The 144,179-nt window shown below is 45.3% G+C and overlaps 1 protein-coding gene across 3 annotated transcripts; it reads right to left on the bottom strand.

The window, feature by feature from the left end:
* Window positions 1–26,623: 26,623 nt before the first annotated feature.
* Window positions 26,624–143,268, bottom strand: LOC140715860 (sestrin-1-like). Of its 3 annotated transcripts, XM_073028334.1 has the most exons (11): window positions 143,160–143,268; window positions 142,541–142,895; window positions 53,854–53,919; window positions 43,491–43,688; window positions 40,252–40,434; window positions 37,290–37,514; window positions 32,309–32,456; window positions 29,989–30,107; window positions 28,461–28,651; window positions 28,217–28,361; window positions 26,624–26,859 (listed from the first exon to the last, which is right to left on the bottom strand). In XM_073028334.1, exons 2-11 carry the CDS (start codon window positions 142,856–142,858, stop codon window positions 26,773–26,775), a joined length of 1,680 nt encoding a protein of 559 aa, XP_072884435.1. In that variant the 5' UTR covers window positions 142,859–142,895; window positions 143,160–143,268; the 3' UTR covers window positions 26,624–26,772. The 3 variants fall into 3 exon arrangements, with proteins under 3 accessions (XP_072884435.1, XP_072884436.1, XP_072884437.1); XM_073028335.1 differs by lacking the exons at window positions 142,541–142,895; window positions 143,160–143,268 and adding an exon at window positions 64,765–64,907; XM_073028336.1 differs by lacking the exons at window positions 142,541–142,895; window positions 143,160–143,268 and adding an exon at window positions 54,070–54,099.
* Between the last annotated feature and the right edge of the window lie 911 nt (window positions 143,269–144,179).

The raw sequence follows: 144,179 nt of genomic DNA, 5'->3' as shown, positions 1-144,179 counted from the left end.
TGTAGACGACCAGGTTCCTCGCCGATGTTACCCACTGAAGCGTCGTGGGAGTATGAAACATTGGAACAACAGGTGGTGAGTGCTGCTGTTGGATGAAGCACCATGTACTCGAGCAATCTCTTCCTCTCTCTCTCTCCCTCTTTTAATGGTGAGTGAGGGCCTGCTGGTCTACAAGCCAGGGGGGTGCTTGGAGAAGCGAGATGGAACTTTGAAACAGCAAGCTGCTGGTCTCCACTCTTGTTGTTGCAGGAGACACCTCTCTCTCTCTTTGGGGGCATTTGCTATTGCTTGCCTGGTGGGGCATTTTGAGGGTGGTGCTTCTGTTGGTGCAAGTGAGAGAGGGGGTGGGGGGGAACAACGCTTCTTCTACTGCTTGTGAAATGGGGCAGAGGGGCTTTGGTGTTCTGATCTTTCTATCATTCATTCTTTGGGGTTTCTTGTTTTGCAAATGTCTGTGAAGAGTAAGAATCTCAGGTTGTATACTGTATACATTATTAAATTGAACCACTTGAACTTACTTTCTCTTTCTTCATCCACCAACACAGGACTGGGTGGCAATTTATTCTTTCTTCTACAACGCACATGCGTCTCCTGAGCTAGAGATGATTAAGGTTTTCAATTAGCCTTTGACATAACCCAGCAAGCCGTTAAGCTCAGGGCAACTCAGCATTCATCAATAAATGTTAACTGCTGTGCCGATATCTGTTAGTAGATGTGAAAAACAAAATGCCCAAAGGTCACTGCAAACCTGGTGAAGATAATAACTGTTTATAAGGGACTTCTGCATTGCAATGAAACTGTTGACACATCTTCTAGGGAATTTCATAGTCCTTTAAAATTCAGTATCTGAATTTCACTTGGAGTTTTGTGTAGGGATGCCAGATACCAGGAGCTGGGAGAGCAGTTCCAGAGACAGAGGTGGAGGGAACGCCTATAAAGGTGGGGTATAGAGGTTTTGCTGCTTGATCTGCAGAACCTTGGCTTTACGGAGGCTGCAGAGAGCCACCAGGATCGTCACAGAGGCTGCCGAGTGAGCTATGGATCGAAAGCTGTGACCTGCGGCTGAGACACAAGCGGGGTCTTGAATAACCTTGGCCCGGGTCGCCTGGGCGAGGGTGTCTGATGCTGAAAGACCCGAAACGCCAGCTGACCCCCAGGTCTCATCACAGGTGATGTGTCCCAGTGCATCTCAGCACCATGTACAGTTTAAGTAAGTCTGCTTTGGGGAAAAAGGTTCCAAGCGTAGTCATAGCCGAAGGGTGGTGGTGGGGACGAGCTCCCACTGCTAAACAAATGCTCTTCATGGCGTGCGTCTCAAACAGCCTCTGACAACCAAGTCCAACTCCCGGCCTTCACGTGTGGCATAGTTCTTATGCCCGGCGGAGCTGCTCTCACTGACAGGAGAAGGGGCAAAGGCGGGCCACTGGTTGCTCCGGCCTGATGGGGCTCGTTAACCACGGATGGTAGCTCATCTACGAGAGGGAAAACGATTTCAAACTTCCGCTGCCTTGCGGCTATACCTGCTCACGGGAAAGGCTTTGGGAGTAAACCCCGAGGAAAAATCCGGAGTCGGAGTCCCGAAGGCGGCTGACTGCTGTACCCAGCTCCGGCACGGCAACTCCTGCGATGCTGCTGGCACCAAACTGTATCGACTTCCGTCATTCCTTTGGACCTGTCATCAGCATGGGGGGGGGGGGGTCCCACTGTCTGGGCAACTGGCGGATCTCCAAATCAACTCTGCCCTGGCTTGCGCCCTGAAGAGGCCACTCCCAGTGACTACCAGAGGCCCAGTACCCACGGTCGACCATGACCAACGGAGGCCACATATAGGGAAAAAGGTAGTGTAACGGTTAGCACAACGTTCTGCAGTATGGGGTTCAATTCCCGGCACTGCCTGTAAGGAGTTTGTACGTTCTCCCCGTCACTGCTTGGGTTTTCTCCAGGTGCTCCGGTTTCCTCCCAGAGTCTGAATGCTTACCGGCTGGTAGATTAGTTACTTGCTTACGTCCCGTTACCTTGCTGGCGATTAGGACAGCAGTGAAGGTCCCCCATCTCTGTCTGACCACACCATCGCACACAGGTAAAGACGATTCTTCACTGCTGTTTCCATAACGATATTTTGTTTTAACCAGTCAAGATTTGGTGGGTTACTTGGTCTGTCCGGTGATTAGGCTAAATCGAGGCTTTGCTGTGCAGCGTGGCTCGGAAGGCCTGTTCCAGGCTGGATCTCAATAAATAAAATAAATTTTAAATTGAAAAGAGTGCAGAGATTTAGAAGGATGCTACTAGGACTTGAGTGCCTGAGTTAATGGGGGATGTTGGCCAGGTTAGGACTTAATTCCTTGAAGCATAGGAGACTGAGGGTTGATCTTGTAGAGGTGTAGCATTCCCAAACGCACAGTCTTCCCACAGGGAAAGAACACCAAAAGCCAGAGGGCATAGAGGGGCAAGATTTAAAAAGGACCTGATGTATTTATTTATTTATTGAGGTATTGCATGGACTGGGCCTTCTGTCCCTTTGATCTGCGCCACCCAGCAATCCCCTGATTTAACCCTAGCCTAATCACAGGACAATTTCTAATTTCTTTGGACTGTGGGACTAAACTGGAACACCCGGAGGAAACCCACACAGTCGTGAGCAGAACATACACACTCCTTACCAGCAACGGCAGGAATTGAACCCAGTTCGCCTGTATTGTAAAGCGTTGTGCTAACCACTATACTACCATGCCACGCTATATGGAATGGGTTGCCAGGGAAAGTGATTGAGGTAGGTACAAAAGCCATTTAGTACCAAAACACAAAAGGAAGGATTCAGAGGGGTATGAGACAACCACAGACAAATGGGATTAGCTCTCATGGGCACTTTGTTTAGCATGAACGAGTTGGGCCGAAAGGCCTGTTTTGATGCTGTTTAACTCTATAAACACAGAACCAGAACAGTACAGCACAGTACAGGCCATTTGGCCCACAATGTTGTGCTGACCTTGTAACCCACTCCAAGATCAATCTAACCCTTCCCTCCCACATTGCCCTCCATTTTTCAGTCACCTATGGGCCTATCTGCATCATCAATATGTGTCGTGTTGTATGACATGGGATGACATGTACTGTACCAGCAGTTATGGTCGAAATGACAATAAAAGTGACTTGACTTGACATCATGTTCACTGGACGTTCGTACGATGTGGGTGATCGTGTTCTTGACCATAATTGTTCTTGGCAAATTTTTCTACAGAAGTGGTTTGCCATTGCCTTCTTCTGGGCAGTGTCTTTACAAGATGGGTGACCCCAGCCATTATCAATACCCTTCAGAGATTGTCTGCCTGACATCAGAAGTCGCATAACCAGGACTTGTGATGCGTACCAGATGCTCGTGCCTATCCAGGAAATCACTGAGTGTGTGCCTACAGGCTTCTGTACCTCCTCCCTGATGGTAACAAAGAGAAGAGGGCATGTCCTGGGTGGCGGGGGTCCTTAACAACAGATGCTGCCTTTCTGAGGTATCGCCCCTTGAAGATGTCTTGGATGCTGGGGAGGCTAGTGTCCATGATGGAACTGGCTAAGCTTGCAACTCTCTGCTGCTTATTTCAATTCTGTACTATTCTACTATTCAGTAGGCTTCAATGAGATCCCTGCTCATTCTTCTAAACTCCAGCAAGTTTAGGCTTAGAACCATCATACGTTAACCCCTTTATTCCCGGGATAATTTCTGTGAGCCTCCTCTGGACCCTCTCCAATGCCAGCACATCCTTTCTTACATAAGGGGCCCAAAACTCATTTTGCGGAACTTTGAGGTTCATGTTGTTTGTATCTCTGCATTCCGGTTACTCCTCTTCGGCTGTGGTTTGATCGGACCAATCGGTGCGGACTGGGGTATGCTGGCGAAGACCGGCTCCACGGCCTGTAGTCGGCTGGTGGCACTGAACTGAACCAAGCTAAGCTGAAGACTCCTGGACCCCCGGTCTTATTCTAGGTGTTGTTAGTTTGCTTTTTGCCATTTGCTCTTTTTTTTTGCTCATCGAGCGTTTGAGATTTATCTAGGAAACAGGGTCTATGGTGTTGCTTCATTTCACGCCTGCCGACGTGAGGACGAATCTCAGACTATACATACTTCGATAATAAGTGTACTTTGAACTTTGAAAACTGCTCACAACACTCCAAATGCAGTCTGGCCAATACCTTATAAAGCCTCAGCATTACCTCCTTGCTTTGGGTCATTGTTTACTGGGGGGGGGGGGGGAGAGATTTGCCAAACCCAGGAAGTCAGTGGGTCTGAATACTGAGGGAGCTGTACAAATTATGCAAAATATGCTGTCAATCAATTGTACTGTCTAACCACTCATGACCTTTGATTCATTTGGCTTCTGCTTATTAAAAGCTACAAGAGTGATCTTTGTTTGCCCAATCTCCTAGATAAGCTGCTTTTAATTTATACTTAATTGTGGACCTTTGAGTCTAGAGCTACGGTCTCATATCTGACCATTTTACAGAATTGGGTGCAATGGAAAATGAACTTTGATAAAAAGAAACTCTCATAAAATATTCAGTAGAACTTTAACCTATCATCCTATCTAACCTGTTCCTCATAACCAAATAGGTGATTGGATTCAGAAGGAGTACTTCCAGAAGATTCAAGATTAGTTGCTACCCCTCAACCATCAGGATCTTAAATAGAAGGGGATAAATACACACACTTGCCCCATCACTGATATGTTCCCACAACCAATGATCCTAAAGAAGGTAGTGGATTTAGCCCAGTGCATCACAAGAAAAACCCTCCCAAGCATTGAGCACATCTACATGGAACACTTTTGTAGGAAAGCAGCATCAATCGTCAGAGATCCCCACCACCCAGGACATGCTCTCTTCTTGCTGCTGCCATCAGGTAGAAGGTACAAGAGCTTCAGGACTTGCATCACCAGGTTCAAGAACAGGTACTACCCCTCAACCACCAGGCTCCTGAATAAAAGGGGGTAACTACTCTCATCTATTGAGATGTTCCCACAGCCAATGGTCTCAATTTTAGGACTCCTTATCTCATTTTCTTATGTTTTCATTATTCATTGCTATTTATTTATAATTTGAATTTAATCAGAATCAGGTTTAATATCACCAGCGTAGGTTGTGAAATTTGTACAATGCAATACGTAATAATAGTGAGAAAAAACTGTGAATTACATTAAGTATAAATGCACACACACATATATATATATATATAATAGTTAAATAAGTAGTGCAAAAATAGAAATTAAAAAAGTAGTGAGGTTCATGGGTTCAATGTCCATTCAGAAATCAGATGGCAGAGGGGAAGTAGCTGTTCCTAAATCACTGAGTGTGTGCCTACAGGCTTCTGTACCTCCTCCCTGATGGTAACAAAGAGAAGAGGGCATGTCCTGGGTGGCGGGGGTCCTTAACAACAGATGCTGCCTTTCTGAGGCATCGCCCCTTGAAGATGTCTTGGATGCTGGGGAGGCTAGTGTCCATGATGGAACTGGCTAAGCTTGCAACTCTCTGCTGCTTATTTCAATTCTGTGCAGTAGTTCCACGCACACACACACTGCACCCCCCCCCCCCCCCAATACCAAAAGATGATGTAGCCAGTTAGAATGCTCTCCACGGTACATCTGCGGAAATTTGGGAGTGTCTTTGGAAACATGCCAAATCTTCTCAAACTCCTAATGAAATGTAGCCGCTGTCGTACCTTCTTTGTAGCTGCATCAACATGCTAGGCCCAGGATGGACCTTCAGAGATAGTGAAAGCCAGGAACTTGAAATTGCTCACTCTTTCCACTTCTGATCCTTCTATGAGGACTAGTGTGCGTTCTCTCATCTTACCCTTCCTGAAGTCCACAATCAGTTCTTTGGTCTCACTGACACTGGGTGCAAGGTTGTTGCTGTGACACCACTCACCTACAGTATGTGAAATGCATAGTAACACAGAACGTAACCCCCTCAGTGACCCATGGTCCCAAGAAGGTTGCTTATCTCTTTCTGAGAACGTAGCCAGAAGATTTCTAGGCACTCTGTTTTGATTATGTTGAGGAATTAGGGTGAGTCAGGGCAGCTCACACTGAAAGCATGCCAGTGACCCCAGTATCAGCGGGGAAAGTGATTCTGTGAAATGGCAGTGGTTTGTCTGTGATTTATTGCGTAGATACGTGACCTCATTGACTTCTGCTGTGGGTTTGAAGACATCAGTTAACTGCACGTTACAATGAGTCCTGTCAAGCTAAGCATTTTATTGTTTGTGAAAAAATTCCCTTGAACTCTAGTCATGAACGGTAACTGCTGATTTTAATTTCACCAATCAAAGACCTGCTCATGATGTCACAATGGCTCGAAGTCCATTAATCCATAGCTTGTTTAACTTGCACCTGGACAGAAGGTGATAAGAAATTAACGTGCGCACGAGTAAAATGACATTAGCACCAATGAACTCCTTATGAAGGTAAAGTCACAGGGCAATTGAGGAAGAGGGTTTCATGTAAAAGTGTGGCTAAAGTATGACCTCACATAAAGGAAGATGGTTGAAGTTAGAGGTCAATTATCCCAGCAACAAGGTAGGAGTTCCTCAGGCAGATTCAGATTCAGATTCTCATTTATTTATCACACGTACACGTTTAGGGAACCTTGGTTTTCAAAAGATATTGAAGTCCTGGCTAGGAAAAAAAAGGAGGTGCATTACAGGTAGAGGCAGGCAGGAAGGTAGGAACAAATGAGGTGCTTATGGAGTGTAAGAAATGCAAGAGATCACTTAAGAAAGAAAAGGCGAGGGCTAAAAGAAGGCATGAGATTGCCCCAGCAGACAAGGTGAAGGAGAATCCTAAGGACATCCACTGATACGTTAAGAGCAAAAGGATTGCAAGGGACAAAATTGGCCCTCTGGAAGATCAGAATGGTAATCCGTGAGTGGAGTGAATAAAGATGGGGGGGACCTTAAACGAATTTTTGCATCTGTATTTACTCAGGAGATGGACACAGAGTCTATAGAAGTGAGGCAAATGGCACCAATTTCATGGACCCTGTACAGATTACAGAGGAGGAGGTGTTTGCTGTCCTGAGGAAAATTAGGGTGGATAAATCCCCAGGGCTTGATAAGGTGTCCCCTCGGACCTGTGGAAGGCAAGTGCAGAAATTGCAGGTCCCTAGCAGAGATACTTAAATCATCCTTAGCAACAGGTGAGGTACCAGAGGATTGTTGTTCCACTGTTGAAGAAAGGCTATCAAAGTTTTCGAAAAGCAGTAAACTGTAGGCCAGTAAGCCTGACATCAGTTGTGGGAAACTTATTGGAAGGTTATTCTTTGGGAGCAGATATATGTGTATTTGGATAGACATGGACTGATTAAGATAATCAGCATGGCTTCATGCGTGGTAGGTCCTACCTAATCAATCTTGCAGAGTTCTTTGAGGAAGTTACCAGGAAAGTGGATGAAGGCAAGGCAGTGGATAACACGAGTGAATCTGCAGATGCTGGAAATAAATAAAAATACAAAATGCTGGCAGAACTCAGCAGGCCAGACAGCATCTATGGGAGGAGGTAGTGATGATGTTTTGGGCCGAAATCCTTCATCGGGAGTGAAGAAACATGGGATGGTGGAGAGGGGATAAGAAGTGGGGGGAGGGATGAAGTAGAGAGCTGGGAAGTGATAGGCTGGAGGGAAATGGGCTAGGGGGAAGGTGGAGAATTATGGGAAATAAAAGAGAAAGAAAGGTAGGGCTGGGGGGAGATTATAGTGAGGGGGGAAATAGAGAGCGAAAGAGAACCAGACTAAAATTATAGATAGGGATGGGATAAGGGGGGGGGGGGTGCAGGGGTATCAACAGAGGTCTGTGAGTTGAATGTTCATGCCAGCAGGAAGGCAAGACAGTGGATGTTGTCTACATGGACATTTGACAAGGTCTTGCAGGGGAGGTTGGTCAAGAAGGTTCAGTTGCTCAGCATTCAAGATGAGGTAGTAAATTGGATTAGACTCTGGCTTTGTGGGAGAAGGCAGAGAGTGGCAGTAGATGGTCGCCCCTCTGACTGGTGCAGTGCCACAGGAATCAGGGCTGGGTCTGTTGTTTGTCATCTATTTCAACAGTCTGGATGATAATGTGGTTAACCAGGTGAGCAAATGTGTAGATGACACCAAAGTTGGGGGTGCAGTGGACAACGAGGAGGGCTGTCATGGCTTGCAGGGGGATTGGCATCAGCTGGAAAGATGGGCTGAAAAGTGGCCAATGGAATTTAATGCGGGGAAGTGTGAGGTTTGCACTTCAGCAGGACCAACCAGAGTCAGTTTTACTCAGTAAAAAGTAGGGCACAGAAGAGTGTGATAGAACAAAGAGATCTGGGAATACAGGTCCATAAATCATTGAAAGTGGCCTCACAGACGGATAGGGTTTAAAGAAAACTTCTGGTGCATTGGCCTTCATAAACCGAAGTATTGAGTACAGGAGATGGGATGTTGTGTTGAAGTTGTATAAGACGTTGGTGAGGTCTAATTTGGAGTATTTTGTGCATCTTTGGTCACCTACCTATAGGAAAGATGCTAAAAGATGTAAGATTGAAAGAGTACAGAGAAAATCTGCAAGGATATTGCTGGGTCTGGATGACCTGAGTAATATGGAAATAGATTAGGGCTGCATTCCTTGGAACATAGAAGATTGAAAGGAGATTTCATAGAGGTATTGTGGTAAACTATGTATACCTGTCTGGACACGCCCCTCTGCTGACTGCTCCTGTGGCTCCTCCCACAGACCCCTGTATAAAAGCGGTTGGAGGCACTGCTCCTCCCTCAGGTATACAAAATTATGAAGGGTATAGATAGGGTAAATGCAAGCAGACTTTTTCCACTGAGATTGGGTGGGACTACAACTAGAGGTCATGGGTTAAGAGTGAAAGATGAAAAGTTTAAGGGGAACGTAAAGGGAAACTTATTCACTCAGACGGTGGTGAGAGTGTGGAATGAGCTGCTAATGTAAATGGTGCACACAGGCTCGATTTCAACACTGAAGAGAAGTTTGAATCAGTACATTTCATGGTAGGGGTATGGAGGGCTATGTTCCCAGAGCAGGTTGATGGGAGTAGACAGTTTAAATGGTGGGTGCAGCACAGATTAGATGGGCTGAAGGGCCTGTTTCTGTGCTGTACCTTTCTATGACTCCATGAGTCTATTCAGGTTTTGTTGGTTGCTTCAAGAAGCAAATGGTTGAAGGGAAGGAGCTGCTCTTGAACCAGCTGGTGTAGGACTTCAGGCTTCCTGCCTGATGGAAGCTGTGAGAAGATGGCAAAGCTTGGATAGAGAGGATTTTTGTTGGTGGACATTGAGCAATGTAAAATTGGGATAATGGCAGATACTTGTAACCCCCAAGGAAAAGAACATAAGTAGATTCACTTTTAAGAATTTGCTTAATAACTGGTTGGGATAGTTACTTTAATGAATGAAACCTTCAAACTTGTGCTCAGATCTCCTAAAACAGCCCCTGGAGCTTCTACGGCTGCTCCATGGATTATACAAAGTCTCTGGCGGAACACACAGAACGCTGGAGGAACTCAGCACGTCTACAGCATCTGTGGAGAGAGTTGACTTTTCGGGCCAGAGAGTGGAGAACCTGTGGAATTCGTGGCCACAGGGGGCCGTGGAGACAAAGCCATTGGGTATATTTAAAGCAGAGGTTGATAGATTCTTGATTACGGGGAGAAAGCCGAGAGGGAAATGGATCAGCCATGATGAAATGGCGGAGCAGACTCAATGGGCCAAATGACCTGATTCTGCTCCTATATCTTATGGTCTTATTAGTACCTGATCGCTATGTTTTGTAACTTGAAAACATAAAAAATAGTTTCTATTAAAAAGACAGGAGTCTGAAATACAGGTGTAACTTTGAGTTTTAAGTGAGGCCTGTGATGTAGTGTAGTAGTGTGATGACATATGCAAACGACATATTTACACATACAGCCATAATGAATTATTTTAGATAAACAAGAATGCTTAATCAAACTATATATATACACACACACAAGATTACTCAAATTTTACTAACATATTAAATACACCACACTGATGAAGAATCTTGGCCTGAAATGCCGACTGTTTTTTTCCTGTCCACTTGTGAGTTCCTTCAGCCTTTTGTATGTTTCCCTCTGGAGATACAGCATTTGCACAATCTGTCTCCGCTGGATCTGCAGACTCTGTCCCCAGCGGGAAAGGAGCCCCCGATGTGTTTTTTCTCTCCCTCTGAGAATGTCATGGACCCAGCAGAGGAGGCCCAGGCCCAGCCTCCAGGCCGTGTTACAGAATTGTCAGCGACCTTGGAATTTGCAGCTTCTTCGGCCTCACGGATAATCTCAAGTCAGCTTTGCTGAGCGATGTTCTCATTAGCCACAGTGATGCAGAATGTTGCACAGTTGAAAGATACGTTATCACCTCCCGTTCTGATTATATTGCAAACTGACTGCTTTGACCTTCAGAATGTTGACATAGAATGCGTGAAACCCAGAAGACTCCTGGACCGTATCTGCCCAGCTGCCCTCTGCATTCACAGCTCCAGGAGGTAAGCCCACTCACGGCCTTAGAACGAGTCCGTCACATGTAAAAAATCAAAACGCTGGCTGCCGCAGGGACAAGTTTTTATCAGCTTGTGCTATTCTAAACAGATTTTGTTCCAGTTTTTGTTCCGTAACTGAACCAATTGAACTGGTCCTTATAATCAAGTGTTTCCTTCTCCAAAAGGCAAATGACAACATTCTAAAATAATATCCACACCTGTAATGATAAGGTTTATTTAGAATCAGGATCAGAATCATGGCCTATGTCATGAAATCTGTTGTTATGCGGCAGCAGTACAATGCAATACATAATAATTTTTAAAACTCTAAATTAAGATTTTTTAACCAACACACACAAAATGCTGGAGGAGCTCAGCAGGCCAGGCAGCATCTGTAGAAAAAAGTACAGTCAACGTCTCGGGCCTTCGGCTGTGGAACGATTGTTGGTGCCAGACAGGGTGGTTTGAGTACCTCAGAAACTCCTGATTCCCTGGGATGTTCACGCGCAACAGTCTTTAGGCTTTACAGAGAACGGCGCGAGAAACCGAACAAGAAACATCCAGTGAGCAGCGGTTCTGTGGGTGAAAATAGCTTGTTAGTGAGAGAGGTCAGAGGAGAATGGACAGACTGGTTCAAGCTGACAGGAAGGCGACAGAAACTCAGATAACCACACGTTACAACAGTAAGAGCATCTCTGAATGCACAACATGTAGAATCTTGAAGTGAATAGGCTAAAGCAGCAGATGACCACGAACATACACTCAGTGGCCACTTCGTTATGTACAGGAGGTACCTAATACAGTGGCCACTGATTGCAATTCCAACTACTTAGCAGGAACATGACACAGCGCTGAATCAAGTTAGATGCAGGGAGATATAAAGCCACTTAGTGCAAATGAGATTCCGCAGATGCTGGAAATCCTCAGTGAAACACACACAGAGTGCTGGAGAAACACAGCAAGTCGGGCAGGATCTGTAGAAGTAAATAAGCAGTCAACGTTTCAGGCCCAGACCCTCCACCGAATCCTGATGAAGGTTACAGGGAATTGTAAAGGGTATTTGATCAGTTAGGGAGACGGGCTGGAGAACAGATGACAATAGGAATTCATGTTAGATAAGAGTGAGGTGATTTGGGACGTTCAAACCAGGGCAGGACACTGACGAGTGCTGCGGAACAGAGAGAGACCAGAGGGTACAAGTGCACGGGGATCGAACATTTAGACAGCGGGTGTGGCTGTCGAAGTCCACTGAACTTGGGAGATGGTCCTTGTTCTCTCTCTCTCTCTCTCGATGGGATGTACGGAGAGTCTGTTTCTTGAGTCAGGTGAGCTTGAATAAACGTCGCTTCAGACTACAACATCGAAACAGCGATCTGCTAGAGAGAGAGAGAGAGCCTGCGGCATGTCGAAGTGCTGAGTTATGGATTGTAGCTTTTGATGGATCTGGCTCGTGGTTTCGTTGGGGGCTTTGCTTTTGTTTGCTTGGTGGGTGGTGGGGGGGGGGGGGTGGGGCTGAAGCTTCCTGCTGGAACAAATGGGGGGAGGGTCGATGCTTTGCTGCAGCTTGTGCGTGGGAGGGCAAGGGGTGCTAACATTTTTCTATCCTTCGTTCTTCCTTCTGTTTTGTGGATGTCTGTGAAGAGTAAGAATTTCAGGTAGTATGCATATACATCCTCTGATATTAAATGAGAGGAGAATGAGAAGAAGATCTTACAGAAACATATAAAATTATGAGAGGGACAGATAAGATAGAGGCAGGAAAATTGTTTCCACTGGTAGGTGAGACTAGAACTAGGAGACATAGCCTCAAGATTCGGGGAAGTAGAACTAGGACGGAGATGAAGAGGAACAGCTTTTCTCAGAGAGTGGTGAATCTGTGGAATTCTCTGCCCAATGAAGCAGTGGAGGCTACCTCAGTAAATATATTTAAGACAAGACTGGATAGAGTTTTGCATAGTTGGGGAATTAAGGGTTATGGGGAAAAGGTAGCTAAGTGGAGATGAGTCCATGGCCAGATCAGCCATGATCTTATTGAATGGCGGAGCAGGCTCGATGGGCCAGATGGCCGACTCCTGCTCCTATTTCTTATGTTCTTAAATGGAATTATTGAGCCATTGTACAGGTCTCTGAAAGCAGCCATATGCAAGTAGACGGGGGTGCAGGAGACGCTGACTGGCACGGTGGTCTTCATTAGTCAGTGTATCAGCTTTAGGAGTGGGGACATTATACTGCAATTATCTAAGTCGTTGGTGAGGCTGCACTTGGAGTGTTGTGTGTAGTTTCGGTCACCCTGTTATAGAAAAGAAATTGTCCAGAAGAGATTTACAAGGATGCTGCCTGGCCTAGAGGGTCTGAGTTAAAGGAAGAGGTTGGCCACACTGGATCTTCATTCCTTTTTTGGAGCTGGAGGAGGTCGAGAGGTGACCTCATAGAAGTCTATATAATTAATTCAATTCAAGTTAATTTGTCATTCAACCATGCGTGAATACAGCCAAACGAGACGGCGTTACTCTGGGGCTAAGGTGTGAAACACAGTCCCAGCAGTCACGCACAGTGCAAATCACACGTAGCACATACGAGATAGCAAGTGCGTGTTAGATATCAGTAAAATACAGCCACGCTAAAAAGGTAGTCTGGACCTGAGTCCATGAATGCCGCAGAAATCTTCAGCTGGCCACGACAGAGCTTGTCTTCTGTCGAGTGAATACTGGAGGTGGGGGGAAGGGGAGGGCAGCACCTGCTCCAGCCTGGCCCTGGTGAAGGGCACCAGCTTTGACGGCTCTCTACTGGCGGCAGTAAACAGGTGATACCGTAGCTTGAGGCCTAGTCCTGGCTATGACCGAGGCCACGCAGCTCCCTCGCCGTCCACCGATAAATCAGCGAATCAGACTTGCGGCATTCCACATTAACAATGCCCCACAGGGTCTTGCGAACACGAGAAAAGCGGCTAAGATGATCGCTTGCTATTAGAATGCACAGCTCCTTTGCGCGATGACTGCTCCAGTACCTCTCTGACGTAGGCAGCCGTGCAATCCGGACCAAGTCCAGCTCCCTCAGTTTCTCCGCCAACGAGCAGCTTGCTGATGGGCTAGGCCTGCGGTACTTCCAGTTCTCAATGTCCAGCAGGGTCTTGCGACCATAACCAATACGTTTAAAAAGGGCAGTAGCATCCTTAGAAGCTGCTGTGATTGAATGCACTGCCATCTGAATGGAAGCATGAGGGGTATGGATAAGGTAGACAGCCATAATCTTTTCCCATGGGCTGGGGGAGTCCAAGAGTAGAGGGCACAGATACAAGGGGAGGGATTTAAAATAGGCCTGAGAGGTAACTAATTAACACAGAGGATAGTGAGTACCCGGAATGAGAAGCCAGAGGAACTGATCAAGGTGAGTATAATTCCAACATTTAAGAGACATATGGATAGGTATATGTAGGGGAGGGGCTTGGAAGATTACGGGCTGAACACGGTCAATTGGGACAATCAGAGAGGATACTGTGGGTTAGCATTGGCAAGATGGGCTGAAGGGCCTGTCTTTGTGCTGTGTTACTTTATGACTCTCATGTGCTGCCCAAAAGGACAACAGAAGTAGATTCAAAAAGTTCAGAGTTTCAAAGTACATTTATTATCAATGTATGTATACAGTATACAACCCTGAGATCGTCTCCCAACAGACAGCCATGAAACAAAGAAAACCATGGAAGGCGATCAAAGGAAAACATCAACCAACACCCCCACCCTATGCACAAAACAAAACAAATCACGCAAATGGCAACTAAAAAAACGAGTGAAAAGCACAGAATATAAAACACTATGCTTGCATCTTCGGAAACATTCAATATCTCTATTTTTCCCTTTCAGAGTTCTTTTGAAGACCCTGACCTGGAGTTACACACTGACTACGGGACCCGCTCTCAGGGTTCCATATCTGGTCGTTGTTCGGCACGTCAAGGGCTCGGCCTAAGAGTCCGGCTCGGATTCGGAAGCCTAGGATCTCGATGCTCTGGAGACGGGCGGATCGAAGGTCAGTATCGTGACAGGAGACCCGTGTGTTGTCGGGGGAGTCGGGATATCTGCGGTGTGCCTGGAGACCCGGGATCTTTGCGAACTCCAGGCACAGAGCTCGAAAAAAGCGACGTGGCAGACTTTTAACATCGTAAACCAGTGAGTTTGTTATGTCTCCCCGCTCGCTGTGAAACGGAGACACTCCTTTCTCCCTTATTAGCAAGAGAGAGAACCTGTGGTATGTCAAATACCAGGTGAAATCAAAGTCTTCGGGGTAACTGCAAGTCCATGTCTTTGCTGTTGCTTTGCTCACGTTTGGTGCCGATAATTTTTTTTTGCCGGTGGGGGTGGGGGAATTGTTGCTCGCTGCAGCTTACAGCGAGGGGGGAGCTGGGGGAGAACTTTGGGGTTCTAACATTTAATTGTCATTCATTCTTTGGGGCATTCCTCTGTTTTCGTGGATGGTTGCGAAGAAAAAGCATTTCAGGATGAACATTGTATCCAGCGTGTGGTGAAAACTGCCGGGCGGATTATCGGCACACGATTGCCCACCATTGAGAACATCTACCATAAACGCTGCCCGGGCAGGGCGAAAAGCATTATCAAGGATGCATCTCACCCTAACCATGGACTTTTTACTCTCCTCCCATCCGGTAGGCACTACAGGAGCCTCCGCTCCCGCACGAGCAGGCACAGGATCTTCCCTGAGGCTGTGACCCTGCTGAACCTCACATCACAGCACTAAGCAGTATTGCACCCACATTGAAAGTCTCAGTACTTTCATATTTGTGTGCTGTAGCACTTACTTTTTATTTGCAGTTATTTTGTAAATAACACTATTCTTTGCATTTCTGGGTATATAACCATATAACAATTACAGCACGGAAACAGGCCATCTCGGCCCTTCTAGTCGGTGCCGAACGCTTACTCTCACCTAGTCCCACCGACCTGCACTCAGCCCATAACCCTCCATTCCTTTCCTGTCCATATACCTATCCAATTTTTTAATGACAATATCATATGGTTAGATGCTAACTGCATTTCGTTGGCTTTGTATCTACTTGGCACAATGACAATAAAGTTTAATCTAATCTAATCTAGACATATTTCAGACATTAAATTGTACCTCGGAAATTGAAAGAGTTCAGGCATATTTCAGTTCAGCTCAGTGTTCATTATCTCCAGGCCACCCCGACTGAAAGTTGCCCAAAATAGCACCAAAACTAGAGCATCCAGAAACTAGAAACACATCATAAACTACAGAGTCCAATCTACAAACCATGTCAATTAAACCCTGCAGAAGACCCCAGACTCCAGCACCATCATCGAGGGAGAGAGAGAGACCATTCAAATGCAGGTAGCTTCCCCCAGGAGCAGCCAGCTAAAGGGAGAGAAAGACGGTCGCACGCTGAAACTTTGCTCTGGCAGCTCGACGACTTCAATGTTCCTCGACACTTCAATCAGCAAGAAATTGAGTCAATCATAAGCTCCGTGCTTTGTTAGCCTCCAGCCCACACACTTCACTCAAAGCCCCACGGAACACCCTCGGAGACTGCAAGGCGCCGGTTTGCTCAATCGGCCTGCAAACGCACCGCCAAGGTGTAGATCACAGGCGCCAACAGTAGCAGAACCACTTTTGAAAGAAAATGATGATGTAAAAGAAGTGAAAGAAGTAGTTTCTCTAACCGTCTGAAGGAGAGCGAGTGAAATTGGCTCTCGCCTCTAATGTGGGCCAGCGTTTAAATTGCCTAAGCAGCGAATCGCACTGGGACCCGGGCCCCGCTGCGGCAAAAGGCTCCAGGCCTAGACCACGTCATTCAGTGACTCGCTCCAGGGCCAAATTTCGCCACCCAGCCCGAAGCCACTCTCAAGCTCTGAGTGATCCAGCCTCGTGCCCGGGACAGTTGTACTGGCATCAGAACTCCACCTGCAACCATTCTGCAACACACCATCCCGGCTCACCCCCCAAACTCGCCCCTTTGCTGTTGGCAACCATCATTTAACACAGATTACCTCAGGAAAGGTATCTCTAGTGAAGTTTTCAGTCGGATTTCTCAGATTTTTAACTACCAGAGAGCTGTCGCACATGTTCGATAGCACCATCTTAACCGGAGGGCAGTGGTTGATAAACTCTTGATTACTCAGGGCATGAAGGGATATGGGGAGAAGCCAGGAGACTGGGGCTGAGAGGGAAATGGATCAGCCATGATGAAATGCTGGAGCAGACTCGATGGGCCAAATGGCCTAATTCTGCTCCTATGTCTTCTGATCTTATACAATGATCCCTAAAATACTGAGCAAAAAAAAAACAATGTTTTATAAACTTGGTGCCTACGTCCCTGGCTAAGCAGAAGCCCTCATATGAGGCAGCCACCAGATGTTCCCGGAGAACGTTCAGGCTACTGGCAGTTCAAATTTATCTCCATTGTTTAGAAGGTCATTCAAGTGTTACAGATCTAACAGGAAGCATGGATGCTTGCTCCGTGATGGCCACAGATGTGCCAGAATCTGGCAGATGTATTATGCTGGGCAACGGTCCACGAGGAAAACATTGAGATTGACGTAGCAGGTTCACGGACATGGTCGCGGCACTTACTAACAAACAGTTGTTGGAGAGAAACTTTACCAAGGGAGTAAGAGCAGATTCTATTCAAATGCTCCCGGAGAATTCAGAGGGGTATAAATCACAATATGATGGAGTCTTTAAGCACTTTATTTATTTCATTTAAAGATGTGGTGTGGAAGAGGCCCTCTTGCTGCTTCAGCTAGTGCCCAGATGATTTAACCTTACCAAAGTCACAGGACCATGTCCAATGACCAATGGCCCTACTAATCGGTACGCCTTTGGACTGTGGGAGGAAACGGGAGCTCCTGGAGGAAACCCACGCACACGCAGGGAGGAAGGTACAAAATTGCTTCCAGGCGGCGCAGGAATTGAACTCTGCGCTCCGAAGCCCTGGGCTGCAATAGTGTTGTGCTGAATGCTACGCTGCGCCGTGGTGCCCAAAATCCTATTGAACTGAAACTGCTTCTGACAGGTGAGGAAACTTGGCAGTCCGAGAAAAGGAGGCGGTGAAGATGGTGCCAGAGGACTTTGCGGACTTGAGCAACCTTTTTCCAGTTTAATTTCTTCTCCTCTCGTGTCTCTTTCTTTCCTTTTCAAGGCGGCCGGGGTGCCGTCAGAGTCTGTGAGCTACAGCTGCGCTCAAGCTATGGTTCCTCACTTTCTCGATCTCAGATCTCGCCGAGCGGCCTGCTATTCTGCGATCTCCACGTGCGGCCTGGAGGAACTGCGCCTTTGGGTCGCGGCACTGATTCCTCACCAGAGTCGCCAACTGAAGTGCTGCGGGAGATTGAAAAATCGAGACAGCGGTGCACGCTGCTATCAAAAAAAGGCCCCAGCACTTGACCGATCTCTTGCTCTCTCTCTCTCTCTCTCTCTCTCTGCTGGTACTTGATACGGGGAATTCAAATAAGCAACACTGCGGATTGTAACTTCGAAACCCCGAGTTGCTGGCCTCCCTCCTCACTGTTACAGAAGCAATATCTCCCCCCCCCCCACTAGTGAGAGAGAGAGAGAGAGAGAGCCTGTCTGAGATGTCGAAGTGTTGGGATGGACAGTAGTGTTTGAAGGACTCTAGATCGTGGTCTCTGGGAGTGGAGGGGCTTTACTATTGCTTGCATGGTTGGTAGTGGGGGGGGGGGGGTGAGGCTTTTTGCTGGAGCAAGTAGGGTGGGGGAGGGTTGATACCTTTTCTGCTAGGGTGGGGGAGGTTTTAACGTTTACCATCATTCACTCTTTGGGGTTTTGTGGACGTCTGTGAAGTGTAAGAATTTCAGGTTGCATAATCAATACATTCGCTGATATTAAATTGAACCATTAAAAAAATAAGGAATAATGATTAAAAAAATAGCAAATCCAAAAACCGTTTTCTTAGCCACATGTAGAAGTATTCACTGGAGAACAGAGAATGGATAAAAGGGACACCATGTTGACAGAGAGATACGACATAGAACAGGGCCCTTCAACCCATTGACTCTGTGCTTGTCCATCAACCGCCCATTACAGAAAACCTACGTTTCTTCTCTCCACATCCTGGACAACTTCCCCCCACCCCACCAAAGACACTAGCACTCATTTTCACACCAGAGGCAAGTAGCCAACCCAGCTGTGTGACCTTTGGAGGAAGCTAGATCACCCGGGGAAAATCCACACATCACGTGGAGTCATGAAGAAATCCAGAGTAACACACACACACAATGCAGGAGGAACTCGGCGGGTCAGGCAGCGTCTATGGAAAGGAATAAACAGTCGTCGTTTTGGCTCAAGACTCTCACTCCTTCGGTGGGGCAGTTCAAGGCCAGAGGACGCAGCCTCAGAACAGAAAGACAACTATTTAGAACAGGAATGAGGAGGAATTTCTTCAGTGGTGAATCTGTGGAATTCGTTGCCACGGGCGGCTGTGGAGGCCAAGTCATTGGGTATATTTAAGGCAGAGGTTGATAGATTCTTGATAGATAGATAGATAGATACTTTATTCATCCCCATGGGGAAATTCAACTTTTTTTCCAATGTCCCATACACTTGTTGTAGCAAAACTAATTACATACAATACTTAACTCAGTAAAAAATATGATATGCATCTAAATCACTATCTCAAAAAGCATTAATAATAGCTTTTAAAAAGTTCTTAAGTCCTGGCGGTAGAATTGTAAAGCCTAATGGCATTGGGGAGTATTGACCTCTTCATCCTGTCTGAGGAGCATTGCATCGATAGTAACCTGTCGCTGAAACTGCTTCTCTGTCTCTGGATGGTGCTATGTAGAGGATGTTCAGAGTTATCCATAATTGACCGTAGCCTACTCAGCGCCCTTCGCTCAGCTACCGATGTTAAACTCTCCAGTACTTTGCCCACGACAGAGCCCGCCTTCCTTACCAGCTTATTAAGACGTGAGGCGTCCCTCTTCTTAATGCTTCCTCCCCAACACGCCACCACAAAGAAGAGGGCGCTCTCCACAACTGACCTATAGAACATCTTCAGCATCTCACTACAGACATTGAATGACGCCAACCTTCTTAGGAAGTACAGTCGACTTTGTGCCTTCCTGCACAAGGCATCTGTGTTGGCAGTCCAGTCTAGCTTCTCGTCTAACTGTACTCCCAGATACTTGTAGGTCAGGGTATGAAGGGATATGGGGAGAAGGCAGGAGATTGGGGCTGAGAGGGAAAATGGATCAGACATGATGAAATGGCGGAGCAGACTCGATGGGCCGAATGGCCTAATTCCGCTCCTGTATCTTCTGGTCACAAGAAGCTCCTCTTGTCCTTACCTACCACCCCATGAGCCTCCACATCCCTCGCCATAACTTCTGCCATCTCCAAAGAGATCCTACCACCAAACATATTTTTACGTTCCCTCTCCCCTCTGCTTTCCGCAGATATCACTCCCTCTGTGGTTCCGATTCCCTTGTCCAGTCATCCTGCCTCGCGTCCCTGAAAGTGGCCTAAATGCTACACCTGCCCACTTGCCTCCGTTCAGGGCCCCAAACGGTCTTCCCAGGTGAGGTAACGCTTCACCTGCAGATCTGCCGGAGTCACCTGTTGTGCTCGGTGCTCCCGATGCGACCCCCTCTACGTTGGTGAGGCCCGTCATAAACTGGGAGAACCGCTTCATCAAGCACCTCTATTCCATCAGCCAAAACCGGAATTTCCTGGTGGCCAAACATTTCAATTCCAATTCCCATTCCCATTCTGACACATGGCTTCCTCTTGTGCCACGATGAGGCCACCCTCAGGGTGGGGAGCAAGACCTTATATGCCATCTGGGTAGCCTCCAACCTGAAGGCATAAACATTGATTTCTTCCTCTGGTAAAAAGTATTCCCTCCTCATCCCTCCTCTTCTATTCTCCACTCTGGCCTCTTACTTCTTCTCACCTGCCTATCACCTTCCCCTGGGTCCTATCCTCCTTCCCTTTCTCCTATGGTCCACTCTCCTCTCCAATCAGATTCCCTTGACCTTTCCCACCAACCTGGCTTCACCTATCACCTTCTAGCTAACCGCCTTCCCTTCCCCCCCACCTTTTTATTCTGGCATCTTCTCCCTTCCTTTTCAGTCCTGAAGAAGGGTCTCGACCCAAAATGTCGACTGTTTATTCATTTCCATAGAAGCTGCCTGACCTGCTGAGTTCCTCCAGCATTTTGTGAAGAGTTAACTTAATAACAGATCGTTGTTTGTCTCTTTGGAAAATGTTGGCACATTAAGTTTAAGGAAGCAGACGGTGAGCAAGATAGGGCTAACACCATGCTTCAAAATTTTTGTGTAGATGCTATCTACAATTCCGATGAAATAGGATTTTTTTAAAATCGCGCCACACCCAACGGTTCCTCTGGCCATACACATGCAGCACTATCAGATCCAAAGAAAACAATGGATTGCATAATAGATACCAGGTGTCTGCACCGATTTTCTTCATTACAGTCAATTAAAACAACATGGCAGCATACACTGGACCAATTCCTCCCTCAATAAATTTTAGGAGCAAATGCAGTTTTATAGTACTGCAGTAGTATAGTGTCAAAATGGCTGCTGCGATGCGTCTGGTGTGGTAGTGCAGTGGGCAGTGCTTGTCGCTCTCACTTTCAGCTTCCACCGCTGGCTAGCAGTCTCGAGAAAAGGAGAGCTGAGTGTGTAAGTCTCTCCCTGCCTCTCCAACAGCAAAGCCTCGTGTAGTGCCTCCTCGCTGGCGGCACACGGAAACTGAACTCCTTTCAGACTCAGGCTGAACTACAGAGGATGGGGAGGAGGTCTGGCCCCTGCACACGTAGCACGCAGGCCCACTGGTGTGTGGACACGCCCCCATGCTCGTGAACCAGATCCCCGGCTATGGGTAAATAGCCCCACTGCCTTGTGGGCAGCCTCGGGAGAGACGAAGGCTACGGGAGTAAATCCAGACAGCAAATCCCCTAAGGGAGCTAGATGTTATTGAACAACTTTCTGGCAGCTCCTGCAACCAATCTGGTGCCAAACATATTTCTTCATAAGCTTTCCTTTGGACGACACTGGTGAGACCTAGGAGATCTCCATACCTTCCGCCCAGGCTTGTGATGATCATTATCACCCATTGTCATTCGAGACAGACGAATACCAGTATTGGTAGTGTAATATTTTTTTCTGTATTTCATTAAGTACACAATTCGTTACTCAGTTAAATGGTAGATTGTCTTTTTTATATTTTTAAAAAACTTTTTCCATGAAACTTCACCTAATTGGGGCAACTGCTTAATTGGGTCAAAACATACTAATACCAATTAACCAGAATCCACTGTATACCCAATCTTGGTCTCACAGCCATCGGTGGTAGTGAATTCCACAAATTCACCAGCCTCTGGTGTAGGAAATTTCTCCTCCACTCGGTTCTAAAGGGACGTCCTTGTATTAAGAGGCTGTGCCCTCTGGTCCTGGACTCTCCCACTGTAGGAAACACCCTCTCCAACATTCAGTAAGTTTCAATGAAATCCCCCCCCCCCCCCCACCCCCACCCACCACCATTCTTCTGAACTTCAGCAAGTAGAGAGAATGCTGACATATCCAGGGGCAGGTGCATACCGCCCGCTGCTTTCGACAAATGTGAAGCAGAGGCAAGGGCTTCTGAAAGGCAGCAAACTCAAAGTCTCACTGGGAACAAATAGCATTTGAAGGAGCTCGCTGTGGATGTTGTCCCATTTGACACTGATGGAGAATTTCACCCCCCCTCCAGGACCTTAACTTTGCTTTCTATAGATTCATTTCCAGGGGACTAGAATATAACAGCAAGGATGTAATGCTGAGGCTTTATAGGCCACACTTGGTGCCTTGCCTCCAGTTTTGGATTCCACATCTGAGGAAGGACATGCTATCTTTGGAGAGGACCGAGATGTTTATGAGAATGATCCTCAGAATGAAAGGTTAACCTATGAGGCACATTTGGGCCCGTGCTTGCTGGTTTTTAGAAGTATGAGGAAGGGTCTCATTGGAACCTATTAAATATTGAAATACTTAAATAGAGTAGACATTGAGTTTCCAGTAGGGAGGGAGTTGAGGACCAGGAGACAGAATCCCAGAATACAAGAACATCCCTTTAGAACAAAGATGGGAAGGAATGTCTTTAGTCGGAGGGTGGTGTATCTGTGGAATTCATTGCCACAGACAGTGGTGGAGGCCAAGTCATTGGATATATTCAATGTGGAATGCTGATAGGTTCTTGATTAGTAACAGTGCCAAAGGTTTTGAGGAGGAGGAAGGAGATAAGGGTTGAGAGGGATAATAAATCAGCCATAATCAAATGGCACAACAGACTCAATGGGCCAAATGGCCCAATTCTTCCCTGTGCCTGATGGAATATTTTACGCATGTTAGAAAGTAGCTTCCACCAATACTGCTTCCAAATGGCCATGTGGAAATTAATACTGTTTAAACCCTTCCTCTCTCCCCCCCCCCCATGATATTTGCAACATCTTCTGGGGGGGGGGTTTAAACCAATCAGGTGCTAGCGCAAAGTTAGCAAAAAAGGGATAGGAAAGGTTTGGAAGGAAAAGGGCCATACAGGTGTAGCGTAGATGGGAATCTTGGTTGACAGCAACCAGGGGGCTGAAGGGCCTGTTACTGTGTGGTGCGTCTACTTATGTAGAGATCCACCCTTGGAGCTGCGCCCCCAATTGAACCCTAGTCCAATCACAGGGCAGCTTCCAATGGCCAATTAACCTACCAACCAGCAGGTCTTTGGACTGAGGGAGGAAACCCAGGCATTCCACACGGCCAATGTACAACTCTCTGCAGCTTATTTTGATCCTGCAGTGCCCCACCACCCGTACCCCCCACCCCCAACCCAAATACCAGACTGGCTGCATCACCGTCTGGTATGGGGAAGGTGCTCCGCAAGGTATCAAAATAAACTGCAGCGTGTCTTAAGCTCAGTCATTTCCACCATGGGCACTGGTATCCAGAACATCTTCAAGGAGAAATCCCTCAAAAAGGCATCCATCCTAAAAGACCCCCCATCACCCGGGATGTGCCCTCTTCTCATTGCGACCATCAGGGAGGAGGTACAGGAGCCTGAAGACCCCTCTTCTCATTACTACCATCAGGGAGGAGGTACAGGAGCCTAAAGACCCCTCTTCTCATTGCTACCATCAAGGAGGAGATACAGGAGCCTGAAGACACACACTCAATGATTCAGGAACAGCTTCTTCCCCTCTGCCATCCAATTTCTGAATGGACATTGAACCCGTGAACAGTACCTCAATACTTCATTTTTCTCCTTTTATTTAACAAATTATATATACACACGTATTGTAATTTACCGTTTTATTATGCATGGTAACGTACTGCTGCCGCCTTACAACAAATTTCACAACAAATGCCGATGATATTAAACCCGAGTTGGATTCCTTTCAGAGGGCACCAGGATTGAATGTCGACTCCAGCGATGTGGCAAGTGTGACGATGTAGAAAAGACAAGAGCCAAACTATCTTGGGAAAACAAAAGTATCTTTATTTAAGAAATCAAAGTCAAAAGTAAGTTACAACTTCTAAAGGTCTCAACAGCAAAAAGAAAACACACGAAATCGAGACAATAATGCTTGGTAGGTTCAATGTTTCTTAAAGGGCAGCTAAAACCACATGAAATGTGTGTTTAGCAAAATGCTGGCTGGTTAACACAGTCCATTCTGGTCAGTGTAGAGCAAGAGAAGACACTTCCAGCTTCCCCAGCAATACCTGGGTCAGAGCATTTCCAGAAGACTCCCAATTGGTCGATTTGTTGTCGACATACATTAATCTATTAAAAAAGCAATCTACTGCTCGAAACATTAACTGATCAATTTTTTAAAAAACAGCATAAAGTGTGGAGAAGAAAAGCTTAGACTGAATGAACTCAGTGCATCTTTGCTGATTGCTCTCAATGTCTGCACTTTGGAAAGTGATTTATTTAATTTAAAGCAGCTTTCTCATGAAGGGAGTGCATTAAAGCCCAGTGCATCTTTAAACATCTTTACAAAAGATAGTAAAATCACACAGCACAATTTGATGTTCCCAGACAGAAAATAACTTCCGCACTTATCAAATGGTTAGAACCTGAAAGTCTGTCTTCAATACACAGACTGGATCTGTGCTCACTTCACTGACACACAAATTGCTTCTCATCTCTCAATCACCTAAGGCAAGGACGCCTTCAATTACGGAGCAAAAATCTGTTTGTGTGCAAGACCAGCGCTCGAGGGTTACTCACTGACTGAAACTACACTGGATGAGACTGGCACCCATTGAGACTTGATGTTGTGAAAAGGCAGAGACTGGTGTTCAACACCAGACAAACTGTAAGGCACGTCCACCTCTTCTTCATAAGTGGTGATCATCCAGGTAGTTCCAATGCTGCTCGAGGACTTGGAGGAAGCTTTTGGTTCGAAACTGTGCCCCAGCACCTACTAATATCCCAAGCTGGTACTATTTCCAGTAATGAATAACTCTGTACAGGGAGATGCTAAAACTGATCACAGAACTAAGAAACCTTTCAACAAATACATTTGCTTAAAAAGGGGTACTGAGCCAGCTAATAACTTTAGTGTTAAATTATTGGCAGATAGTCAAAAATCGTTCTATTATTTAGTTTGTCGTCCATCATTTTACAGGTTTTTTAAAAAATGTTGAACAATCCAGATTTTGACCTCACACATCAGATTGTTAACCCTTCTTTCACTGCCTGAAGTTTTTTAACCGGTACTTTTCACATCACCAAAAGCCAAGTTCTTTTACACTGGCTTTGGGCTTCAATGCTCAAAGCAAAGCTGATCTTAAATTTCAGAGGAACTTAAGTCTAGAAATGACAGCGCAAACTTCTTGCCACTCTCGGGTGAGGTTCCCTCAGTCTACCACCTGAGAAACCCACTGATACAAGGATTCAGAACAACTTTTTACCAATCTGCACTGCTTTAAGGACACAGAATATTGCAGGGGAAGAATGCGATTGTGCCTTCAGCACAAGACTCTTCCCCGTACCCTCAAATAAGACAAACATTTTGTTTTAAAGAAAAAGGGAAGAAAAAAAACTTATGCTGATGTTGGCCAAGAAATCCTACTACACAGAAATAAAGGTTGTTGTTAAAGTACAGAATTTTAAGTAGGAACACTGTTCAGTGCAGTAACAATACCCATCCAGATATCCGTATGTGCAAAATATTATCAGAAACAGGAGTTTCAAACAGGACAAAGTGTGCAAATCAAGGCATGAACAATTCTTCACAGAAGTCAGGATTTTTGGGAATGGCTTGAACATTTTCTTCATTTACATTTGAGTAAAAATATTTTGTTCATTTTTAAAAACCCCCAGATATAAATGAGAGAATGCCAACTATAATGCTTTTGTGTAACTTTGGTCCGAAAGCAGAGCTTCATCTTCACTGCGATGCCGTTCCTATCACTGCTAATGTATTGAAAAAACAGCTGCTAGCATCTTCGGGGCTATTGGGGGGGTGGGGGGGTGGGGAAAACAGTACCATAAGCTGCTTACAGCTCACTATTCAACAACTGGTCACCTTTTGATCTACCAGGCCAGGACAACAGTTGGTGAATTGCCCATGGGGAGACCAGCTTTCTGCACGATACAACTCTGGTGACAGGGGAATCCATTTGGGAGGGAATAGAGTTCAAACTGGACAATTGTCACCTGCAATCTGATGAAAGTCCTCTCTAACCCTCACCCCACTTTTGGTCACAACACCCCCACCCCCCCCAGATATGACATGCTAAAGTCAGCTTTGGTAATTCAAAGTATGAAATGAAAAAAAAACTGAATAATCAAATAGCAAAAATATAAATAAATACAAGACCAATGGGCAGTATTGATACAGATAGCCTGCGTCACAGTGCCCTGGTTTCACAGTACTAAGTTCTATAGAATACATTCAAGACTGCTGTGTTCTTGGGGCCATTAGGTACAGGGAGGCTTTACAACTCAAATCCTCAGCACCATTCAGCACACACAGAACACAGCAAAGAAATACTGAAGTTATTCCCCTATTCCCCCCCCACCACCCCTCCTTACCACCAGCTCACTAGAGTTCAGACAACTTTACTCCCTAAAATATATTTCAATCGTTAGTTCTTGGCTGGATCGTACAGGGGTTCACACTCCAGCGCAGCAATCCCGGAGACGAGGACAACCTGATGGAGCTACTGACACCCAGCAGTCTGGTTCCGTCACGTCATATACCGCGTGATGGCCCTCAGCGCATACAGTAAGGCGGCTTGCATCCGAGCTTCGAGTAGGAGCAGGTTTATGTGCACCTAAGGGAGGCAGGGAAAGAAACACGTTTGTTACCGCGGTGATAGTCCGCTGGAATAAAAACAAGGGTCCAGAATTCAGAAAGGAGAAATATCCTCACTAGAGGTGACAAACCTTTCCAATTTTCAACCCTAGGGAGCCGTAGAGGCTCAAAGCAGATCGATAAACTTCTGAAGGAGGAGTGTCTTTAGCCAGAGAGTGGCAAATCTGTGGAATTCATTGCCACAGTTGGGTGAGGAGGGAAAGACATTGTGGGTGTATTTAAAGTACAGGCTGATAGGTTCCTGATCTACAAGGATGTCAAAGGGCAGGGGGAGAATGGGGTTGAGAGGGAAACTAAATCACAAACACAAAATGGGAGCACAACACTTTGGGCTGAGAGACCTGGGCTGTGATGTAATGATCTATGTTCCAAGATAAATAATGGGAAGAAAGTCAGGAGTCTCAGACCCTGGGAACAGTTAAACAATTTTACTTGTGCTCATTTGGAAAATAAACTACATGACAGCCAGTTCGAAGCACCGGAAAGCAAATGCTATATTTAACTTCATATTGTTAAACTTTAATTTGCAGCAAACCCCAGTTGTGGTGTTTGAACTCTGTCACTGCCATGATCATCATTATGTGCCGTGTCGTATGACATGGGCTATCATGCCTTTTTCATGACCATGATCGTTCTTGGCAAATTTTTCTACAGCGGTGGTTTGCCATTGCCTTCTTCTGGGCAGTGTCTTTACAAGATGGGTGACCCCAGCCATTATCAATACTCTTCAGAGATCGTCTGCCTGGCATCACTGGTCGCATAACCAGGACTTGTGATGTACACCAACTGCTCATACGACCGTCCACCACCTGCTCCCAGGCTTCATGGGACCTTGATCATGTGCTGCACCTTGCCCAAGGGTGACCTGTAGGCTAGCGCAGTGAAGGAGCACCTTACATCTCCTTTGGCAGAGACGCATCTCCATCTCCCACCACCTACTTTGTCATTGTAACCAAGGCAAATTAGTTAAATTGAAACCTTCTCCCCTGTACTGATGAAAGAGTTCCAGTTTATCATTTGTTGAAAAGTTTTGCGTTATGGTGGTTTAAGTCTTGGATCTTTTCTTTCAGTTAGTCCTGACGAAGGGTCTCGGCCCAAAATGTCAACTGTACTTCTCCCTACAGGTGCTGCCTGGCCTGCTGTGTTCCACCAGCATTTTGTGTGTTACTTAACCATGATTCACAATTTTTTCCTCTATTATTCTGTATTGCATTGTACTACTGCAAAGCAACAAATTTCACGACACATGCCGGGGATATTAAACCTGATTCTGAATATAATGACTAAAACCCGTGGAATCCACATCTCGGACATACCTTTTCCGAATGTTCAAAGTGTTTCCAGAAGCCCAAGTACATTCTCTTGGTTGTTTTCTCCGGATAACAAGCTACAGTCTTGATGTAGGTCTTCAGGCTACGTTCTAGAAGCTGATTGACCTCTCCGTAGTCGTAATCGTCATATCTGTTCCAGAGGGAGGGAAAGCCGTTAGACGATTTTGCTCTAAATGTAGCTGAAGTGTGCCTCATCCAGAAAAGCAATTCCAACTGCAACGTGACAAACCTGATGCCGAACACGCAGTGGATGTAGTTCCAAATGGCTCTTCTCAGCATGGAGGTGTCAACGCCACTGTGCATCGCCATGGTGTTGTACGTCAAATTATACACAACCTGAAACTTCTCATCCAAGAGTTGCCCAACTTCCGGGTACAGCCGATTAATTAAGGAGTATCCATGGCCCTCCCAGGAGTAATCCTGAAGAACAGGAGAACACTCGTTTAGTATAATAGACAGGTGTACATATACATAACAGAACACAATAGGAACTGTTCCTTCAGCCCAGAGTTACACTGAACTAAATTAGAAACCAAATGCCTAACGTAATCTTTATGAAATCCTTATGTATTATGTAACCCTTACAACATCATTCGGACTGAAAGAACGATTGTTTTTTTTTTCATTTCACAGGTGCTGCCAGGCCTGCTGGGCTCCCCCACCATTGTGCGTTCCTCTGGATTTCCTGCGCCTGCAGAACCCCGTTTCTGATGCGGTCCTTTCTGTCTACACAGTGCCAGGGACGGGAGTGAAATTCCCACCGTACGCTCTACAAGCTTGGATGGTTTACTTGAGACCACGTGGGCTTCCCCCCATGCTCAGAATACGTAGACGGGTTAGAGTTGGTAAGTTGCGGGCATGTTACGTTGGCGCTGGAAGCATGGCCACACTTGCGCGCTGCCCCCAGCATGTCCTCACCCTGCGCTGACTGCTGACACACAATGCTTTTCACTGTACGTTCTGATGTACATCTGACAAATAAAACTAATCTTTAATCCTCAAAAATGATCACAGGGTTAATAATCTCGCATTATAACCAATATCAAGACCACAAGACATTGGGCTGGCTGGTGGTGTAGTGGTATCAGCACTGGACTTCAAGGCAGATGGTCATGAGTTCAAGCCCAGCCGGGTCCCAACCTGGACAGCAGCAGTATTTGCGCAGAAGAAAGGCCTGGCAGTCTACTCCCGCATCTTGCCATGGAAATCCTATGGACCCTGTGGACTCCAGTTGGACTCGACTAAAGGACTAAACGTTAAGAATATGGGGCAGATTTCAGCCATTCAGACCATCGTGTCTGCTCTGTCAATTCCATCACGGCTGATCTAATTTCCCCCTCAGCCCCATTCTCCTGCCTTCTCCCTGTATCCTTTACCGCAATTATTAATGAAACCATCAAGCTCTACTTTAAATATACCCAATCATTTCATCTCCACAGCCATTTGTGGCAATCAATTCCACAGAAAAAATTCACCCTCGTCTCTGTTCTAAAGGAACATCCCTCAATTCTGAGGCCGTGCCCTCTAGTTCTCGACTCTCCCTACTACAGCAATCATCCTCTCCACATATACTCTGTCTGGGCCTATTAGAATTACGTAGGTTTCGATGAGATCCTCCCTCACTCGATGATGCTCTGAAATAATTATCCTCAATGCGCAATTCCTAGTTGGGGGAAAAACACACACACAATCCCTCTACCATCCTGGACCTTCACCAATCCCAGTGGGATCAGAGGTGTTTGACAGACGGAGGTTACCTGGGCACGGAGCGTCGGAGGGGGTTGCTCCCCACGCGTGCTGAAATCCTTGTACCCAAAAGCCGCATCTTCGACAAAGCACGACAAGTTGGTCGACGGCAGTAACTCATTATCATCCGCTGAGGAAGAACGGTGGCCATGAATTAGAAAAACTCAGACATACAGGAACGAAACAGGCTCTTCGGCCCCTTGCGTCTGTGCTTACTGCCCAGCACTCATCACACTGACCTTACACCAGTTCCGTATATTCTCCCCACTAGAGTTGCAGGGTAATGCTGCGACTCCATAAAACCCGAGTTGGACCACACCTGGAATACTGTGTTCGGTTCTGGCTGCCTCATCATAGGAAGGAAGGAGCACTACAGCACTGAAACGGGCCTTTCAGCCCATCTAGTCCATGCCAAATGTGGAAGCTTCAGAGAGGGTGCATAGGAGGTTTATCAGGATGCTGCCTGGTTTGGAGAGCATGTATTATGAAATGAGCTAGGGCTTTTCTCTTTAGAGTGAAGTAGGATGAGAAATGACTTGCTAGAGGTGTACAAGAGACATCAAGTAGACAGCCAGAAAGTTCCCCCATACGCCCCCCACCCCCACAAGGGCAGAAGTGGCTAATATGAGGGAGTATCACGTGCTGAAAGAAACGTAGCAGGGATTTGGTTTCTGGAACGCCCAGGGTGATATTAGGGGCAGCTAGATTAGAGACTAACGGAGATGGGAGTAGACTCTCACATGGTGGATTGGATAGTGGACTACTTGACAGATAGACCTCAGTATGTGCGGTTGGGAGACTGTAGGTCTGACACAGTGGTCAGCAGCACAGGAGCGCCGCAGGGAACCGTACTCTCTCCGGTCCTGTTCACCCTGTACACATCAGACTTCCAATATAACTCGGAGTCCTGCCATGTGCAGAAGTTCGCTGATGACACGGCCATAGTGGGGTGTGTCAGGAATGGACAGGAGGAGGAGTATAGGAAACTGATACAGGACTTTGTGATATGGTGCAACTCAAACTACCTGTGTCTCAATGTCACCAAGACCAAGGAGATGGTGGTGGACTTTAGGAGATCTAGGCCTCATATGGAGCCAGTGATCATTAATGGAGAATGTGTGGAGCAGGTTAAGACCTACAAGTATCTGGGAGTACAGTTAGACGAGAAGCTAGACTGGACTGCCAACACAGATGCCTTGTGCAGGAAGGCACAGAGTCGACTGTACTTCCTTAGAAGGTTGGCGTCATTCAATGTCTGTAGTGAGATGCTGAAGATGTTCTATAGGTCAGTTGTGGAGAGCGCCCTCTTCTTTGTGGTGGCGTGTTGGGGAGGAAGCATTAAGAAGAGGGACGCCTCACGTCTTAATAAGCTGGTAAGGAAGGCGGGCTCTGTCGTGGGCAAAGTACTGGAGAGTTTAACATCGGTAGCTGAGCGAAGGGCGCTGAGTAGGCTACGGTCAATTATGGAAAACTCTGAACATCCTCTACATAGCACCATCCAGAGACAGAGAAGCAGTTTCAGCGACAGGTTACTATCGATGCAATGCTCCTCAGACAGGATGAAGAGGTCAATACTCCCCAATGCCATTCGGCTTTACAATTCAACCGCCAGGACTTAAGAACTTTTTTAAAAGCTATTATTAATGCTTTTTGAGATAGTGATTTAGATGCATATCATATTTTTTTACTGAGTTAAGTATTGTATGTAATTAGTTTTGCTACAACAAGTGTATGGGACATTGGAAAAAAAAGTTGAATTTCCCCATGGGGATGAATAAAGTATCTATCTATCTATTTATGGAACTCTTAGCACAAGGATGATGGAAAAATGGAGGGCCTCATGAGCGGGAAGGATTAGATCGATTTTGGAGTGGGTTAAAGGGTCAGCACAACAAATGTGGGCTGAAGGGTCTGGACTGTGCTGTATTGTTCTATGTACCTTCCAGATTCCACTCACTTGCACACTGGGAGCAATTTACAACGGTCAGCTGGAATTAATTATTGTCTTGTGTATCAGGTTACAGTGAATAGCTCACCTCGCAACACCGTTCATACAGATCAAATCATTTCACAGAGCATTGAGCTGGAATAAGGATCTTGGTGGTGGGGGGGGAATCCAGAGAAACCAGGAGGAATCATAAACCACAAGGCATACACAGAGGAGCAAGATTAGGCCATTCAGCCCATCGAGCCTGCTGCATCCACAAAGAACCCAGGCAGTCTCAAGGAGAACGTGCGTACTCCACACAGACAGGGGGCACAGGTCAGCGGTGCGGTGGCTCAGGAGAGCTGAGGAGCAGCCGCGGTATTGGCTCGCGGTCATTGGTTTACCTGCAGGTGCAACAAACGAACTTTCCCGCTTCTCGTTTTCAAAGCGTGTTGCCTTCTCCTCCTGACTCGCTTCTTCACTCTGGCGTCCTTCCTGCAGCAACTTCATTCTCTCGATGAGGGCCTCCAGCTCGCGCATTTCTTCCCTGCTCTGAGGGGGTTCAGATAGCACGCATTAGGGAAAACCGGGAAATGGGGCAACACTGTGTGGTTTTGTATCAGTGGTTCTATTTAATATCGGAGAATTATGTAGTATACAAACTAAAATTCTTGCTTTACAGGGATATCCACAAAATAAGTAACCCCTAGAATGAAATTCAGCATCAGAACCCCTAAAACCTCTCCCCCTCCCATGGGCATGCATTGATGCCCCTCCTCCCCCCACTTGCACCAGCACCAACCACCTCGTCCTCTACCCTTACCGTATAAAAATAGCAAAATTCCCCAAACTGCAGCCCACAACTCAGCACCTGGGATTGCAGACAAGACTCCTGCACTCTCCCCCCCCAAACGATAAACACAAAGACCAGCTCACTAGATCGAAGCTAATTATGGAGACCTGTTAGATGACCTGGTGTAGGGAACTCTTCATCAACGTAACCGAAAAGGCGGCCAGATTAACTCCAGGTACGCGAACTTGTTTGTCCATCGCTGTCAGCTTATTTTCCTTATTTCTGTTTTTGGAAGTTTTGCTGTAGTTTATAACTGACTGCAGACGTAATGTTGAGGTTTTATAAAGCACTGGTGAAGCTTCACATGGAGTATTGTGAACAGTTTTGGGCCCCTTGTCTAAGAAAGGATGTGCTGACGTTGGAGAGGGTTCAAAGGAGGTTCACGAGAATGATTCTGGGATTGAAAGGCTTCTCACATGAGACGTGTTTGCTGGCCCCGGGCTTCTACTCACCAGAATTCTGAAGAATGAAGGGGGATCTCTTTGAAACGTATTGAATGGTGAAAGGCCTTGATAGAGTGGATGTGGAGAGGATGTTTCCTACAGTGAGAGATTCTAAGACCAGAGGACACAGCCTCAGGATAGAGGGACATCCTTCTGGAACAGAGACGAGGAGGAATGTCTTTAGCCAGAGAGTGGAGAATCTGAGGAATTCACTGTGAAAGGTGGCTGTGGAGACCAAGTCTTCATGTATATTTAAGGCAGAGGTTGATAGCTTCATGATTGGTCAGGGCATGGAGGGATACAGGGAGAAGGTGGGAGGTTGGGGCTGAGAGGAAAATGGATCAGACATGATGAAATGGTGGAGCAGACTCGATGGGCCAAATGGCCTAATTTTGCTCCTATATCTTATCGTCTCTATGCTATAGCAGCAATTTAATTCCTTCAGTACCTTTGGGAATAGCCAAAGTTCCTAAACTGCGGAATTCAACACCTGAAACTATAAGGGATGTGGACTGAGATGGCACTTATAAACGCCAGTTCAAAACCTATTTAACAAACAGGAGAAAATCTGCAGGTGCTGGAAACCTGAGCCACACACACAAAATGCTGGAGAAACTCAGCTGGCCAGGCGGCGTCTGTGGAAGAGTATAGTTGACATTTCGGGCTGAAAGCCTTCGGTAGAAACGTCGACTGTTTACTCTTTTCCATAGATGCTGCCTGGCCTGCCGAGTTCCTCCCAGCAGTTTGCGAGAGGAACTTGCTTTTAACTTTTTTTTCTCGTCTCTTTAAAGTAAATTTTATTATCAAAGTACATACCTATCACCATATACAACCCTGAGATACATTTTTTCCCGGACATACTCAATAAATCTATAGAATAATAATCATAACACAATCAAAGGCCGTCCAACTGGGTCACTCAACCACAGTGCAAAAACCAACAAACTGTGCAAATACAAAAAGAATGAAATAACGACAAATAATTAAACAACAAATATTGAGGAAGTGCGATTTGAAGAGTCCTTGAAAGTGAGTCTTTAGGTTGTGAGAATAGTTCAATGATGAGGGAATTGAAGTTATTTTCATGTTTGTGCTTTATCTCATTGAAAAGCACGTTGAACTACATCATCTGGATGAAAAGCGCTCTATAAATAAGTTCTTTTTATAACATGAAATTAAGTCACAACGATAAACCGAACAATTGATCCCACTTTACTATCGTTCACTGTTGCCTGATAAGGCGTCTGTGTCTGGCTGCTCTTCCTCTGCGTTTGAGTGGTCTCCCTCTCCCTCGAGGCCGCCAGAGAATGTTCCTGGAGCTCTGTGATTAAACGACTGGTCTGGATTCTTTTGGTTTTAAGGCTTTCACATTCTGTGCTTTCACCCGTTCTTTCTCGTTGCCATCAGAGTGACTTAATTTGGGGGTTTGATGTTCTCACAGTTCGCCCGACTTGCGAGAGTGTGAGAGTGTGAGAGTGTGAGAGTGTGAGAGTGTGTGTGAGTGTGAGAGTGTGAGAGTGTGTGTGTGTGAGAGTGTGTGTGTGTGAGAGTGTGTGTGTGTGAGAGTGTGTGTGTGTGAGAGAAATAGGTTTGATGCTCTTGCTGCCATTGAGTGATTTAAATTTGGGTCAATTTGTAAGGATCTTTGTGCGTGGGGGGGGGGGCCTTTATGCTTTTCTGTGAACAACTTCCATGGTTTTGTTTGTTCCGTGGCTACCTGGAGAAGACAAGTTTCAGAGGTGCATACTGCATAGATACTTTGTTTAAAATTCACATGATTCAAAGGTTCAAAGTTCAGGTTGCTGCAACCCTGTCTAAATGTGCTTTTCCTCAGAATGGTAGGAACAAAGCCTTTGTCCATTAAAGTAATTGGCACCCAGTTAAACTAACCCACAGCCACTATCTGAACATGAACCAATCTTTTCATCTTTTAAATATTCGACAGCCGCAAACAGTGTCACATATGGGGTTAGTTTTCTTGTCGGTCAAAAGCCGCTTCCACCATGCCAGTAATCCACTGGCCCGTTTGAAGGAAGCCAAAGCTGTTTCTCATGGGTTGCTTTGCATGTCATGGCACTGGAGTCCAGTTTCAGGCACCACAAGGGCACAAGAGTAGTACGTGTGGGAGGCTCAGCCTCGTTTCCTTCATCCCCAGGCCTGCTTCAGGCAGAGGTCGCAACCAGTGCTGAAGAACCATTGGGAAAGTGCGCTGCAGATGTAGCTGGGTATCTGAACATAGAAATCTCCAGCACATTACAGGCCCTTCGGCCCACAATGTTGTGCCGATCATGTAACTTACTCTAGAAACTGCCTAGATTTTCCCTAGTGCACAGCCCTCTATTTTTCCAAGCTCCATGTACCTACCAAAGAGGCTCTTAAAAGACCCTCAAACATGAAGAAGTCTGCAGATGCTGGAAATTCAAGCAACACACACAAAATGCTGGTGGAACGCAGTAGGCCAGGCAGCATCTATAGGGAGAAGCGCTGTCGACGTTTCAGGACTGACGAAGGGTCTCGGCCCGAAACGTCAACAGCGCTTCTCTCTTAAAAGACCCTATCTGGTTGTTGAACGTTTAGTTTTGTAGTTCGTGTAACTTGGGGGGGGGGGGGGGGGGTCCTGGAAGTTTGCTCGAATGTTTTACTGATGGTAAATAAGTGATTAATCTGCTTATTTGTAATCCGTGTCTTCTGCCTCGATCAAACCCGTGAACCTGCTTCCTCATTCGAGGCAGCGTTGTCGTATCTGCCTCTACCGCCACTCTCGGCGCTGCATTCCAGGCATCCGTCACTAAAGAAAATTACTTGCCCGGCACAACTTTGAGATCTCCACCCTTCACCTTAAATGTACGCCCTCGCGTCTTTGACACTAACCCTGGGAAAAGACGCCAGCTGTCGATTTTTATGTCTGATTTTATAAACTTCAGTCTCTTCTCAGCCTTGGGCTCTGCAGAGAAAACAGCCTCAGTTTGCTCAACGTTTAGTTCAGGGGTTCCCAACTTTATGCCATGGACCAATACCATTAACCATGGAGTCTGTGGACCCCAGAATGGGAACCCATCTAGTTCAACCTCTCCTTTAAGCAAAGTCTGAGCTTCACAATTCATGAAGTGACTTGTGCAGACTTAGAACACAGAACAGTACAGGTCCTTCAGCCTACAATGTTGTTCTGAACTTTTAACCCATACCAAGATCAATCCAGCCATTTTTCTATCATCCACGGGCCTATACCTATCGTCTCTTAAAGTGTCCCTCATTTAAATTCCTCTCCCACCACCCTGGCAGGGTATTCCAACCATTGCTTCATTCTGTGTAAAAGAACTTGGCTTTGACATTCTCCCCCCACCCCCCCCAAACTAACTTCCTCCAATCACCTTAAAAGAATGCCTGCAGGTAAAGCTGGTTTTGGTTAAGAGATGGGACAGAACATGGAATGCTACAGCCCAGTACAGGCCTTTCAGCCCACAGTGTCGTGCCGACCTTTTAACCTACTCCAAGTTCAATCTAACCCTTCCCTCCCATGTCGTCCTCGGTGAAAGTTATGGCACAAGCAAACACGCGAAAGAGAATTCCTGGAAGCGCGGTTTTCCGTGAACAATTCTGTAACAGAAGTGTAGACCTCGATCCTGGTTATAAGCCAGTGCAGGCAGAATTCCAGGCCACAAAGACTGACGTAGCCATGTAACCAATCAGCTGACAAGTAAGTATATAAAGGCCAAGCACTCGGAGGGCACCCGACGAGTGAACAGCGCACTGATGTCTCCTCGTATGGTGACGAAACGTTTGCAAATGGATTGTCAAGATCAGAGAACAACTCAACCCAACCATCAGCCACCCGAGCTGCACAATTTCCAAGTTATTTCCAACACAAAGTCTTCCTTTTTTTTGTATCATCCATGCGTCTAGCTAAGAGTTTCTTAAATGTACATTAAAATTATTTCAAAATATGTCCAATATTCTCTAAGAGAATCTGCTGCCAATCTTGAACCAGATTCAAGCCCATTGCAAAGTGTCAGAGAGCACTAGTGCTGGGAATCTTGTCTACACAGGGCTCGTGGCAGAGGGTACTTGTATGTCAAGAGGTTCACTTACTACACTGCGGTTGATAGCTTCCTCCGAGCCGCTGCTGGTGGAGCTGTCCGAGTGACAGCTGCCTGGAGACGGAGGTCTGAACGTGTAGCCGCCGTCCTGGTCTGGTTCTGGCCTGATACCGCAGCCCAGAACAAAGGAAGCCAGCGAGTGGTAGTGCGTGAGGAGGACGACAGCGTGGATCAGCTCAGCCAGCGACCAACTGCTCTCACCGGTCTTCAGCAGGTTCTGCAGGGACACAAAGTAAACTGTTGACACAAGGATGCCGAAATCTGGGGCAAGAGGACACTCAGGATGGAGCGGCGACACTTCATATTCCATCTGGGCGGCCTCCAACCCGATGGCATGAACATCAATTCCCAAACTCCCGGCTTAAATGTTTGCTCGAAGTGTTTCACTGATCGTGAGTAAGTGATTAATCTGCTATTTGTAATCTGTGTCTTCTGCCTCGCTCACCAAACCCGTGAACCTGCTTCCTCAAAACAAGCGGCTTTGTCAAATCTGCCTCCACCACCACTTACGGCACTTCATTCCAGGCATCCGTCACTAAAGAGAATTATTTGCCCGGCACAACTTTGAAATTTCCACCCCTCACCTTAAATGTACGCCCTCGCGTCTTTAACACTAACCCTGGGAAAAGACGCCAGCTGTCGATTTTCATGCCTGATTTTATAAACTTCAATCTCTTCTCAGCCTTGGGCTCTGCAGAGAAAACAGCCTCAGTTTGCTCAACGTTTAGTTCAGGGGTTCCCAACTGTATGCCATGGACCAATACCATTAAGCAAGGGGGGGTTCGTGGTAATTTCTCCCCTCATCCTCTTTTTTTTTTCTATTTCCCCATTCCTGTTCCTCCCTTACCCCTTCTCTCCTCACATGTCCATCAGCTCCCTATGGCACCCTTCCTCCCATGGTCCACTGTCCTCTTCCATCAGATGCCTTCTTCAGCAATTACCTTTTCAACCTGTCACACCTTCCAGCTTCTCTGCCCCCCCCAACCACCTTCACTCTCACCTATCCCCTGCCAGCCTGTACTTCCTTCCTTTCACCCCACACCTCCTTATCCCAGCTTCTGCCCCCTTCCTTCTCCGTCCTGAAGGAGGGTCTCCACCCGAAACGTCGACGGTTTATTCATTTCTGCAGATGCTGCCTGACCTGCTGAGTTCCTCCAGCACTTTGTGTGTGTTGCTCTGGATATCCAGCATCTGCAGAATCTCGTTCATTTTTGCTGATCAGATTGGATGCCTTGTGTGCAGCTAAAGAAATTTGGCAAGCTCCATTGAGCCTCCATTTCCGATCAATCCACTGTGGAAAGCATCTGATCTGGAAACATCACAACTTGGTACGCCATCAGCTCGGCCCAAGACCGCAAGGGACTGCACAGAGTTGCGGGCACCATTGTGCGTGCTCTCCGTTTGGTGAGAGCCACGTTTACTCCCTCAAATAGGTGAGGCAGCACAAAAAGAACACACAGGCACTCAGTTAATGCTACTGTTACACGAGAGATTATTCTAATGGGCTGGTACTGCACAGGATCAAAGCTGCTGGAAGTTGTGAGCTCGGTCAGCACCATCATGGGCACTAGCCTCCCCTGTACTCAGGACGTCAAGGAGCGATTTCTCAACAGTAGCTTGTCACATTCATTCTGGTCATGTTGTAAGCGTTATGCATACTGGAAAAGTATTTTTCACTGTTTCTTTGAGGCTTTTGGGAAGCAGTGGGAACCGGACCCACTCATAGCCATCCTTGGAGCAACAAGCTCCCTATCTTCAGTCAATAAGTATGAGAAAAAATGGCTGTATTGTTTGGAATGGTGATTGCTAAGAAGTTAATCCTGCAAATGTGGAAAATGGACTCTGTGCCTACATACGATCTGTGGCTGAGAGAACTGGCAAACACTTTACATTTGGAGAGACTGAGACTATGTAATGAGGACAGAGGGGACATCTTTGAAAGCATATGGGGCCCTGCATTGGACTTTCTTACAGGGTTGGTGCGGTGCACCTCTGCTGTGTATGTTTACTTTTGCCTTTATATTATTCTCCCTTTTGCTGCTCAATATTTAATTTGATTTTTTTATGGTTGTGGTTTTTGTGAATGTGCTGTATTTTTTTGTTGTTTGTTTGTAGGAAAAAAGAATTAAAAAAATATTTTTTTAAAAAAGCAGCGATTTCTCCAAAAGGCGGCATCCATCATTAACGACCCCCATCACCCAGGACATGTCCTCTTCTCATTGTCACCATCGAGGAGGTACAGGAGCCTGAAGACAACACTCAGTGATTCAGGAACAGCTTCTTCCCCTCTGCCATCTGATTTCTGAATGGACATCGAACCCGTGAACATCACCTCACGACTTTGTTTCCCTCTTCTTTTTTGGCACTACTTACTTAATTTAACATCTTTAAAAAAATATATACATACTTCTTTCTATAATTTCAGTTTTTATTAGGTACTGCAATGTACCACTACCACATAACAACAAATTTCATGACATACCATAAGATACAGGGGCAGAATTAGGCCATTTGGCCCATCGAGTCTGCTCTGCCATTTCATCATGGCCGATCCATTTTTCCTCTCAGCCCCAATTGCCTGCCTTCTCCCTGACTAATCAAGAACCTATTAACCTCTGCCTGTAATATAGCCAACGAATTAACCTCCAAGCCTCCTGTGGCAATGAATTCCACAGATTCACCATCCTCTGGTTGAAGAAATTCCCTCTCATCTCTGTTCTAAAAGGACACCCTTCTTTTCTGAGGCTGTGACCTCCAGTCCTATATGCTAGTGATAGTAAACCTGCTTTCAATTAGTCTAGAGCATGGACAAGCAAGGTGGGGACAGCAACATCTTATAGAATTGCTCCATATATGAAACCACATGCTAATTACTAACCTCCACATTTAACCAGGACTCGACAGACGATTGTTCATTAATATACATTAATTTGAATATATTGCTGGTGACTTGCCTCTATATGTTCTTTTGTGATCAGCCAGGGTCTGTGGGCCAAGATCTTGTTGATTTCATTGAGGTTCCTCATTTTCTGTGGCACAAAGTTCAACCCGTTCAACCACTCAGGATTGCCTCCGACTTGGAGGAACTCATTGATGTGAAGGCTGGCGAGGTAGGAGCACTGATGTCGGGCGGCGGCCTGCAAAGAGACGCGGGGAGGAGGCAGTCAGCCACACATTTCATGCTCGATTTAAGAAACAAAAACCACACACTGGCCCTACGAGCAGTTGTCAACGTCTCCAACACCAACCCCGAAGCAGACTAAACAAATTTAAGCACAGAGGTTAGCGCAACACCATTACAGCGCCAATGACCCGGGTTCAATTCCCGCCTCTGCCTGTTTTGCACATTCTCCCCGTGACCGTGTGGGTTTCCTCCGGGTGCTCTGGTTTCCTCCCACAGTCCAAAGACGTAAAGGCAAGAGGGTTAATTGATCAACAAGGGCTCGATGTTACTGTGCTGCATCTCAAAATAATGGAATAGAAACTTCAGAATTCTGCACAGCATTTCTTGGATTCTTGGAAACCAGGGATCACCAGATTTCCAAATACCACGGGAATCCAAGGACATTTATTTACTGAGATCCAGCCTTTGAGCCAGGCCACCCAGTAACCCCTGATTTTACTGTGACCTGCCTCCTAATCGCCGAACAATTTACAATGACCAATTAACCATGTGGAGAACAGACAAACTCTTTACAGGCTGCAGCAGGTATTGAACCCAGGTCGCTGGAACTGTAAACCAGTGTGCTAACCACTATGCTACCATGTCAGTGGAGAATAATGAGGTAAAAGTGCACACACGCACACATACACAAACTTTGAATGGCATAGCAGACTGAAGGGCTGAATAGCCTCCCGATTCCATATGAAATTTGTTTTAACTTGAAAGCAGTGCCAATCCTGCATCATCTGAAACCCTAGTCTATTTTCCAACATATCACTTCATAAACCACACCTCCCCTCCCACATCCAATACCCACAATGATGCAACTCAGACCATCGTGAAAACTAGCCTCCCCTCCAACTCTGTTGGAAATCACTATATTCTTTAAATAATACTTTTTATAAGATTTGTACTTTTTAAACAAACTCATGTACTTTTCATACTCACTGGCAGAAAGTGGTATAGCAGCTAAACTAACGGTTTATCACCCAATTCTTTTATTGGCTAACTATCAGCACATTGCCTGCGTGATACAATTGTTTTAATTATGTGGCCTATTACCTAGCTCATTCCTATCTAAAGAATTTCTCTCACTTACTATAAAAGTGATAGATTTTTTACAATTACCATCTTTATTCTTTTGTCTTAGCATCGTTTCTCAGGTCTCTGTTTAGTTTGCTTAGCATTTGTATGGTTGTTTGTACTCTAAAATAAACTGAGATCTTGGAATGGGGCATCCCAGACTACTAGAGGAACCCCAGGGATCAGAAAATTAGAGATCCAGCAACTCAATTGTCACTCAGTCCTACCTAGGAAAAGAAACCAATATACAAGACCATAAGATATAGGAGCAGAAGTAGGCCATTTGGCCCATCGAGTCTGTTCCGCCATTCAATCATGGGCTGATCCAATTCTTCCAGTCATTCCCATTCCCCTGTCTTCTCTCCATACCCTTTGATGCCCTGGCTAATCAAGAACCTATCTATAGTATCTCTGCCTTAAATGCACCCAATGACTTGGCCTCCACAGCCCCTCGTGGCGACATTCCACAGATTTACCGCCCTCTGACTAAAGTAACTTCCCTGCATTTCTGTTCTAAATGGAAGTCCTTCAATCCTGAAGTCGTGCCCTCTTGTCCTAGACTCCCCTCTCATTGGTCAGACGATTCAAATGCTTCCTACTATTGGCAGAGGCTTGAAAACGTGCCAGCAAACACGAGGACAGTTCTATATTAGAGTCATGAACAGACCTCTTGTATCATAAAGGTGAACTCTACCCCTCAATCTACCTGACGGCCGATTGTGTAAAACCAGGTTCACGAGTTCGGCGAGTTGGGACAGAAGTCAAGAATTTCTCACCACCCGTATTTAGGTTAACCCTTCCAGTTAAACTCTGTTACAAATACTTATCTAAATCAAGCCCCCAAAGTGGCAGGACAAGCATTCATTCGGAGGCAAATACTTATCTAAAGTGTGTACCTGGGAGCTTTTCATTAACTCCAAGGCTGCCATCGCAAGTTGATAGGGTGGTTAAGGAGGTGTATGGTGCATTTACTTCATTAAATAGGGATTTAAATTCAAGAGCTACCAAATACTGTTGCTGCTTTATAAAAACAGTTAGACCACAATTGGAATATTGTTCTTGGAGTTCTGGTTGCCTTATTATAGGAAGGATGTGGAAGCTTTAGAGGGTGCAGAGGAGATGGGCACATGGATGATAGGAAAATGAAGGGTTATGTGGGGGGGAAGGGTTGGACTAGGTTGGAAGGATGGCACGACGTTGTTGACTGAACGGCTTGCATGGTGCTGTAATATTCTATGAAATGCAACCTTTAATAAACCAATTATCAATTAGGTTAAGCATTTCCGCTCCATCCGCCAAAGAATTTAATTCCAATTCCCATTCCTGTTCTGACATGTGCCAAGTCGAGGCCACCGCAGGGTAGGAGGAGCAACGCCTTGTACATTCTGCCTTTGTACCCTCCAACCTGATGACACGAATACCCATTTCTCTTTCTGGTTAAAAAGAAAAACACATTCCCTCCCCCTCCCCTTTTCTTCTGTTCCTCACTCTATCCACTTACCTCTTTCCACCTGCCCATCGCCTCCCCTCCCTTTCCCTTATGGTCCACTCTCCTCTCCTATCAGATTCCTTCTTCTCCAGCCCTTTACCTTTCCCACCTACCTGGTTTCACCTATCACCTTCCAGCTATCCTCCTTCCCCTCCACCTTTTTATTCTGGCGTCTTCCCCCCCCCCCCCCCCATTCCTTTTCAGTCCTGAAGAAGGGTCTCAGCCCAAAATGTCAACTATCCATTCATTTCCATAGATGCTGTGACCTACTGAGTCTCTCCAGTATTTTGTGCGTGTTGCTAACCGCTATGTTACCTCGTGGTCCAACCATAAACCTCATTTACGTTTGGCCTTGGTATTACAAAAACAAAGACACAATGGCGATTTTTCTAACGTTTATCAGTTAGCACATAAAGTATTGCCAATGCAGACAGACAAGAATGGCAAGACCAACTTACCATTAAACCAATGTAATGCCTATAGTGATAGGGGAGTGGTCCATCCATTTGCAGGAGATAGTACTGAGTTTTCCAAAAGTTTTCAAGATACTGCGGGTGCAAGCCCATCACCATGGTTACATTGTCCAGTCGGCCAGTGGACACAAAGGCTTCAATAAAGAGCTGTCGTTCCGTTTCCTCCAGGCCGTCCTGTAGAATCTGGAACAGAACAGAATTAAATGCGTTACACTGTCCAAACAAACAACTAATATTCGCGTTCAGCAGTGTGGCTGTAAAACTGAAATCTTTCAGAATTTAGACAGTAAAGGATGTTAGAACACACTATGGTCATCATTTGACAAGTTTGTGGCTAATATTTTGCCCTCAGCACCATTAACCCAATGTCCCTCTGAAAACCTGTTCTCATTTACCTCAAATATATTCCACGGTCCAGCCGTCTCACCATTTACTCAGTAGAGCCTGAGTTCCCAACCTTTTTCATGCCATGGTTCCTTACCATTACCTTTTTCTTATGCGTGGACCCCAGGTGGGGAACCCCTGAGTTACGAGTAAACCCACCCGCCACCCAACTGTAACCCCGAAATCTCCATGAATTTATTACCTCTGTAAAATGCAACGCAGCAAAACGGAACCTGTGCGATCCCAGAGTGTTTTGCCAATTTGCTGATGTAGTTGTTGTAAGAAGCTTGCAAGAGTTTGCGATTTGGAGCAGGGAGTGTTTTGGCATTGCATGACTGAAAGCAGAGAAAAACAGGGCACTGCTGTTGGGGTCGGGGGTTGGGGGGGGGGGGGGGGAAGAAGCCTCAAAGACAAACGTAGCTCATTCAAGATGGATGCACTGTGTGGCAGGGAAGGGTTAGATTGACCTTGGAGAAGGTTGAAAGGTCAGCACAGAGGAGTGGATGTATGGAATGTGCGGCCATGGGTGGTAGAGATGAAGGCATTAGGGAGATTTAAGAGACTGTAGTTAGACACATGGACGGAAGATTTTTGTCAGGGTAGGTTAAAAGGTCAGCACGACATGGTGGGCCAAACAGTCTTTACTGTGCTGTCCCATTCATAACTTTAAGGTGTTTGAGGAAAGCAAAGGGTGACTATCAGAGGTAGCAATTTTACATAGAGAATGGGGGTTATGTGGAACGCCCTGCTGGGGGTGGGGTGGAGAGGCAGGAACATTAGGGGCATTTAAGAGGCACTATGTAGGATGGAAATGCTAGATTAATCAAGGAGTAGGCTGAAGGGTTGGCATAACATATCTTTGGGTCTAGAATCACAAACAAGAAAATCAAAGTAATGTTTCAACTCTATAAAACTCTGGTTAGACCACACTTGTGTTCAGTTCTGGTCACCTCATGATAGGAAAGATGTGGAAGGCTTTAGAGAGATCGCAGAGGAGATTTACCAGGTGCTGCCTGGATTAGAGAGCATGTCTTATGAGGGTAGCTTGAGTGAGCTATGGCTTTTCTCTCTGGAGTGAAGGAGGAGGAGAGCAGACTTGATAGAGGTGTACAAGGTGATAAGAATGGACAGTTGACATCTTTTTCCACCCAGACAACTCTCCACAATGCACAGGAGGAGAATTGGGCTTTTCCGTCTATTGACGAGTCTGCTCCATCGTTCCATCTCGGCTGATTGATTATCCTTCTCAATGCTATTCTCCTGCCTTCACCCCTCAACCTTTGACACACTGACTAATCAAGTCTACCAACCCCACTTTAAATATATCCAATGACTTGGCCACCACTGCCATGAGGCAAATAATTCCACAGATTCACCACCCTCAGGTTAAAGAAATCCCTCCTCATCTCTGTCTAAATGGACTTGCTTCTACTCTGAAGCTATGCTCTCTGGTCCTGGACTCCCCCATTACAGGAACCATCCTCTCTGCGTCCACTCTACTCCGGCCTTTCAATATTTTGTAGCTGAACTACCATTCTGCCTAGTCCCAAAGACCCGCACCTGGACCATACCCGTCCCACCCACGTACCTTTCCAAACTTCTCTCAAATGTTGCAAACAAACATGCATTCACCACTTCAATCAGCCCGTTCCAAGCTCTCACCGCACTGAGAGAAGCAGCTCCCCCTCGGGTTCCTCTTAAATAATTTTCACCTTTCACCCCCTAAACCCATGACCTCTGGTTCTAGTCTCTCCCAATCTCAGTGGAAAAACCGGTTTGCACGTGCACACCCCTTCAGACTGCACAAGGAAGAGACCCGAATCAGCAAAATTCAGAGGTATGATGTGGCACTTCGCCAGAGCCAATTTGTTTTACCATTCCGATTCAGATATCCCAAGGCTTCCTAGGTCAGCTCGAGACGTAACAAGTACTGAACCGAACTGGCAAAAGCATCCAGATAACTATCAGAGTCTGATTTTATTCACGGGCAGGAGCAAGGCTGAAGCTGTATTAGGCAGCACTGACCAGTAACTAGGCGCTCACCTGATGCAAACCAGAACCACGATTACGTCTCCTGTTTACTCCTTTCTTCCGCAGAGGAACACACTGACAGCAGGATTTTTTTTTTTAAAATACAAAATTGAGTCACAACGCATTCGACAAAAGGGAACGGAAAGCTCCTGTCAGACAATCTACGAGAATGGTCTGGAAAGAACCGGATTGGGAGAGGTTGAGCTCAAAACCACATTAAATTCCGGAATTGCGGCCACTGGGGAGCACAGGGGGTTCAAGAGCGCAGATGCCAGATTCCAGCAATACAAACAGTATGGGGGTGGGGGGGAAATGGGAGCATTGATATCCCGGTCCCTCTGTCTGACAGGCAGCAGCTTGCAGATCAGAACATAAATGTATTTGTGTAAATGTAATTGCATCACATAAATGCCTCATGACAGCGCCTCTACTTTCTCAAGAGTCTGCGGATGTTTGGCGTGACATCAAACACCTTGGTAAACTTCGATTGACCTGTGGTGGAAAGTGTGCATCACGGCCTGGTATGGGAACACCAACGCGTTTGAATGGAAAATCCTACAAAATGTAGTGGATTCAGCCCAGTACATCACAGGTAAAACCCTCCCAACCACCAAACGCATCTACATGAAACATTGCCACAGAAAAGCAGCCTCCATCATCAGAGATCCCCATCACCCAGGCCATGATCTCTTCTCGCTGCTGCCATCAGGTAGAAGGTACAAGAGCCTCAGGACTCACACCACCAGGTTCAAGAACAGTTACCACCCCTCAACCATCAGGCTCTTGAACAAAAGAGGATAACTACACTCATCTATTGAGATGTTCCCACAACCAATGATCTCACTTTAAGGACTCTTTATCTTGTTATCTCATGCTCTCATTATTTATTGCTATTTATTTGTATTTGCACAGTTTGTTGTCTTCTGCACTCTGGTTGATCTTTCATTGATCCTGTTATAGTTACTGTTCTATAGATTTGCTGAGAATGCCCACAGGAAAGTGAATCTCAGGGTTGATAGGAGGGACTGAGTACTTGGGAGGTGTCTCACACTAGAAGTTTAGCTCATTAGTTAAGAGTTCGCTCGCTATGTGCCATGTCGTATGACATGGGCAATCATAGTCTTCCCATGGCCATGACTGTTCTTGGCAAACTTTTCTACAGAAGTTGTTTGCCATTGCCTTCTTCTGAGCAGTGTCTTTGCCATTACCAATACTCTTCAGAGATTGTCTGCCTGGCGTCAGTGGTCACATAACCAGGACCTGTGATGTGCACTGGCTACTCATCCGACCATCCACCACCTGCTCCCATGGTCACGTGACCCTGATCGGGGGCTAAACAGGAGCTACACCTTGCCCAAGGGTAAGCTGCAGCCTAGTGAAGGGAAGGAGCACCTTACACCTCCTTTGGTAGAGACGTTTTGCCACCCTGCCATCCAAATAGGCCAAGGGTTGAAAGGTGAAATATTTAGGTGGAGCTTCTTCACTCAGGAGTAGAGTGTGTGGGACGAACTGCCAGCGAAAATGGTGGATGTAGGTTCCATGTCAATAGTGAAAAGTAATTAAATAAATGGATGAGAGAGGTATGGAGGTCAGGGTGTGGGCCAATGGGACCAGGAGAACAACAGTTTGCACAGACTAGATGGGCTGAAGGGCCTGTTTTGGTGCTGTGTTGCCCTATGACTGAAACATCATTTGACTTAGTCTGACAAAATAGTTTGAAATTCTTTGGAGGGCTGTGTCTTTTCATTGCCATGATCTTGCCTATTTGGGCAAAACAGGCTCTATTCCCCACCTTGTTATTTATTTATTGAGATACAGTGCAGAATGGGCCCCTCCAGCCCTTGAGCCACAGCACCCAGCAACCCTAGCCTAATCACTGGATAAATTACAATGACTAATCACCCGGTACAACGTCTTTGGACTGTGGGAGGAAATCAGAGCACCCAGAGGAAACCCACAGAGTCACAGGGAGAATGTTGAAACTCTTTGCAGGCAGCAGCAGGAGCTTGTATCTTTTGAATTTTGAAGTTACAAAACATAACCACTTCTGCTTTTTCTTTCCAGTCCTGAAGAAGTGCCTCAGCCTGAAACGTTGACTGCTTATTCATTTCCACAAATGCTGCCTGACCTGCTTGGCTCCCCCAGCGTTTTGTGTGTGTTGCTTTTTCTCCCCCGGTATCTGCAGAATTTCTTGTGTTTATAGTGTGTGCACTGACTCTAACCCGTACGTCTTTGGACTGTGGGAGAAAACCAGAGCACCCGGAGGAAACCCACACAGCCAACAGGAGCATGTACAAAATGTACAGGGACACTCACAGAAGACCCATTTTATCATCAACGAATGTAGTTTAAAACCATCAAATATTAACGGTTAAGCACACCTTTGGCAAGCTAGCTTGTAAACACATAAACAATTCGTTGTGCCTGTTAGAATTTTGAAGGGCCCTCTCATGTGTCAATAGCCAAGTCACTACAATTGATGGTTAAGCATACAAATGATTCAGTAACCTGACACTCCTGGATTCAGGGAGGTCTCACCGGCAGGCATATCCAGTTAAATAAATCTGATGCAAACAATTGCTGCCTTGTCATAAAACTCAATCAGTTAAGATGAATCTGCCTCCCCTGCAACTTTAGAACAATCACAATCCAAGGCAAGCTTATTATCAAAGTACGTTTACGCCACCATATACAACCTGGAGATTGATTTTTACTCTCAAGTTAGTCAGTCAGGCAGTGACTTTTAAATAGCCAAGGACGTCACTGGAGAAAACAGGTTCGAAACACAAAAGAGATTTTGTCCTCTTCCTTTCCAGTCCTGATGAAGGTCTTGGCTCTAAACATTGATTTTGTTGACTCCCTCCACTGACGCTCAAAGTTCAAAGTAAGTTTATTATCCAAGAACATATATGGCAGTGAATGCAACCCTGAGATCCATTTCCTTGTCAGCAGTCGCAGTAAATACAAGAAACACAATAGAACCACTGAAAGACCAGACTCAACCGAGCAGACACACAACCAATGTGCAAAGGACGACCGACTGTGCAAAGGACAACCAATGTGCAAAGGACAACCGACTGTGCAAATCCAAAAACAAAATAGAAAATAAAAAATAAATTAGGAGAACATGAGATGAAGAATCCTTGAAAGTTTCTGGGGGTCAATGTCTGAGGATCTATCCTGGACCCAACCGATGCAGCTATAGAGAAGGCATGACAGCGGCTACATTTCATTAGGAGTTTGAACAGATTTGGTATGTCACCACAGACACTCACAAATTTCCACAGATGTACCGTGGAGAGCATTCTAACTTGCTGCATTACCGTCTGATATGGCAACAGGGGGTGGGGGTGTGGTGGTAGGGGGATACTACACAGGATTGAAATAAGCTGCAGAGAGTTGTAAATTCACACAGTTCCATCATGGCCACTAGCTTCCGTAGTATCCGGGGAATTGTCAAGCAGTGGTCCCTCAAAAAGGTGGCATCCATCACCCAGGACATGCCCTCTTCTCATTACTACCATCAGGGAGGAGGTACAGGAGCCTGAAGACCCCTCTTCTCATTACTACCATCAGGGAGGGGGTACAGGAGCCTGAAGACCCCTCTTCTCATTGCTACCATCATGGAGGAGGTACAGGAGCCTGAAGACCCCTCTTCTCATTACTACCATCAGGGAGGAGGTACAGGAGCCTGAAGACCCCTCTTCTCATCACTACCATCAGGGAGGAGGTACAGGAGCCTGAAGACCCCTCTTCTCATTACTACCATCAGGGAGGAGGTACAGGAGCCTGAAAACCCCTCTTCTCATTACTACCATCAGGGAGGGGGTACAGAAGCCTGAAGACCCCTCTTCTCATTACTACCACCAGGGAGACACACACTCAATGATTCAGGAATAGCTTCTTCCCCTCTGTCGTCCTATTTCTGAATGAACATTGAACCCATGAACACTACCTCAATACTTCCCCCCCCCCTTTTGCACTTATTTAACTTTTCTAAATATATTAATACTCATCATAATTTAGTATTTTTCATTGTGTATTGCAATGCTCTGCTGCACAACAAGAAATTTCACAACATTTGCTGGATAAATTAAAGCTGATTCTGAAGTGAGTTGTGGGGACAGTTCAGTGTTGGGGTGACTGCAGTTATCCCCTCTGGTTCAAGAGCTTGTCAGCCTCGGGGTAATAACTGTTGCTGAACCTGGAGGTGCGGGTCCTGAAGCTCCTGTACCTCCTTCCTGATGGCAGCAGCAAGAAGACAGCATGGCCTGGATGGTGGGGGACTTGATGATGGATAGTATCCTTGCTGCCTGACCTGCTGAGTTCCTCCAGCAATTTGTATGCATTAACAGAAAGCAGGTTGTTGAGTGTGCAGCCAAAGTTAGCGATCAAAAGAGGCTGCATCAGCACTTAAGATTAGACAAGTGTCTGCAGCAAGTGGGAAGAAAGCAAGCAAAGTACGACACACAAAATGCGGGAGGAACTCAGCGGTATCTGTGGAACAGAATCAACAGTCGACATTTCGGGCCAAGACCCTTCTTCAGGACTGAGAAGGAAGGGGGAATATGCCAGAATAAAAGGTATGGGGGTGGGGGGGAGAGAAGAGAAGAGGAGGGGAAGGAGGCTAGCTGGAAGGTGATAGGTGAAGCCAGGGGTGTGGGAAAAGTCAAGGGCTGAAGAAGAAATGTGATAGGAGAAGAGAGGGAATCATGGGAAAAAGGGAAGGAGGAGGGAAGAAGGTAATAGGCAGGTGAGAAGAAGTGAAAGGTCAGAGTGGGGAACAGAGGAGGGAGGGGTAATTAGTTACCAGAAGGAGAAATTGATGTTCATGCCATCAGACGGTGGGCACTCAGACAGAATGAAAGCTGTTTCCCCTCCACCCTGAGGGTGACTCATCTCGGCAAAGTGCTGAACTGGTCTGAACGAGAACAATACTAGTAGGACTCTGTAAACACACCGTGTTGATTTCCCTTCACTGAAACTCCGATCTGATAGTTATTCCAGAATTCAGTCATTAATGGCTAATAAAACACAGAAGCAAAACCATGAACAGCAAAAGGCTCAGCTCTATACTGGGTCCGCCAAGCTACACAAAAAAACAGGAGATTTTGCTGATGGCGCAAATCTTGAGGAACACCCAAATTAACACATCCAGCTCAATGTAACTTCCCCATTAGCATTCTGGCAAATCTGTTCATCATCTCCTCGGCTGCCACACAGATGCCAAACTCAGGCTGGAGGAGCAACACCTGATATTGTCTGGGTAGCCTCCAACCTGTTGGCATGAAAATCGGTTTCTCTAACTTCCAGTAATTCCTTCCCTCTCCCTCTCTTTCCGTTCCCAATTCTCCTCACCTCCCTCTGGCTCTCCCTCTCTTTCCCTTTGTCCCATGGTCCACATCCCCTCCTATCAGATGCCTCCTCCTTCAGCTCTTTACTCAGTCCACCTATCTCCCCCAACTTCCCACTTCATCACCCCTCCCCATCCCTCACACCCTCCCCCACCCAGTCTCACCAAACACCTCCTAGCTTCTCACTTCATCCTCCCTCGCCACCCATCCACCTTCACCTGCTCTCACCTATCAGCTGCCAGCTTGTAATCCTTCCCTTAACACAAATTCCTACTCTGGCATCTTTCCCCCTTCCTATCCAGTCCTGATGACAGGTCTCAGTCCAAAACATCAGCTGTTTGTTCCCCTCCACAGATGCTGCCTGAGCAGCTGGGTTCCTCCAGCGTTTCTGATTCAGTTGTTAATCGCGAGATGCATCATTCGAATTAACCAGCCACACACCCCGAGGATGTGTTGGGGCAGCCTGCAAGAGTCACAACATATTCCAGCACCAGCATAACATGCCCACAATTTTTCACACGTCAGCCGAATGACTTTCTTGTATGATGCAACTGCTGGGCAGAAAGGTAGACACTGAGCAACTCTGCAAAACAGGATGTGACTAAACAAAGTCACCTTTCTGCTTCACATTGCAGCTTGAAGGTGGCCAGCTGCTTCGACGAGAGACAAGCAACCGCAGATGCTGGAATCTGGAGCAAAGGTTCTGCAGGCCAGGCAGCATCTGTGGCGTGAACCAGCCTAGATGAAGGGTCTCATCTTCCTCCAAATGGACCACAACCTTGTCGTAGGGTTTGGAGGTTTGCGTGCCTCAATGACCCAGAGAGCTGTGTTGGCTGGAGTCAGGGCTTTACGCTTTGGCTCTTGGTAGGGTCACCCATGCCAAACAGGTCAAAGGTTAGAGGCCAGACTAAGACTGGTCCACCGGTCCTCCTGGTTCAGGGGTTCGACCTTTATGTGCTATGTTGTATGAATTAGGCATTCATGATGTTTCCAAAGTTAAAGTAAGTTTTACTATCAAAGTACATACATCACCATATACAACCCTGAGATTCATTTTCCTGTGGGCATACTCAGCCGATCTATAGAATAGTAACTGTAACAGAATCAGTGAAAAATCAACCAGATTGCAGAAGACGTGACTGTGACTGTTCTTGGCAATTTTTTTTCTACAGAAGTGGTTTGCCATTGTCTTCTTCTGGGCAGTGTCTTTACAAGACGGGTGACCCCAGCCATTATCAATACTCTTCAGAGATTGTCTGCCTGGCGTCAGTGGTCACATAACCAGGACTTGTGATGTGCACCAGCTGCTCGTACGACCGTCCACCACCTACTCCTGTGGCTTCACGTGATCGGGGGGGGGGGGCTGAGCAGGTGCTACACCTCACCCAAGGGTGACCTGCAGGCCAGCGGAGGGTCGGAGCACCTCACCCCTCCTTTGGTAACGACGCACCTTGAATTCACTGATTCTAATAAACCCTTCCAACTCCTCAGCTCCAAGGCCGGATTTGACCTCACCTTGACATCAATAATCCAGGCCCCTACCAGCTGGTCCAGTGGCACAACCACTGCATTCATACCTAAAGATTAGCTGTACGTGTCACGCGTACACTGAAAACAAACAGTGGAATGTGCTGTCTGCGTTAACGTCCAACAGAATCCAAGGATGTGCCTGGAGCAGCCTGCAAGCACTGCCACGTAGCATGTCCCCAGATGACTGACTCTAACCCGCACGTCTTTGGACTGTGGGAGGAAACCCACGCGGTCACAGGAAAAACACACACATGCGCACACTCCTTTCAGGCAGCGGCGGGAACTGAACCCTGATTTCTGGGACTGTACTTGTGTTATGCTAACTGCTATGCTACCGTGCCCCACCCCAAAGATAAACGCAGGCACTCAGGGACAAATGATCTTATTCTGAGCTTCTAGAGTGGAATTCTGTTATTGTTGTGAGACGGGCAACACCCAGCCAGTCCTTCATTTCACGGAGAGACGCAGGCCCTCTGTCCCAACAAGCCCCTATGCCTCCATCAATTACACCCAGGTGACTGAGTAACCTTCTAACCCGCACGTCTTTGGACTGCGGGAGGAAACCCACACAGTCACAGGGAGAACGTCCAAACTCTATACAGGCAACGACGGGAATTGAACCCAGGTCACTTCAATAGAATTATGCTACATGACCACGCCACCCAATATTGAGGACGATTGAAAGTTGCATTTTTTTTAAAAAACTGACAGAATCTCTCATTTAAAATCTGTGATTTTGTAAATGGATCAGCGCAGAGGTGTACATGACAAGCCCAAAAAAATCTGCAGATGCTGGAAATCCAAAGCAAACACCCCCCCCCCCCCCCTCCCCGGAGGAACTCAGCAGGGTCAGGCAGCATCTATGGAAATGAATGAACAGTCGACCTTTCAGGCCGAGACCCTTCTTCAGTCCTGAAACAACGTCTGTTCACTCTTTTCCATAGATGCTGGCTGGCCTGCTGAGTTCTTGCAGCATTTTTGACTGTGTTGCTGAGGTGCGTACAAAATTATTTCAATGAAACTTCAAGATTCAAACTTAATTCTCATACCTCTCTGGCTGGAATGAAGGAACTTGGACCGAGACCAATAGGGCGAGGAATCTTCACTTTCCGATCCTAAAAGCAAACAAATCACAGTTACAAGCTTGCTCTGTTAATGGAAAATTTGTCCCACAAAGTGTTAGAACAGCAGAGTTGACAATTAAGTTGTCTCCTGTGTCCCACGTGTGAACACATACACAGAGATATTAGCACTACAGAACTCACCATTTCCAACAGCTTTCATTTCATATTTAAGAAAGCCAGCAGCACATACTATTTCATCAGATTGTAGTGCCTTTGTGAACTGAGACTTCCTGAATGTGTATTAGTCAATGGTTCATTACCCTGGTAGCTAATGCATCAGCCTTCCTGCTTATGACATCATTCACAGGGATATTGCACTCTCACCTAACTCTAAAAAACCGATTCTAACTTGCCTTTCTGTTTTATTACACATCTGCCAAACATTTCGCCGACAGCTTGGCCACACTTTAATTTGGTGAGGCAGAGATTTTAAATCACGCAGATGGTAAACTTAAACCACTCGTTCACAACAGCAACACTGAAGGGAAGGATTAGAATCAGAATCTGGCTGACTATTACTGATATTCATGAAATTTGTTGTTATGCAGCAGCAGTGCAGTGCAATACCGTAAGATATAGGAGCAGAATTAGGCCATTTGGTCCATCCGAGTCTGTTCCGCCATTTCATCATGGCTGACCCATTTCCTTCTCAGCCCCAGTCTTCTACTTTCTCCTCATATGCCTTCATGCCCCGACTAATCAAGAATCTATCAACCTCTGTCTTAAATATACCCAATGACTTGGCCTCCACAGACGCCTACAGCAACGAATTCCACAGATTCACCACTGTCTACAGAAATTCCTCCTCATCTGCATTCTAAAACAGCATGCCTCTATTCTGAGGCTGTGCCCTCTAGTCTTAAGACTCCGCCACCGTAGGAAAATACATAAATTACTGCACGTTACAGTAAGTACGGTAGTAGAGTAGCATAGTGGTTAGCTGGTTGAGGTGTAAGTACGTTCTCCCTGTGACTTCGTGGGTTTCCTCCGGGTGCTCCAGTTTCCTCCCACAGTCCAAAGATCTACCGATTGGTAGATTAATCGGTCATTGTAAACTGTCCAGTGATTAGGCCAGGGTTAAATCGGGGGATTGCTGGTCAGTGTGGTTCAGAGAGCTGGAAGGGCCACTCCCTGCTGTATTTCAATAAATAAATAAACAGACAGAATCACAAGTAATGCAATAAGTGAGGTAGTGTTCACGGTCAGTTTAGAAATCTGGTGGTGGAAGGGAAGAAGCTGTTTCTAAAACAGTGTGTGTGTGTGTGTGTGTGTGTGTCCAACATTCGGTCGGTTTCAATGAGATCCCCCACATTCTTCTAAATTCTAGTGAGTACAGGCCCAAAGCTGCCAAATACTCCTCATATGTTAACCCCTTCATTCCCAGTCATCCTTGTGAACCTCCTCTGGACTCTCTCCAGTGACAATACATCCTTTCTGAGATAAGGAGCCCAAAACTGTTGTCAATATTCCAACAGCACCCTGACTAGTGTCTTATAAAGCTTCAGCATTATCCATTATCTCCTTGTTTTTATCATCTATTCTCCTTGAAATAAATGCCAACATTCCATTTGCCTTCTTTACCACAGACTCAACCTGTGAATGAACCTTCTGGGGGTTTTGCACAAGGACTCCTAAGTCCCTCTGCTCTTCTGACAGCCTTAACGACTATCGTCCAGTAGCACGCACATCTATGGTGATGAAATGCTGAGGAATAAACAGTCGATATTTCGGACGGAGACCTTTCCAATGAGTTTATTCCTGTCCCTAAATGCTGCCTGACCTGCCGAGTTCCCCCAGAATTTTGTATGTGTTACTCTTTAACATCTCCAGGTATTGTGATGCCACTTGCATGGGTTACTCTGATTTCCAGCATCTGCAGAATCTCTACAGGAACCAACTCATTGAGGTCAAGGTACTAGCCATGAATTCTGAACCTAGCACATAGAAAATAGAAATTTACAGCACGTTACAGGACCTTCAGTCCACAATGTTGTGTTGACCTTGTAACCTACTCTAGAGAATATCTAGAATTTCCCTAGCGCGTAGCCCTCTATTTTTCTAAGCTCCATGTACCCAAGAGGCTCTTAAAAGACTCTATTGTATCCACCTCCACCACTGTCCCCAGCAGTGCATTCCACACACCCACCACTCTCTGTGTGAAAAACTTATCCCTGACATCCCCTTGGTACCTATTTCCAAGCATCTTAAAATTATGCCACCGTGTGTTAGCCATTTCAACCCTGAGAAAAAGCCTCTGACTATCCACACGATCAATGCCCCTCATCATCTTATACACCTCCATCAGGTCACCTCTCATCCTCCGTCGCTCCAAGGAGAAAAGGCCGAATTCACTCAAGCTATTCTCATAAGGCACGCTTCCCAATCCAGGTAACATCCTTGTAAATCTCCTCTGCACTCTCTCTATAGTATCCACATCCTTCCTGTAGTGAGGTGACCAGAGTGTTGATGTGGGTTCTTACCAGAAGACTGGAGCAGAGATTCAAAGGTTCATTTACTATCAAAGTACGCGTGACAACTCTGACATCTGTCTTCTAAAGATAGCCATGAAACAAAGAAAACCAGGGAGGATGTTCAAAGAAATATGTCTACCTCCCCCCACCGCCCTAAAAACTAACAAATCACTCCAACCCGCAACAAGAAGGAATGGCAATACGATCAACACCCCCCCAATGTAAAAAAAATCCTGCAATGGAAACAAGAGCAACAAACCCCAAACCCCTCCGCACAAAAACAAAACTTAAAATCGTGCCAAATTAAACCTCTCAAATGGCAACAAGAAAGGACGCGCAAAAGCACAGGATACAAAACCGAAAGAAGTGCAGTCCAATTCATAAATCGTAGAACTTCAGTAACGTCCTCTGACAGCATTGCAGGGGAGAGAGAGACCATTCAAACGCTGAGATACAGCAGCGAAGGAGATAGGCGGCCACACGCACAAAACCTGAAGAAATAAATTATCATAAAACTCGTATCTGCATTGCAGAACTTAGTTTCTGATTTAATAATGTCAGGGAGAAAAATCAACCATCGTCATTAGATTTGGTGGGTACATGACTCAGAAGCACAGCACCATGGTTAGATCATGTGGCCTTGTTGTCCTTTCAGTTTTGGGGCCGATATTCTGCCACGTTCTGGGAATGGCAGTCCCATGTCAGTACACATTTGAGGAAGCTTACGACATACGCTGGGGATTTTTAACTCAAGGAAGTCTGCTGATGCTGGAAATCAGAGCAACACACACGCAAACTCAGAAGGCTGGAGGAACTCAGCAGGTCAGGCAGCATCCATGGAAATAAATAAACAGTCCGCGTTCCAGACCAAGACCTTTCATCAGGACATCTGGTCTGGAAAGGAAGGAGCAAGACAACAGAATAAAAAGGTGGGGGGGGTGGGGAGAAGGGGAAGGGGCGAGCTAGAAGGTGATAGGGGAAGACAGGCAAGTAGGAAAAGTATCAGAGAGGAGAAAGGGAAGAAGGGCACCCGGGAGGAGGTGGTAGGGAGGTAAGAGGCAAGAGGCCAGAGTGGGGAAATGAAAGGGTGGGGGGGGGGGGGGTGGAGATAAAACTTTGTTTTAAAAGCAGAAGGAGAAATCTATATTCATGCCATCAGGTTGGAGGCTACCCAGACAGAACCAGGTGGTATTGTTACCTTTAAACACGTCAGCACAGCTCTGCTGGAACCCTGAAGTCTACGGGCCACGAGCTCATTTTCCACAACTGGATTCAATTTGAGAAACTCACTGCTCTGCGGTTAAATGGGACTCATCTGTCCATTCTGACGTCACTTAATTCACAACGGGAATAGACTGTGCTTTTATAACACCCTTCCACGTCCACTTCGGAGTGCCTCCAAGTCATAGAGACCGATAACTCTACAGCATAGAAACAGTCCCTTCAGCCCATCCACTCTATGCTGAAATCACATGCTCAATTCCATCTATTCCCACCGACCTGCACCTGGACCACACCCCTCCCATCCATGGACTTAACCCAAATCTACAAACCTTTTTAATGACATGGACCCTTACCATTAAGTATATGGTCCATGGGCCCCAGGCTGGGAACCTTTCCCGTAATTTTTGAAATCAAACCTGCATCCACCACCTCTGCTGGCAGCTCGCTCCACACTCATGTCACCCAAGTGAAAATCCCCCTCGAGTACCCCTTAAACATTTCACCTTTCACCCTTAACCCATGACCTCTAGCTCTCATCTCACCCAGCCTCAGTGCCAAAAAAGCCTGCATATTCCCTGTCTATACCCCTCATAATTCTGTATACCTTTACCAAATCTCCCTCATTCTCCAGGGGAATAAAGTCCTAACCTAGTCATCTTTAACTATAACTCAGATCCTCAAGTCCAAGCAACATGCTTGTAAATCTTTCCTGTAGGCAGATGACCGGAAAACACTCCAAAATAGGCCTCACCAATGTCTTAAACAACATCAACATAACACCTCATCTCCTGTACTCAGTACTTTGATTTATGAAGGCCAATGTGTCAAAAGCTCTCTTTATGACCCTACCAACCTGTGATGCCACTTTCAATGAATTATGGACCTGTATTTCTAGATCCCTCTGTTCTAACACATCAAACAGTGCCCTAACATCAACCATGCAAGTCCTACCCTGGTTTGCCCTCCCAAAGTGCAACACCTCACACTTATCTGCATTAAATGCAATCGTCAATTTTTCAGCCCATTTTTCCAGCTGGTCCAGCTCCCACTGCAGGCTATGATAGTCTTTCTCTCTGTCCACTAATACCCCCAATCTTGGTGTCATCCTCAAATTTGTTGATCCAGTTCACCACATGATCATCCAGATGACAAACAAAAACAACAGTCTCAGGGATTCTGAACTTCACTGCTGTAATGCTAGGAACAGAAGCACAATAACAGCATGGTAAGACCGCTGATGTCACCCTAGAGTGAGGCATTGGCCCAGGGAGACTTCCCTTACTCCTGCTCTAAACAGCTCCAATCTTTTAAGAACACAAGCAAGATTAGGCCATCTGGCCTGTCAAGCCTGCTCCAGCATTCAATAAGATCATGGCTGATCTGGCCATGGACTCATCTCCACCTACCTACCTTTTCCCCATAACCCTTCATTCCCCTACTATGTAAAAACTTATCTGACCTTGTCTTAAATATATTTACTGAAGTAGCCTCCACTGCTTCATTGGGCAGAGAATTCCACTGACTCAGCACCTTCTGAGAAAAGCAGTTCCTCCTCAACCCCACTCTAAATCTACTCTTCCGAATCTTGAGGCTATGTCCCCTAGTTCCAGTCTCACCTATCAGTGGAAACAACTTTCCTCTTATCTATCCCTTTCATAATTTTATATGTTACTACAAGATCTCCTCTCATTCTTCTGAATTCCAGCAAGTACAATCCCAGGCGACCCAATCTCTCCTCATAGCCTAATTTAGTCACCCGTGGAAGCTGTCTCCAAACACCCCCAACAAGCAGTACTCGGGTCAGCCTCAAACTTTGGGCTCCAGTCTCTGGGGGGGAGGGGGGGGGATTTGAACCCACAACCTTCATACAGACAAGTGCTACCCATGAAGTTGACTGAGTCACCTTTGGGCGGAGACCAGCCACGTTGAGAGATCTCCCCTTCTGCTTCGTTCCCAAATTCCAACACCGCCATTTGCCCCAATTGCATTGAGGACACCCCCCTTCAAAAGGTGATAACTCAGAAAGGCAGCATCCACCATTAAGGACCCCCATCACCGCCATGTCCACTTCTCATTGCTACCATCAAGGAGGTGGCACAGGAGCCTAAAGACACCCTCCCAACGATTCAGGAATTGCGTCTTCCTCTCTGCCATCCGATTTCTGAATGGACAATGAACCCCCCTTTACACTACTTTTTTCCCATTACTTATTTAATTTAATATTTTATAGCTATTTGTTATGTGTTACACTGAACTGCTGCCGCCAAACACATTTCATGACATACAAGTTTTTAAAAAAAATCAGACTGTTCAGGGTAGATTATCAAAGAATGCACTGTTTATGTCACCATACACTACCCCGAGATTCATTTCCTTGCAGGCATTCACAAAGAAATACAACAGAATCAATGAAAACGTAACACACAAACAAGCTGTGTGCAAAAGATAAACCGTGCAAATATATAAAAAAACATAATAAACAATACTGAGAACATACGAGTCCTTCAAAGTGAGATCACAATTTGTGGAATCGGTTCAGTTTTGAGGCAAGTGGTTATCTATATTAGTTCAGGAGCCTGATGGTTAAAGGGTAACTGTTCCTGAACCTGATGTGGGACCCAAGGTTTCTGTACCTCTTTCCCCACTGCAGCAGTGAGAAGCGAGCTTGACCTGGTTGGCGAGAGCTCTTCATGATGGATGCTGCTTTCTTGTAGCGGTGCCCCTTGGGGATGTGACAGAGCCACTCGAGTAACAGATTCTATCCAGTTCCAAGCCCCAAGGAAAAATAAAGTTTGAGGATAAGAGATTTATTTACATCTTATAACAAAACAAAAAGACTTCAGTTGCGTGGGCAGACTGGAAAAGTTAGAACCATTCTTTTCCAGGAATAGAAGTTGCAAAAGGATCTGGTAAAAGTCCTTAAAGTCATGAACTGTAGAGATTAAATGACTAATACCGGGGCATAATTTTAAAATGTTTGAAGGATAGTGGGATGTCAGTGTTTTGTTTTAAAAAATATATAAACAGTGAGTGGTGGGTGTGTAGAACGCCCTGCCAGTGGTAGTGGTGGTAGAGGCAGAGATATTTAAGAGACTTAGGTGGGCACGTGGACGATAGGAAAATCAAAGGTTCAAAGGTCCAATTTAATGTCAAATAAATGGATGCAATATACATCCTAGATAGATAGATAGATAGATACTTTATTCATCCCCATGGGGAAATTCAACTTTTTTTTTTTCCAATGTCCCATACACTTGTTGTAGCAAAACTAATTACATACAATACTTAACTCAGTAAAAAATGATATGCATCTAAATCACTATCTCAAAAAGCATTAATAATAGCTTTTAAAAAGTTCTTAATCCACGAAAACAGAGAAGTGCCCCAAAGAATGAACGACAGTTAAATGTTAAAACCCCAAAGCCTCCCCCCTCCCTAGAAAATGGAGGGTTATGTAGGAGGGAAGGGTTAGGTTGGTCTTAGAGTAGGTTAAAAGATCAGTGCAACGTCTTGGGCGGTAGGGCTCGTACTGTGCCGTAATGTTCTGCGTTCTATTTAACAGATTTTTCTTCCTTTGTGAAAATGCCAAGACTTATTGTTCAACCAAATGTCCTTACCTCAGGCAGTTACAAGTGAATTACTTTGTCAACCTAGACGTGCAGAATGGAAGTACATGCTGTTTTCATTTTAAATCACTTCCATTTAAATTCCCCAGCAATGATTCAAACTCTTAGATTGAAAAACTAGGAATCCATCACACTCAATAGATAGACACGGAGGAGACCTGTTCGAGAGGGAGCTGCGCTACACAAGAATGAGCTTCACTGTGCCGCAAAGAACAAGCGGCAGCTCTGAAAGGAAAGACTGAACAGCCAAGAGACCCAGCAACTAACCACAGGCACCACTTGCTCTTCCCAACCGCACCAGAGTATGTGGATCCCAGATCGTCCCCTACAGCCACCTGAGAAGCCATCAAAAGACAAACCCTTAGGAGAACATCACACTCAACTCAGCTTTGCGGCAAAGTTTGTGGATAATACGAAGATAGGTAGGTAGTGCTGAGGAAGCAATGCGATTGCAGCAAGACTTAAACAATTGGAAGAATGGGCAAAAAAAGTGGCAGGTAGAATAGAGTGTTGGGAAATATACGATAATGCATTTTGCTAAAAGGAACAACAGTGTGGACTATTACCTGAACGGGGAGAAAATTCAAATTATAGAGGTGCAGAGGTTCTTGGGAATCCTCGTGCAAGACTCCAAGAAGATTAATTCACAGGTTGAGTCTGTGGTAAAGAAAGCAAGTGCAACGTTGGCATTTATTTCAAGGGGAATAGAAGGTGAAAACAGGGAGATAACACTGAGGGCTTTATAAGACACTATTCAGGCCGCACTTGGAGTATTGTCAACAGTTTTGGGCCCCTTATCTCAGAAAGGATGTGTTGTCATTGGAAGTTCACAAGGATGATTCTGGGAATGAAGGAGTTAACATATGAGGAGCGTGTGGTAGCTTTGGGCCTGTACTCACTGGAATATAGAAGAATGCGTGGGGATCTCATTGAAACCTACCTAGATAAGGTGGATGTGGAGAGGATGTTTCCTTTGGTGGGTGTGTCCAGAACTCGAGGGCACAGCCTCCAAATTGAGGGGCAACCCTTTAGAACAGAGGTCAGGAGGAACTTTTTTTTAAGCCAGAGAGTAGTGTGAATCTGCTGTGGAGGCCAAGACATTGGGCATGTATAAAATTAAAACCGATAGTTTCCTGATTTGGTTAGGGCATCAAAGGTTATGGCGAGAAGCCAGGTTAATGGGGTTGAATGGGATTTGGGTTCAGCCTTAATGGAATGGCGGAGCAGACTCGATGGGCCGAATGGCCCTTGTCTGCTTCTATGTCTAATGGACTAGAGTGATTGCAATAGTACTGGGTTTTGCTGAGCAGCGACTTAGCTGCATCACTAATATTGTGAGTGACAACAAAGTCCAGGATCAAGCCGGTTCAAAAAGGCAGAATCGAAGTAGTTCCTGGAAATATGGAAAGTGATGGACTTGCCAATTTCTACAACGTTTAGTCTCAACCCAAACTTTCAGCTGTGTTCATCAAAGTTGCTGAGCTGTCAGAGTTCCAGGAATTAAGCAGAGAAAACGAGGTACTGGGAAAATGAAGACCCGGCTGAAAGTCTAGTCATGCTCCCAATAAAGTTCAAGGTGTTCAAAGTAAATTTAACAAATCACCATATACTGCCTGGAGATTCCAAAGAACCAATAGAATCAATGAAAAATAAAGATGGACAAACAACCAATGTGTAAAATACAGATTATCCAAATAGTGAGAACATGAGTCACAGAGTCATTGAAGGCATAGGCTGTGGATAAGCTCAATGTTGTGATGGTTGAGGGGTCATAACTGTTCCTGAAGCTGGTGGTGAGGCTCCTGTACCTCCTTCCTGATGGCAGCAGCAAGAAATGAGCATGTCCTGGACGGTGGTGGGGGCTCCATGATATTACTCAGAGATTGCACAGCCTAAATGCACGACTGATCTTTAAACACCAGAGGTTCTGCAGAAGCTGGAAATCCAGCGCAACACACACAGACACACACACACACACACACACACACACACACACAGACGGAACTCATCAAGCCAAGCAGCATCTACGGAGCGGAATAAGCAGTCAAGCTTTATTAGGACTGGAAAGGAAGACACTAGAACAGGGAAGGTGGGAGGAGGGTGAGGATAGCTCAGAGGTGATAGGCAAAGCCAGCTGGGTGGGTGGGAGCGATAAAGAGCTGGAGAGGAAGGAATCTGGAGGAGGGGGTAGGATGGTAAAGTGATGGGCAGGTAAGGAGAAGAGGTTAGAAGAAACCAGAGTGGGGAATTGAAGAGCGAAGGGGGAGGGGAGAAAATTGCCAAGGAGGAGAAATCGATGCTCATGCCATCAGGTTGAAGGCTGGCTAGGCGAGATGCGAGGCGTTGCTTGGCCATGGACCGACGTACCAGATCGGGAATGGGAAGCGGAATCAAAACGGCGAGCCTCCGGGAAGTTCTGCTTTCGGCGGATGGAGCGGAGGTGCCTGGCCCACTCCACTGATGCTCAACATCAGGGTGGGTGACACTGACAAGCACCTTGAAAGCTGCTGGCAGGACTGAGATTCAGGGACAGCCTCGTACAACACCCCCCCCCCCCCCCCGGTCATTTCTGACTGGACATTGAACCCACAAACACTACCTCACTACTTTTTTATAATTTCTATTTTGCACTATTTATTTAATTTATAAATATATATATCGAATAGCAATATATATTATACAGCTATTTTTTTTATCGTGTACTGCATTGTACTGCTGCCGAGTTAACAAATTTCACGATACATGTTTCTGATATTAAACTGATACATAACATCAGTGCAAACCGTCGACAGGGCCATACTGACATGAACTGACTTTGTATTTCTCCGCTTTGTAACAGCTTCGGCGAACATGCGCCTGTGCTGACCCGTGGAACAGTTGAACTGCAATCCCCATCATCTAGAAAACACAACTCACTGGACAGCCGAGGAGTGTTCCCTTCCCCAACCAGGAAGTGAAGCAGGGAAAGACCCATCAGAGGATCACTCACAAGTCAGATGCAGTTACAGGAATACCAAAACCGAAAAAAAAAACTTGTATCCGAATTTGGGGCGGAAGCTGGTGCGGCCACCGGGCTACAGAAGTCAAGGCAGCGGAGTCACTGTGGACAGGTGAACCCACAGCCGAGACTCCGCAAAGCACAGAGCTTGCAGGTCTTTGGTTTTAGCAACACATCACACGGGTACTCGCTCACTTCCCCCCCACTGAGCAGCGCAAGTTCCGTGGGACAAGAGCCGGAGGGTGCTGCGGTCCCCACGTCCCGCTGTGTGCTGCACCCGCCGAGCCCAGACGCACTCAAAGCTGGAGGAAGTCAGCAAAACAGGTAGCACTGACAAGAGGGGGGAAAAAGTTCAAATCACGAATTCCATCAGCTGCAGAATCTGTCGTTCAGTCTGCTGAGTTAGTCTGGCTCGATTGGCAATAACTCGGGTATGCAGAGCAGGGGGCTAGCTGTGGCAAAGGGGTCGGGCGAGGGACTCACCTGGAGAAGGTGAGCCCCCGAACCAGCGACTCACCTCAAGGCGGACCCGCTTGCAATGGTCGCAGGTGAGATAGTCCTCCAGCACGGAGTCCATGCCGCCACCGTGCAGGGAAGCGGCCGCCACTGTCATGGCGGGCTGGCCGGAGAGACCCTACGGTAAGCAGTGGAACAACTCCCGGAGACCGGCGACCCCTCCAGCTGCTCGGCCGTCTTGATATAGGGCCGCGAAGTCCCGCCCCCACCACCCCGCGGCCAATAGGAAACGCCTCTCTGCCGCCAGCAGCCAATTGGCGTTCTGCGGTCAGTCTCTCCTGACTGGTCCCGCCCCCTTCCCCAGGCTGGTGTCGCGGCGAACAATATCACGAGTGGTTTTAATACAATTATTTTTTTCTAATACAACCTTTTCTGTGCGTGTGTTTCTGTGTGTGTGGGGGGGGGGGGGGGGGGAGAGAGAGGATAGTATTTAACATCAGTAAATTAAGCAGACCAAAAAAAAACAGGAATATTTGAAATGTTTGCAGAGCTTGCAAAAAAAAAGTTGCAGAAACTATATGTTTTAAAAACTTGAAACCCTGATCGAGTTTGTTCAGAAATGTACCGTCCGCGGGGGCGCGGCCAAGGCTGGGGAAGTGGGGGGGGGGGGGGGGGGGGAGGAAGGGAGGAGCGGGGGAGAGAGAAATAATCTGCCGAAAACGAAAATTATTCGGTGTACTTTGTCACTCGAGAACATTCACCGGAGAAATCTGTGGACTTTGCTTCAGACGCGAAACTACTTAGCACCGATCTCACTTCACTTCCTGCAATGCGCACAAAATGCTGGAGGAACTCAGCGGGTCAGGCAGGGTCTGCGGAAATGAATAAACAGTCGACGTTTCGGGCCGAGACCCCGAGTCCTGTGGCGTCTCGGCGGTCCGAAACGTTGATTCATTTCCATTGATCCTGCCTGAGCCGCTGAGTTCCTCCAGCGTTGAGTGTCTGTATTGCGTTGGATTTCCAGCAGTAGCATTGTCACTTAACTTACTGAACGGTTTCTTAAACGGGTTGTTACTGCCTTTCAAATTAAAAAAAAGTTTTTGTTTGGTAACCGCAATTTTAAAATTAGTTTTGCGCAACTATTGTAATGGAGGGCATAATGTAGCTTGATATTTTATTGTTAGTTATGGGGTGGAAAAAAATACTAAAAGACCAAAAAGAGTTAAAATTACAACCAAGCAACAAGCCTTCCGATTTGTATCTGTTGCAGCTGATTGGTTAAGCGCATTTCTACTTCTGCCAATGAGGACTGGCTGGCGATAGATACAACGTGCAGGTCAACATCGTAACCAAAGCATCAGCTAACAAGGCCGAGCAAGCTTCTCATTGGCGTCGTTGTTAGCCAATGACGTCCTGTTGGCAACATCTTTTCCTGTAGATGCTTCACAAGAGTATCTCTTGAGCTCCTTGCGGTCTCGGTCCAGGGGAAGTGCGATACTGCGGGGAATCTGCAGGGCGAGCTCCCCACTCTGCAGTATTGCATTCCCAGGGACCTTTCTCTGGCCAGGACGGAGATAATACAGATCACAGCGTACGGAATCTTTTCACGTCGACCCGAGGTCACATAGGGTTGCAAAGCGTATTATTTGAACGGAGTGTCCAGCGTTCATTATTTCACGACCACCCAGCCTATCTTCAAACGCACGGTGCAGCAGCGAGACTAAGTGTCCTCAAGGGGGCCTGTCACCCTGGCCATTTCCTTTTCCACAGTATAGTACCTCGAATGACCAAACGTCCGGACTTGACAGCTCTTTTCCCGCTGTTATTTCGTATGTCACCTAGACCACTGGCAAATTTCTACAGGTGTGCCGTGGAAAGCATTCTACCTGGCTGCATCACCGTCGGGTATTGGGGAAGGGGCATGGGGAGATACAGCACAGGATCAAAATAAGCTGCAGAAAGACATAAATGTGGTCAGCTCCACCAGCCTGCCCAGCATCTTCAAGGAGTGATGCCTCAGATAGGCGGCATCCACCATAAAGGACCCCCATTACCCAGGACATGCCCTCGTGTCCTTGTTACCGTCGGGGAGGAGGTACAGGAGCCTGAAGGCACACACTCAACGATTCAGGAACAGCTTCTTCCCCTCTGCCATCCGATTTCTGAGTGGACATTGAACCTTTGAACACTACATCGCTACTTCTTTTAGTTCTATATGCGCACTCATTTAAAATAAACACACACTTCTTATTGTAATTCAGTTTTTTTCCTTTATCGTACCGCAAAGACACCAAGTTTCACGACACGGGCCGGCGATATTAAACCCGATTCTGAACCAATCCTCTCTTTCACACTAGGAACAATAGTGCAGCTTGTGCACTATTCAGGCCGCACTTGGAGTACTGTCAACAGTTTTGGGCCCCATATCTCAGAAAGGATGTGTTGTCATTAGAGAGGATGTTCATGAGGATGATTCTGGGAATGAAGGGGTTAACATGAGGAGTGTTTGGCAGCTTTGGACCCGTACTCACTGGAATATAGAAGAATGCGTGGGGATCTCATTGAAACATACTGAATGTTGAAAAGTTCAAAGGTTTATGGCAAGAAGGCGGGTGACTGGGGTTGAGTTGGATCTGGTATCAGCCCTGATGGAATTGAGCAGACTCAATGGGCTGAATGGCCTAAATCTGCTCCTGTTTTATTGTCATGTGGTCCAACTCCTGCCCAGTGGTACCACCACATTCAAGCCCATTAATTGTATTTCTTCACTGGCTGAACTCCCAGGTTGGTGCAGTTTTTCATTGATTCTGTTATAGATATTGTTCTATTGAGTATGCCCACAAGAAAATGAATCTCGGGGGTTGTAGATGGTGACATATGTACTTTGGCAATAAATTTACCTTGAACTTTGCATTATTGTCACCTCAGTGCAGTTTCGCCCCTCACACCCTTCAACATCTGGCACACTGCTGGTGTCTTCCACAGAGAAGGCTGATACAAAATACTCATTTAGTTCATCTGCCATCTCCTTGTTCCCCGTTATTATTTCTCTGGCACCATTTTCTAGCAGTCCCATATCTACTCTCATCTCTTTATTTTTTATATATACACTTGAAAAGGCTTTTACTATCCACTTTGATATTGCTTGCTAGCTTGCTTTCATATTTCATCTTTTCCCTCCTGATGATTCTTTTAGTTGCTCACTGTAGGATTTTTAAATCTTTCCAATCCTCTATCTCCCCACTAATTTTTGCTTTGTTGTATGCCCTCTTTTGCTTTTACATTAGCTTTGACTTTCCATGAGTATTTTTTTGTGTATTCCAACGACAACCTGTTCTGCAACTTCCTCATTTTTCCCAGAAACTCACGCCATTGCTGCTGTACTGTCTGTCATCCTTCCAATTTACTTTGGCCAACTCCTCTCTCATACCACTGTAATTTCTTCTACTCAATTGAAATACTGCTATGTCAGAATTTACATTAGCCCATCAAATTTAAAGTTGACAATCACATTGTGATCACAGCCTAAGAATTTTTTTTTTAACCTTAAAGCTCCCTAATCACCTCTGGTTCATTACATAACACCAATTCAGTATAGCTGATCCCCTAGGCTCAATGACAAACTGCTCTAAAAGGCCATCTTGTAGGCATTTAACAAACTTGCTTTCTTGATCTATTGCCCACCTGATTTTCCCAATCAACCTGCATGTTAAAATCTCCCAAGACTATCATAATATCGCCCTTTTGACACGCCTTTTCTATTTCTCATTGTAATCTGTGTTCCACATCCCAGCTACTGTTTGGGAGCCTGTACATAACTGCCATCAACATCCTTTACTCTTGTAGTTTCTTAACTCAACCCACAAGGATTCAACATCTTCCGATCCTACTTCACATCTTTCTACTGATTAGATGCCATTCTTTACAAGCAGAGCCATGCCACCCCCTCCGCCTACCTTCCTATCCCTCCAATAGCACGTGCAATATTGGACATTCAACTCCCAACTACAACCATCGTTCAGCCATGATTCAGTGTTGGCCACATCATACCCAACAATCTGTAACAGTGCAACAAGATCATCCCCCTTATTTTATATACTTCATTCATTGAGATATAACACTTTGAGTACTGTATTTGCTGCCTTTTTGATTCTGAATCCCTAATGCACTGATACTCACCCTACTGGCTGCAATTTTGTCCTATCACTGCCTGCCCTTCCTGACAGTCTGACTCCATGCTATCTTTGCCTTTTTACCATCCGTACTATCCTGAGTCCCTTCACTCCGGTTCCCACCCCCCTGCCAAATTAGTTTAAACCCTCCCCAACAGCTCGAACAAACCTGCCCACGAGAATATTGGTCCCCCTCGGGAGCAGGTGCAACCCGTCACTTTTGTACAGGTCATACCTCCCCTAGAAGAGATCCCTATGATCTAAGAACCTGAAGCCAGACCCCTGTACTAGCTTCTCAGCCATGCATTATTCTGCCAAATCATCCTGTTTCTACCCTCACTGGCACATGGCACAGGTAGCCATCCAGAAATTATTACCCTGGAGATCCTGCTTTCCAGCTTTCTACCTGGCTCTCTAAATTCTCTCTTTGCTTTTCCTTCCCATGTTATTGGTACCAACATGTACCAAGACACCTCACTGCTCTCCCTCCCCCTCCAAGATGCAATCCGAGATGTCACTAACCCTGGCACCTGGGAGCCAACATACCATTCAGGTGTCCCATTCACGTCCACAGAATCTGCTGTGCCATGTCGTATGACATGGGCGATCATGATCTTTCCACGACCATGACTGTTCTTGGCAAATTCTTCTCCAGTGGTTTGCCATTGCCTTCTTCTGGGCAGTGTCTTTACAAGACGGGTGACCCCAACCATCATCAATACTCTTCAGAGATTGTCTCCCTGGCGTCAGTGGTCACAAAACCAGGACTTGTTATATGTACCAGCTCCTTCCATGACAAGTGAGCCCAGCCATTATCAATACTCTTTAGAGATTCATGAACTTTCCTCCAATCGCCTTAAAATTATACCCTCTTTTATTAGCCATTTCCACTCTGGGGAGAAAGTCTGACTGTCCACTCCACCTGTGTATTTCATACACTTGCTGTAAATCAGTCACCTCTCCATTCTTCTTCAGTCCACAGAGAGAAACCCTGGCTTGCTGAAACTTTCATCATAAGACGAGCTCTCTAATCCAGGCAGGATCCTGGTATATCTCTGTACCCTCTCTGAAGATTTCACATCCTTTCTCTAATGAGGTGACCAGAACTAAACACAGTTTTATAAAGATTTATAAAAATTTTTATAAGTTTTAGAAAAATCACTTCAGTTCCTCAACTCTCTAACATACTAATGCCAACTTGTTCAGTTTCCCTGACCCTGTCATTCCTGCACCATTGCTCTTGGCTGGCACCCAGTTTTTTTTGTGTGTGTCAACCATAACTTCCTCAAACTAATCTCCACTTTCCACAGCCCTTTTCTTCAAAGCCCATTTGATTATCTGAACGAAGTACAACAGCTGTGGCCCGTCTGCAGCCCCACACCACTTTACCAACTCCTACGCCACTTTATGTCCAGCCCCATTTGGGTCACAAACATACCACAAATAGTGACAAAGAGGAAATTTTTAGCTAGAGGATCTGTGGAATTCATTGCCACAGGCAGCTGTGCAGGCCAAGTCATTGCGTATATTTAAAGTGAAGGTCGATAGGGTCTTGATTAGTCAAAGATTACGGTGAGAAGACAGGAGAACAGGGTAGAGAGGAATAATAATTATGGAATGGTGGAGCAGACTTGATGGGCCGAATAGCCTATTCTGCCATGTCTTACACATCCATTATTCCTATCCTTTTGATTAGCAGGAAGTTTTCCTGTGAAAACCCTTAAAATCCCAGTGAATATCATCCTCCCCAAAACTGAATTGATTACCTCAGCACGCAGCAGATTTATTCCATGATGAAGTGCCCTTCACAAATTCACACTGGCACACCCCAAGCAGCCCAACTTCAAACAAATACTTACTCACACATTCAAGAACCTCTCCAGCAAATGACAAGATCTAGGCGGTTATAGTTTCCCTCTCTAGCACGTAACATCATTAACAGTTTAGAATCAGAATCAGGTTTAATATCACGAGCATGTGTCATGAAATTTGTTTTCTTTGCAGCAATACAATGCATCACATATTAGAAATAAAACTGAATTACAGTAACATCAAATACATTAAGTAGTGTAAAAATAGAAATTACAAGTATTGAGTAGTGTTCATGGGTTCAATGTCCATTCAGAAATCAGATGGCAGAGGGGAAGAAGCTGTTCCTGAATCGCTGAGTGTGTGCCTTCAGGCTCCTGTACCTCCACCATGATGGTAGTAATGAGAAGAGGGCACATCTTGGGTGGTGGTGGTGGGTGGGGGGAGGGGGGGTCCTTAACAATGGCCACCACCTTTCTGAGGCATCATTCCTTGAAGATGTCCTGAACTTCAAGCCAAGGAAGTATCTGCTCCAAAGTTAGCTTCACACTCATGAAACTGCACATTCTGGCATTCGAGTCAACAAAATCAATACTTAAAAAAAAAAACACTTCCTGTATCCAGCCTGGTTCTTGGAATTTCCCCTGCAGGAACTCAAGAGTACCCAACTCCCAAGTAGATTGACTAACATTCATCTCCAATACCTAATAACACTTCATATCCAATACTTCAGGCTCAACCACTTAGTGTGCCAAGTAGAAACTAACATTGAAAGACACATTGCCAATCAGGTTTCAACCATCCACTGAAATCATCTTGACTGGTTACATTATAGACTGGTACAGTAGTCTCGAATTTGCAGAAATGCAGGAAGTTGTAGAGAGTTCGATGGACATTTATTATCAAAGCACCTATATGTTATACAGCTCTGAGATTTGTCTCTTTATAGGCAGCTACAAGACAAAGAAATATCAAAAGGACCCATTAAAACAAAGACCGTCAAACACCCAAAGCACACAGAGAAAAAAAACCAAATCGTGCACACAATAAAAGTAAGCAAATAGCTTCAGAACTGGAGTTTTCCAAAAGACACGAAGCCAGGCATCACTGCAGCCAGAGCAGGCCACAGCCCCAGTTCAGCGCAGAGCTGAGTAAAGGTCAAAGAGTAGCCAGCAGAACCAGCCCTCACTTCACCTTCGGTCCTGACACCTAACCTTTTCAATCTGGCCTGGCGCTTAAATCAGCCAAACACCAAGTCGTTCCTCGCTCTCAGAGCCTGAAACCTGCCGCTATGTTTCAGCTCATTCCCAACCTTTCTAATTCGGCCTGGCGCTTGCTTAATTCCATCGGACATCAGGGACACCACGAGTCTGCTCCGACCCCAGCTCCGCCTTCACTTTCCTCGAGCAGGCCTTCCCTGTGCCTCCGTCACCGCTACCACTCGCCTCGACCAGTTCTCAATTCCGCTTGCCTCTCCATGGTTAGCTCTGATCATTATTGATAAAGTGTTATTAATAAGGTATTCAGTAGTTTGTTTTGTATTTTGCCACCAATAAGTAATCGCTGGGCATCATCCGCGCCATCTTAAACCTGGACTGTCACGGGCATATCCTTCCCCATCATTGGTGGTACCTACAGGATCATCATAGATCACCATGTTACAGACAATGCCAGCCTCTCACAGCTACCATCAGGAAGGAGGTACAGAAACCTGAAGTCCCATACCACCAGGTTCAAGAAGGCCTACTTCCCCTTCAACCATTCGGTTCTCAAACTGATGAGACCAGTTTAGCAAGTCAATGAGCGCTGCACTGAGTGGACTTTGTTCCGACTGTGTTTTGTTGTGGAAAGCATTCAATGCAGGGGTTCCCAACCTTTTTTATGCCACGGACCCCTACCATAAACCGAGGGGTCAGTGGATGCCAGGTTGGGAACCCCTGGTATATTGTGTTTTTCCTGCAAATGCCCGAAATGTCGACTGTGCTCTTTTCTTAGAAGCTGCCTGGCCAGCTGAGTTCCAGTTCCATTTTGTGTGTGTTGCTTGGATTTCCAGTATCTGCATATTTTCTCTTGTTTGTAATTTTACATACTTACAGATACGGATTACAACGTTTCACCGGTAAACCCAACCATCTTCCTCGGGTGCACGACGTCCCCCGAGAGGCACCTCCTTATATGCCCTCTCCTGTGGGGCTTATTACTTGATCCTGATTGGCTAGATGTGAATTGATTATTCCTAATTGGTTAGTTACCATTGGCTTTGCTCTGACTGGTCGATTGTTAGGTCAAACCATCTTTAGGAATGTGTGGCCTCAGGATGGAGTTATCCCTACACTCTTAGAACCTACATTTAGATCTCCCCACATGCTGCATCTCTAGTGATTCCCCAATCTTTCTCTTGTAGACATTCTCTTCCTTGCCAAGCATGTTGGCCTCAACAAACCCTGGTCAACATGAGCATTTTAGCCAGTGTTCAGCAATCAATATCCTGCTATTCTGGTCTTCAACTGCCTTCCAGCCTCACCAAAGTACACTTTTTGGCATGGTGATGGAGCTATGGAGCACACAACTCCCCGACACAGTTCCTTAGGCCAGTGGTCCCCAACCACCGGGCCGCAAGGAAAGGATATTATTTGGCGGTATGAAGCGATACGAGTCACACCCTTTGCGGCCCAGTACCGGTCGGCAGCCAGGTGGGTGGGGACCAATGCCTTAGGTCTTCTAGGTGCTCCTTTGCTCAGCACGAAACTTACTGCAAGTACCTTGTGCACAGCTCGAGCTGCAAAGGAGGAAGCGTGCAAGATCATCAGAGAAGCATTCAAGAGTCTGCCCCACCATTTCCTAGTCCACCTCATTCTCCTGCCTTCTCCCCGCGACCTACAAGACATAGGAGCAGAACTGGAGGTTGCTGGGCAGCATGGCTCGAAAGGCCAGAAGGGCCAATTCCACACCCTTTTTAAAAAATATATTTTTTATTGAATTTTTAAGAGAATTACATAAAATGAATAGAATAATAGAGTAATGAAAATTAATATTAGCCCTCCTCCCTCCCCTTAACCCTTTCCCCCTTAACATCCCTGTCTAAAAAAAAAATAAAAAATAAAAAAAAAGAAAGAAAGAAAGAAAGATTGCCTGGATATCGGAGGATCCCCACATGCTCCATGGAGTTCAAAATAACTTTAGTATATATCTTTATTTTTTTCCCCCAAATAACTAATAATTTTATCTTCAAAGGATCTATATATTTAATCCTATCTTTTGTAGATAGGGGTGCCAAATTTTCAAAAATATATCATTTCTTAAATTATAAGTAATTTTTTCAAGTGGAGTGCAGCTATATATTTCATTATTCCAACGGTCCATAGCTAAGTATGAATCTGATTTCCAAGTAACTGCAATAGTTTTTTTGGCTACTGCCAATGCAATTTTTATAAATTTTTTCTGATATTTATTCAATTTAGGTTTCGGTATTATCCCTTCAATATCTCCTAATAAAAATAATATTGGGCTATGTGGAAGTTGTATTCCAATAATTTGTTCCAGTGGAAGTCTTAGATTTATCCAAAAAGATTGAATTTTAAAACAAGACCGAGTATAAAAAAGTACCGATTTCTTGATTACATTGGAAACATTGGTCAGATAAATTTGGGTTTAATCTATTTATTTTTTGTGGTGATTTTATATATAAATGGGAATCCAAATGGATACGGGAAAAGAAAGAATCTCTTATATTAAAACATCTGATCGATTTATGGAATAAGGTAAATGTGGATGATGAGATAAAGAAATCTTTATTAGCAAAGAGAACCCTAATTCAAAATAGACTTAATCCTTTTACAATGGATAATCAACTTTTATATAACTGGTTTCAAAAAGGGATCAGATATATAGGTGACTGTTTTGAAGTCGTTTGATCAATTAAAGAATAAATATAAAATATCTTTTCTGTTATTTTCAATTAAAGGCCTATTTAAGAGATAAATTGGGTCAAACAATGTTAATGCCAAAACCTAATGAAATAGAAACTTTAATTCAAAATGGAAAAATTAAAAAATTTACATCTTGTATGTATAATTTGATTCAAAAACAGACAATTAAACCAGGAATTCATAGGTCAAGACAAAAATGGGAAACTGATTTGAATATTAAAATTGATGAAAAAATTGGTCAAGACTATATCTTGACAGTATGACAAATACAATAAATGTCTGACTTGGATTAGTACAATACAATTTTATACATCAATTATATATTACACCACACTATCTCTAAATAAATTAAAACTTGTTCTCTCACCATTATTCTTCAGAAGCCACTGAAACTACTAACTAACTGCAGTGTTCCATATAATTGGACACTGCTTACATTTATGACACAGTTCTGACCGAGAGATAAAGCTTGCTGCCCTCTACAGTGGGCTGGCTTCTTACCAGAAGACTTGAATCACCGACACCAGGGAGCCATAAACTTGGCTCTTGGAACACTTAAATGGAACAGAATAAAGCTGCCCAGTTTGATCAGGTTTTGTAAATCCTTTTCTACCTAGGACAGAGTTTGTAACCAGTTCACATTCGGGGAATTACCCTGCAGGAACTATAATCACTGATAAGCAGAAAGTAGCCATTTAAAACCTTGCACTCTTCATTTCTTCCCTGTGCAATACTTCAGTCAGCGTAAATGCTCATTAAATGATCTTCTATACATTCATAGTTGAAGACCAGCTATAGTACCAACTTAACGTTTCACCAGTGTCCTCTGGGTTACCTACAAAGGTTTGGCTGCCGCAGTTGGATTCTGCCTTCACGCCGGTAAAAGGAACTCATGACAAGGTGCTGGACTCTGCAGGACAGGTATCATTTTGGGTCAAGGAACCCCAGTCCAGATGAAGGGTCTCACCCTGAAATGATGGCCGACCATTTCCTTCCACAGGTACCTCCAGCACTGTTCCACGAGGTTTCTAGCATCTGCAATCTGTCTTGATCAAGTGCAAACTCATTGGAGGATCAGAAGTGGAGAGGGTTAGCAACTTTAAATTCCTCAATTTTATTACTTTGGAGGACCTGTCCTTGGCCAAGCACGTAAGTGCAATTACAAAGAAGTACCTGTCCTTCCTTAGGAGTTTGTAAAGATTCTGCTTGTTATCTAATACTTTGACAAACTTCTACAGTCAAGTTTATTGTCATTTCGACCATAAACTGCCGGTACAGTACACAGTAAAAACAAAACAACGTTCCTCCAGGACCATGGTGTTACATGAAACAACACTAAACTACACTAGACTATGTGAGACAGCACAAGGCTACACTATACTACGTAAAACAACATAAAAACTGCACTAGACTACAGACCTCCACAGGACTACATAAAGTACACAAAACAGTGCAGGGCAGTACAATAATTAATAAACAAGACAACAGGCACAGTAGAGGACAAATTACAACATAATAATAAATGTAGATTTCAGTACAGACTGAGTATTGATGAGTCTGATGGCTTGGGGGAAGAAACTGTTGCACAGTCTGGTCGTGAGAGCCCAAATGCTTCGGTACCTTTTGCTAGATGGTAGGAGGGAGAAGAGTTTGTGTGAGGGGTGCTTAGGGTCCTTCACAATACTGTTAGCTTTGCAGGTGCAGCGTGAGGTGTAAATGTCTGTAATAGCGGGAAGAGAGACCTCGATGATCTTCTCAGCTGACCTCACTATCTGCTGCAGGGTCTTGCAATCCCCGAACCAGGCAGTGATGCAGCTGCTCAGGATGCTCTCAATACATCCTCTGGTTGCGGGACACCTGTAAGCATTGTGAAAGGAACTAGGCTCTGGGCCTGTACTCGCTGGAGTTTAGAAGGATGAGGAGGATCTCACTGAAACATGCTGGATATTGAAACGCCTAGGTAGAGTGGATGTAGAGAGAATGTTTCCTAGACCGAGGGAGTCCAAAACCAGACGGCACAGCCTCAAAGAAGAAGAACGTCCCTTTGGAGTCTAAAGAGACAAGAAATTTCCTTAGCCAGAGGGTGACAAATCTGTGGAATTCATTGCCACAGACAGCTGTGGAAGACAAGTCATGGGATATTTTTAAAGTGCAGGTTGATAGTTTGTTGATTACTAAGGGCACTGAATGTTCCAGGGAGAAGGCAGAAGAATGGTTGAGAGGGAAAATAAATCAGCCATGATCAAATAGCACAGCAGACTTGATGAGCTATTGGCCTAATTCTGCTCCAATGTCTTATTATCCTAACTATTTATGGAAACTTCTCCACTTTTCAAAGCTGCCCCCACCAATAAAGATAGAAAATTAAGGAATTTGCAGGAGGGCAAGATTAGATTGATCTTCATCATCATTATGTGCTGTGTCATACGATGACATTGTTATGTGCCGTGTCGTACGATGACATCGTTATGTGCCCTGTCGTATGACATAGGCCATCGTGGTCTACAACTGTGATTGTTCTTGGTAAATTTTTTCTACAGAAGTGGTTTGCTATTGCCTTCTTCTGGGCAGTGTCTTTACAAGACGGGTGACCCCCATCCATTATCAATACTCTTCAGAGATTGCCTGCTGTTGGTGGTCGCATAACCAGGACTTGATGTACCAGCTGCTCATACGACCATCCATCAGCTGCTCCCATGGCTTCACGACCCTGATCAGGGGCTGATCAGGGGCTAAGCAGGTGCTACACCTTGCCCAAGGGTGACCTGCAGGCTAGCAGAGGGAAGGGGCAAAGAGGCGCCTTACACCTCCTTTGGTAGAGATGCATCTCTACCCTGTCACCCAAGAATGATCTTAGAGTAGGTGAAAAGGTCAGCACAATACCCGGGGCGAGAGGACCTGTACTGTGCTGTAATATTTTACATTCAAGGACATTTTCAACCTCTCACTGCTACAGTCGGAAATTCCCACTGACTTCAAAAGGGCAACAATTATACCAGTGCCCAAGAAGAGTATTGTGAACTGCCTTAATGACTATCATCCAGTAGCACTCACATCTCCGGCAATGAAGTGCTTTGAGAGGTTGGTCATGGCTAGAGTCAACTCCTGCCTCAGCAAGAACCTGGACACACCACAGTTTGCCAATCGCCACAATCGGTCTAGAGCAGACGCAATCTCAATGGATCTTCACATGGCTTAGATCCACCCGGACAATACAAACATGTATCAGGATGCCACAGCTCAGCATTTAACACCATCATTCCCACAATCCTGATCAAGTAATTACAGAATCTGACCTCTGTACCTCCCTCTGCAATTAGATCCTCGATTTCCTAACCCAAAGACCACAATCTATGCAGATTGGTGATAATATCTCCTCCTCGCTGATGATCAACACTGGTGCACCTCAGGGGTGTGTGCTTAGTCCACTGCTCTACTCCCTCTATACCCATGACTGGGTGACTAGGCATAGCTCAAATACCATCCATAAATTGAGTCAACCATTGCTGGCAGAATCTCGGATGTTCACCGGGAGTGTACAGGAGCGAGAGATACCAGCTGGTTGAGTGGTGTTGCAGCTACGACCTTGCACTCAACATCAGTAAGACTGTGGACTTCAGGAAGGGTAAGACAAGGGAACACAAAACAATCCTCAGAGGGATCAGAAGTGGAGACAATGAGCAGTTTCAAGTTCCTCGATGTCAATATCTCTGAGGATCTAACCTGGTCCCAACATATCAATGCAGCTAAAAAGGCCAGACACAACTATATTTTTATTAGGAGTTTGAGATTTGTTTTGTCACCTAAAACACTCAAAAACTTCTACATTGAGAGCATTCTGACAGGCTGCATCACTGTTTGGTGTGGCGAGGAGGGGCTACTGCACAGGACCGAAAGAAGCTACAGAAAGTTCTAAATCAGTCAGCTCCATCTTGCGTATTAGTCTCCATGGTATCCAAGACATCTTTGAGAAACGATGCCGCAGAACAGTGGTGTCGATCATTGAGGATCCTCATCACCCAGGACATGCCCTCGTCTCTTTGCTACCATGAGGAAGGAGGCACACACTCAGCGATTCAGGAATAGCTTCTTCCCCTCTGCCATCCGATTTCTAAATGGACATTAAACCCATGAACACTACCTCACTTTTATTTTTAATTATTTCTGTTTTTGCTCTATTTTTTGATTTAAATATTTAATATACATATACTTACTGTAATTGATTTGCCTTTTTTCTATATTATCACATATTGCTTTGCACTGCTGCCTCCTACCATGACGTCTGCCAGTGATATTCAAGCTGATTCTATATTCTTTCATGGCCAAATTCTACATCTATGCTGTATGGTCTTATTATGATCTTACAAAACACAAGTCTTCGTACCAACTTCCGCTGTACAATTAAGGAGTACTTGGGCAACAAGACTTGCGTACTTAAAACACTGCAGAAAGGACAGTGTGTACTTTAATATATCCGGTGGGCAGATAGTGACAAGTGTGGGTCTGTGCTGCTGCAGGGAGTACAAGGGCACGTAACCGAGTGGGAGTTCTGTATCTGTAGGAACGACAGATAAGGAGACACCACGGGGGGCAGCTGCAGCTCCCAAACAATATCACTGGGCACCACACTGGATTCAGGAGATAAGGTGAAGTAGGAAATGACTGGAATTAAAATGGATGGGGTGAAGATTAAAAAAATGTTTAATCTGGCATTCAAAGTATTTCTATTATACTCATTCCCCACTCCAACTCCCTGTGTTGTGTATGGGAACACCAACGCCTTTGAATGGAAAGTCCTACAGAAGGTAGTGGATTCGGCACAGTCCATCACGGGTAAAGCCCTCCCAACCATTGAGCACATCTACATGAAACACTGTTGTAGGAAAGCAGCGTCCATCATCAGAGATCCTCACCACCCAGGCCATGCTCTCTTCTCACTGCCGCCATCAGGTAGAAGGTACACGAGCCTCAAGTTCGCACCACCAGGTTCAAGAACAGTTAATACCCCTCAACCTTCCGAGCAAAAGGGGATAACTGCACTCACCTGCCCCATTATTGAGATGAGATTACTTTAATAACTCTTAATTTTGTCATCTCATTATTATTAATTGCTATTTATTTTTATTTGCATTTGCAGTTTGTTGTTTTCTGCGCTCTATTTGATCTTTCATTGACCCTGTTATAGTTACTATTCTATAGTTGAGCTAAGTATGCCCACAAGAAAATGAATCACAGTTGTATGTGGTGATATGCATGTACTCCACTGACAGTATTTACTTTGAACTTTCAGTGTCACCCTTGCCATAGAATAGTCACGGTAGTAACTTCTTGCTCTATGGCATTGCTCACCTTACCTATCAGGAATACCCACCTTAAATGTCCCAGATTACTACGGGAGGTGAGGGAAGAGATTGCTGTGCTTTGGTGAACCTCACTGGCTACAAGAGCACTACCAGAAGATAAGAAGGTGGCAAACATGTTCAAGAAAGCGAGTAGGGATAAACCTTGGAATTAAAGACCAGTGGGTCTTTACATCAGTGGAGAGCTATGGGAGAGGATTTTTAGAGATGGGATTTACGAGCATTTTAGAGAAGCAGTATCAGGTTAGGGACAGTCAGCAGGGCTTTGGGAAGGGCAGGTCATGCCTCACAAGCTTGACTGAATTGACAAAGCACATTGAAGGCAGGGCAATGCATACGGATTTCAGCAAAGCATCTGACAAAGTTACCCATGGTAGGGTCATTCAGAAAGTCAGGAAGCATGGCACGCAGGAAAGTGGGGCCGCGTGGAGTCAGAATTGGGTTGCCCACAGAAGGCATCAGTAGTAGTAGGTGGAGCGCATTCTGCCTGGAAGTTGGTGACTAGTGATGTTCTGCAGGGATCCTGTGCTTTTTGTGATTTTTATAACAAACTTAGATGAGGGAGTGGATTATTAAGTCTTCAGAAGACACAAAGGTTGGTGAAATTGTGAAGAGTGTAGAACAGGGGTTCCCAACCAGTTTTTTAAAAAAAGCCATGAACCCCTACCATCAACCACGTAGAAGGTTATCAAGGGTCACGATGAGACAGTGACAGGTTGCAGAGGTGGGCTATGAAGCGTCAGATGGCGTTAACTGAGGAAAAATGTGTCGTGACACACTTTGGACCTGATGGCAGGCAGAGTACAGGGTTCCTAGCGGTGCCTTGGAGCGCAGGGATCTTGGGGTCCATGTCCAAAAATCACTCAAAGTTGCTGCACAAGTTGACGGGGTGTTGGCTTTCATTTGTCGGGGGACTGAGTTCAAAAGCTACGAGGTAATGTTGCAGCTCCACAAATCCCTGGTTAGACACTTAAAAAAAATCGTGTTCAGTTCCGGTTGTCTCATTATAGGAGACGGGAAGCTTTAGCAAGGGTGAAGAGGAGATTTACCAGGATGCTGCCTGGATTAGAGGGCGCGTCTTATGAGAAAAGGTTGTGTGAGCTTGGGCTTTTCTCTTTGGAGTGATGGAGGATAAAAAAGTATCTTGATAGAGGTGTAGAAGCAGCAGAGATTGAGCAGACAGCCAGAGACTTTTCCCCGAGGTGGAAATGGCTAATATGAGTAGGCATAGCTTTAAGTTAACACACACTATGGTAATGTATACTGGGTGGGGGGTGGGGTACAGCAGAGGTAAGTTTATATACAATAGCGAGTGCATGGAACACACTGTCAGGGGGTGCAGTAGAGATTGATAAATGAGGGACTTGTAAGATATATCTCTGCAAGAGGCCTTAAGTGCTACACCTGCCCATTCACCTCTCCCTCATCTCCATTCAGGGCCCCAGACGGTCCTTCCAGGTGAGGCAACACTCTACCTGCAAATTTACTTGGGGTCATCTATTGCACCCGGTGCTCCCGATACTGCCTCCCTCACATCGGTGAGACCCGTCGCCAACTGGGGACCGTTTTGTCGAGCGCCTCTGCACCATCCGCCACAAGCGCGGCTTCCTGGTGGCCTGACATTCCAATTCCCATTCCGACGTGTCGGCCCACGGCCTCCTCTTGTGCCAAGATGAGGCCATCCTCAGGGTGGAGGAGCAACAGCTTATATTCCGTCTGGGAGGCTTCCAACTTGATGGCATGAATATCGATTCTCCTTCTGGTAAAAAAAAATTCCCCCGCCTCTCCTCTAGTTCTGTCTTCTTCTCGCCTATCAGCTCCCACTTTGCCCCTCCTTCCCTTCCCCCATGCTTCACTTTCCTTTCCGAAGGGATTCCATCCTCTCCAGCCTTTTATCCTTCCCACCCACCTAACTTCACCTATCACCTTCTAGCTATCCTCCTCCTCCTCTCCCCCCCCACCCCATCTTTATAATCTGGCGTCTTCCCCCTTCCTTTCCAATTCTGAAGAAAGGTCTCGACCCAAAACATCAATTTCCATAGATGCTGCCTGACCTGCTGAGTTCCTCCAGCACTTTGTGTGTGTTGCTCTGGATTTTCAGCATCTGCAAGAATTTCTTGTGTTTATGATTAAGAGACTCTTGGATTGGCACATGGATGAAAGAAAAATAGAGGACTATGGGGAGCATTAGATTGATCATGAAGTTAAATGGTCAGCAGAACATTGTGTGCCTCTTGTCGTAGGGTTTGGAGGCTTGCGTGCTTCAATGACCCAGAGAGCTATGTTGGCTGGAGTCAGGGCTTTATTCTTTGGCTCTTGGTAGGGTCACCCATGCCAAACAGGTCAAAGGGTAGAGGCCAGACTAAGAGTGATCCACCGGTCCTCCAGGTTCAGGGGTTCAAGCTCAGGGCTAACAATTCCGATTAGTCAAAAAAAATTGTTATAGAAACAGCAATGAAGAATCCTTCTACATCTGAGTGCGATGGTATTCCTGAGACTCCACCCGGGACTTTTTATTTATTCATTCACAGGATGTGGATGTTGCCAGCTAAGCCAGCATTTATTGCCCAGTTGCCCTTGAGAAGGTGGTGATGACCTGCCTTCTTGAACCGCTGCGGTGTAGGTACACCCACATGGCTGACAGTAGTGAAAACCAAGAGGAAGCCACTGATACAGTCTTAACGGTCGGAGATCTACTGGTTTAATTTCACTTCACACTCTTGAACCAGAACCCAAGCAATAAAACACACCAGGGTCTACCCTCTCCAGCAACGACTGGTGGGGGCAGATCTGCTCCACGCAGAAACTCAAACATGAGGAAGTCTGCAGACGCTGGAAATCCAAAGCAACTCGCACAAAACACCAGTGGTTCAGGCAGCATTCATGGGAATGAATAAATAATCAACGTTTCAGGCAGAAGCCCTTTACCAGGTCTTGAAGTTTATTTGATCACTTAGAGAGATGGGCTGAGGAACAGATGGGAAACAGATTTCATCTTAGTTAAGTGTGTCGTGATATTTTTGGACATTCAAACCAGGGCAGATACCTCCTTTGTTAGAGATGTATCTGCACCCTGCCACCCTCAGACAATGGGTTATTTAGTTTGGCTTGTTTCAAAACGGGCAACATTTAAAGAAGCTTAGAGAACCAGGTGGAGCCAAACACTTGGCATATTAATAGATTCAAGATTAATTTAATATCAAAGAATGCATAAATTATACAACCCCTGAGATTTGCTTGCTCACACGTAGCCACAAAGCAAGAAAATCAGAAGAACCCAATTAAAAGAAAAAAAATTAAAATACCATCACTCGCTGCACAAGAGAGAGGATAAAAATGCAAATCAAGCAAACCACTGAAGCGAAGAACAGCATTCTGAATGAAACTGAGTCGTCAGATCCGAACCCCGGAGTAGGCACAAAGCCTCACTCATTAGTTCATCATATTAGCAGGCATGGAGCACAGCAGCCAGGGCTGTCCTCACAGACCCAGCACCACGTAGGTAACTGATCTATTAATAATCGCACAAAATTCTGCACATGCTGAAAATCCAAAGCAACACACACACACACACACACACACACACAGAACGCTGGAGGAACCCAGCAGGTCAGGCAGCTTCCATGGAAAAGGATAAACAGTCAAGGTCTGGGGCCGAGATTGTGTGTGTCTCTGTGTCTGGGGTTTCAGTATCAAAAACCATCTGGTTTCACCGTGACAAAAATCATTCTGCACTGCCTGGGAAGAAAATGTAGTTGGCTAATCTTAAAGTTACACAATAATCTTTTAGAGGATTACTGTTATCTTTCAAGTAGAACATTTTATCAACATTTGAACAAAATGTGAGCTAAAACACGTTGTCAATGTTGCAGTGTTGTTTCGATGGAGATTGTGTGCCTTCCCCCTCACTCAGAGGCAAACATCAATTGTTGCCAATCCCCAATGTCATTACTGGCTGCTTAAACTATCCCATTCTCTTCCACTGATGTGCTTTTGGGCTAACTGAACAACCTCCCATTTGCCACAATTTCCGGCTTAATTATTGGTTCATTCCTTTACAGACAAAGAGAATCTGCAGATGCTGGAAATCTAGAGCAACACACACAAATTGCTGGAGGAGCTCAGCAGGTCAGGCAGCACCTATGGAAACGAACAAACAGTCAATATTTTAGGCCGAGACCCTTCATCAGGACTGGAAAGGAAGGAGGGATATTTAAAAAAAATGGGGGTGGAAGGGATCGCTTGAAGGTGGTAGGTGAAGCCAGGTGGGTAGGAAAGAATCTGATAGGAGAGGAGAGTGGCCAATAGGAGAAAGGGAAGGAGGAGGGGGAGGTGTGAAGAGGTAAGAGACCAGAGTGGAGAACAGAAGAAGAGGGGAGGGAGAGGGAAATTTTTTCCCCTGGAAGGAGAAATTGATATTTCTGAGGCTAGAGGCTACCCAGATGGTACACGAGCCATTAGTCCTCCACTCTGAGGGTAGCTTCACTTAGGCACAGAGCAGAGCTTTACGTTTTAATTTTGGTTCAAGCCTGATTTCAGTAATGATGTGAATGGTCACGTGACACTATTCAAATCACTAAATTTCAGTGAAGGCAAAGGGAACATTGCAAATACAACCAGCTTTGACGAACCATTTTGTTCCCTACAGCACCCAAGAGCTCAGTAAAGTTGGTTGCAAACATGATGCTTGCTTTCATTATTGATGGGGAGAAAATAGACACCATTCAAAAGCCTGACGACACGAATTCTCAGGCTGGATAACCCATCCAGGAAGCCTCCAAACAGGGAGACAGTGGTTAGCGCAATGCCTTACAGTGCAGGCGACCCCGGTTCAATTCCTGCCGCTGCCTGTAAGGAGTTCGTACGTTGTCCCCATGACCACGTGGGTTTCCTCCGGGTGCTCTGGTTTCCTCCCACAGTCCAAAGACCCATCGGTTGGTAGGTTAATTACTCATTGTAAATTTTCCTGTGATTAGGCTAGGATTAGATTGGAGGATTGCTGGGCACTGTATAAATAAAAATTGAAGAAATGAACATTGATTTCTCCAACTTCTCGTAATTTTTCTCCCTTCCCTTTCCTTCATTTCTTAACTCATCTTCTCACCTGCCTATCACCTCCTCCTACCCCTTCTCCCAAGGTCCACTCTCTTTTCCCATCAGATTCCTTCTTCTCCAGTCCTTTACCTTTTCCACCTATCACCTCCCAAGCTTCTTATTTCATCCCCTCTCCCTCATCCACCCGGTCTCACCTATCACCTTCTAAACTTGTCCTCCTTCCACTCCGCCCATCTTCTTACTCTGACTTCTCTTCCTTTTCAGTCCTGATGGAAGGTCCCAGCCTGATACGTCAACGGTCCATTCCTCTCCTCAGATGCTGCCTGACCTGCTGATTTCCTCCAACATTTTGTGCGTCTTGCTCTAGATTTCCAACTTCTGCAGAATCTCTTGTGTTTATACCTTTCAAGAAAATATATTTTTGAATACCAACTTAATTCCCTTCTCATTTGCTCAAGTGGAGGACTAGGGAATCCACATGACATTTTAGGAGGCGGAGGACAATCATTGGCCACGGGTCTACATTGTGACAGAGTAATCACTTGCCAGCACTCACCTGCATATTCATTTGCAAGGTAATAGAAGCCTTCAAGATGCAGGTTCAGTACCCACTTACTGCAAACTGGCATTCCTCATTCCTTTCCTTTACCAGCCACAGAAGAGGGGCATCCTTTTAGATGACGAGGGGGAATTTCTTTAGCCAGAGAGGGTGAATCTGTGGAATTTGTTGCCACAGGCGGCTGTGGAGGCCAAGTCTTTGGGTATATTTAAGGCAGAGGGTGATAGATTCTTGATTGGTCGGGGTATGAAGGGATACGGGGATTGGGCTGAGTGGGAAAATGGATCAGCCGTGATGAAATGGCAGAGCAGACTGGCCTGATTCTGCGCTTGTATCTTATGGTCTTATAATGGCTGTGGTCACCTGTCCTGGAAGGTCACTGCCCTGAATTAGGCCATGGGCAAACCAGTTCTGTACAAAAATTTGCCAAGATCACGATCACCCACATTGTAGGACACGGCACATAATGATGTTTATGACGAGATCCATTTTACTGGCAAACAGTTGAAAAGAAAACGCTAAATTCACAGGAATTATACATTACCAAAACACAAACAATAATTAGCTTAATTATATCATACACAAACTTTGCCAGACAACAAGAGTGTCAATGCTGGGAAAGGAATGTATTGCAGGATTTAATTTGAATGTGGAAATCCTTGGGGAGGAGATAAAACCTGTAATAGTTAGCACTGATTCATTATTCCAGTAAGTGGTGCAATGAAACATTTATGTACAAACCTCCCCCCCCCCACCTCCGAGATGAACAGCAATATTTTTAATTGCCACAGATCAACTATTTTGCAAGCCGCTATTCAGAACACAAGGGCTTAAAAATAGAGGAAATGGCGCATGAGACATAGGAGCAGAATTAGGCCATTCAGCCCATCAAGTCTGCTCTGCCATTTCATCATGGCTGATCCATTTTCCCTCTCAACCCCATTCTCCTGCTTTCTCCCCGTATCCCTTCATGCCCTGACTAAACAAGAATCTATCAACCTCTGCCTTAAATACACCCAATGACTTGGCCTCCACAGCCTCCTGAATTCCACAGATTCACCACTCTAGCTAAAGAACTTCCTCATCTCCATTCTAAATAGTCACCCCTCTATTCTGAGGCTGTGTCCTCTGGTCATAGACTCCCTCACCATAGAAAACATCCTCTCCACATCCACTCTATTGAGGACTTTCAACATTCGATAGGTTTCAATGAAGTTTTGATTTGTCTTCTAGCAACCACAAAACCACCCTTGTCTAAAATAACCAGTTCTTGTGGCAGTTTCCGGCATCTGCAGAAGCTATTGTGTTTGTATTACTCACCCTATTTTATTTGCAGGAATCTCAGCTGAGTTCATGGAGTCAGGGTCATAGAGAAGTACAGCACCGAAACAGGCTATTCAGCCTATCTAGACCATGGCAAAACCATTTAAACTGCCCATTCACATTGATCTTCACCGGAACCACAGACCTCCCATACCCCTACTATCCATGTATCTATCCAAACCCCTCTTAAATGTTGAAATAGAGCTCGCATGCATCACTTGTGCTGGCAGCTCATTCCACAATCAAAACCCTCTGAGTGAAGATTACCCTCATGTTCCCTTAAATATTTCACCTTTCACCTTTAACCCATGACCTCTGGTTGTGGTCCCATCCAGCCTCAGTGGGGGGGGGGGAGCCTGCCTGCATTTATCCCATCTATAAACCCTTCATAATTTTATATACCTCTATCAAATCTCCCCTCAATCTTCTACATTCCAAGGAACACAGTCCTAACCTATTCAATTTTTCCTCATAACTCAGGCCCTCCAGACCCAGCAACATCCTTGTAAATTGTCTCTGTACTCTTTCAACCTCATTTACATCTTTCCTGTAGGTTGGTGGACAAAACTGCACATAATACTCTAAATTAGGCCTCATCAATGCCCCATACAATTTCAACATAACATCCCATCTCCTGTACTCAATACTTTGATTTATGAAGGCCAATGTGCCAAAAGCTCTCTTTATGACCCGATCGACCTGTGACAGCACTTTCAATGAATTACGGACCTGCATTACCTCATCCCTTTGTTCTACCACACTCCTCAGTGTTCTTATAGGCGAAAATTTAACAACTAGTAAAATATCAAGATTGAAAATTCCAACAACATGTTTACAGAAAGCTGTGCTAATTAAATGCATTCTATCAACAGGTGCCCAAAACAGAAACGCACAGCTTTGAAATGCTTTCCATCATTTCATTGGCCTTAAATATGGTCAAAACTTGGGCCATTGGACAAATGGGTACGTGTGTGGGAAGTGGGAGGGGAGGCTTTGGGTTTCTGGTGTTACTATCATTCACTCTTTGGAGTTTCTTGTTTTGTGGATGTCTGTGAAGAGCAAGAATCTCAGATTGTACACATTCCCTGATATTCTCCTGGAATCCAAATTCACAGCTCCTTGAAAGTAGCTACACATGCCCATACGTGGTTAAGAAGGCTTACGATGCTTACTTATATTAGTCGAGGAACTGAGTTCAAAAGTCAGGAGGTTATGTTACAACTTGATACACCTCTAGTTAGGCCACATCTGGAGTATTGCATACAGTTCTGGTCGGCCCACTATAGGTAGGACGTTGAGGCTTTGGAGAGGGTGCAGAAGAGGTTTACCAAGATGCTGCCTGGTTTAGAGGGCATGTGCTATCAAAAAGCCTGGACAAACTTGGGTTGTTTTCTGTGGAGCAGCAGAGTCTGAGGTGAGATGAGAGGTTTACAAGATAAGAGGCATAGATGGAGTGGACAGAGAGCATCTGTTTCCCAGGGTGCAAATGTCTAATACCAGAGGGCATACATTGAAGGTGAGGGGGGGGGGGTAGGTTCAAAGGGAATGTGAGGGGCACGTTCTTTTTAAACTCAGAATGGTGGATGCCTGGAGTGATGGTAGAGGCAAATACATTAGAGGCTTTTAAGAGATGTCTGGATAGGCACACGGATACAAGGAAGATGGGGGGATATGGACATGGTGTAGGGAGGAAGGATTAACGTTTGGGTTTTTTGATTTTCATTTTAGCTGGTTCGGCATGAGATTGTGGGTTGAGTAGTTTGCCCCAGGCTGTAGTCTGAACCATTTGATCGGTGGATGGAGTGGTGACCGGAAAATCTGGCCACAGTGCAAGCTCGGCCTCGATTTACTCACATGGATGGGACTGAAGACCATTTCTTGCAATGAAGGAGGGGAGACATACTGTGCAATTGCAGTACCTCACATAGCATCACAGTGGCGTCACAGGTAGATTGGGTCGTAAAGAGAGCTTTCGGTACATTGGCCTTTATAAGTCAAAGTACTGAGTACAAGAGTTGGAATGTTATGGTGAGGTTGTGTAAGAAACTGATGAGGCCGAATTTGGAGTATTGTGAGCCGTTTTGGTCACCGAATTACAGGAAGGATATTAATAAGGTTGAAAGAGTGCAGAGAAGATTTACAAGGATGTTGCCAGGACTTGAGAAACTGAGTTACGGAGAAAGGTTGAATAGGTTAGGACTTTATTCTCTGGAGCATAGAAGAATGAGGGGAGATCTGATAGAGGTATATAAAATTACTTTATTGTCACCAAACAATTGATTCTAGAGCGTACAATCATCACAGCGATATCTGATTCTGCACTTGGCACTCCCTTAAGTACAAATCAAAGTAAATATAATAAAAATTTAAATTATAAATCATAATTAGAAAATAGAAAAGGGAAAGTAAGGTAGTGCAAGTCAGGTTCAGATACTTGGAAGGTATGGCCCAGATCCAGGTCATTATTGATGGGTATAGATTGAGTGAATGCAAGCAGGCTTTTTCCACTGAGGCTAGGGAAGAAAAAAACCAGAGGACAAGGGTTAAGGGTGAAAGGGGAAAAGAAAGGGAACATCAGGGGGGCTTCTTCACACAGAGAGTGGTGGGAGTGTGGAATGAGCTGCCAGTGCAACATGCAAGCTCGATTTCAAGGTTTACGAGAAGTTTGGATAGGTACATGGATGGGAAGGATACGGAGGGCTATGGTCCCGGTGCAGATTGATAGGACTAGGCAATTTAAATGGTTCAGCATGGGATAGATGGGCCAAAGGGCCTGTTTCTGTGCTGTACTTTTCCATGATGCTACAATTGAACCTGCATCCACCACTCCCACAGCTCACTCCACACTCTCACCACCCCGAGTGAAAAGTTCGCTCTCCGGTTCCCCTTAAAATACTTCATTTTTCACGCATCACCCTTAATCCATTTCCTCTAGATCTAATCTTAGCAGAACAAATCAACCACTTCAGTAGAGTAAATGGTTCAGCAAGGCCTAGATGGGGCAAATGGCCTGTATCTGTGCTGTTGTTTTCTACGACTACTTAAGTATTTCTGGCTACTTCCCACAAAGATAACTGGAGAAATTATCAAGTATAACCAAATGAAACCCAACCGGCGTTTTGAAATCTGACTGTAGATCAGATTAATTGATCTCAGAACAATCGGCTTCCTCCCACAGTCCAAAACTCTCTGTACTGAACTAGAGGATAGAATTTCAGAGAACCATAACCATGAAATTGTGTCTTACCTGCATTGTGAAAGACTTATTTGGAAAACAATAACCCTTCTTTGATGTTACACAAACTACCCCAAACACCCGCTCACTAGGGAAGCTGCTGGCTATCAAGGCTATAGAGTTTGTGGGGGATCTGTGACATGCATTACCACAGGCAGCAGAGGAGGCCAAGTCATCGGGTATACTTAGAACAGAGGTTGCCAACTTCTTGCTCAGTCAGGGAGTCAAAGGTCAGGGGAAGGCGGCAGAAGTAGGAAGTTGAGAGGGAAAATAAATCAGCCATGATCGAATAGTGGGACAGACTTGATGGGCCAAATGGCCTAATTCTGCTACGTCTTATAGCTTGACTACCAGTTGGCAATTACTGATGGGAAGGAACACAAGGCTTCCTTTAGTGAAGATATGTGAACAGGATTAGCTTTGTCACTTGTACTTCGAAATGTCATCAGGGATCCTCACCACCCAGGCTATGCCGTTTTCTCACTGCTGCCATCAGGTAGAAGGTACAGGAGCCTCAGGACTCGCACCACCAGGTCCAAGAACAGTTACTGCCCCTCAACCATCAGGCTCTTGAAAAGGGGATAACTTCATTCACTTGCTCAGCCATTTAGATGCTCCCATAACCAATAATCTTACTTTGAGGACTCTTCATCTTATGGTCTCATTATTTATTGCTGTTTACTTATATTTGCATTTGCACAGTTTGTTGTCTTCTGCACTCTGGTTGATCTTTCATTGATCCTGTTATAGTTACTATTCCATAGATTTGCTGAGTATGCCCACAGGAAAATGAACCTCAGGGTTGTATATGGTGACATATGCACTTTGATAATAAAATTTACTTTGAACATACTGCGAAATGCATCATTGGCTGGAGCACCTGCAGACTCCAGCCAAACCCAGAACAGGAGTGGTAAGACTGACTTAGGTGCAGGGACTTGTTAGACTGTCGGAAAGCACACAGACACTCGGCGTTTTGCTTGCCGCTGGAACCCAGCTCTGCAGCCTTATCAAGGATTATTGAAACATGTCCTCACGAACCTCACATCCACCAGGGGCCTCCACGTGAAGAAACTTGGAAACGGGACGCGAGCCGGTGTTCTGACTACTTTGCCAGTTAAAGCGTCCACTAATCGCCGATTAAGGTGAAGAAGCAGCTTGCGAAATCGAGGCGAACGTGGAAGGCGAGCGCGAGTTTCGGTGCCGACAGCTTGCCTTTTAATCTCTGCCGGAGGAGACTGTGAGCGGCCTGTCGCTGTGTGGCTCACCGAGGCCTCTCTGCCTCGTGTGGGGTCCCTCTCTTTCGATGCCAGTGATATCCGCGGATGTATCCTGCTTCTGCATTTATGGATTGGGTTGTAGGGTTTACAGACCGTGGACTTTCTTAAGGCTTATGGTTTTTATATCGTGTTTTGTTATTGCCCATTCCTTTTCCATTTTTTTGTGTAGGGGAGGGATTGTTTGAGGGTCGACGTTCTTGGCGAGTTTTGTGTGGAGGAGGGGGGTTCACTGTTCTTGTTTGTTGTGGAGAGGAGGTCGGGGGCAAGTTCTTGTTGCGGTTTGTGCGGGGGGAGGAGTGGATTTGGGGTTGATGTTTCTCTCTGAACGACTTTCATGGATATCTGGAGAAGAGGAATCTCCAAGTTGTATCTGGATACACACTTTGATAATAAATGAACCTTTGAACATTTGAGGTCAGGCAGTCCTGGCAATCTGCCACCCACCACTGCCCATGCAATGTTAGCACTGGGACAGAAGTACCTTCTGAAGTGGAAATTCACTCCAAAGCAAGCCAATCACATCGCCATCTGTAAACAAACTTGTCGAACAGGGATTTAATATAACAATTCAAAAGCTACTCCTACCCCAAAAGATAGCATTCAACATGAACGGCCCTCACCACCCAGGACATGACCTCTTCTTGTTACTATCGTCGGGGAAGAGGAACAGGAGCCCAAAGAGACAGACAGATAGAGTCACACACACACACACACACACACACACAGACACACACTCACAGGGGATGTCACGTGATGACGTAGGATCGAGATGTGGAAATCCAGCTCTCCTGTAAAAAAACTAGTAAAATAATGTTTAAGTGAAGAAAAGTTAGTAAATACTTTTTTTTTTACTTATAAACTACTCAGGATTGTCTTAAGATATGTCTCCTAAACAGAAGCAGAAGAAAACTACTACTTTGAAGACAACACAAGTTGGAAAAGAATCAAGGCCGGCAGCCATGAAAGAGCCTCGGGCTCAAGTGCATTTTACCTCCCGCGATACAGAACAGGAAACTGCGGCAACATCAACTGTTTCCAAAAAAAGAGCAACAGGAATTGCGCATGCGTGAAGGAAGGGGTATGCGCAAACACGAGCAACCCAAACTACAAATCCCAGCTATGATCGGAACTGAAAGTGAAAATGAATATGAGGTGGAATCAGATTCTCTGGATAAATCAGACGAAGATGAAGAGGCAAACAAAGAAGAGCAACAGGAAGAGGTTGGAGGTGATATTGGAGACATAAAAAAATCTTTGGTGCAAATAATGCATGAATTAAAAGCATTAAAAGTAATAAAAAAAGGTATTAAAATATGAAGATTATGTTTGATAAAAAGATGAAAAGACAGGACAAAATGGACAAGAAAATTAAAAACTTGGAAGAAATAACGGGAGACACCATTGATAGAGTGAATAAAATGGAAGATAATATTTCTGCCTGGACATCAGAAAGAAAACAGTTGTTGGAAAAAGTGGATGTACTTGAAAATTTTAACAGACGAAATAATATTAAGATTGTTGGACTTAAAGAAGGTATAGAGGGAAAAGATCCAATAAATTTTTTTCAAAAATGGATTCCAGAAATTTTGGAAATGGAAGAAGGAACCCAGTTAATTGAAATTGAAAGGGCTCACAGAGCCTTACGATCAAGACCTCAAGTTGATCAAAACCCACAATCAATCTTGATAAAATGCTTAAGATATCAAGATAAAGAAAAGATCCTGAAGGCGGCTAACCAACGTGCCAGAAAGAGAAACGGGCCATTGATAATAGAAGGGAAAACAGTTCTTTTCTATCCTGATATAAATTATGACCTTTTGAAGAGAAAGAAGGAATTTAACGCAGCAAAATTTTTTTTTATGGGAAAAGGGTTATAAATTTATATTGCGCTACCTGGCAACCCTGATAATTCTTTTGGATGACGGAAAAAGATCTTTTACTGATTATCGGGATGCAGAAGAATTTGCACAAGAACTCCCAAATATTCGCTAACCATAGCCAAAGATTTAAAAGTGAAACGGATTAAAGATGAAGACAGGGACAGTGAATGGAGTTGATGGATGTTTAAGGACAGAAGAATATTTAAATATATTCTTAATTATATGATACAGGGGGAGAAAGGTAAAAATTTGAGAAATATTAATCAAGAGTAGTGATATTGTTTTTTCTTCTCTTATATATACTTTATGTTACAGGGGAGCTGGGGGAACTTCGGATCAATTGCTACGGGATTCACGTGTGTAATCATGGCGATTGCCATGACCCGCACAACGGAGGGGGGTAATGTCGTGTTTTTTCTTTATTCACAACATTAGTAGGGGGGTATTTTGTTATTTTTTTTCTTTATAATCTATTTTTCTTTTATCTTTCTTTCTTTGCCTGGACAATCGGGGGGGGGGGGGGGGGGGGGGGAAGGGTGAAGACACACAGCAACACGGAGAATTTTAAAAAGATTCTCCAAGGTACTACGAAAGTTGAAAAGTTAGGTATTACTATAGACTGGAGTAACCCTGTTAAAAATAATGACTAATTTACTGAATTTTAAAAGTTTTAATGTTAATGTGCTTAATGGACCGGTGAAAAGAAAAAGAATTTTAACATACATTAAGAAAATGAAAATAGATATAGCTTTTAGCTGCATTCCATTTGAAAAATTACCTATAATTTAAGAGATAAATATGAAATATTTCTGAAAATTTGGCGCCCTTATTTACAAAAGATAGGATTAAATATATAGGTGCTCCGAAGATAATAATTTTGGGGAAATAAATAAATATATATACTAAAGCTATTATGAACTCCATGGAGCATGTGGGGATCTTCCGATATCCAGGCATTCTTTCTTTCTTTTTCTTTTTTTTTCTCTTTCTACAGGGATATGTTAGGGGGGAGGGGGGAAAAGGTTGATAATTTTTTTTTTCCTTCTGTAACCATTTGAAAATTCAGTAAAAAAAAATTATAAAAAAAGACACACTCACTTTAGGAACAACTTTTTCCCCTCTGCCATCAGACTTCTGAATGGTCCATCAACACTACCTCACTATTTTTCACATTTTTAATAACTTTCTTATTGTAATATAGTTTAAAAAAAAATATTGCAAAGTCCTGCTGCCACAACACAACAAATTTCACCCCATAGGTCAGTGATAATAAACCTGAATCTGCCATGGATTGGACTCTGGAGCTCACATTATGATGTGTTTCTGGTCTCTCTTTTTTTTTAAGTGATATTTTGGGCGATTCTCATCGGGGTGGCCTGCAGATAATGAATGACACAGCTCTGTACTGAACAGAACTGAACATGCCTGGATTCTTGATTTTGTAGTTTATATTCTGTGTTATTGGCTCAGTTTTTTTTTTCCGTTTGTGTGATTTGCTCCCCCCCCCCAACCGCATGGGGAGGGGGGTGAGTTGATGTTTTCCCTGCACAGGTTCCATGGCGTTTCTTTGCTTCGTGGTTATCTGGAGAAGACGAATCTCAGGGTTGGATACGGAATACGTACTTTGATAATAAATGCACTTCGAAGCATCGATCTTTATGAAGTGAAATGTTAAGACACGGGCCTTCAAGCCGACGGAGTTTTTGTGAGACTCCACGTTGTGGTCAGAGAAGGGAATCAAAGTGTAGCAACGTCTCAATACAGTGCACAAGGACCAGCCCTGAATCTGTGTGGAACGACTGCCTGAAGTTCAATGTGCCATTCTACAGCTGGAGATATTAATGCTCGTTTATAATCACTGACACTTCTGTAACTGAAATTTCCCAAGTCGAGACAAGTTCACCTTCCTGGGTAATGACCTCTCCACTCGCACGTCACAGGCTCCAATCCGATAGCTCAGCAATTAGTTATGACATCGTTATGACTAAGCAAATCATGGCACCCACACCAAGTACTGACACAAGAGGCTCTGGCTTTCTGGCATCTCTTGTGTCAGTACTTGATGTGGTGCCGTGATTGTAGCCTGCATGAATTCAGCAGGCCAGGCAGCTCCGCACCTTATAATATTTGTACCGGGGGGGGCAATGTTTTTGTTCCATTTTTTGCAGGGCAGGGGGATTTTTGTGTTGATGATCGGGATGGGGCGGGAGGGCTTGCTGTTTTGTGGCTATCTGGAGAAGACAAATCTAGGAGTTAGGTATGGATACATACTTTGATAATAAATGTACCTTAAATTTCTACTGTACAATATTTAATTTATACACTTTAGTTTGTTACTTGCATGATTCATCTGAAGATTTTATCCTTGTATTCATGAATTGCGTTTCCTGTACTAATACACTTTAGACCCTGGTTCAGAGAAAAATTGACTCATTTCTATATACATTGTATGGTTATATACATTATGTATATGTATATAGATCATGACAAACTTGACTTACAAGCAGGGGTTCCCAACTTTTTTTATACCATGGAACAATACCATTTAAGCAAGAGGTCCATGGACCCCCAGGTTGGGAGCCCATGGTCTACAGAGAGGATTAAACAGTGGTCTTTTCAGCTCAAGACCCTTCATCAGGACTGCCTCGAACTAAAACATCAGCTGTTTATTCCATTCCAAAGATGTTGAGAGACGGAGGGAGGGAGGATGACGAGTATCATGTGGGTGTGGAGGCACGTCAGCTGCTTGTCTACATTTTCCCGCAGTTTTAGCAGCACGAGTGCAGCTTCCATGAACTACACTCTGACTCTGGATCCAAGGCAAAACCCTGTAACCCACAGTATCTCAATGTGATGCTCATTATTAATCGATCGACTGTTGCTCTGTACCTGCTCAGCGCTAAGGGTCACAACCACTGGGTCCATTTCGACAGATCCCTCAGAGTCACTATTCAAGTTCATAGGATGGTTAAGACATATGGAATATAGGCCTTAGCATTAGCTCCGTTCAAAGCAGGTTGGCACTTGCATTGTATCCTGGGTAATGGACGAGCTGACTGGCAGAACGCAGTTTGGGCAGCTTCAGAGCTGTGTGTCAGATGTGGCTATAAGCAGCACTGGGGCCCCACAGGGGACTGTATTGGCTCCCTTCCTGTTTACCCTGTACACCTCAGACTTCAGATACAACACTGAGTCACGTCATCTGCAGAAATTCGCTGATGACTCAGCAATGGTTGGGTGTACAAAAGGAGTACAGAAAGATGAAGTACATGGAGGACTTTGTCAAATAGTACAAGCTGAATCATCTGCAGCTCAACATCAGCAAGTCAAAGGAGATGACGATGGACTTTAGGAAGACCGAGCCTGCACCACTCCCTGATAGTGAGGACCCACAAGTACCTGGGGGGTGCTCCTGGATGATAGACTTGAGAGGAGCAGCAACACAGAGGCTGTGTACAAGGGCTAGCGTCACCTCTACTTCCCAAGGAGACTTAGGCCCTTTGGAGTATGCAGGCCTCTCCTTCACATGTTCTACCATTTTGTTGTTGCCAGTACAATCTTCTATGCGGTGGTGTGCCGGGGCAATGGTATCAACACGGGTGATGCCAACAGGCTCAATAAACTGATTAGAAAGGCTGGCTCTGTTATAGGAGTCAAGCTGGACACACCGGAGGCTGTGGTAGAACAAAGGACCCTATGGAAAATCCTGGCAATTCTGGACAATGTCTCTCACCCTCTGCATGCCTCCTTGGCTGAACAAAGGAGCACTTTTAGTAATAGACTTAGACAACTGGATTGCTCCAAAGAGCGCTGTATGAGGTCATTCTTACCCTCGGCGATTAGGCTCTATAATGAGTCAACCTATAGCCGGGGAGGTGTGACCTCCCTCCTGTTAGACTGTTTAAGGTAACTTTTTTTAAATTCTCTCTTACCTCTTCTAATATTTCTATACCTGTGCACTTATAATGCTACTGTGACACTAATTTCCTTTCGGATCATGAAGTATTATCTATCCACTGGTCAAGGATTGAGTTCAAGAGCCACGAGGTAATACTACAGACCACACCTGGTTCTGGTCGACTCAGTGTAGAAACGTGGAAGCTTCAGAGAGGGTGCGGAGGTTTATCAGGACGCTGTCTGGATTAGAGCACGCGGTTTATGAGGATAGATTGAGCAAGCTAGGATGGAGGAGGACAAGAGGTGACTTGATAGAGGTGTACAAAATGATAGTGGACAGCCAGAGTTTGCTCCACCCCAGAGTGGCAATGGCTAATACTAGAGGGCATAATTTTATCATTAGACAATGTGGAGGGGAATATTTGAGGTACTTTTTTTTTTAAAGAAGTGGAAAGTGCACAAAATGTACTGCCTAGGGTAAAGGTAAAGGCAGATACGTTCTGGACATTTAAGAAATTCTTAGGCACACAGATGATGGATAAATAGGGTATCTGGGAGGGAAGATTTATATTGATCTTGGAGTTGGTTAATAGGTCAAAATCTGAATCAGAACAAGGTTTTTAAAAAAAATTTACTTATTAAGATAAAGAGCAGCGTAGGCCCTTCCGACTCTGAGCCAGACCGGCCAGCAAACTCCCAATTTAATCTGAGCCTAATCACAGACCTACTTACAATGACCAACTAACCCACCAACCAATAGGTCTTTGGTCTGTGGGAGGAAACCTGAGCACCCGGAGGAAACCCACGTGGTCACAGAGAGTAGCTGGAATTGAATCCAGTTCTCTGGGACTGTAAAGTGGTGCATTAACCACTTTGTCACTGTACCACCCCACTATCGTTGACACGTCGTGAAATTTGCTGTGTAGCAGCACTACAGTGCAATAAAATGTATTGTAACTACATATACAAAATTAAATTAGTGCAAAAACAGAGCAGAAGTAGTGAGGTCGTGATCATCGGCTGTTCAGAAACGTGATGGCAGAGGGGAGGAAGCTGTCCCAAAAAAGTTGAGTGTGTGTTTTCATTTTCCTGTACCTCCTCCCTGATGGTAGTAATGAGAAGAGGGGTCTTCAGGCTCCTGTACCTCTTCCCTGATGGTAGCGATGAGAAGAGGGGTCTTCAGGCTCCTGTACCTCCTCCCTGATGGTAGGAATAAGAGGAATGTCCTGGAGAGTGAGGGTTCTTGATGGATGCTGTCTTCTTGAGGCATCACCGTTTGAAGATGTCCTCAGTGGTGGGGAGGTTAGTGCCCATGATGGAGCTCCGCTAGCATGGATTGGCCCAACATTGCGGGCCGAAGGGCCTGTAGCGCTCTTCGCTCTGTTGCATGTCATTCCAATTCTGCACACTGAGCTTGCCAAGCTGGGAAAACTTAGTCCATCACAGATGTCTCCTCCCCATCATAATCCGTGCACAAATCCTCCAAAATCAGGTCCAGTCCCAACTCAGACCCCATCAGAAAGAACTGGACACTTCGGGTGAAATTTTCTACTCCACAAGGCCAAGACGAGAGACCCAGGTCAGGCTTGTGATTAGCAGATTTCTGGACATAGAAGCAAGGTTCAAGGTACAATTATTATCGAGGTATGTGTGCAGTATACAGCCTGAGGTTCGTCCTCTCCACAGACAGCCACAAAACACAGAAAACCATGGAAACCGTTCAGAGACATCAAAACCACTCACGCGCAAACGGCAACACGAGCATCAAACTCTAAACTGCCCCCTCGTGCAAAAAAAAACAGAAATAAGGGATCTGCGGGGGAAATAGAGGAGGCGGCGGATTGGATGATCCTGTTATCAATCTCAAGGACCAAATGAACAAGCCCTGCTCCCATTCCTGGTGCAGAACAAGTCTGTATCAACAAAGGTCTGTAACTGTTTGTATTACTAACAGAGCAACGATACACAGCCTTGCAGTAACATTACAAGGTGTACAGAACTTTATTTTTATGTAAACAAGTCAATGAACATTTGAAATAGTAAACGCATGTGTCTACTGAACAGCGTTCAATCACTGTTGTAGCAGCTCATCAACAACAGATGCTCGAACAGAACTGACAGCAGAAAATGTTCCTGCAGGAATTTTAACTCAAAGTCAAATAACTTTATCATCAAATTACAGTACTATGCCTTTAAGACTTTTGCACATATATCTAGCTAGGGTACCCAAAACTTTTCCACAGTACTATAATAATTTCATGTACAGCTGCCACAAAATAAAACTAATTTCACGACATACGTGAGTGATGATAAACCTGATTCTGATATGGGTTTCTTTTGTGGACTGAGAGTGGGAAGGGGGCAGGGAGAGGGGAATCATGGTTGGGAAAAGGGGAAGGGAGAGGGGAGGGAGTGGGAAGCACCAGAAAGACATTCTGTAATGATTAATAAACCAATTGTTTGGAGTCAAACGACCTTGCCTGGTGTCTCAGGGCTGGGTATAACTGCACCCACCCACATCACCACCCCCCCCCCCACCCGCCCCCGGCACTCCTTCTCTGCTCTGTTCCACAGCCCTCCCACGGCACTCCACCCTCAACACTCCCAATATCCCTCGCTCCCACCAGATTTACAAACTCACTCTCTGCTCCACGTTGTCATATACAGTACTGTGCAAAAGTCTTGGGCACCCTACCTACAGATATGTGCCGAAGACGCTTGCACAGTACTGCGCTGTCATAGCCGTCTACATGATATGCAAGTCAGGACAGTACGATATGGAGATCGACTTGTAGCCCATGCAATCCCCTCTCCACACGGCTGCTGAATCCAAAGGAACGGCAGAGACTGATGCAGTTTGGCACCAAAAGTTCAAAGTAAATTTTATTATCAAAGTACCATTACTTCACCATATACAACCCTGCGATCAATTTTCCTGCGGGCATACTTAGCAAATCTATAGAATAGTGACTGTAACAGGATCGATGAAAGATCAACCAGAGGGCAAAAGACAACAAACTGTGCAAATGCAAATATAAATAAATAGCAATAAATAACGAGAACATGAGATAATGAGATAAAGAGTCCTTGAAAGTGAGATTATTAGTTGTGGGAACATCTCAATGAGTGTAGATATCCCCTTTTGTTCAGGAGTCTGATGGTTGAGGGGTTGTAACTGTTCTTGAACCTGGTGGTGCAAGTCCTGAAGCTCCTGTACCTTCTACCTGATGGCAGCAGTGAGAAAAGAGCATGGCCTGGGTGGTGGGGATCTCTGATGATGGACGCTGCTTTCCTGCCACAGTGTTTCATGTAGATTTGCTCTGTGGCTTTATCCGTGATGGACTGGGCCGAATACACTACTTTTTATAGTATTTTCCATTCAAAGTCGCTGGCGTTTCCATACCGGGCTGCGATGCAGATGGTCAATATACTCTCCACTACCCATCTGTGGAGGTGGCCTCACTGGAGTTGCCAGTCAGTGTTGAACTCAAGGTAGGACTGCCTTGGGGACTCCAGCTCGATTTCTGCCCACCCCAGGGTTCGCTCCCAAAGCCCTTCCCCATGAGCGGGTATGGCCACAAGACAGCGCAGGTTTGAGATCAGAGCTTTCCTTCTCCTAGATGAGCTGCCAAGCATGGCTGTCGAGCCCCATCTGCCCGAAGCTACCTGTAACTCACCTTTGCCCCATCTCCGGTCAGAAGGTTCTTCGAGGCTTAGTAGCTTAGCCACACGTCAAGGCCAGGAACTTCATGTCACTGTGGTTGTATACAGTCGTCCTTCCTTATCCGCAGGGGATTGGTTCCAGGACCCCCTGCAGATACCAAAATCCTCGGATGCTCAAGTCCCTTATATAAAATGGCATAGTATTTGCATATAACCTACGCTCATCTTCTAGTATACTTTAAATCATCTCTAGATTACTTATAACACCTAGTACAATGTGAATGCCATGTAAATAGTTGTTATACTGTATTGTTTCGGGAATAATGACAAGAAAAAAAAATTCTGTACATGCTCAGTACAGACGCAACCATCGTAGCTCTTCTGGGCAACACGTACAACACGCTGGAGGAACTCAGCAGGTCGGACAGCATCCGTGGAAACGAGCAGTCAACGTTTCGGGCCGAGACCCTTCGTCACTTCTGGGAACGCTGATGCTGCCTCGGCATTAGCCGATGCCGATTCCCCCGTGATCTTTAAGTTCTTGAGGCTGTAGCGCTTTACATAGCCAGCCAGCCACCCCTTACTAACCTTAGACTCCTTCCTCTTGCTCACAAGTAGCGAACGAACGAGATGCGAGGCACACAATGCTCAAACAGCGAGTGCTGAAGACAGACTGAGGATCTGTGAAAAGGCGGGAGGCTACAGCAGGTATGCCTACACATCACTTCATTCGCGCGGATTCAGCGTAGTGCTCAGCGCATGGCAAATTCAAGTTTTTCTTTTTGGAACTTTCTGGAATTTTTTCTGAATATTTTCGATCCACAGATACGGAGGGACGACTCTATATGAATATGGAATTAAAGATTACACACACTACTGTAATGCAGGCAGTATCTATAAGCAGGTAATGTTTCAAGATCCTTAAGATTTCAAGATTTCCACATCCTTAAAATGACAGGATTGCATCAATGTTCAAAATTCCCCTTCATTCAATTGATTTCTGAGAATCAGAGCGTGGGAGGCTGAGGGGAGATTTGATAGAGGTATACAAAATTATGAGGGATATATATAAGGTAAATGCAAACAAGCATTGTCCCCCTCACTGAGGTTGGGTGGGACTACAAGAGGTCGGGGGTAAAGAGTGAAAGATGAAATGTTTAAGGGGAGCCTTCACTCAGAAGGTGGAGAGAGTGTGGAACAAGCTGCCAGAAGTAGTAGAAGCAATTTTGATTTCAACACTTTATAAAATTTGGATGGATTATAGATCTGGAGGGCTATGGTGCAGGCTATTAGGACTAAACAGCTCAGCCTAGACTAAAAGGGATGAAGTGTCTGTTTCAGTGTGATAGCGCTTTACAATTATAAATGACCCAACTCTGTTATAGCCTCAGCTCAGTGTCTGTTATACAACCCCTCAGTTTGCAAGTTATATTCGAGGTGCAAACAGGGGGGCTTCGAGCTGACACGGATTCAAGCCCACCAGCTCAATGCACAGGTATCAGAGAGAGCTTCATCAGCAACTGGGAATAAAACTTGGAACGGGTACAAAAGCAAACAAAAAAATCTGCAGGATCACTTGTTTATAAAAACCCTGTTCAGAGCTTTGATTTTTCAATATGTAAAGCTGGAAGGAATTTCTCCCAAATCAGGGAAACATCTAGAAATTATTTATTTATTGAGATACAGTGTGGAACAGGCTCCTCTGATCCTTCAAGCCACGTTCCCCAGCAATTTAATCCCAGCCTCATCATGGAGCAATTTACAATGACCAATTATTCCGTTCGTCTTTGGACCGTGGGAGGAAACCAGAGCACTCAGAGGAAACAAACACACTCACAAGAAGATACAAGCTCCTTACAGGCAGCAGCGGGAATGGAACCTGGATCACCTGGACTGTAAAGCGTTGTGCTAACCGCCACGCTACCATGCCACCCATGTAGCTCCTCACTGCTCTCAGGTTTTGAAATTATCTGTATGAACGGCACGCAAAAACCAAGTTTTTCCGTTTCTCAGTGCATGCACGAATGGACTTGTTCCTCTTTCCCTGTAAATTTCACCCCTCGCTTGGGGGTGGGGGCTGGACAGAAATCCTTCCCTGGTAAGACAGCCAAGAATCAGAACAAGTTTTACATCATCGCAATACATGAAAGAAAAAAAATGAATTACAGTAAATCTATATTAAATTGAAAATTTAGTGTAAAACAAAAAAAGTGAGGCAGTGTTCATGGGTTGAATGTCCATTCATAAATTGGATGGCAGAGGGGAAGAAGCCATTCCTGAATTACTGAGTGTGTGTGCGCCTTCAGGCTTTTGTACCTCCCCCCTGATGGTAACAATGAGAAGAGGGCATGTCTTGGGTGATAAGGGTCCTTAATGATGGCTGCCACCTTTCTGAGGCATCACTCCTTGAAGATGTCCTGGGTACTACAGAGACTAGTGTCCATGATAGAGCTGAACAAGTTTACAAGTCTCTTGCAGCTTATTTTGACCCTGTGCAGTACCCCTACCCCCCCCCCCCCCATACCAGATGGTGATGCAGCCAATTACAATGCCCTCCAGGGTATATCTGTAGAAGGTTGAGTGTTTTAGGTGACATACCAAATCTCCTCAAACTCCTAAAGAAATATAGCTGCCATCTTGCCTTCTTTGTAGCTGCACCGATGTTCTGGGACCAGGTTAGATCCTCAGAGATAGAGACACCCAGGAGACAAGAGAATTAACTCACTGGAAAACCAAATCCACACAGTTCACAAACAACATACTCAAAAACTAAAGGTCAAGCTGGGCCTTCTGAACCCTTCCACCACAAGATGAAATGCAATGCCTTTAGAGATTTTCCCACTCAAAATATTAAAATATTTCACTTTCAGACCCTCTTTGAAAGCAGTTTGACTGGTGTGTCCTCTCGAGTAACCTCTCCCACATTAACATTGCTCCAGAACAAGTGTTTGCACGGGCTATCTCTGTTGACATACGTTGTATGATTACACGTAGATGCTTAGTGTATCAAATATTAATAGTCTTTTCAAATTTGCTCAAGTTTTAGATAAGGACAAACCCTCTGGAAAAATCAATTATAATTTCTTTACAAAAGCTAGAAGAAAAATCAAGGCATTCCCATGAAGATTAAAGAGCTTCACCAGTTTTTTTTTTTAATGCAACACACAAAATGCTGGAGGAACGCAGCAGGTCGGGCAGCATCCATAGAAATAGGTAAACAGTTGATGCTTCAGGCTGAGACCCTTCTTCGGGACTGGAAGGGGAGGGGGAAGACACTGGCATTAAAAGGTGGGAGGAGGGGGAAGGAGGATAGCTGTAAGGTGATAGGTGAAGCCAGGTGGGTAGGGAAGGTCAATGGCTAGAGAAGAAAGAATCTGACCAGAGAGGAGAATGGGCCACAGGAGAAAGAGAAGGAGGAGGAGGAGGAGATGGAGATCCAGAGGGAGGTGATAGGCAGATGAGAAGAAGAGAAAGGTCAGAGTGAGGAATAGAAGAGGGTGAGGGTGGAGGGGGGGGGTAATTTTGTTCACCAGGAGGGATTGATATTCATGCCATCAGGTTGGAGGGTACCCAGACAGAATACAAGGTGTTACTCCGCCACCTTGAGGGAGGCCTGATCCTGACACAAGAGGCCATGGATCGATATGTCGGAAACGTTTTACTCGGCTGCCTTTTTATTCAATGAGTCACATGCTGGTCTAGATCTCATCATGGGCTCACTTGCCCCTTTCTTCCTCCTCCCACCCCCCACAAACCTCAAGACTTCGGGGGGGGGGGGGAAGGAGTTCACATGACCATCACTACAAAAGGTGTTCAGGGTGTTCCTAGGTGCAAGCAAAACAAGTAGCCCGGCCTGGTTCAACCATCACGTCATGGCTGTTCTGGAAGAACACTCTGCAAGTCCGCCCCATGGAATGCCATGGTTTCCCCGGGTGCTTCGGTCTCCTCCCACAGCCCATGAACATAATCTGTCATTGCAAATCGTCCCGTGATGGGGGTCAGGGTTAATAGGGTTGCTGGGGCGTGAGGCTCAGAAGGGCCTACTCCATGCTGTATTATTTAATTAGTAAATTAACCTGTAGAACAGTATGCAAGACAAGCTTTTCAGATCTATTAAGGGGCGGCAAGTTGGGGGCACGTCCCGTTGGTGGTACTTGCGGGCTGCCCCCAGCACACCCTGGGGCTGTGCCGGTTCCTGATGTGGATGACGCATTTCACTGCGTGTTTCGATCTGTGCGGATTGAAACGTCTCCACCTCACCGACAATCGACAGCGGCACACCTCGGGGATGTGGCCCTAGCCCAGTGCTTTACTCTCTCTGACCAACTAGGCACAGCTCAAATGCCGTCCGTGAAGGTTGGCAGCTCACCTGGGAGGAGGAAAGCTCTGATCTCGAACCTCCGCTGCCTTGCAGCTATGCCCACTCTTGAGGAAGGCTTCAGGAGTAAACCCAGAGGCAAAAGTCCAGAGCTGACATGGAGTTCAATGCTGACTGGCAATTCCTGTGATGCTGCTGGTGCCAATGTCTCAGTCTCTGCTGTTCATTTGGGTTCATCAGATGTGTGGAAGGGGGAGCTTGCTACATGGGCAATGGCTTCTTCTCCATATCCTATTGCCCTGGCTTGAGTATCTAGACAGCTAGGGCACAACATCCATGGTCGACCCTGACCGACAGAGGCCTCAATCAATTACCACCATTGCAGGCAGAATCTCAGGTAGTGACGGGAGGGTGTACTGGAGCGAGACACACCAGCTAGTTGAGTGGTGTCACAGCAACTTTGCACTCAGTGTCAGTAAGACCAAAGAGCTGATTGTGGACTTCTGAAAGGGTAAGAGGAGGGAACACATACCAGTCCTCAAAGGGATCAGAAGTGGGGAGAGTGAGCAACTGCAAATTCCTGGATGTCAATATCCTGGACCCAACTTATTGATGCAGCTACAAAGGTGGCACAACAGCAGCTAGATTTCATTTGGAGTTTGAGGAGACTTGGTCTGTCACCAAAGACACTCAAGTTTCTACAGATGTACATCTCGAGAGGCTGCATCATCGTCTGGTAAGGCGTGGGGTGGTGGGGGGGGGGGGGCTACTGCACAGGATCAAAGTAAGCTGCACAGAGTTTTAAACTCACTCAACTCCATCACAGGCATTAGTCTCCATAGTATCCAGGACATCTTCAAGGAGCGATGCCTCAAAAAGGTGGCGGCCATTACTAATGAGCCCCATCAAGCAAGACATGCCCTCTTCTCATTGCTATCATCAGGAAGGAGGTACAGGAGCCTGAAGACCCCTCTTCTCATTACTACCATCAGGAAGGAGGTACAGGAGCCTGAAGAGAGACACTCAACGATTCAGGAACAGCTTCTTACTCTCTGCCATGCCATTCTGAATGGACACTGAACCCATTGAACACCATCTCACTACTTTATTTCTATTTTTGCACTACTTATTTTAAATATTATATATTTACTGAAATTCATTTTCCTCTATTCTGTACTGTAATGTAGTGCCGCCTTAAAGAGATCAAATTTCACAACACAAGCTAATGATATCAAACCTGAAACTGATGTACAAGTGACATAGATAAATCTCAAATCTTTCTACTGCTTCTCGGTTCTTATCAATTCAAACCAATACCAATCTCAGGATATACATATTGATTCTCTTCTTTCCAAACAACTTGAGCAACATCAACAGGTAGCACAGTAGCACAGAGGCTAGCACAACTCTTTACAGTACTGGTGACCCGGGTTCAATTCCCGATGCTGCCTGTAAGGGGCTTGTACGCTCTCCCAGCAACCGTGTGCGATTCCTCCCACAGTCCAAAGACATGCCGGCTGGTTGTAAACTTGGTCGTCTCCATCACAGGCACTGGCCTCCGTAGTATCCAGGACATCTTCAGGGAGCAATGCCTCAAGAAGGCAGCGCACATCATTAAGCACCCCCATCACCTGGGAGACGCCATCGTGAAGGCGGTACAGGAGCCTGAAGGCACACACTCAACGATCCAGGAACAGCTTCTTCCCCTCTGCTGTCGGATTTCTGAATGTTCACTGAACCTCTGAACATTACCTCACTACATTTTTCATTTCTATCTTTTTTGCAAACACACACACACACACGTCCCCCCCAACCCGATTATGATGTATGACATTGTTCTGCTGCCACAAAGTCAATTTCATAACAAATGTCAGTGATATTAAATCTGATCCTGCTAGGTTAATTGGTCATTGTAAATTGTCCTGTGTTTAGGGGAGGGTTAAATTGGTGGATTTGCGCGTGGTGCAACTCGGAAGTCCTACTCTGCGGTGTATCTCAACAAGTAAATATATCGACATTGGTAGTCATGACTTCAGCTGCCAAGGCTGAAGCTGAGGAATTTAAGACATTTTGCTCCAACGTCCCTCGTCTCCAAGTCTGCTCATGAGCATCTATAAAACTTTGACTAGACTTTTGGTCACTTGCTCCAACTTTACTATTGCGGTTTCTCAATAAGTACGAGTACTGGAAGTTCTTCATTTCATACAACCGAAAGTTGTTTATTGAGGAGAAAATGGAGGCTGAGGAATAATAAAGTACATCCTTAGACACGGCAGCTACAGCCCAAAGTAAGCAAGTCACTAAATGAACTGGTAATGGAATAGACACCGTTTACACAAAAAGTGGTAACAACTGGTTTTAGGGAAATGTTTTACTCGAATTGCCATCAGGAATCCTTACTCAGCAGAGGCAGGGTAATGGTTTACTGATGTCAGAACAGAAGCCTGGTTGCATTCATCAGGAATGGACTAGTTCCACACAGGGAGCCTAAATGACATCTCTCTAACTGAGACGGCTGCTTTAACATCAACCAAACTGAACAGTACAGGCCCTTTGGCCCACAATGTTGTGCTGGCCTTGTAACCTACTCCAAGAGCAAGCTAACCCTGAGGATCACAACCTGGGGTCCATGTGCCTCTTGCTTAAGCATTGGTCCATGGTACTTAAAAAAAATCCGGGATCTAACCCTTCCCTCCCTCGTAGCCCCTCCATTTTTCTATCATCCATGAGCCTTTTATAAGTTTCCTAAATGCCCTTAATGCAAAGGCAACCAACCTGGGGTCCACAGACCCTCTTGCCTATTGGTTTTGGTCCATGGCATAACAAAGTTTGGGAACTCCTTCCCCAATGTATCTGGAAGCATGTTCCCTGCACCCACCACTCCGTAAAAAAAAACCTACCCAAAACTCCCTTATCAAAGTTCTTAGCTCAAACCTAATGACCCAGATACATACTGTAGATGATACCATATACTACAAATTCATTTTCTTGCAGGCATTTACAAAGAAATGTAATAGAATCAACGAGAAACTACAAAGTCTGACAAACCAATGTGCAAAAGTCAATCTGTACAAATGCAAAATGAAACACAAATAATAGTATGGAGAATACTTCACACCAATCTTACTGCCGCTCCCTGTAAGGAGTCTGCACATTCTCCCCCATCAACTGCGGGGGTTCCTCCAGGTGCTCCAGTTTCCTCCCGCAGTCCAAACACATACCGGTGGGTAAAATAACTGATCATTGTAAATTGTCCTGTGGGCCAGGAGGGCCTATTCCGCACAGTATCGCAATAAATAAAAAACTTTCCCCACATTCAGCTCAGTTTACTTTATTTAGAAATATTGCAATGACCTACTAACCCATGGGTTGGGCACCTGGAGGAAACCCATGTGGTCACCATGGATACAATAAGGTCTTTTAGGAGACTCTTAAATAGGTATATGCAGCTTAGAAAAATAGAAGGCACAACATTGTGGGCTGAAGGTCCTGTAATGTGCTGTAGATTTCTATGCTCTATGTCATGAGAACGTACAAACTCCTTACAGACAGTGGCAGAATTGAACTATAACAGTGCTCCGCTAACCGCTACTTGGCCGTGGCACCCCCCGACGCTCTTCCTATCCTTCTTAAGGTCTTTGTGCAACCTGCCTCAACTTCCTCTGCAGGTCACTCCATAAAGGTGGGGGACACTAATGGTGTTCTTCCTTTAACAGGGTAACCAGATCTCACAATATTCTATCACTGGGTCCAAGATCCTGAATGCCAGCCCAAGGTTCCTTTAAAAATCTTTCCCACCATTTCAACCCTATGCTCTCTACTTTCTGGATCATTTTCTCTGGAAAACTATCACGTGCCGTGTCGTATGAACATGGTCAATCATCATCTTCCATGTTTAATCTCAGAAGTTTAATAATCTCTTCAAAACTTTTCAACACAAAATATTGGAGGAACTCAACAGGCCAGGCAGAACCTATGCAGAGGAATATCTAGACGACATTTTGGGCCAAGTCCCTTCTCCAGGGCTGGGAAGGAAGAGGAGAGGTCAGAGTAAGAAGATGGGGGGGGGAAGGGGAGGAAGTACAAAGGGGCAGATGATAGGTGAAACCAGGAGGGGGTGAAGAAAGAGCTGGAAGGTTGGTTCGTGAAAGAGATAGAGATGGAGAAGGGGAAATCTGATAGGAATTCGTGGAGGACCATGAAAGAAAGGGAAGGAAAAGGAGCACCGGGGGAGGTGATGGGCAGGTAAGGAGGGAACAGGAGGAGTGGGGAATAAAGGGGGAGGCAATTACTGGAAGTTCAAGAAATTGATTTTCACCCCCATCAGGTTGGAGGCTACCCAGACAGAACTCAAGGTGTTACTCCTCTAATCTGAGTGTGGCCTCACCGTGGCAACAGAGAAGCCATTGGCTGACATGTTGGAATGGGAAGCTTGTCTGCCCAGCCCTTCATATGACTCCTGAATGTCATGTGACTTTTTCGTCCACTAATTTTTCCCCTCACTACAAGACGTTTGAGCTCCCTCTTTCCTCAGTACATGTTCCAGAAATTCCAGCTGCCATTTCCTGATTGGTGAAATCGCCTCTTATCCCTGTTTTTCGCAACACTTCCTCATCGTTACCCTGTCCTTCCACGACATTGTCACCATTCTTCTCAAAGACCACATATCTGCAGCTTCGAGTCTTCCCCTCCTTTTGCTTTGATATCGTCCGACATTCGCTTCCATGGGTTATTGTGGGATGAGCGCAGCACCATGGCACTGAGTCTTGCACCCTTATAAATCCAGTTACTCTTCAGTATCTTGCTCAAGTGGGCATTTAGCAAAAGCAGTACTTCCAATTTCAACACCAGTCCTACTGTCAGATGTTAATGTGCGCCCCAAGTAAATGAACTTCCATGTTTAATGTTTTGTTGCCCAATTTCTACTCAGGAAAGTACAGGACAGAAATCCAGCCATAAGTAATGTTAGAAAAGTAATCCCTGACCACTAATGCAAGTTGAGCACCAGATTAAATCAATACTCTGTTGTCAAGGTCTTGGAATGAGTGCTTCTAACCCAGGGCTCTAGATTACCAGCAATCTAATCACCAGCTACTCCAGTGAGGTGGCAGGGGAGATAGCAGGTGAAGATCTGTGTGTAAACAGTGATTATAGGGTTCTGTCTGCTTAAAATAGCTGCACAAACAAGAACAAATCCAACTTGCACCCACCACCCCCCCCCCACCATTTAGTGGTCAGCAGATTTACAAAAAGCAAGGAGCACATGCTGAAATAAGGCAAGCATTTATTGTCCAACCCAACTGCCGTCAGGTTGTCAGAACCAGAATCATGTTTACTATCACTGGCATAGGTCACGAAATTCGTCGTCTTTGCAGCAGCAGTATAATGCAACAGAGAGAGAGAAAACTGGACTAATACGTATACACACAAATATATTAATAATTAAATTAGTGCAAAAAATAGAAATTAAAAAGTACTGAGGTCGCGTTCACGGGTTCAAGGTCCATTCAGAAATCGGATGGCAGAGGAGTGGGGGAGGATGAAGCCGTTCCTGAATCGTCGAGTGTGTGCCTTCAGCTGGCGTTGAACCATCTTCCAACCATTGAGCCAACCTGACAAAGTTGCTGGTAGACGTTCCAGGATTTGGACCCAGTGATGGAATATTGTGAATTGTTTTGGTTAGAAGACAGACATCAGTGAACTGGACGGGGTGCACTGATGAGAACTGCAGTGTATTTTGTAAATGAGACGTACTGCACCACAGAAATGTTGAAATGCATGAAGGGAACATAAAGATCTGGGCCTGCACACGCTGGTCGTGGAGAGAATATGCAGAAGGTTCACGAGAACCATTCCAGGATTGAATGGATCAATGTTTGAGAAGTTTTTGATGGCTCTGGGTCTTTACTTGCTGGAGTTTAGAAGAATGGGTGGGGGGGGGGGGGCTATAGAGTGGACATGGAGACATTTCCTATAGTGAGAGAGTCTAGGACCAGAGGGCACAGCCTCAGAATAGAGGGATGTCCCCTTACAACGGAGATGAGGAGAAATTTCTTTAGCCAGAGGGTGGTGAATCTGTGGTAGTTGTTGCCACTGGCAACGAGGTCAAGCCGCTGGCTATATTTAAAGCGGAGATTGACGGGTTCTCGATTGGCGAGAGTGTGAAAGGTTACGCGGAGAAGGCAGGGTTGAGTGGGATAATAAATCAGCCATGATAAAATGTTAGAAAAGATTCAATGGGCCGAATGGCTTAATTTTGCTCCTATATCTAATGGTCCAAGATCCATTTTGAACCCACTGCTTCTGATCTAATCCACATCAGAAAATAACGCTCCCTCCTTACAGGAGGGTAGTCACGTCCGCACAAAATGGTGACTAATTCTAGTTGAGTTTTAACCACCTCACTGTAGATTAATTTTGCTCTTACACAATGGTAACTATCAAGTGCTTCAGACAAGCCCTACCGATTGAACACTACTGTCCACATGTCAATACTGAAAAACAAACAAGACATTTACTAAAAAAGTTAGATCTTCCAAGTGATGTTGATTGAGAGATTAGAATTAACTAATGGTGACAATACCCCTGATCTTTTTCCAAATAGTGCCACAAAATCTCAATTAATAGCTCATCCAAAAGATGGTGCCTTGTGCAGCACTGTTACAGACCACAAAGATTGTGATGAATCAGTATGCAGGAGGGAGATTGATTGCTGCCCACCTTCTGATTGCTGGAGGGATTTCTCTGCTGCCGGAGAGGCGTCACTGTTCCTGGGGAACATTATCCAGGTTTTCTGGATTGTCGTAACAACAATCTCTCACTCTAAGTCAGCGAGACCAAGGAGCTAATTGTTGACTTCAGAAGAGGGAAACCAGAGGTCCATAAGCCAGCCCTCAGAAGACTGGAGGCGTAGAAGGTCAGTAACTACAAATTCCTGGTGTCACTATCTTAGAGGACCTGCTCTGGACCCATTACACAAATACAATTGCAAAGAAGCACAACAACGCCTCTGCTTCCTCATGAGTCTGTGGAGGTTCAGCACATCATTGAAAACCTTGACAAACTTTGATAGACGTGTGATGGGAAGTGTGCTGACTGGCTGTATTGCAGCCTGGTGTGGGAACACCAATGCCTTTGAGCAGAAAATCCTACTATGGGTAGTGGATTCAGCCATTACATCACAGGTAAAACCCTCCCAAACCATTAAGCACACCCACATGAAACACTGTCGTTGGAAATCAGCACCCATCAAAGATCCTCACCACCCAGGCCATGCTCTTTTCTCGCTGCTGCCATCAGGTAGAAGGTACAGGAGCCTCAGGACTCTCACCACCAGGTTCAAGAACAGTTATTACCCCTCAACCATCAGGCTCCTGAACAGAAGGGGATAACTACACTCATTTATTGAGGTACAGTACTCCTACAACCAACTATGATGACTTCATCTTGTTATTTCATGCTCTCATTATTTATTGCTATTTGTTTATATTTGCATTTGCACAGTTTGTATTCTGCACTCTGGTTTATCTATCGTTAATCCTGTTTACAGCTACTATTCTATAGATTTGCTGAGTATGCCCACAGGAAAATGAATCTCAGGCTTGTTTGTGATGACATGTACTCTGATAATAAATTTTACTTTGAACTTTGAACCATTTCAGATTAGACTGCAATACATAAAGCAGACTCTTCTCTTTATAATTACTTTGGTTTGTTTACATTGAGACCATCACTACCCCAGGTGCTTTTCTGGCACTGAGCAATTTTAATGCAGTCACAGTTTCTCTAATGATCAAAGGATCATTCCATCAGTTAAAAAGTTTTTTTTAAAAAACTCAAAATTGCAAGTGCTGGAAGTGTGGAACACTATCCCATAAGTACAGGCCCTTCAGCCCACAATGTTGTGCTAAGATCAATTTTAACCTGCTCCGAGATCAATCTAACCTTCCCTCCCACACAGCCCTCCATTTTTCTATCATCCACGTGCCTATCTAAGAGTCTCTTAAATGATCCTAATGCAGGGTTCCCAACCTGTGGCCCACAGACCCCTTGCTTAATGGTATTGGTCCATGCCCTAACTTATCTGCCTCTCCCACCAGCTGGGCAGCTCCTACCACTCCGTGTAAAGAACATAACTCTTGACATCCACCCAGTACTTTCCTCCAATCACCTTAAAATTATACCCCTCAGTATAAGCCACTACAGGAAACATACACGAGGGGTTCCCAACCTGGGACCCACAGACCTCCCCCTCCCACCCCCCGGTACTGGTAAGGAACATGTGGGTGAGGAGAGAATGATTTCTATATTGGGGAGTGTAGGGTCAGAAGGCACAGCCTCAGGATAGAGGGGTGTCCCTTTAGAACAGAAATGAGGAACGTCTTTAACCAGATAGATGGTGAATCTGTGGAAATTATCGTCACAGATGGCTGAAGTCACTGGGTATATTTAAAGCAGAGGTCGATAGGTTCTTGATTAGTAGGAGTGTCAAAGGTTATGGGTAGAAGGTAGGAGGAAAAGGGTTAAGAGGGAAAATAAATCAGCCATGATGAAATGGCAGAGTAGGCTCCATTGGCCAAACAGCCTAATTCTGCCACTAAGTTTTACAGTCCTAAGTCCAGTTCAACAGATGAATCTTGGAAGTTTACATTTAAAACACTAACATTTTCCAGAAATAACTGCACTACAACACCATTGATCAAACCGACATTTGGACAGCAGAACTGAGTGACAAAGGGGGCATCTTCAACATTAAAATACAGTAGATGCTGGTTAACTGGCACACATCAGGTCCCGTACATTCTGGATCAATTAAACATCTGCCCCAATTAGCAGAAGTGTCATGGAAATAGTTAAAGATATGAAAAGAAAGACAATCTACCATTTAACTGAGTAACAAAATCATGTATTTAAATGAAATACAGAACAAATTAGAGCACCATCAATATTACAGTATGATAAAACTGTATTAGTCCCAGTTATCAGAGGAACTAATCTGTGTTCTTTTGACTGACTGTAATTGAACAAAATCAGCTCAGACACCTCATGCAGACAATGGACTAACATCATCCCGTGATGACCGCATCCTGCAAATCTTCATTTTCATTGCAACACTCAATATGTCTGTTGAAACCGTCAAACTCTTCATAGTTCTCAACCCGAAGTACTGAAATAGTTTCGGTTTCACACCTGGTTACTTCTGAGCGTCTGCAAGCCCGAATGCTTGAAAACGCAGTGAGCAAAACAGTTCTCTAAAGTCTTGCTGATATTTCTCAACAACTATCAGTGACAAAAGCCACTGCTTTTTGGACAGACGTGCAAATAAAACTATTTAAAAACTGTTCACTCTAAGCACAGATAGTGTCAAGCAGCCACACAAGTGCATTCGACACTAGTTAGGAACTGTTCAGCAATGGTCTATTGCCCCAAATAACAGGAAGGGAATCACAGCTATTTCAACAATTAGATTTTATTCTATTTTTTAAAGTGTTGGCCCAAATAAGCAGCTACCAGTTATCTAGAATCCACTGTAAATCATTTTTGGAGTGAGCACTGTATACTTTGTGACTGATTTCACAATCGATACCTATTGCAATTGGAAAGCCCTATGAAAATTCACCCACTCCACAGATTTAATAGAAGGTGTTCCAAAATAAACACAGCAGACTGGGCTGAAACAGCAATAGTTCTCAATGTTACCAAGAGCAGATTAGATAGCAACTAATGGTCATACATCCATGGCCCTGGTCCAGCCTACTGACCCAGGAGCAGTACAGAATACAGATAAAATACCACAACGGGCTTCTAACTGCCCACACGCACACACACGGTCAGGTAGCATCTACAGAGATAAATGAACAGTCAGCGTTTTGGGCCAAAACCTGTCTTCAGGACTGAGAAGAGGGGGAAAAGCCAGAACTAAAAGGTGGGGGTGAGCGGAAGGAAAATAGGTGAGGCCTGGTGGGTGGGAAAGGTTAAGAGTTGGAGAAGGAATCTGATAAGAGAGGAGAGTGGACCATAGGAGAAAAGGAAGGAGGGGGGGACCTGTGGGGGGGGGGGGGCGGGAGTGATAGGAAGGTGAGAAAAGGCAAGAGGAAGAGTGGGGAATAGAAGAAGGGAGGGGGAGGGTATTGTTTTTAAACCGGAGAGAGATATCTGTATACATGGCATAAGGCTGGAGGGTACCCAGACGGAATACAAGGTATTGCTCCTCCACCAAGGCTGGCTTCATCTTGGCACAAGGAAGGCCACAGATTGACGTCAGAACAGAAATGGAAATCGGAACTAAAATGTTTGGCCACTAGGAAGTTCCACTTTTAGCGGATGGAGCCGAGGCGTTATTTGGAAACAGGAACTCAAATTAGCTGCACTGGGAAAGCAGCATCCATCATCAAGGACCCCACCCTCTCTTGTCACTACCGCCATCGGGAAGGAGGTACACGAGCCTCAGGTGTCACACCACCAGGTTCAGGAACAGTGATTACTCCTCAACCATCAGGTGTGGATAACTTCACTCACCTCAATTCTGAACTGATTCCACAACCTATGGACTCACTTTCAATGACTCTACAACTCATGCTTGGTACTTCTTGCTTATTTATTTTGTATATTTCGATCTATTTACTGTGAATGGCTGCAAGAAATTAAGCGTGTTGGATAATGGTTACATACTTTCAGCACATCAGGCATTTTTTTTTTTAAATGATGCCGAGTTTCCAGCTCCAACGTTCAACCCAGCATGGATGGAAATCACGCAAGGAGCCGGCTGGATTCGAACCCGGGACCACTCGCTTCGTAGTCCGGTGCTGATGCCACTACACCACCGACCAGCTTGATATACATGCACTTTGGCAATAATTTTACATTGAACTTTGGTCTCATTAACAGAAGTATTTTCTACACCCTCCCACCTCCTCATCCTCGTTTCCCTACTCTGATTGAGTCTAGAACTTAATTTTAAATATTTCTTCCTCAGACTGTCTGACCTAATATTTTCTGGGTTTTTTTTTTAATTTCACATTTCCAGCATCTGCAGTCTTTCAAATTGTCATTTATGATGGGATGAGGTTGGGCTCCAGCGTGGGCACATGTCTCCCCACCACTGACAACATCTGTAAAAGGCAATGCCTCAAAACATGGCAACTATTAACAAGGACCCTCATCACTATGACTGAATGGCAGAGCAGACTCGATGGGCCAAATGGCCCAATTCTGCTCCTATGTCTTATAGTCAAGCCCTCTGCTCATTGCCAACTTCAACGACGTACACGAGCCTGAAGAGACACACTCAAAGAACAAGTATGTATACTACATACAACCTTGGGATCATCTCCTAACAGGCAGCCACGAAACAAAGAAACACAGGCAAACCCATTCAAAATGTCAAACAGCCACTGTGCAGGAGGAGAGAAAATAAATCAAATCTTGCAAACAACTAACGTAAACCTCTGAAGTTCACGAGAGCAAGTCCACAGCAGTGAACGAAGTCGGTCATGACTAGTCTCGGTTCAGTGCAGAGATGAGAACACCTTGCAGAGCAGCGAGCTGAACCGTGACTCATTTCTCACCTCCAGCCCCGCCATGCTGACCTTTCGGTCTGGCCTGGTGCGAAAATCATCCAAACATCGAGCCGCTGACTGTTCTCAGACCCGGGGGTCTGGCACTTCGATGCACTCTCAGGCTCGTGCCCCATTGCCTCGATTCAGCCCGTACCCGACCTTTCCAATTCCAACATTTTAAGAACAGCCTCTTCCCCTCCACCAGAGGTATGAACAGTCCAGGAACACTACCCCACTATTGCTGCTGTTTTTCAAAAAGGTTAATTTTTTTTTATTATTACACAATGTACCTATACACCTGAAATTTGTCTTCTCCAGATAGCCATGAAACAAAAGACACACCAGTAAAATCGTTCAGGGAGAAATATCAAGCACAAAAAAAAAAGCAAACCAGTCATCAACTCCCCCCACTCAAAATCCTCCTCTCCCACACAAAAATGCAACAAGAACATTGACCCCCCCCCCCAAACACCTGTTCCCTGCACCAAAAAACGGGGGGGAAAATACAGACTATAAAAACAACAAGTCTGAAAAAGTCCACAGTATATAAAGGCAATAATCCAAGCCATAACCATGGTAACATCCTCTGACAGACACCAAACGAACTCAGAGGCCTACCCACCCACCACAGCAAGCCGCCACACAGCAATAGGCCAGTCAGACTCCTTGGGCAGCAGAGGAAGTGCTTACAATTCTTACAATTTACTGTATATTCTATATTACACAGTACTCTTGCCTCAAAACAAATTTCATGATATGCCAGTGATTATAAATCTGATTCAGACAAAGGCCACGCGCGATCCAAATACACCTCAGTTACCATCCAGCAGTTTGTTTAGTTCCCTGTTGACCAGTGACTGGCGAGGATCTGTGGCTTACCTGAACATGAGAAGGTTCTCACTTCTGGAACAAGTCCCTTTGCCAAATGCGTTTTTCCTTCAGCTTGCAGCATCTCATCCTAAACATTGCCCTCAACAGCCTCCGAAATGGCCAGAGCTCACGGTGGGGTAGCACTTATCTGGACACTGTTACAGCTTGGGGCATCAGAGCTCCGAGTTCAATTCTGACATCCTCTGCAAGAAAGTTTGCATATTCTTCCTGTTTCCGCACGGGTTTCCTCCAGGTGCTCTGGTTTCCTCCCACAGTCATGGTTCAGTGGTCCAAAGGGCCTGTTCTGCACTGTATCACCAAGTAATTAAAATCAAGCCCATTGCTGGATGGATCGAACTCCAGAAATGAGGTTGGTAACATTCCAGGCTGGAAACTATTTCACAGGAACTATAAGTTACATTTTCATAGCCACTTTCATCTCAAGTGGGAGAAGAGAGCCTTTTTGGTTGGCTGCCGGTAACCAGGGTCAGTACTGGGACCGCCTCTTTTTATGTTATACGTCAATGATTTGGATAACAAAACTGATGGCTTTGTGGTCGAGTTTGGAGACAATACAAAGATAGGTGGAGTCAAAGGTAATGTTGAGGAAGCAAAGAGGCTACTGAAGAACTTGGATTAGGAGAATAGGCAAAGAGGTAGATGGAATAGTGGCAGGAAGTGCATGGTCATGCACTTTGTTAGAAGACACAAAAGCTTAGACTTTTCTTAACAGAGAGGCAATTCAAAAATCTGAAGTGCGAAGGGACACGGGAGTCCTGTGTTTTTGCTTGTTTTCTTTTGTTGCTGTTAATACTAATATCCTATTTACCTTCCTTACCACAGACTCAATATGAAGTGGGTCTTGAACCCTCAACCTTCTAACTCAGGGACATGTAGTCCCAACTAAACTGCTGATAAGGTGACTAAGACCTAAATAAACTGAGGCCTTCGCTCTCAACGATGACATTTAATTTTTGCTGGGATTGTGAACTCAGCCAGTAATGTGGAATTAAAATAGAATATTAGCTCAGCAAAATTAAGAGGAAATTGTTAAATCCATGATACTACAATCTCACTAGAAAATTTGAACATTTAGAAGCATCCTAACCAAAAAAAAAATCTACATTGGAATGAAGTGGCTCCATACCTTGAAGGTCTTGACCAAAAGTGTCACTGACCAATTCCCTCTGCGGCCCTGCTGAGATGAAATTTTACTGGAAGATTTCACTTGAGGATGTTAGTGAATACAATCAGCTCCGCCATTCTTCCAATCCATGGTCACCATTGCGGCTTTGGAGAGGGTACACAAAAGGTTTACCAGGATGCTGCCTGGTTTAGAGGGTATGTGCGATCACGAGAGGCTGGATAAACTTGGGTTGTTTTCTCTGGAGCGCCGGAGGCTGAGGGGAGATCTGATAGAGGTTTATAAGTTTATTATAAGATTACAAGCAGCATACATAGAGTGGACAGAGAGTACCTGATTCCCAGGATTGAAATATCTAATACCAGAAGGCATCTATTGCAGATGAGAGGTTCGAGGAGATGTGAGGGATAAGTTTTACTCTTTTTTTTAAAAAAACTCAGTAGTGAATGCCTGGAACACACTGTCTGGCATGGTGGTAGAGGCAAATATATTAAGAGGCTTTTAAGAGATGTTGGACAGGTACATGGATGTGAGGAAGATGAGGGATATGGACATGATGTAGGTAGGAGGGATTAGTGGTTGGTGTTTTTGATTTGCTTTATAGCTGGTTCAGCACAACATTGCAGGCTGAATGGCCTGTTCCTATACTGTACTCTCTGCTCTATAACCTCTTTACGATTCTAGATTATTAATTGAATATAAATTCCATGGCTTCCATTGACATTTGAACTCTTTCTTGATCAATGATTCACAACCTGGGTTCCAAGGACTCTTTGGTTAATGGTCTTCTCTGTGGAATGTCATCTTGTCATGGTGGAGAAGCTTTTGTGGTCTTGAGATCCTGAGAGCGTTGCCATCTGGAGCTATGGCATCATTCAATGTCTGTAGTGAGATGCTGAAGATGTTCTATAGGTCAGTTGTGGAGAGCGCCCTCTTCTTTGTGGTGGCGTGTTGGGGAGGAAGCATTAAGAAGAGGGACGCCTCACATCTTAATAAGCTGGTAAGGAAGGCGGGCTCTGTCGTGGGCAAAGTACTGGAGAGTTTAACATCGGTAGCTGAGTGAAGGGCGCTGAGTAGGCTACGGTCAATTATGAATAACTCTGAACATCCTCTACATAGCACCATCCAGAGACAGAGAAGCAGTTTCAGCGACAGGTTACTATCGATGCAATGCTCCTCAGACAGGATGAAGAGGTCAATACTCCCCAATGCCATTAGGCTTTACAATTCAACCGCCAGGACTTAAGAACTTTTTAAAAGCTATTATTAATGAATTTTGAGATAGTGATTTAGATGCATATCATATTTTTTACTGAGTTAAGTATTGTATGTAATTTGTTTTGCTACAAGTGTATGGGACATTGGAAAAAAAGTTGAATTTCCCCATGGGGATGAATAAAGTATCTATCTATGCTCCTGGTAGGGTCACCCATGAAGGTGAGGTCGAGGGTGAGGTCCCTGACAAAGAACAATCCAACCAAGACCTCAACGGTGGAACAGACGGACGAAGTTACTTTGAACTCAACAGATGTGAAGTTGGATGAAGGCTGCAACAAATCCATCAGCTCCAATCGTCATGGTTTCCATGTCATTGGCATCTGTTGGTTGATTTGTGAAGTATCGTGTGCTCCTTGGAGTGCAACATCAAGTACACGTTAAAAAATACGTGCACAGGCGTCTTCGCTCTGTGATAGATCAACGGAACGAAGAGCATCATCCTCGACCTCGAGGGATAGCCACGACAGTTAACGGTAGGGGTCCATGGCATGAAAAAGGTTGGGAACCCCTGCTCTAGATGTTTGATCCAGCTTCCTGCACTTAGGTTCAACAATTGCCCCCCCCCCCCCCCAAGTAAATCCACCTCTAAACCTCGACGGGATTAGTAACAGAGCAAATACAACCCCTCTGAAGCAGCACAAACTGATCCCAAATCAAAACAATCCCTGCGACTGCTCTGGGGCTGTTGCACCCTCAGCTCCAATGACTGCTCCAAGAGTCGAATTCCTTATTTCAAACTTTTATCAGCAAACATACAATCTTGAAGCAATATGGCCAACAAAAATATGACCTCCCCCTGTCCCAAGCTACAAACGGCCACAAAAGCAGCAAGAATACAAAACTTATTTCCTTCTTTACCACACCGCCACTCATGTGACTAGTTACTATAATAAGCGGACAACACAGACTGCAACTTCGAAACAGTGAGCTGTTAGCCTCCTCTCTCACTGTGGCAGGAGCGATACCCCTCTCCCTCACTGGGAGAGTGCCTGAGAGAAGCTGAAGTGTTGGATTAGTGACCTTATTTTTTTTGTTAAATGGACTCTAGACTGATCTCTTTGGGGCTTTTCTATTGCTTGCCTGGCGGGTGGTTGAGGGGCAGATGCTTCTGCTGGGGCACATAAGGGGAGGGTTGATGCAGCATGGGAGGGGGCTTTGGGGTTTTAATGTTTTTCTGTCATCTATTCTTTGAGGTTTTTCCTTCTGTTTAGTGGACGTCTTGTGAAGAGTAAGAATTTCAAGGTGTATACACTCTCTGATATTAAACTGAACAATTGAACACAGAATACCAAGGGGAAAAAAAACCCAGATACATACTCCCTTTAGTCTAATCCTTGTGAACTGGAAAACACAGAGTAATTGACTTTGACAAGCAGTTCTTACCCATGACAAACCAAAGACCAATTAGGAAATAGCTTATCATCTGGTCAATCTTACATCACTGTATTGGCTCATTCCTATCCTTCTTTAGTATGAAAGGCAAGGTTAACTCACTTCCTGGCTTGGACCTCAAAGGATGATTGGTTACTTAAGTATCTAGTCATAGTTGAAGCTTTCTTGCATCATTTCCTTCCACACTGATGCAATTATGAAAAAGGCACACCACTATCAATACTATTTGCTGTGTCACTAAAAACTCTGGCAAATATAGATGCAACGTGGAGAGCATTCTGACAGGCTGAATCGTTGTCTGGTATTGAGGAGAGGAGGGCTACTGCACAGGACTAAAAGAAGCTGCAGAGGATCGCAAATTTAGTCAGCTCCATCTTGGGTACCAGCCTACAAAGTACCCAGGACATCTTCAAGGAGCGGTGTCTCAGAAAGGCAGCGTCCGTTATTAAGGACCTCTAGCACCCAGGGCATGCCCTCTTCTCACTGTTACCATCAGGTAGGAGGTACAGAAGCCTGAAGGCACATGTGGGGGGGTTACGGAATGCTACTGTACACCATTGAAGTCAGCTGCAGGGTTGTAAAATTAGTCACCCACATCATGGGCACTAGACTCCATAGTATCAAAGACATCTTCAAAGAGTGATGCCTCAAAAAGGCAGTGTCCATCATTATGGACCCCCATTATGCCCTCTTTTCATTATCAGGAAAGAGGTACAGGAGCCTGAAGACACACACTCAGTGATTCAGAAACAGCTTCTTCCCCTCTGCCATCTGATTTCTGAATGGACATTGAACCCATGAACACTACCTCAATACCTTTATTTGTTTCTGCACCTGATTTAACTTTTTAATACATAAATACTTACTGCAATTCAGATTTTTTCTGCACATTATGTATTGCATTGTACTGCTGCCACAAATTCAACGACATATGCCAATGATATTAAACCTGATTCTGATGGCCTTATCAGCCTCTGGCATGGCGGCTCCGATGTGCAAGATTGGAACAGGGTGCAAAGGATTGTGGACTTGCCAGCTCCATTGCAGGCACAACCCTCCCCTCCTTCAAAAGGACACCTTCAAAGAGCTGGTGCTTCAAAGAGGTGGCAACCATCAAGAATCTTCACGATCCAAGACGTGTGCTCTTCCAAGTTCACTTCCCCTTATCAAAAATCAAAAATCTAAAATTTTGAGAACTGACATGCCCCCACCACTGGAAAATTTCACAAGCCACTGGGAACGTTCCCCGCCGATACCTGCGCATCTCAAATAGTTCCCAGCAGTCACACCAAACAGGTAATGAAAAGTAGAACACTGCATCGAGCAGTGTTTGAAAAATGAAGATCTTCATTGTGTATTGAAAGAGCAGATTCATCAGCATCGGAGTGGACCACAGCTGCTCAACAGTGTGCTGACCATGGAACAAGCAAAAGCTGAAAAGTGAAGGTAACTGTGAATATTCAGCAGGCTGGTTGCAGAACTTTTAAAAAGGCACTGTATTAAATTTTTTAAGGATTTAAACAATTTTAAAGAAAAAGCGCATATAGGAGCCACGTATTTATTTTCTGTCTTTACTTTATTTTGAGTTGCTCTTTATCACGGGTTACAGTAATCTGTCGCACAGGCCAGGGTGTGGTAGGTCTAACAAGTATAGTCATGTATTCACCACTTCTGCCATGAGTTTAGTTAGCGACAGATGGAGCAAGGGATGAATTTTTTTGCTAACTTCACTTAAAGCTAGTTCCATAAACTGTTAAAGATTAATTTTGTTACTGCTGTCTTTGATCATTCCTCTTTGCTGGTTTCATAATAAAGGATTGACCGTAATATTTCCCCGACTTGGAACTCAGTTAATTGGAAGCACACCAGCGTCAATCCCCTCACTCAGCCTCTCAGCGGTCTTCCTTTGTTTTGCAAGTCACTGCTGTAGCGCCCGCTGATCACAAAGCAGAGAAATTGTGAAGATCGTCGCTGATGAAAATCTAACTGCAGAACAAGTCTGCAATGCAAATTGTTTTTATACCTTACGTAAAACCCAAGTAAACTACGAATACGGGTACTGTAAGTTGTAACGGCATCGCAGGCGAAGACCGATTCAGGTATTCTCCCAATGCTGCGTTGCAGCTTTTGTTACCCTGCACACACTCTGTACATGGCATGCAATAATTTTTGCTGTAAAGTACATATGGCTCCTCAAGGTTGTTATAGCTGGAGCTGTTAATGCGGACAAGCTTCCTCTGCTATTAAAGGCGTGTGCCTCAATTAGCCTCTGACAACCAAGTCCAGCCCCTGGCCTTCACCTGTGGCTTAGTTACCAAGCCCAGGAGAACCACACAAACTGACAGAAGGCGCAAAGGCGGGTTATCGGTGCCTTAAAACCAGTCACTTCGGGCAGATGGGGCTTGTCAGCCAAGGCAGGTCATCTGGAAGGAAAACTGATCTCAAAGTTCTGCTGTCTTGTAGCCATACCCACTCATGGGGAAGGCTTCAGGAGTAAATTCAGAGCGAAAAGTCTGAACCTGGACCCCCTAGTGCAGCCCTACGTCAGGTTCAGCTCTGACTGGCAAGTCCTGCGATGCTGCCTGGCTGTATCGGTCTCTGCCATTCCTTTGGGCTCATCAAATGCATGGGGTGGGGGGAGCTTGCTCCATGGGCAACAGCTTGCTCTACACATCGTACTGCCGTGCTTGAATATCTAGACAGCTAGGATGCAAATGACCATATAACAATTACAGCACGAAAACAGGCCATTTTGGCCCTTCGAGTCCGTGCCAGACGCTTACTCTCACAAATATCCACGGTCGACCCTGACCGACAGAGGCCTCATTCGCCAAGTACGTGTCATGGACAAGTGTAGACGAAGACCGCTCAGTTGAACACAAGTTCAGTCAGAAATGATAGTGATCCCAAGCTATCTCATTATATATTCCAAAATCCAAAGGGAGAAATCAGAAATGTGAAACACTTCTGGCCCCAAGCCCGGCAGATAAAGGGGATCCAACCTGTATCTGAGGGATACAGGAGCCTGAAGACCCACACTCAATGTTTCAGGAACAGTTGCTACCCTCCTGCCATCAGATTTCTACGGTCCACTCAAACACTACGACAATAACACACACAAACTGCTGGAGGAACACAAGAAGCAAGGTAGAGCCTATGGAAAAGAGTCAACAGTCAACATTTCAAGTCAAGACCCCTCATCAGGACTGGGAAGGAGAAAAGTCAGAGGTGGTGGTGAAGGGGAGGAAATGAAGAAATACAAGGTGGCAGGTGATAGGGAAAACCGTGCAATGGGTGGGGGGTGAAGTAAAGAACTGGGAAGTTTATTGGTGAAAGAGCTGGAGAAGGGGGAATTTGGTAGGGGAGGAAAGAAGGCCATGGAAGAAAGGGAAGGGGGAGGAGCACCAGAGGGAGGTGATGGGCAGGTAAGGTGAGAGAGGGAAACAGGAATGGGGAATGGGTGAAGGGGGGGGGGCAATTACCAGAAGTTCAAGAAATTGATGTTCATGCCATCAGGTTGGAGACTACCCAGACGGAATACAAGATGTTGCTCCAACCTGAGTGCACCCTCATTGTGGCAATAGACACACTACCTCTACTCTTTTAAACCATTACTGCAGCTTTATCTTGCACTATCCTGTTGTCACAAAATAAATTTAACATGACATAATAAACCTGATTAATTGCTCCTACATTTGGAATCTATGAATCATGGGCTCAAAAATTCCAAACCATCCCATTAGAAACAATACACCCTTGCAGAAAGTTAAAACAGCATTTTACTTCAGGCAAACCTTTGTTTACTGAGATCCAGGTCCTTCAAGTCACACCACCCAGCAATTTCCTGATTTAATCTCAACCTAATCACAGGACAATCTACAACGATCAGTTAACCTACCAACTGGTAAGTCTTCAGACTGTGGGAGGAAACCCACGCGGTCACGGGGAGAACGTAGAAACTCCTTACAGACAGCAGAGGGAACCGAACCCAAGTTGCCTGTACTGTAATGTGTTGTGCTAACCACTGCGCTACCTTACAAAACCAGTAGAGCAAGCCGTTTCACATACAGCTTCAGCCTTCTGATACACATGGGGGGGGAGAATTCTTCATTCAAGCATGCGTGGCCAAAGTCATAGTATTAAAAATATGGCTGACATCTCTGCCCATGCAACCTTCATTGGGACGTGAATTACAAGCTCAGAACTGCTTGGAGCTATGTCCGGGAACAGGAGAAACAGGTAACGATACGTTCTGCAGAAGCTGCAGCAAGGCAAGGGATAAAACAAGGTCCAGGCAAGGAGTGTTTACAGAGTGCGCAGTCAGTCCAGACAAGGGAGGCCTTTAAAGAGCATAGCTTCCTTTTGCACAGCAGGGGACTGGAGCCATTTGGCATACAGAGACAATACAAGATATAATCAACACGTACAAACAAGCTGGATGAACTCAGCAGGTCGGGCAGCATCCGTGGAAACCAGCAGTCGATGTTTCGGGCCGAGACCCTTCGTCAGGTCTCGGCCCGAAACGCTGACTGCTCGTTTCCACGGATGCTGCCCGACCTGCTGAGTTCATCCAGCTTGTTTGTACGTGTTGATCTGACCACAGCATCTGCAGTGTACTTTGTGTTTACAAGATATAATCAATGGATGCAAGGCAGACTCCAAACATGGGGCCATTACTTTAACTTTGAGGAATCATTGGTCATTAGCTTACAGTTTCCACTGACCCGATATCTGACTGGTTGGGTGGCAAAGGTGGAGATACGTCTCTGTCAAAGGAGGTGTAAGTTGCTCTTTCCCTCGGCTAGCCTGCAGGTCACACTCGGGGGAAGTTGTAACACCCTTCTCCCCACCCCGCAGCTGATCAGGGTCACGGGAAGCCATGGGAGCAGGTGGTGGATGGTCGTGTGAGCAGTAGGTGCACATCACAAGTCCTGGTGATCGCCAACAACAGGCAGACAATAGAGTCATGGAGAAGTACAGGACAGAAACAGGCTCTTTGGCCGATCTAGTCTGTGTCAAACAATTTAAATTGCCTACTCCCATCGACCTGCACTGGGACCATAGCCCTCCATATCAATGTACCTATCCAAACTTCTCTTAAACGTTGAAAGAGAGCTCGCATGCACCACTTGCCTTGCAGCTCATTTCACACCTCAACATCCAAACTGAAATAGCTTCCTCTCAAGTTCCCTCCAAACATTTCACCTTCCACCTTTAACCCATGGCATTTGGTTGTAGTCCCACCGAACCTCAGTGGAAAACTCTGCTTGCCTTTACCCTGTCTATACACCTCAATTTTGTATACATCTATGAAACCTCCTCTCAATCTTCTAAATTCCAAGGAATAACGTCCTAACCTATTCAATGTTTCCTTATAACTCAGATCCTCCAGACCTGGCAACATCCTTGTAAATCTCTGAAGAGTATTGATAATGGCTGGGGTCAGCCATCTTGCAAAGACACTGCCCAGAAGCTGGCAATGGCAAACCACTTCTGTAGAAATCTTTGCCAAGAACAATCATGGCCATGGAAAGACCGTGATCACCCACGTCATGTGACACAGTCCGTAACAAACAAACGATCGTGATTGGTGCTTGATCAGGCAAATACGAAATCTGAACAGTTCACCAAATGACCAATATCATTATCATTATGTTATCATAAGTTGGTCAATTCTGCACAGAAGTGGCAATTCAGTTCAAACTTAAAACAGTTTGGTGACAGAGGCCATGTCTTTCACCTTGCGCACAATTAAATAACTGACAAAATGTTGGAGGAACTCAGCAGGTCAGGTAGCATCTATGGGGAAAGAAAAAAAAAGTACAGTCGATGTTTCAGGTCAAAACATCGACTGTACTCCTCCCTCCTCCCCCCCCCCCCCACAGATGCTGCCTGGCCTGCCGAGTTCCTCCAGCATTTTGTCTGTGTTGCTCGGATTTCCAGCAACTGCAGATTCTCTCGCGTTTGCACAAGTAAAGTGTGACTGGGGAAGGAGGGCAAGTTTTCAGAGTCTAGTCAACTGTCAATGACAACTGCCATCTGTGTCACCGGCAGTTACCAATTAACTACAAGCACAGCTGGAAACTGTGGTGTCTTTGGCCATGACCACGTCACTTTATCAAAACCCTGGCAATTGAAAACTATACAAAGGAAAGCTATCTGCTGCATCTCTTATTTTTCTGATCCTTGGATCAAGAATGTGAGGAGTTCTAATTCTTAATGATCGCTTGAAGTTGAAATTAAGTGAAGAGCTGAGAAGCAAAGAAGATGGTTTCTCTGAAAAAATCCACCACCTTTATAATCCAGATAACAGAAATTCCTTAGACAAGAATAAACCAATCAACAGGTGCACAATTACATCACATGGGTAGGGTGCTACACTTAACCAATGAAAAATGAGAAAGGTGGAAAACTTGTGTGACTGCTATACCGCTTTCTGCCAGCAAGTGGGGACAAGCCAACACATACTGTGAAAAATAAGTGTTTAAAAAAGTACAAATGATTAAACTTGACTTTGGTCTTATATTAATCTATCTAATATCTTAAAGTTTTAAAAACAGTAGATTCCAACAACGCACAAGGTGCAAGAATGTTGACCACCCATATATCTTAACATTCAGCAACAGAAGATTATAAAGACAATTCTATCAGTAATCAATGGGACAAGGGCAAGATGTCAATAAAATAAACAACAGAAGAATCCAACACGATACAAGATTCATCACGTGAAGTCTTCCCTTTCAAAACTAGCGGACTCTCTAAAAAGAGGCAACAACAGGCTGGCTCTGATACACTGGGGAACTTCTTAAAGGGATTTAAGGTGGACAAGCAAGGGCCAACATTAAAAGAATTAAGTTTAAGATCACTGGCATACGTTGTGAAATTTGTTGTTTGTGGCAACAGTGCAATGTAATAATAAAGCTATCAATTAGAATATAAACATTAGGTGGTGCAAAAAGCAAAAACAAAAATACAGCGAGGTGGAGTTCGTGGGTGCATTGCCCATTCAGAAATCTGATGGTGGTGGGGGTAGAAGCTGTTCATGAAACACTGACCGTCTCCAGGACCCCGTACCACCTCCTCGACGGTGGCAATGAGAACGGGGCATGTCACTGCTCTATGCATAGGAGATAGAGAAATGCAACAATTGCACACTTCCCTAACACTAAAAGAAAGTGCGACCATCATAGCTTACAAGATATATACTAGCTCTTAATTTAAAAAAAAGCAGCAAAGCCCAGGCTTGGGAGCAGCGTAGACGAACCTCTTTTGAGAGATCAGGTTAGGACGCTTTCAATACACATCTATGTAAATGTGGTTTTGAAGTTCGTCTAGAATGTGAATTTGGTTGGTGTTGTGAAATACCAGGATGGAGAGTCTGATCTCAGGGCAATTTAATTGGGCCAACTAATTAATGTGCTGAAATGTACAGCTGGTACAAAAAACAAAAACAGAATCATGTAGGGTGATAAGGTTTGAAATGTTGATCTACAAAAGGTACCTGCTCATTAAATAGGAGCAGCCACTGAACAGAAACATCTGCTACGAGTAGATAAGCTGGCAAGTGTGGCTACAAAAAACACACAAGGTTTGGGGAGAGAAGTGAGGAAGTCTTGCTACAGTTACTGCGAGGCCATGAAACCACACTGGAGTGAGTGTGTGCAGCTTTAGTTTCTGTATAATGCACCATAGTATTATACTGGGCGATGGTGGAGGACTTTACGAGCATCCTGAGTTAAGAGATTATCACACTCTGCTCTACAAACTTTAGTTATCACTAAAAATCTTAGTCACTCCAGCTATATTTATGTATGGGGAGGTCGGGATGCTGGAGATATGGTTTGGGATCCTAGGGGGCAGTAACCCCAAAAAAGTCTGGGAACCACTGATTTAAGTAGTTGATTGCACCTGCCTCCACCACTTCCTCTGGCAGCTCATTCCATTTACCCCAAACATTCAAAAGTTCACAGTAAATTTATCAAAGTTCAGCACTGTACAAAGGTCTTAGGCACATGTATAGCTAGGGTGCCGAAGACTTTTGCACAGTACTGTATTTGTCAATGTGGGGCAGAGAGCGAGTTTGTAAATATGGTGGGAGAAAAGGATGTTTGGAATGGTGAGGGTGGAAGGGTGTGGGACAGGAGACAGGACTGCCAGGGGGAGGGTTTGGCACAGGTGTAGACACACTGAGCTAAGTGAGGTCATTTGATTCTAAAATAAAAATTGGTTTGATAATTACAGAACGACTCTCTGGTGCTCCCCACTCCCTCGCCTCTCCCTTCCCCTTTTCCCAACCATGATTTTCCTCACCCCTTCCCACTCCCAGTAGAGACCCATTATCAGAATTGGGTCCATCACTCACAGATCATGAAACCTGGTTTCTGTGACCACAGAGCAGTGCAATACATAAAATTACTAAAGTCTTCCTGCCCTTGATAGTGCTGATTAACTTTCCAAGATTCTACAACTTTTGATCTTGTGCAGTAGCATCCCCCCCCCATACCATATGTTGATGCAGCCAGTAAGAATGCTCCCCACGGTATATTTGTAGAAGTTTGAGTGTTTTAGTTGACAAGCCAAATCTCTTCAAACTCCTGATGAAATATGGCTGCTGTCGTGCCTTGTTTGTAGCTGCATCGATATGTTGGGACCAGGTTAGGTCCTCAAGGATTGACACCCAGAAACTTGAAACTGCTGACTCTCTCCACTTCTGATCCCTCTATGAGGACCGGTGTGTGTGCCCTCATCTTACATTTCCTGAAGTCCACAATCAGCTCTTTGGTCTTGCTGGCATTGAGTGCAAGGTTGTTGCCGCAACATCACTCCACTAGCTGATATATCTCGCTCCTGTACATCCTTTCGTCACTATCTGAAATTGTGCCAACAAAGGCTGCATCATCAGCAAATTTATAGATGCTGTTTGCGCTTGCCTCGCCACACAGTCATGGGTGTAACGAGTAGAGCAGTGAGCTAAGCTCACGTCCCTGGGAGCGCCAGTGTTAATTGTCAGTGAAGTGGAGATGTTATTTCCAATCTGCACAGATTGTGGTCTTCCTGTTAGGAAGTCGAGGATCTGGTTGCAGAGAGAGGCAGAAGCCTAGGTTGAGTAGCTTTTCGATCAGGACCATAGGAATGATGGTGTTAAATGCTGAGCTATAGTCAATAGTGCTCGGTGTCGGAGGGCTGGTCGGAGGCACGAAGTTGTCGGAAGTTTTCGGACGGACTCACAGTTGGCTGTGCTCGGGTGCTTCCAGAGGCTGCATCGGGAAGTTTTGCCACGTTGGAGGTTTCTTCCTTCTGCCATCTGCGTGAGATGATGGGCTATCTGGGACTTTGAGACTTTTTTTTTACCGTGCCCATGGTCTGCTCTTATCAAATTATGGTATTGCTTTGCACTGTTGTAACTGTATGTTATAATTATGTGGTTTTTTTGGTCAGTTAGTCTTGGTCTGTCTTGTGTTTATGTGATATCATACTGGAGGAACATTGAATTTCCCCTTGGGGATGAATAAAGTATCTATCTATCTATCTATCTATCTATCTAATAAACCGCATCCTAACAGGCACTTGCGTTGTCCAGGTGATCACAGGTTGCGTAAGAGCCATTGAGATTACATCTGCTGTAGATCTATTGTGGTGATAGGCAAATTGTAGTCGGTCCAGATCCTTCCTGAAATAGGTGTTGATTCTAGCCACGACCAAGCTCCCAAACCAGTTCATCACTGCAGATGTGAGATGACAGCTGCTGAGGCAGCTCATTGTTCTTCTTTGGTATTGGTACAATTGTTGCCCCTTTAAAGCAGGTGGGAGCATCTGACTGTAGCAGATAGAGGTTGAAAATGTCTTTGAATACTCCCACCAGTTGACTGACACAGGTTTTCAGGGCCTTACCAGGAACTCCATTGGGTCCCGCTACCTTGCGAGGGTTCACCCTCTTGAAAGACTGCCTGATGTTGGCCTCCAAGATAAATCACACGGTCATCAGGAGCAGTTATCCTCATAACTGCACAGTCGAAGCAGAATTAGGCCATTCAGCCCATCAGGCCTTCTCCACCATTGCACGATGACTGATTTATTCTCCCCCTCAAACCCAATCTCCTGCCGGAAATCACAGGAAAGCAGCATCCATTATCAGGGACCCCCCACCACCCAGGATATGCTCTCCTCTCGCTGCTCCCATCAAGGTACAGGAGCCTCAGGACTCACGCCACCAGGCTCAGGAACAGTTAATACTCCTCAACCATCAGGCTCTTGAACCAGGGTGGATAACTTCACTTGCTCAATCATTGAAATGTCTCCACAACCAATGGTCTTGCTTTCAAGGACTCTTCATATCCTGTTCTCAATATTTATTGCTTATTATTTCTCCTTTACGTATTTGCAGCTTGGCATCTTCTGCACTGAGTGCTCTAGTTGGTGTAGCCTTTCAAGTTAATACGCTTAGATCTGCTGAGTATGCCCACAAGAAAATGAATCTCAGGGTTGTATATGGCGACACATATATTATGATATTAAATTTACTTTGAACTTTACTTAAATTATAAATGTTTATTAGTGTAATTCACTTATGTATCACTTTCTACTTCTGCCACAAGACAACAAATTTCACGACGTAGGCCGCTGATGTGAAACCCAATTCTGATTCAATCAATGTCACAGGTGACAGCCTCCCATTCCCCGATAATAGCTCATGTAGTTCTGGGCTAGCAATTCACGTTTCAAAGGTTGAATGGTCAGAGACTAAGCAATGCCCCATAACAGAAGGATCTGGCCATTCCGCCAGTCGAGTTTTGCTCAACAATTCGAACATTTATTATCCCAATGCCAGGCCCGTCTTTGGCCAAGTATACATGATTAATTCTCCCCAGGATTAGAAGAGGCTCAGGCTGTATTTAAAGCAGCTTGATCTACCACTTAAGGGTTCCCCACTGTATAAAATAAAATATTAAAGAATACAGACCTCCATCTACTTACTCTCTCCTCATGCAAAACCTGCCATCACTAGTTAAGTGAATCTTTGCTCAGTGGCATGTCCTTTCTCAGACAAGCAGCTTGGAATGGCACAATATATTCCAGTTATACAACTGCACTCATATTCTGTGCACGCCTTCACCAAGGCCTTACACAAGTGTACAACTTCACTCATAGACAGCAGGAGCCATTTCAGAACAGCACATATTCTCTATCCAATGACCCTTTCACCTACTCTAGATCAATCTAAACCTTCCCTCCATTTTTCTATCATCTATGTGTCTCTTAAACCACCCAACTCTGCCACCACTCCTGGCAGGGCACTACTTCTATACTTCCCTCCAATCACCTTAAAATTAAGCCGTCTCATATTAGCCACTTCCACCCTGGGAAAAATTCTCTGGCTGTCCACCGTGCCAGTCATCATCTTGAACACTTCTATCAAATCAATACGTCTGTCAAGTCTCCTCTCATTGCCTTTCACTCTAAAGAGAAAAGCCCTAGCCAGACATGCTCCCTAACCCAAGTAGCATCCTGGTAAATCTCCACTGCACCCTCTGAAGTTTCTGCGTCATGAGCCACCCAGACAATATTCCAAGTGCGGTTTTATACAACTACATTACCTCACAGCTCCTGAACTCAGTCCCCTGACTAATTAAAACCAACACCTTCTTAACAACCTATCAAATTGTGTGGGAACTTTGAAGGATCTAGGGAGTGGAACCACTCTTAACCGAATTCTTAAAATACTACTTGCTCCCCTAGTCACCTGCAAGATGGTCTTTGAGTACTTGGGCCCATGGGCAGATCTCTGTTCAATGTCTTGTTTTTGAGTGCCATCCTGTCATTGTTGGCTCATGGCAACCCTTTGGATAGTCTACTTGTCCATGGGTTTTCATGGAAAGATGCAGGAGTAGATCGCCAGGCCTTTCTTGTGTGCAGATACTGCTGCTGCCCAGGTTGGGCCCCAGCCAGATTCGAACCGAGGACCATCCACCTCGAAGTCCAGTGCCGACGCCACTACACCACCAGCCAATCTCTTACCATTTAATAGATACACCGCTGCACAAAATTGTATGATCTCACGTTTTCAGCTTTATAACGTTATATTAAACCGCAAGACATTGGAGCAGAATTGGGCCATTTAACATTTGAGTCAGCTCCACCACATTTATTTCCCTCTTCTCGTTTCCTGCAATAATCTTTGACACCCTGACTAATCATGATTTATCAACGTCCACTTTAAATATACCCAATGTCTTGGCCTCCACAGCTGCCTGTGGCAATGAATTCTACAGATTCACCACCCTCTAGCTAAAGAAATTCCTCCATCTATCTGTTCTAAAAGGAAGACTTTCTATTCTAAGGCTGTCCCCTCTGGCCTTAGATTCCTCCAACTTGAGGAACATCCTCTCAACATCCACTCCATCAAGGCCCTTTAATAGGTTTCAATGAGATCCTCCCTCATTCTTCTAAACTCCAGTGAGAATAAACCCAGAGTCATCATAAGCTCCTCCTATGCCAGGACCATTTTCAAACACCGTGCAAACCTCATGCATGCACAGGTTACACCCATCCATTCGTAGACAATATTCTTTCATCCTCGAGGAAATCTACAGATGCTGGAAATTCAAACAACAACACACACAAAATGCTGGTGGAACGCAGCAGGCCAGGCAGCATCTACAAGGAGAAGCACTGTTGACATTTCGGGCTGGAAGGGTCCCGGCCTGAAACGTCGACAGCGCTTTTCCTTATAGATGCTGCCTGGCCTGCTGTGTTCCACCAGCATTTTGTGTGTGTTATTCTTTCATTCTCATTTGGTTCCTTCTTAAGATTGAGATTTGAAGAACTGAGCTACCTCCGCCCCACCTTCAAAAAAAAATGGATCCCTGCCCACTACTGTGCAGGTTTTGTACTGTGCATGGGTTAGGGTTCTTTCTACAGTACATCTGCAGAATGATGTGAGTGTGGATGAGCCAAGACCAGATCTCTTCTGCCTCCTCAAAAAGTAGAGGCATTGGTCAGCTTTCCTGACGGAGTAGGATGTGTGTGTGTGCAACGTGCACTCCCGGAGTGTAAAACTGCCTGCAGCTTCCACTGCTGTGCTGCCCATTTAACCCGGGGGGGGGGGGGGGTGAGTTCTCCTGAAATACATCAAATTCAAAGATTATCTCAATCCTCAGACTAACTGCCATTTCTGGTAACTTTGTGCCTCTTCCTTTATGTAAGCATCATCATGTGCTGTGTCATATAACGTGGCCGATCCTTTCTTGGTAATTTTTCTCTCCCTACAGAAGAGGTTTGCCATTGCCTGCTTCTGGGCAGTGTCTTTACAAGACGGGTGACCCCCAACCATTATCAATACCCTTCAGAGATTGTCTGACTGGCGTCAGTGGTCACATAATCAGGACTTGTGATGTGCACCAGCTGCTCATACGACCATCCACCACCTGCTCCCATGGCTTCATGTAACTCTAATCGGGGGCTGAGCAGGTGCTACACCTTGCCCAAGAGTGACTTGTAGGCTAGCAGAGGGAAGAAGCATCTGGCACCTCCTTTACAGACATTGCCACCTCGTCACACTGATTTCAAAGGCACAAATTTTGCACCTTGTTATTTGTTAAGGTATGGTAATATTACCTTGTGCTGTGCTTGAGTCATATGGACTGGGTTGTGCACCTTGGCTCAGAGAAACATTCTTTTGCTTGGCAGTATTCATGTATGCATTTATATGGTTGATTGACAGTGAACTTGAAATGACTCATCCTGCTGGGTTTTCAGCCCTTAAAAGGAACATTAATGCAACTTGCATATTATTAAATCACTGCCCACAAGCATTCTTTTTGACATAGACTTCCCATCAACCACAACCAACTCCCCTCAAGCTTTAACAAACAAGGAACTGTGCAAATGCTGGAAATCCAGAGCAACAATCAAAATGCTGGGGTTACTCAGCAGGACAGGCAGCACCTCATGCTTTTAGTTACTCGGTTCAAATGCAAAACCTTAGCTTCATACTTTTCAAACTCTAAATTTTTAATCATGTTATGATCACTCTTCCCCTTGATAAGAATGTTTAGTCTGCGCAGTGCATGAAGCAAGATCAACCTTGCCCAGCTGTTGCTTCAACAACAATCTAGAGAAAAAAAAAACTCCCACACACATTCCATAAATTTCCTTTGTCACAGCAAGATTGAACCTACCTGGCCTTTAATGAAACCTGGTTCATTTGTAAATGCACCCAGGTTCGGGGCAACAGTCTTGCTTGACAGTATGCACGTATATAGATAAATGACAATAAACTTGACTCCAAGTTACTAGAATTATTACTCACACCTCTATAGAGGCAACCAAACAAACTCGGCCAGCTTCATCATGGGCACAAACTTTGGAGAGGGTGCAAGAGAGACTACCGTAGTTTAGAGGGCACGCGCTATCATGAGGTGCTGGATTATCTTGGGCTGTTTTCTCTGGCGTGCCAGAGGCCGAGGGGAGATCTGATAGAGGTTTACAAGGTATGAGGTGCATAAATAGAGTGGACAGAGAGTATCTGTTTCCCAGGGTAGAAAGTCTAATATCAGAGGGCATACATTGAAGTGACAGGGGGTAGGTTCAATGGGGATGTGAGGGGCAAGTATTTTTTAAAACTCAGAATGGTGGATGCCTGGAATGCACTGCCTGGTACGATGGTAGAGGCAAATACATTAGAGGCTTTTAAGAGACAAACTCTTTCTGGGCTTCAAGCTAGGTACAGGTGTCGATTATAACTGACGTTTCGTTGACAAACTACCATCTTCAGGGATAATGCTTGGGCATGTCTAGTCAGATGGTATTTGTACACCTGTATTCCATCCCTCCCAACTGGATGAGGACCAAATGATCAGGTTTCTGCTCTCCCACCTTGTTTACAATCAAATTCCAGTTTTTACTTTGAGCGATACCTTCATCTACATTAAAATTCTTTTCCTCTAGTTTTATTTCAATGGCTTCCTATACAAGGCAGTCCCAAAAGCCACTGGCACAGCACAGTAGTTCTGTGCTGAAGACAATCCCAAGGCCATTGCGAATGCAATGTTCTGCTACTGTCTATTTCTCTTTTAAGAGACATTTGGATGGGCACATGGATGCAAGGAAGATGGAGGGAAATGGACGTGGTGTAGGTAGGAGACAGTGTTTGAGTGGTTTTGATTTGCTTTTTAACTGGTTCAGCACAAAACTGTGGGCCAAATAGCCTGTTTCTGCACTGTACTCTATGTACTATTGTCTACTTGGACTTTAATTCCTACCAATATCCTTTGCCATTTCTGAGTGCAAAGCACATAATCCATCAAGGCCAACAGAATTGCTCAGTACTGCCCTGATCTCCTTCCTTGTTTAGAGGGCTTTCCTTGTTCCCTGTTCCACCCAAATACTAATCAGATGGAATATACAATCTGTGTCCACATTACAGGCATCTCCTGTACTTAATAAAGTGGCCATTAAGCGTACGTTCGCGGTCTTCTGCTGCTGAAGCCCATCCACATCAAGTTTCAATGTGTTGTGCATTCAGAGATGCTCTTCTACACACCACTGTTGCAACAAACACATTTGAGTTACTGTCACCTTTCCATCAGCTTGAACCAGTCTGGCCATTCTCCTCTGACCTCTCTCATTAACCAAGCATTTTTGCACACAGAACTGCCGCTCTCCAAGTCTTTGTTTCTTGCACCATTCTCTAAACTCTAGAGCAGGGGTTACACCTTTCTTTAATGCCATGGACCCTTACCATTACCCCTGCTCTACAGACTGTTAAACTCCCAAGAGATCAGTTTAGGATACTCAAATCACCCTGTCTGGCACCGACAATCATTCCACAATCAAAGTCACTTAGATCACATTACTTCGCCATTCTGATGTTTGGTGTGAACAACAACTGAACCTCTTGACCCTGCTTTTATGCACTGGGTTGCTGCCACTTGATTGGCTGATTAGATATTTGCATTAATGAGCAGCTGTATCTAATAAAGTGGCCACCGACTGTACAGTTGGCCGTCCTCATCCGCGGGGGATTGGTTCCGAGACCCCCCCCCCGCGGATACCAAAAAACACGGATGCTCAAGTCCCTTATTTAACCTGGCTCAGTGCAGTGGAGCTCTGAATCCGCAGTGTTTCTGTTCACAAAAATAATCACGATCACGTCTGAAAGTAAGGTGGAAGTAATGAAGCAATCGGAAAGAGGTGAAACGTCATCGGAAAAGTGTTAGGCTACAGTCGGTCAACGATTGGAACAATTTTAATGGAGCATGTGAAAGGCCCTGCCCCGATGAAAGCTACAATTATTATTAAACAACGCAGTGGTTTAATTATTGAAATACATATGTTTCTTAAGTGTTTATATGCATAGAAAGGTAAAATATGTACTATACACTGAAAAGCATTTGACTAACTGACGCTAAATAATACCGGATGTACCTGTCCCGACTTCAAATCCGACTTAAAGACGGATTTAGGAATGGAACTCGTTCATAACCCAGGGACTGCCAGTACTTTTAAATCATCTCTAGATTACTTATAATACCTAATACAACGTAAATGCTATGTAAAAAGTTGTTATACTGTATTGTTTAGGGAATAATGACAAGAAAAAAAAGTCTGTACATGCTCAAGCGAGTGCTGGAGAGAGAGATTCCGGGTTTTCCCGATCTGCGGTTGGTTGAATCCGTGCATATGGAACCCGCGGATAAGGAGGGCCGACTGTACAGCACGTGGCTTTGATCACTCCACAGCCATGATCTAGCAGTGACAAGCATCACATCCACCCATTTCTACTGATGCCATCAGTTCCCCTAACACACACGTTACAAGGTTGTCATTTTAATATATTCCCATACACAAACCCCCTTCCACTTTTCCACTCTCACTGTGACAATAAATGGACACCACTCAAAAATAACTGATGAATTTTGCTGTGGTAAAACAAAGGGACCTGGGTAGACAGATCCACAATTCCCTGAAAGTGCCATCACCAGTAGATGGGGCCATAATCAATTTTGGACACATTGGTCTTCACAAAGCAGGAGTTGGGAGTGTTATGTTGAACACAGCACTAGAAACAGGAGCAGGAGTCGGCCATCTGGCCTGTTGAGCCTGCTCTGCCATTCAATAAGAACATGGCTGGTCTGGCCATGAACTCGTCTCCACCTACCTATCTTTTCCCCATAATCCTTTATTCCCTGAACCGTAGGAGAATGAGGAGAGGTTTGATACAGATATGCAAAATTGAGGGGTTCAAATACACACAGGCTTTCCCCCCCACTGAGGTTGGGCAAGACTAGAACTAGAGGACATGGGTTAAGGGTAAAAGGTGAAATATTTAAAGGGAAGCCGACGGGGAACTTCTTCACTCAGAGGGTGTGAGAGTGTGGGACAAGCTGCCAGTGCTAGTGTTAGGTGTGTATTTGATTACAACATTCAAGAGAAGTTTGGATAGGTATGTGGATGGGAAGGGGTGTGGAGGGCTATGGTTCCGGTGCAGATCGATAGGACCAGGCAGTTTAAATGGATCGGCATGGACCAGACGGACTGTTTCTGTGTGGTGGTGCTCTGCGACTCAATGGAACCGAAGCAGGTGAGATGGAAGCAAAGACAAGCTGGATAACATTAGGCCAGTAACGAGGTGGATGAATACACAAAACACTGGAGCAGGAGTTCCCATCCTGGGGTCCACAGACCCTTTTGCTTGATGGTATTGGTCCATGGTATAAAAAAGGTCGGGAACCCTTGTGCTGGAAGAACTTAGCAGATCAGGGAGCAAGCATGGACAGTTGATGACTTGGGTTGAGACACACTTCATCAAGACCAGGGGTCCCCAACTTCTTTATGCCATGGACCAATACCATTAAGCAAGGGGTCTGTGAACCCCAGAATGGCAACCCTTGTGTTGGAGGAGCTTAGCAGATCAAAGGGCATCCATTGAGGGAAATGGACAGTTGATGGTATGGGTCAAGATCCTTCATCTAGATCAGGGGTTCCCAAACTTTATGCTATGGAATCCTACCATTAACCAAGAGGTCCATGAACCCCTGATCTAGACTGTTTATTCTTCTCCACAGATGCTGCCTGACCTGCTGGAGTTCCTCCACAAGATTGTGCTTTGCTCCAGATTCCTGCAACTGTTAATTCCTAATGTCTCCAGCTGAGTGAGTAAACATTACCCTCAGGAGCCCCGACAATCCCACCTTGGACCCAAGTCATCTCGACTCTTCTCCATTCGTTAAAGGGTCAAACAATAAATCAGAGGTGGAAATTAACATTTGGTTCCCCAGTCCAGAACTAAAAACTACTTTAAAGTAGAGCAGTGGAACCAAATCACTGAAATTGCTACAGCTAGCTGTTGTCCAACGCCAACATCAATACCTTCCATGAAAAGCTGTAGGAACTCTGTCAGGTAGCACCCATGGAAAGGAATAAGCCATTGACATTTCAGCCCAAGACCCTTCAGGATTTTTCAAGGGTCTCTGCATGAAACATCAACCGTTTGTTCCCCTCCAGAGATGCTGCCTGATCAGACAAGTTCCTTCAGCATCTCTCGTGTTTATCAGTATCATTCTACTTCAGGGGCTCCCGACCTTTATGTCATGGGAAGCACTGATCTAGATCATTTATTCCTCTCCACAGATGCTGCCAGATCTGCTTCCTTTGCTGCCACAACATCACAAGTCACTGCAATTCAAGATTTCTTCCTGGCCGTTATGAAAAGCATCTTCTGGATATTTATACAACATTCCATCCCGACCATCTCTGATAGATCCCCGTCCACCATCATTTCTGGCAACACTTTACAGCCACCCACTATGTGTAAAAAAAAACTTGCCCCAAACATTTTTGAACTTGTCACCCCTGGGAAGACGACACTGGTCGTCTATCTGCAGGTCTCAATCCTAAATGTCTATTGGAACTCCCGTCAGGCAGTCCGGAGAAAGTGACAGATTTACAGGGTTCTGTAAATACAGGATATCAAGAGAGAGAGAGAGAGACAGACACACACACACACACCTTAACGTCCTTCTGCTGGGAAGGCAGTGAGAATCATATTGGCAGTAGACGCCTCTGATATATCTGTTCAATTAGACTTTTCGTTCCCATTCTGACATGTCTGTCCAAAGCCTTCTCGACTGCACGTACACACACGCACACGCACACGCAAACAAAATGCTGGAGGGACTCAGCAAGTCAGGCACCATCTGTTACGGCATACAAGATATTAATTTCAACAACCAGTCCTCAGATCTGAATGTGGATTGTAGATTGAATACAAAGTGCTGCTCAGAACAATGAGCTTCCTGGATTGTAAACCAGAAAGCAGATTGTAAACCAGGAGATGTTTGCATATGCATGAAAGCAGCTCAAAAGAAAAGACAGCAATGATTAACACAACACACACAAAATGCTGGTGGAACGCAGCAGGCCAAGCAGCATCTATAGGAAGAAGCATTGTCAACGTTTTGGGACGAGACCCTTCATCAGGACTGGAAAGGAAGTAGCCAGAGTAAAAAGTTGGGGGAGGGAAAGGAGGCTAGATAGAGATTCAAATCTCTTATTATCTTTTCTTTCAGTTAGTCCTAACAAAGGGTCTCGGCCCAAAACATCGACAGTGCTTCGTTCTATAGATGCTGCCTGGCCTGCTGTGTTCCACCAGCATTTTGAGAGTGTTGTTCAAATTTCCATCATCTGCAGATTTCCTCGTGTCAGCAGTGATTAACGTTCATCTTGGGTGGCGTGAAGGTCTAGGTGTTTGAAAATTATTTATATTCAGAAGCGGCATTGTCACTGTAGAATCATCTTGCTGCTAACTGTGATCTTTAGCGTACAAAAATGTTGGGTCAGGGAGACTCTTTCCAGAGTGGTCCCAAAGGCTGACGAATAAAGACATCTACACCATCAGCTGTGTGTCTTTCATCAACAGTCACACGGAAAGTAATAAAGAGTCGACGTTTCAGGCTGAGGCCCTTCGTCAGGACTGGATGATGCAGCGATAATCAAAGACCACTCCCTTCCAGGTCATTTTCTGTTTCCCCTCCCACTCCCCCAACACACAATCCAGCAGAAGATACAAGAGCTCAGTGAACACAACACCAGGCTCAGCTCGAGTTTCTATCCCACTGTCGATCAGACTCTTGAACAGATGAGTCTGCAAACTTCCTCACCACACCTTTGCACCCTGTCGACCTGCACCGGTCTATTCTGTAACATTACATTCACTGTGTGGTTTTCTTATCTCACTGCACCTCCGTACGACATGCAAACAGGTTGCCACCACCTTTCGATACAGAGTCACGGAAACAGACACCTCTTCCCATCTAGTCCACAGGGACCCAACGTTCTGCCTCGCCCCACCTACCTGCAGTTGGGCCCTGGCCCTCCGCACGCCTCATTCATCTACCTAGCCAAAATACTCTTAAATGTTACAATCAAAATCTCCTCCACCAGCAGCTCATTCCCCCTTGTGAAGTTTCCCCCTTAAATATTCCACCTTTCACCTTAAACGGTCTTCTAGTTGCACCCAACCCGAGGGGAAAATGTGAAAACGTGCTTACATTCATTCTATCATTATGTGCCATGTCATATGACATAGGTGATCACAGTCCCATGACCATGATTGTTCTTGGCAAATTTTTCGAAAGAAGTGGTTTGCCATTGTCTTCTTCTGGGCAGTGTCTTTACAAGACAGGTGACCCCAGCCATTATCAATACTCTTCAGAGATTGTCTGCCTGGCGTCAGTGGTCACATAACCAGGACTTGTGATGTGCACCAGCTGCTCGTACGACCACCCACCACCTGCTCCCATTGTTTCAAGGGATCCTGATTTGGGGGCTAAGCGGGTGCTACACCTTGCCCAAGGGTAACAGCGCCTTTGGTGAAGGAGATTCTCCACCCAACCACCCATATCCTACCTATACCCCTCGAAATTTTGTGTAGAGTGGACGTGCACAAAATTTCTTCTACACTCCTAGAAATGAAGTCCTAACCTATTCAACCTTTCCCTACAACTCAAGTCCCGGCAACTTTCACTCGGCACTCTTTTCGAGCTTTCAGTGGGTAGGAAGATCAGAACTGCACACAATACTCTTCAGGTTTGGTGTGACCAGACTGGGCGCTTACCTGCACCATTTTCAGGATGCCCGCGCTTCTCTCTCGGATGTCGTCGAACGGGCAACTGCGGGACAGCCGGAGCAACAGCAACAGCAGCGGCTTAAGTTCGGCGGGTGGCTCCTGGAGGGGCGGCGGCGGCGACCTCTCGCCTCCCTGCCGCTCCGGCAATCGCGAATCCAGGCAGCCGAGCACGGTGAGGGCGGCGTTGTCCATCGCCGCCGCCCGGCTCTCCCGCCGCCGGTTCTGCATCAGTTCGCAGTACTTCCTCAACTCTTGGAGGCCGGTCGCGGCTCCGGCGCAACCCGAATTTCCCCGATCCAGCGACATAGCAGCTCCTCAATCAATGCCCACACCTCATCGGAAACTGCAGCGGAAACATGAAACCCAGTGCTGCATTAAAGGCTCCAAACGCTGCCTTACCGTGCATTAAACGTTCACTCTCACGAATGAAATTCTGCATTAAAAAGTTAAGTACTTGCATTAACAATAACCCCATTACAGTAACACTATGCATTGCAAACTTTACCTGAACACTGGCGGAAACTTTTAACATTGGGAATAAGGAATTAATTAACGCTCTGGCAGTAACCGTACACGGATTTATTAACACGATATTTGCAAACTTTACCAGCACTCTGACGATAACGGGACTCCTTCAGCCGAGCTGCAGCTACTTTAGAAAATATTAACAACCTCCGCCACCAGACTCAAGGGATTCCAGCTGACGCAACTTTTTGACACACACATCGCGCAGACACTGCGCGTGCGCGGCGGCCACAAAGGCAGCTGGGGGTTGTAGTGCCACTGGCGGCGCTAGAGGCGCAGCCCTCGCCAAGGGGAACACAGCCTCCCGGCAGGCACCGCGCTAACAGGAGTTCAAGGAACACGCCCACCGCCCGCAAAACAACCAATCAGAGCCCTCCCGGCAATAAACCGGCTGAGTGAGTGAGTTGAGGATGCCTGTGAATTAGCTTCAAATACTGTCACCTAAGCAAGAGGTGCCGTCTCCTAGAAACAGGGACACCCGTACTCTGGTTTTATACCTGACTTGGGGCTACACCTCTTAGTGGGGTTGGAGTTGTAACAGGACCTGCGCTCGCAGAATGGGCAGGGGAGAGTCTGGGAGCAATTAAGACAGAGGAAAATGCAATCTGACAGATGATTAGAAACGTTTACTGGTTTAAAGGAGCCGTTTCACAGTGTCTTCAGAAACAAGTGCAGCAGGGGTAATCCTGTCTATGGATCCTTACAGACAATAGGGCTTAAGAAATGGCAGGGAGTCAAAAATCGAGATTATTGTCAGAGGAGCAACAGATTCTGCAGAAATCTAGAGCAAAATGCTGGAGGTCATGAAGTGACTGAGAGCCAGGAACCGGTCCCGCTATAATCCAGTGATTGTATCTGCCCATCCTGAAAAGGACCCAACCCTCCCTTTCGCTTCTTCAAACAATCTCGGGGAGTTTCTCGGCAGCAACCCACAAAGAGCTGGAGGAAATCACCAGGCCACGAAATCGAGGGAGGGGAATGAAGAGTTAACATCTGAGCTCAAGCTCACTCACCGTGCGTTCCTCCAGATTTCCAGCATCTGCGTTGGATGGTTTGTGCAAGAAATTTGCCAAACAGGATTCAGATTTAGAATCAGGTTTAA

This window comes from Hemitrygon akajei, chromosome 24 (assembly GCF_048418815.1).
Source record: "Hemitrygon akajei chromosome 24, sHemAka1.3, whole genome shotgun sequence".
Lineage (NCBI taxonomy): Eukaryota > Metazoa > Chordata > Chondrichthyes > Myliobatiformes > Dasyatidae > Hemitrygon > Hemitrygon akajei.
This window is presented reverse-complemented; position numbering and strand designations above follow the sequence as displayed.

Coding starts and splice junctions, on each gene's coding strand:
- LOC140715860 (XM_073028334.1), bottom strand. CDS start 142,858: ATGTCGCTGGATCGGGGAAATTCGGGTTGCGCCGGAGCCGCGACCGGC. Junction 53,920..142,540: donor GCATCCTGAAAATGGTGCAG/GTAAGCGCCCAG, acceptor GTTTGCTTTTAG/GATCGGAAAGTGAAGATTCC. Junction 40,435..43,490: donor GGCATTACATTGGTTTAATG/GTAAGTTGGTCT, acceptor GTCTCTTTGCAG/GCCGCCGCCCGACATCAGTG.